Source organism: Triticum aestivum, chromosome 1A, assembly GCF_018294505.1.
Source record: "Triticum aestivum cultivar Chinese Spring chromosome 1A, IWGSC CS RefSeq v2.1, whole genome shotgun sequence".
In the NCBI taxonomy this organism is placed as follows: Eukaryota; Viridiplantae; Streptophyta; class Magnoliopsida; order Poales; family Poaceae; genus Triticum; species Triticum aestivum.
The window spans coordinates 166,106,787-166,250,965 of NC_057794.1; positions in this window are offsets into that span (position 1 = coordinate 166,106,787).

The following is a 144,179-nucleotide window of genomic DNA, read 5'->3' on the forward strand; positions in this document are numbered from 1 at the left end:
TCGATTTCTGGGGCGATGTCCGCAGGACTGACCGCGACATCGGAATCGATCTCTGGGGCGATGTCCACAGGATGGACAGCGGCATCGGAATCGATCTCCGGGGCGATGCCAACAGGACGGGCCACGACATCGGAATCATCAAGGACGTCCACCGGCACCTGCACAACCCTAACATATTAGCAAGCACATTGCAAATAATCAAAAACCACAACTATGGTAATAAGCCATTATTTTTTACCTTGTGCAGCTCACCGGGGGATCTCAACCCTCCGGGGGCCATCTCCTCGTCCTCGATGGGGGCCATCACCTTGCCAGGGGAATACTGCTTCTCAACGGCGACTATCTCCTCAAACTCGGTCTTGAGCCTCACATAGGTGGCAATCAGAGTTCCTGGGGTAGGCACGGTGGGGCCCTTGCTGTTCTTCCAACTTCCTTTGAGGAGTTCGTCCGCCAACGTCCTCAACTCTTTGGCCAATGCTTGTTTCTTGGAGTTCTTCGTCTCCATGGGTTGGCCCGCCAACATGGTCAACTCGTTGGTCGGTGCTCGCTTCCTGGAGATCGCTGTCTCCAGTGGGTTGTCCGCCGGCAACTCTTTGCCTAGTGCTCCAGGATCCATCAATGAACTGACAAACAAAAAGCAATCGAAAGGAAACCACAATCGCAATGAAAACGGGAAAAGAATAGGATGTGAGAATCGGTCGGTGCTTCGCAAAAAGAAGATTCTTGGAATGAAAATATAGCAGCATAACTGATTCGCCCACCTTTCCTTCGTCGGTACAGAAGAAAAATGGCAGAAGTGAGTAGCCTGGAGTGAGGTTTTCTTCAAGAAAGGGAAGAAAGGGCTTGAACGAGCGTTCCAGTGAAATGATGGTTGCTTCGTCCAGTCCAACTTGGAGGCCACCTTACCACTGCTGGTAAAGGTGTGGGTTTTGTGATATGACGGGTCATGACGGCCACACCGGCGTTACAGGTGAGTCTCGACTGTAGCACCTCGCTGTGATTTGGTGGATGGCACGCGGGCCCGGATGCTTTGAAATGTCCCGCATGTAGATAGAGCGGCTAGTCATATAGGAGTGCTCAATATTGTGCACCGCGACCAAGGCGGAGAGGAAAACAAGAGAACTACGTAATTAATGCATGAGTTTAATTAGGGTAGTTTTGTAAAGTACGAGATACATTCCTCCAATCGCAAAATGCCTTGGTTCATGAGATTTGAGATTTGAGCCCTATAAACTGGAAGGGAGGGAGTACTGCACACGGTGTAGTCTAGTCACTTGTTGAAATCTCTAGAAAGGCAAATACTCCTTTCCGGTTTACAGGGCTATACTACTCCCTCCGTCTAGGTGTGTAAGTCATCTTACGAAAACCAAATAGTCCCAAAACACTTAGGCGCGGTGCATTAACTTCTACCTTGTTTCTTGTTTCTTGACATATCAACCAATAAGAGATGAGAGGTGTGCATGCTTTTAATGACTTGCAATGGCTAGTTCATTGCATGCAATGCTATTAATTAGCAAATAAACATTGGTGACCCCAGGAGGAAACGGTGCTAAGCGCGTGGACCTATGCAGAATGAGTATCAACCAATGGATAATGGAGTTTAATTGTTAAACAATAGCAATTTTGTCTCATGCAAGAGCCTGGCTAGTACTCCGAGGAACCGCACCACGCGAGTGTTCGCAACTGCCATGTTCGGGTTGCGCTTGGCTCTTCGCCTCTTCGAGAAGACGAACAATAATGATGTTACTCCTACTTCTACAGTATCGAATCCACTGCTGCATGTCCGTCCACCTCGTGCGGGAGGGATAGCAAAAGCTTCAACTTACTGCTCCTGCCTTTGCGTCTATGACAGGTGGGCCCAACAGGTGGTTGGCCCTCCTATCATGCAGCCAAAGGCAGGTGCAGTTAAGGCACCGGAGCTCAGTCCGCGAGGGAGAGGGCGTTGTAGTAATCAAATTTCTCGGTCTTGTACGAGTTGACGAAGATAGGGGTTGCTTGCTTGCTAGGGTTGCTTGCTAGGGTTGCTCACTACGTATATATAGGCTGGAGCCTCCGCGCTTGCTTGCTAGGGTTGCTCTATTCACACACTCTCATCCTCTCCAGATTTAAACAAGATAGGGGTAGTAACACTGTCTTTCTCCCTTCAAAAAACACTGGCTTTCTATCCTCACCGCTGGTTACAGATCCGGACGTATCCCCCTCCGCCGGTGAAGGGGAGGAGGGGCAGCGTTTAGGCCGTTGTCGACAGCGAGGGAGGAGACCCACTGCCGGCCGCACCGTTATCTCTGGCCGAGCGCCGGCGCGGGAGGTCCTCCGATCCCTTCGTCGTTGCCTGTGGGCGGATCCAGCCTCCCGCCGCCCACCTATCCACATCCCGACGACCTTCAGGTATATCTTCGTTCGAAACCGCCTTAGCTCTACTTCCCCAGCTCGCTACGTCGCTGCATGTGCATCATTTTCTACCTCTCAGCCCCTCTCGATCGGATGGTCCAACGTCACATTTTTTTCTTCTATTGTTAGAGGTAAAGCTACTTCATGGAGTCGAATCTTGTACTCCCTCCGTCCGAAAATACTTGTCATTGAAATGGATGTATCTAGATGTATTTTAGTTCTAGACACATCCATTTTGATGACAAGTAATTCCGGACGGAGGGAGTACTTGGTTCAAACAAGAAATAAAGTGGGGGTGGGGGAATTTAGTATGTACATCGGACTTGGTACAAACAGGAAGGAAAGGGGGTGAAAGTAGTACAGACTGGTCATCCAACCGGTCTCTTGGTCGAAAAGGGAAATATAGGGGTAACGTTGTACACAGTGGTATGACCAGGACTAGATTTGCTATCCACACATAGGAGTAGGTGGCTAGAGTGAACAAAAATGGGACCAACCCAGATATGTTTCTTGGATGTTTGTTTCTCGGGGCAACAAACTATGAATCACCACTTTATGCCCCTGTTTACGTACATGGTGCTGGACTGCTGGTGCACCCACTGTCCCATGCCCTTATACCAAATATTTAGGCTCCGTTCGGAATAAAGGGGCAGAAAACATAGGTCTTGATGAAAATAGAGGAATTGGAAAGGAATGTAGGTATAAATCTATGGAACAGCGAACCGGAGGAAACTCTCAAGAGAATGTGTTCGGATGGACTACGAAATGTACATATTTGTTTTTTAGAGTAGCATGCTTGGCAGTATGAGATGCTATTTGTTTATTCAGCTGCACAGTGACTACTCTTGTCCTCACCTCACGTACCACACATAGGTTGATTTTTTATTCCGGCAACACAGCACAGCAACCTGTCTAACGCATGGCAGCGAGCGTTTGCCTCGGGCTTCTGCCCAAAAAATGAGCAGCGCGTGGATGTTTCTAATCCTATGGAATCAGTACTACCAGACCAGCTTTCCTATGAAACACTATTCACCTTTCCTGTGTTTCGAACGGTTGGAAGGGAAAGAATACCGTAGGAATTGTGTTCCTACGAAAATCCTGCACCAAACCTGTGAACCGAACGCAGCCTTAGCTGTTCTTAATCTAATGTCCCTGGTAAAAATGAAGCCATGCCACTGTTATAAGCCATGACAAGTTTAGCCAAATGTTTTTGCCTGTAATTGTTTGAGACTCTGACTGTTTCCTCTGTGCCTTTTTGTGCAAACAGGGATATCCAATTCACCTGGTTGCTGTTGTGACCTTTTGGTGCACTGCACAAAACTCTTCTTAAAAGAAGTGACTTTTGTGCTGTTTAACTGGAATGTCAGAATGGAACAGTTGGTTCATTTTGGTGGAACTGCACAAAGGGAGATCTGTGTTCCAATCCTCATCATCCATATTGGCGCCATAACCTTCCTTTAGGTAAGAATGATATTTAATGCATGTGTTCATCTCTATTTTCCGACTGCCATGAGAAAATAATGCTGTTTTTACTAGTACACTTGTACTCCCTCACTGACAAAACCAATTCTGAATTAGAAGGCCAATCATGTACTTGGTTTCACCAACTGGTGAGGAGAAAGAGAAACAGAGCATGAAGAGGAAGAAGAAGAAGAATAAACAGTGCCAAGGCGATCTTGCTGAAGCCAGAGGCCTCAGTCGAGGCCATTCAAGGGCTCCGGCAACGACTACCTTACATGTGAGACGATCCTCCAGGGAGCCCTTCCACTTCTGCTGTCTCACTTAATTAATTAGGAGTACTTAAGTACCACTAATTTATTACTGCCTAATTTTCCTGTTGGAGTTAAACAAATCTTTAGTAGGACCCTATGCTGAATCATGTACGTGTGTATGTTTGTCTATGGAGGTGAATCATGTGGTGGAGCAGGGAGGGAATATTATTAGTGTCATGACATAATAGTGCTATTGTTTTGCATGTCAATTTATTGCCATTGGTTCAATGAGGCAATGTTTTGCGTATTGTCCATCATGAATTTGATGCTACTGGTTGAGTAATATGCTAATGTCTTCCTATCCTTTCTCACTAAGCTAATGAAGGTTTCACCTTGTTCCTACTTGTGCAAACAGGGATCATGTTGTGCCAATCATACATTAAATGGAACTACGCCAAGGATGCTCCATTTCAGTTGAACTGCACAAAAAATTTGGGTGGTTCATTTTCTCAACCGCCTCCTTTCTCGTCTTCAATGTAGAATTTTGGCGAGATACAGGACCAAGATGACCCAGTAAACTGGTTGGATGAAAGTAGTGGCCAAGTTGCTCAAACCTCCCTCGGCACGAGGCCACTATTTGAGGATAAACCTACAAGCAAAGTTCAGATTGTCTGTGCTGCCTCTTATGTACTCGAAAGTTTACTCGTACAAGAACTAATTTTAGCAAGAAGTACCTCCGATTGAACACCATTTACCAGTCTGTACCCTAGGTAATTAAAGTTCGTCCATGGATCATATTGGCTGTGATCTCAATCATTTGGATGCATAAACATACTGAACATGTGTATATCTGAATCTTTTTGTAAATTATGTATGAATATTGTCGTGTGATCTGTCAATCATTTGGATGCATAGATATGCTGAGCTTGTGTATATATGAATCTTTTGAGTTGTTGATTGTGAATGTTGGCTATGGATATGAACGTGTCCTGTGAACCTGAGTTTGATATGAATGTTTACCTTTTCTGTTGTATTTGTGTGTGAACTTGTTAGTATGCCTACTGTGGGGTATAAAATGCAGGTCTCTTATAAAAGCAATGATGTGTCCAATTTATGTTTTCCCTTCTAACCACATTATATATATTTATATTATTACTATTATCGTATATTTTATAGAGACTTATATATACATTATAAAAACATCCCAACTTATAAAAGTAAATGTTTAACGGAAGTTGGCAAGGAAAATCCTGGTTGTTTTTGACTCACAGGCAAGGAAAATCCTGGTGATTGCGTACAAAAGCTTGCGAAGATTTTAAGGACCAATTTAATAATAACGCGCTCATTTTTATTTTGAGCAATAACTTGCTAGTTTCTTAATTATATATATATATATAATGTGCCTCTCCGGTTTATTCTTTGATATTAATTGCTCCTTCTAACATAACATTATACTCCCTCCGTCCGAAAATACTTGTCATCAAAATGGACAAAAAGGGATGTATCTAAAACTAAAATACATCTAGATACATCCCTTTTATCCATTTTGATGACAAGTATTTCCGGACGGAGGGAGTATATATAACGAGCCCACCTAATACGTGTATTTCAAGGAAGTGCAAATGGGCTGGGATTTCTTAGAAAATATAAATGGGCCTGATTGACGCGAAATTATTTGTTCACCCAGCCCAGCAAATGGACTGTACATTCTAGAAAACATGGGTTAAATATATGCCACATTTTTGCAGGCTGACATGTGGGCCAATAGGTCGAAGCCTACGCAGGGCGTTGTCAACTTGGTCAACAAATGATTGTGTCATCCACAGCCATTGGATTTATATCCAACGGCCGGCATGCACCTTCAATCTCTCGTCTTCTTCCTCCAGCGTCGCCGGGACCGCCTGGTCCGGCCTCCGGCGGCTAGCGGCTCTGCTTAGCACGCATCGCTGCGAAGCGCTACCCCACCGCCGGCCAGGCTATCCCTCCACCCCTCGACACCTCCTGTTATTCTCCACAGACTACAGCCCCACGCCGCAACAGAACCAGTTATAACCCTTCTCCTCCTCTCAATCTGCGACTCCACTGCCGCGTTTTCCCATCTCCGAGTCGTTCCCGTCCGGGGCCTCGCCGTCGTCCACCGCCTCGCTGCATTCGGTGCGGCGTGGTCAACAAACGAGAGTCATCGGAAGAGGACTTTACGTGGAGAGCCTGACGGCTGGGACCCACGAGGTCCATGGTCGCACGCAAGGAAAGTTCCTCCTTATTAAGCTGAAAAAAATGTTTCCTCCACCTGACAGCTGGGACCCACCGGCTGTATCTTCGCACGGAAGGAAGTGCCTCCTTGTTTTGCGAAAAAAATTATTCATCCCGTTGACAGCTGGGACCCGTCAGATTTGGTGACTGACTTGTGGGCCTACTAAGCGGACGTGTACGCACGGCTTTGTCAACTTAATCAACAAATGATTCTAGCAGCTGGACCGTTGGATGTTAATCCAACAGCCGTGCTCCTTCTTCAACCTCTGTTCTTGCTCCTGTCTCCCGTGGGCGGCACCGCGGCTGTGCTGCCGCGCACCCGAACCAGTGAAGTTTCCCACTCCTCTCCATCTGCGACTCCACTGCAGCTTAATAAATAGTAACGTCTTCGGTTTTAGCCCGGTTTTCCGTAGATTAACCGGGCAATTCTCTTCTTCTTAATTAATCGACGAGGCAATTCTTTTGCCTCCGTTTCAAAAAAAATAGTAACGTCTAACTGAGCCAGTTAGTTAGATGCGTACACTTGGTGTAGTAGGATCTTTATTTAGTTTGATGCATACACTTGTTCTTTTTTGGTAGCCCTTTTGTAATGATGGCTGATGTTTGGTTTGGAAGAGAGAGCTGCGTCTTCACTCTTCTGGCCTGCTTACTGCTTCTGTTGCACCCCCAGCCCTGGTTGCTGCTGCTGCTGTTTTCAATGTACAATCAGTAGTATATTTCGTCTGTTGGTTGAATAAATGTGTTGTTAGAACGACAAACACAATGTTTTGGAAGTCGTTGCACGGTTCGATCCTTTAGTGCCCCGTACCGTACGTAGCGCATACTATTTATCGTACGGAACACATTTTTTTTGAAACTCGGAACACATTTTCCACTTGTTGATAACATGCAGCCCACTGATGAAGGCCCAATAGAGAAGCCCATAATTAACTGGAAGGGAGGCTCTCACATGAATCCGGCCCAGGTACATGCTCATGGTCCCCTAAACATAAATAAGTAAATAAATAAATAAATAAAGCTAAATGCTCATGCACCAGTTCTTTGGGAAAATAGGTAGCCCAGTATTTCTTTTTGAAGAATACCCAAGCTAGGCCTATTTGTTTTCTCCGAATTACTGGGCTGCAAATCTTTCAAGACGAGGAGGGATGCATTCCGGCCTGGCTTAAGAGTATGGTCAATGTCTGTTAAAAGTAATATCAAAAGGGGTTGAAAATTCCAAAAAAATTATAGCAAATGGGATATAAGTTTCTTTTTTTGTTTTTGTTCTTCACTGATATCTTATACGTATTTCATTGGATTTAACATGACATAGTACTAATTTATTTTTAAATTTGTTTTAGTATGGCTATTAATTTTTGGATTAAGAATATTTCGTTCCCCAGCAAAAATTTGCGAATTTTCAAAATTTCCCACATATTTAGTTAATTTTTTGACCTTGGTACTGACCAGAAAATGGCCAGCAATTCTAAAAATGGAAAACGGGCTGCAATAAATTCCATATGAATTAGAAAATGAGTAAAAATTATAATAGCAAATGGGCTGTACACGCCACAGATTTCGAGGCTAACTTGTTTACGCAAGGCTTTGTCAGTGAACACACGATTCTAGCAGCAGTTAGTGTTGGATGTCCATCCAACGGCTGACGTGCTTCTACAATCTCTGATCTTCCTGCTCCAGCCGCCTAAACTAGTGCCAGCGGGACTGCCTGCTCCCTCCTCTTGTGGCCCGCTGTGATGCCGTGCAGGCTTCCCCGGCCCACCCTACTCCCTCCGCTGGCGTGGCCGCACGCAATCAACTGCCTCCTTATTACGCGAAAAAAATGATTCCTCCCACTGATATCTGGGGCGCACCGGTTGGGAGGCTGACCTGTGGGCCTACTATGTTGACGCGTACGCAGGGCTTGTCAAATTACTCAACAAACGATTCTAGCAGCAGTAACAGTTGGATTTGAATCGAACAGTCCTGCTGCTTCTTCAATCGCTACTCTTCTTGCACCAGCCGCCCAAACCAGCGCCGGGGAGACCGCCTGCTCCTGCCTCCAGTGGCCGGCTGTGCTGCCGATGAGGCCTCATCGCCCCCTACTACTCCCACCGCTAGCCAGGCCCTGCGGCGACGGCAGCCTCACACAGCAGCCGAACTAGTGAACCCTCGTACTCCTCTCCGCGTGGGCATCCACTGCCGCGTATTCCCTGGCTCCACATCGTCCCCTTCCTAGGCCTCGCCGTCGTCCACCGTCTTGGTGCTCTCGGCGCGGCGTGGTCAACGTGGTCAACGACATTCCATCGGAAGAGTACTGTACGTGGAGAGGCTGATAGCTGGGTCCACGGCCACAGCCCAGTTTTTTTGTGATTTGCCAAGTAAGTCGCTTTGTCAGGCCTGTTGGGCTGCAAATCTTTCAAGACGAGGAGAGCTTTCATTCGGCTGGCCGAGAAAATGGCCCATCAGTAATAAGAAATGGGCTGTACATTTTTAAAACACATCAAACTGGCAATTAGTTTCAAATGTCTTTTTTTCATTTCGAGAAAATGGCCCATCAGTAATAAGAAATGAGCTGTACATTTGAAATTACATTAGTTTTTAGGCATGGAGAATTTGTTGGATTTTATATTGATATACATTTATTTTTAAAATCAGTTTGAATGTGAGTCGAAATTTCGGGATTAAAAACAGTTCGGACCGCACCGAAATATGCAAAATTTCATATAATATTTTAACCGTGGCCACAATATGGCCTGTAATGCTAACAAAAAGAATATGGGCTCCAAAAAACATTAATAATTAGCAAATGGGCTGTAAATTATTAGAAATAATGGCAGATGGGTTGTATGTTGTTTTCCACAGATTTGAGGCTTTCCTAAAAAAAAGGTTGACGCACAAGCAGTGACTGTTGGATGGCCATCCAACGGCCGTCGTGCTTCTTCAATCTCTGCTCTTCCTGCTCCACCCGCTCAAACAGGCGCCGGCAGGACTGCTTGCTCCCTCCTCCGCGCGGCCGGCTCTGCTGCCGCGCAGGCCTCACCGCCCCATCGTACTCCCATCGCTGGCCTAGCCATCCCTCTACTCACCCACACCTGCTGTTATTCTCCGGCGACGGCAGACGAACCAGTAAACCCTCGTACAGTCGTACTCCCCTCCGCGTGGGAAACAACTGCCGAGTCTTCCCTGCCTCCGTGTCGTTCCCTTCCTAGGCCTCGCCGTCGTCCACCGCCCTGGTGCTCTCGGCGCGGCCTGGTCAACATGGTCAACGACCGACATGCATCTGAAGTGGACTTTACGTGGAGAGGCCGACAGCTGGGTCCATGGCCGCACGCAAGGAAATGCCTCCTTATTACGCGCAAAATAATGATTCCTCCACCTGACATCAGGGACCCACCGAAAGGGCCTCTGTATTTCGCGAAAAAAACGTTACCGCCGCTGACAGCTCGGACCCACCAGCTATATCTTCGCACGCAAGGAAGTGCCTCCTTATTACGCACAAAAAAATGAATACTCCCCCTGTTAGCTGGGACCCGGTATAGTGGCAGGCTGGCTTGTGGGCCTACTAAGTTGACGGGGACGGAGGGCTTTGTCAACTTAGTCAATATGCATGATTCTAGCTCCAATGACCATACGATGTCCATCCAACGGCCGTAGTGCTTCTTCAACCTCTGGTCTTCTTGCTCCAGCTGCCCAAACCAGCGCCGGTCGTGCCTCATTCTCCTACCTCCCATGGCCGGTTGCGATGCGGCGGAGGCCTCACCGCCCCCTACTACTCCCACCGCTGGCCAGGCCATCCCTCTACTCACCCACACCCCCTGTTATTCTACGGCGACGACAGCCTCACACCGCAGCGAACCAGTGAACCCTCGTACTCCTCTACGCGTGGGCATCCACTGCCGCATCTTCCCCGGCTCCGTGTCGTCCCCTTCCTAGGCCTCACCGTCGTCCACCGCCCTAGTGCTCTCGGCGCGGCATGGTCAACGTCGTCAAGGAACGGCTTCCATCGGACGTGGACTGTACATGGAGAGGCTGACAGTTGGGTCCATGGCCGCAGCAAGGAAGTGCCTCCTTATTACGTGCAAAATAATTACTCCTCCACCTGACAGTGGGGACCCACCAGACGGGCCACCGTATTTTGTGAAAAAATGTTTGCCCCTGACTGCTGGGACCCACCAGCTACATCTTCGCACGCAAGGAAGTTCCTGACAGTCGGGACCCACCTGGTCGAAGCGTACATAGCATTGTCATTCTGGTCGCAAACGTGTATGCACATATATACTGGTGGATGTAGAGGCGCGCACGTGTCATAGTAGAGGCGGCCAGGGTGCAAGAAAGAAAATACGACCACGTATGTGTATATATGGGCGGGGTCTCGAAAGCCTACTCGCGCATACGTACTACCAGGGCTCGTGTACATGGCTGGGTCGGAACAGAGAAACAACGTCGTCGTCGTGTTCATGGGGTGGCAACGGAATGCGTCGTGTTCATGGGGAGGCAACGGAATGCGTCGTGTTCATTGGGAGGCAACGGAATGCGTCGTGTTCATCGGGAGGGCTTGGATGGAACAGGCGATGGAAACGAGGCCTGGCGTACCGCAGAACAGAGGAAACGGCCTTGTGTTCGACCGGCCACGTTCGAAACGGGATCCTGTTCATCGGGAGGGGTCTGGCGTACCGCAAAACGGAGGAAACGGACCTCCTACGGTCGAAACGGGGGTCCTGTTGGTCAAGAGGGGTGTGGCATACCACAAAACGGACGAAACAGACTTGTGTTGGAGCGCTACGGTCGAAATGGGGGTCCTGTTCATAGGGAGGGGTGTGGCGTACCACAAAACGGGACTCCACGGGATACTGTTCATCTCCACCGTCGACCCCCTCCAGCCTCCACGAGCTACTGTTCATCCACTGTCGACCTCCTCCAGCCTCCACCTGCGACTGTTCATCCACGGGCTCCTGTTCATCCAACCTCCACCGGCTACTGTTCAACCAGCCCTCTCCACAAGCTCCTGTTCAACCACCACTCCACGGGCTACTGTTCATCCTGCCCTCCACCATCTACTGTTCATCCTGCCCTCCACGGGGTGGTCCTGTTCATCCAGCCCTCCACGGGGTCCTGTTCATCCAGCCCCAACCGGCTCGATCGATCGGGGTCCTGTTCATCCAAAGGCAACACCACGGGGTCCTGTTCATCCACCCCCACCGGGAACTATTCATCCACCCCCCCCCCCCGCCGCAACACTCACTGTTCATCCAGAGGCAGCATCGATCGACTTCAGTTAGCAGCAGTAGCGAAGGAATCGCTCGATCGGGTTCAGTTAACATCCATCGATCGATCGCTCGGGTTCAGTAACGCGTAGCCTGCAGTGCAATCACTCGGGTTCAGTTAGAGCCCAACGCCTCGCTCGGGTACAGTTAGAGCCAACGCCCCGCACACACGCGCGTATGTGTATGAGAGAAGCGTGCATCGCTCGGCCCTCGACCTCCCACCATAACCAGGAACTCCCCGAAATTTTTCTCCCCTCGCTTCTACCATGGTTTTTTCAGTCATGGACGGCGCAAAGAATGTCATGCAGCTGCGTCTCCGGCCCGCCCAGGACGAAAAGCCCATTTTCTGTCATAGAAGTAGGAGCCCACCACATCTATGATGATACCGGGTTTTGTCACAATTATTGTCACAGAAGTGTCTTATGTATGACAAAAAAAATTTCGTTCGGCCCAAAATGTCATGGATGTGTCTTTTTTTGTAGTGGATATTATCGACGTCTACTTCAGATGGCTTGGGAAGATCGGACATGGTGGATGATGATGATTGATCTTCAGTCCCCAGCGGAGTCGCCAAAAAGTGTGTTGACACACGAACACGTCACGTGTAGCCTCGACGCCGGGGGCGATGCACCGCAGCTCACGTCGAAGGAGACCCGACCAACTACGTGATACGCATGACAGTCGGCGGGTGCTTTTTAGACCCGAAACCCCGCACACCTGGGAGGGACCCCGTCAGGGAGTGCAGCGGCAATGGGCTGCCCTAGGTCGATTCGCTCGCCCTAGAGCCTTGGGATTCGCAGCTCGCAAACTCGAGGAACGGCAAAAAACGAGAGAGAAAAACGATGGAGAGATAAAACGTAGATGAAAAAGTAGTATATTGATTTGTTCGATTGTGTGTTGTTCCAATCGGCATTCACCTCTAACATATATAAGAGGAGGCTGGACTTCCCGTACAAGTAAATGATTCATCCATGCTTTCCTTACAAGAAAATTACATCAATTCACGTCCTACGGCTTTAGTTCTAGTCCAACTTGGATTCAGCTCGAATCTGGCCCAAACTTCTGTCTTGTTCCTTGTATAGGCCATGGAATTTGCATATAACCTCCGATTGAAAAAATCAAAATACAAAATGTGTGCGTCTCGACGAGACGAACAACTCTCTTGTTGATCATTTTTCCAAATAAGGTCATCTTCAATACTTTACAAGGTTATCTTTAACTTATAGTCGGATTTGGTCGTGCAGTTTTCTTGGCTGTCCGAGTCTTGAAGCAACTCTGCAGGCTGTATACTATCTCAGGTGATGATGACTCTAAAAGCAAAGTAGAACGTTTCGACGATACGCACAACTTCTATGTAGAACACTTTTCCATCTGAGGTCATATGAATAACCTTTCAAACCCATCTTCAACTTCTAGTCGGATTGACTCTGACAGCCTCCACCCCGGCAAGCTTTCCATCCTGGCAAGCTTTCCACACCGCCAAGGTTTCTACCTGGGAAGATTTACACCGGCAAGGTTTCACCCTGGTAAGGTTTCTATCCCGGCGAGCTCACACCGGCAAGCTTCCACATCGGCAAGGTTTCTACCCGGCAATCTTTCACACCGGCAAGATTTCTATCCCGGCAAGGTTGCCACCCCGTCAAGGTTTCTACCCCGGCAAGCTTCATTCAGCCGGCAAAGGCCGAATAACTCACGCGACTCATCAGACACCACCTAGATGGGTGTCTGGTCCCTTGCGTCACTTTTTCACTCAAGGCCGGTCCAGGAAGTGTTGCCTCTAACTTTTGCATACAAACTCAGATTGAGACAATTTTTATATCAAAATCAACCGTTCCGACGAGACAAAGACAAATCATGCAGATCAATTTTCCATATGAGGCTGTCTTGGGGGCGTAATCAGCCGAATAGTGCTCTAAATACAAAATCTCAATACTTTGAACACAACTTCGGCCTTAGAGATGAGATCGGATGGCTGTGGCCCAAATTGTCACATCCCTAGTTCTGGTAAGGCCTAGTGCTAGCATCTAGTGTTGCATCATGTTTACCTTTCATAGAAAGTTGAAATGGGGATGACAGAACCCCCAGCACCCCCCTGAAACTAACTAGGGTTTACTAAAATTATTTTTCAATGAACCTGAAATGCCCTTCTAAAATGTTCATCATCTTTGCCCTGGTATTAAACCTATGACAAAAATGGTGCACAATTTTCTAGGCCATCTTGAGGTCACTGGATTAAATCATATGTTATTTGCATTTGGGCATTTAAATGCTATTAAATATTTTAAATGTCCAAATAATCCTAAACTGAAATGTTCCATGTTGGGTATATTCCATGCAGTGAGCATGAGCAGTTTGGTGATTTTTGAAAGTACTTCGGTATTTTTAGAAAAGCCACAAAGTTGCAGAAAAATAGAAAACTAGAATTAAAAGAGCAAGAGAGAGAGAGAACTTACCTGGCACCCCAACCGGCCCACCACTGTAGCAGCCCAGCTGGGCAAAGTCAGCCCAGCCCACCACCGCGACCCCTCTGTCACCTTCCTCCTCGCGCCAGTAGGCAGGGGCGCGTGCCTGGTGCGCGCAGCCACACGCCGGCCACCTCCACCCCGCCTGGATGCTCCCTCGTCGCCTTGGATCTCCCTCACGATGCCACGCATCCCCACCGGTCCCCTCTCACTCTCTCTTGAGCTCAACCCCTTCTCTGCTCTCTCTCCCTCTCTGCCCGAGCGGAGCTTGTTGCCGCCGCTCGCCATAGCCGCAGCCTTCATGCTCCCCTCGCCTCCCCGTGTGTCCACAAGCATCGTCGCGCCTCCCTCATCCTCTCCATCCAGCCACACCCCGCTGGAGGCCCTGTACCGTCGCCATCTTCATCAACTTCGTTGCCGGCCGCCGGAGATCCCCCTCGTCACTCCGCTCGCTCCGGTGCTTCCCCGAGCACGCCGAGGCCACTCCTGCACTCCCCATGAGCTTCTCTTCCTTCTCCCCCTAGCCACGTCGCCCTAGCTGCCCCCAAACCCCGTTGGCCATCACAGCCGGGAGCTTGGCTCCGCCGGCCATGTCGCCGTCGTGGCCACCGTCACCTATAGCCGCAACTTAATGTGTAACCATGCTCAGTGCACCCCCAGGAGGCCGTAGCACTCCTCTGCACCCCCTGCCGTGCCTCCTATCGCCATTTCCGTGCATGCCCGAACTCCGGCCACCGCCTGGCTCGACGTCGGCTTCATCTCCGACCACCCCCGCACACAACGCTTGCTCCACTCGGCGCGTGAGTTCACTAGCAGCACGTAGATGCCCTCCACCGGCCATTTGGTCGCCGGAGGAGGTATCCCAACGCCCTCTGCCGCGTCTGGCCTCGCCGGCGGCTTAACGCCGGTGGGTTTGACCCACTTTGACCCTGACTGGACCCCACCCGAGTCCATGACATGTGGGGCCGGCCCTAACTGGATTAGTTAGTTGTTACTTAGTTCTAATCACCACTATTAGGAGTTAATCCCCTCGCTAAACTAACCCTGAGCCACTGACATGTGGGCCCAACCCTGCTAACATTTTTATTTGATTTAGTTTAACCCTAATTAACTCAGTTAACTAACTAAGTCATTGACCAGTGGGCCCCACTGGTCAGTTTTGACCTGGATGGCGCCTGTTGACCTGCTGACGTCAGCATGACCTAATGCTAACGCGGTAAAACTTTTTCTGGATTTATTAATAATCAGGAAATTCCAGAAAATATCCAAAACTGCAAAAATTCATAGAAATTAATCTATAGCTCCAAATGAAATAAATTATATATGAAAAATGATCAGAAAAATCCAATCTATCCATCTGTACTAGTTTCACATATGTTTAAACAACCTAACCTTGCTGTTAGATCAAAACATGATAATGCACTTTATAAACCCATAATTTGAGTTTGTATTTGAATCGTTGATTCAAATGATCTCAAACTACCCTGGTTGTAGATGCATTAGGTCAATCAACAGCATATCGCCATGTCACATTCATGCATCATCTTGTTGCATTGCATTGATTGTGTTCCCTCTTATTTGCCGATATCTGTTCCCCCCACAGTAGATGTGGTTTCGATGACGTGATCGATGACACCGATGAAGAGCTATATTATCTTTAGAAGTGACAGGCAAGCAAAAACCCCTTGTTCATGTCGATACAATCCCACTCTCTCGCTCCTGCTCTCTTTTACTGCATTAGGACAAGAATGATTCAAATGTTATATGCTGCGGTAGTTGAACCCCTTTCCTCTGCATGACCTGTCATTGCCACAGTAAATAGATGAAATGCACTAGCATGAGTAGGAGTTTTTTGAGCCCTGATGTGCCTACTCATTCATGCTTGTTGTCATGCCTGCTACTGCTTAGAGTTGAGTCAGGTCTGATTCATCGGGGATGAATTGGAAGTGTGTGAACATTTCCTGCTGTTGAGAGCTAAGTGTGTGAACATGATTTGGTAAAGGTATCGATGAGAGGCCATGTAGGAGTACATGGTGGATTGTTTCATTGAAGCCGTCCTTAGGAACTGAGTTCTGTGTTTGTGATCCATGAACAGCTACTACCACGCATTGGGCCTGAAACCAATGGACCCTCTCAACTTATTAACTGCCCTTGCCCTCTGTCCAGGAGTTGCAACTAGTTTCTGGTGTTTGTAGGCTATGTGTTGGAGGCCGTGCGTAGCGCTGACCCTAGGGGTGGGCTATGATGCGGTAGATGCACTGTGGCATAGTGTACCGGGCGCCCGTTTGGTGTCTCGGGAACCCTGCACACATCGTTTGTGGCTGTGAGCGAAACCCCGGTCGGATCTCCTCGTGGATGGAACCCGAATAGGCGATAAACCTGGACTAGAGACTTGTGTGGTTAGTCAGGTCGTGGTCTACACCCACATCGGCTTTCGCTTGAAGTCTGCCGAGCACATGTCGTGTGCAGATGCTAAGTGGTGGAAACATGTGTGAAGAAGTACACCCCTGCAGGGTTATAAATGATCTATTCGAATAGCCATGTCTGAGGTAAAGGACTTCTGGGTTGCCTGTACAGTTCATAGATAACTTGAAGTGGATACTCTAAAACTCGCAAGATAAGCATGAGTGCTATGGATGGCGTTCTCGTAGGGAGACGGGAGCGGATCCATGGTGGCATATTGATATGGTGAATATGTGGACTCGTGTGCGCCACCTCAAAGAGTTACTCGTAGTCATAGTTCAGGATAGCCACCGAGTCAAAGCTGGCTTGCTGCAGTTAAACTTCACCACCCCCTTGTTGATAATGATGCATATGTAGCTAGTTCTGATGTAAGTCTTGCTGGGTACATTTGTACCCACATTTGCTTAATTTATGTTTTGCAGAGAGACTTCAGTCTCGCTAGTAGTTCCGCGTGGACTTCGATGTTTAGCTTGTTACCTCAGCTACGATCTTGTGCCCTTGGCAGGGTCTTGTAGATAGTCAGGCTTCTCAGCCTTTTTCATTTGTAGTTGTCTGTACTCAGACAAGTTAAGCTTCCGCATGTGCTTTGACTTGTATGCTCTGAATGTTGGGTCATGAGACCATGTTTGTAATACTTGGCTCCTCGGAGCCTAATGAATAAATACTCTGAGTCGTAGAGTCTTGTTGTGATGCCATGTTGTATTTGCACATATCGAGCATATTGTGTGTATGACTGAAATGCTTGGTATGTGTGGGATTCAAAAATCTAGTTGTTTATCCTTGGTAGCCTCTCTTATGGGGAAATGTAGTCTGGTGCTTCCACTGAGCCTTGGTAGTCCGCTACAGCCCGGTTTACCGGAGTCCTGCTAGCCCATCACTACTGCTCCGGAACACTTAGACTAGTCGGCATGTGATTCACTTTGTTCCTGTGTCTGTCCCTTCGAGGAAATGTCACGCGGTGACCTCCGAAGTCCAGCTAGCCTGCTACAGCCTGGGTTCCCGGAGTCCTGTTAGCCCAGTTGCTTCAGCCCGGATTCACACGTTGCTGACCGACACACTCGATGTTGTCTCATGTATGCCTGTCCCCATAAGTTAGTGCCACTTTGGGTTCACAACTAGCCATGTCGGCTCGGGTTCTCTGACATATGGATGCTAGCGACACGATCATATACGTGAGCCAAAAGGCGCAAACGGTCTCGGGCCAGGTAAGGCGACACCCGTGGGAATACCGTGCGTGAGGCCGCAAAGTGATATGAGGTGTTACATGCTAGATCGGTGTGACTTAGAATCGGGGTCCTGACACAAATATCAAAGTTTCTCCTTTTCAAGATACAAAACTATCTCACTTTGAGCACCTTTTCATTTGAGACCATCTTAATTGTGTTCTTGACCATGCAAAAATCTGGTGTCAATGATGACCACAACAGGCGGGAGGCTGCCAAGCTTGGTACTACACCTCCTTCTAGTTCTTCAACTCCCCAGCAAACCCCTCGGGCCAGTGAGACTGTGCCTTCACCTCCTTCGCAAGAGCATGCTAGGGCAACCGACGAAGTTGTGCCTGAAGAAACTGCCAGGGCGACTGCATCAGTCGTGCCTAAAGAAACTGCTCCAGCAAGTTCCTCAGCTATAGCGCCACCTAAGTCTTCATCCTTGAAGCTTATCACCCTTCCTTCTGCATTAGAAGAAAAAAGGACAAAACCAGCTGAGAAAGAAGCTAAGAAAAGAAAAGCTTCAGCTCCACCGACCATTGAACCAGTGAAGAAACTGAAGATGACTCTATTGTCTTCAGTTGTGCCTATTGATGCTACTCCAATTTCAGCAGCACCCCCACTCGTACTATTGAAGATCTTCAAATTGTTCCATATGGGGTGGAGTATGTCATTCCTCCAGCTGATGAGAATGAAGAAGAGGATACCCACTCTGCTACTACCACATAGCAGGTGGATGAAGAAATTGAAGTTGAAGCAGATGCTTCACTTCATCAGTATCATCGCGGAAGCTACAACCAATCCCGATGACTGAAGAAACTGCCGCTTCATCTAGAAGTAGTGAAGAAACTGAAGAGGATGTCGAGATTTAATGGTGCCGCAACACTTGTCACTCGAGATGAATTCTGGGATGCCTTTCACCCAAATTCTCCCATCACTACACCTCTGATGCAAGTGCCCCTGTCACCTGCAAGAACTGAAGAAATTCAGAATGAGTCTGAAGAACATCAACCATCTCTTCAGTTGAAGAAATTCTAGCCGCATCAGCTGACGAAGTGGGACAACAAGATTTGATAGTTGATGTTGTCAATTCATCTCCTCAGCATGAAGAGTCGGTTCCTTCAGCAAATACTAACATAGTGCCCAATGCTACTGATGAAGAAGTGGCAAAATCAAAGGCCGTCACTGATCCCAATGACTCAACATCCTCTCCACTGCCGATTTTTGATGTGAGAAACAAAAAGATTAATCTTCAGCATATGCCCTCAAATGCCCAAGATTGGAAAAATCATCAGGAGGCCTCAGTTTTACAACGCCAAATTCTCCAAGGAGAAGAATTTCTTCATCGGCGAGTCCCCTTATGACTCTGCCAAAATCAGGCGTGTGCGCTTCTGGAACAAGATACAGCTGAATTACTATGCATCTCTGCTCTTCGACAAGAACAAGATCTCCCCGCATCGCCATATTCCTCATGTTGATATGGATTCAATCACATGCTTCAGGCTAGTTTTGGCCGTTCTTCATGATGTTGGGTTGCTCAGCTTCTGTTCTGATGTCTACGGCTGGAATAAAGAGCTAATTCTTCAATTCTATGCCACCATGCACTTCGCAGGAAACGTTGACGACATTCAAACTTGGGCTCTGGACTAGATGAGTGAAGAAAATCATTATAAAGCACCTAGTGATGAATTGCTTCATGCTCTTCCAGTAGATCCACCCGAAGATGCAAGGAAAGTCTATGAAGAACCAGTGCTACCAAACCGCATGATACAAATTCTGATGAAACCTTTGGTTGACGGAGAAGCTCCAAGAACCACCTTCCTGGTGAAGGATTTGCTATGTGTTCCCTGCACTGTATATCGCATCATGGCCAAGACCCTTAGTCCAATCAAAGGCTACAATTATGACACTGAAGAAGTTGTTGGTATCATGAAGAATCTGTTGTTCAACATCATTCATGGGATTCCCGTCAACATCCATGATTTCTTCATGAAGACTTTGGTCACGGTTGCACAGTTGCCCTTTGATTTGAAGCCTTATGCTCCATAGATTATGAGATTCATCAAATCCAGGTCTTTAATAGATTACAAGTCCGATTGTCAGAATCACATTAGTTTTCTGCCAGAAGTTGAAATTCTTCAAAGTACAATATCCTCAGTACCTGGCAAAGGAATGGCAGTCAGTGATGAAGGAATTCATCCCCTCGATGAAATAATTTGTCAGCCAGCATCTCAATCAGCAGGTGATGAAACTGTGAGTCAAGACACTGCAGCAAAGGCCTCAAGGCAAATTTCTCAGCTTGAAGGACCTCGGGTCATGACAGACGGAGGACTCCTCATCAGCTTGCATCAAAAGGTTAATAGAAACCACAAATGGGTTAAGCGTCAACTTGCTACGATGCATGTAAATATGACTGTGACACATAACTCAGTTCACAAAAATCATTACTATGCCCACGTGATATTTGACAGAACCTAGGCCATATTATCACATCTGACCACTGATGAGGAACTTATAGAGATGGAATTTCAACATAACTTTGATTGGTCGTATCCGCCCAAGAAGAAGTTCAAGAAACTGCAAGTTCCTCTGCTCGTCCCAAGCTCAGTGTCTCCTTCAGGGCTCTACTGATGAAAATGAAGAGGTTGAAGACACTGTAGTCGAACCTTCTACTTCACGTGACCCCAATACCAACGCTGGTGCTCCTCCAGATTCTTCGACATGATCTTCTTCAAGGGTGTTAGTTCTCAGTTTCGTCTCCTTTTGATCATTTGATGACAAAACGGGAGAATTTTGAGTTAGTCTTCAAGAAGGTCTTATATTGTGGCCTGTTTTTTTTTTGCTAAGTTGCAACTCTTGGTCTTCATTCGATTCGCTCTTTGATGAGTTGTAACTTAATAAATGTTGGTGGTCTAACTCTTTTGCTACTTTCCATCTGCATGCATCGATATGATCTAATCCTCAATGATATATGCTCATGGATGTTGTATCTTTTGAGACACCAATTTTCATCATGCATTCAAATTCTTCAATATCCTATGATCATGTATGATTGGATTCCAAGATATAGTGGGAGATCTCCACAATTCCAACCTACCATGTCCATTTGCAATCCAAAGCAAATTCTTCATATGCACATCTTTAGGGGAAGTTCCTCTATATCTTGTAACCAATTTCTTCATACTCTTTTCTTACACTTTCATTATTTACTCTCGTTGAAAACTTAACCAATTTATCATCGATCACCAAAAAGGGGAGGTTGTAAGTGCATCAAGTGCCCCCTTAGTGGTTCTGGAGTATTGAAGAAAAATAGGTTGAGGGACTAATGTGTTTGTGAGTGTACACATGTATCATAGTCCCTGAAGATTAGGTTTAACCTTTGGAAGATGACCCCTAAAATGCATTTCTTCAAGTGAAGAAATTGGTATGACCTTTGAAGAAATTGATGTGAAGGGGCATTAATGACATATCATGTCGGGTTACCCCTGGCTATAAATAGCTATCCCCCTACAACCACTAGTTTGTTGACTTCTCTAGGGAGAAGTTTACACTTGTCATTTGAGAGCAACCCTTCCTCTAACGACTTTGAGAGAAACCTAAGTGAGGAAAAACCCAACGAGAGCCAAAGTGATTGAGCATCACTGAAGAGATTGATCTCTTGATCCGACGCCTGCTACCTTTGAAGACTGTCATTCTTCCAGACAGTTAGGCATCATGTTCTGAGCACCCAAGAGTAAGTGTGGTGTGTCGGTGAACGAGTCTGTGAAGGTTTTGGAAGTCTACCTTGAAGACTTACCATGAGCGATTGGGCGAGGTCTATGTTACCTTGGCTCAAGATGAATATGTGAGGACAATGTGTCCTTTGAGTTTACCTCAGCTGCCTCAACCAGACGTACAATTGATAAGCAACTGGAACTGGTTTACCAAATTTTTGTGTCTTCATCGAGCCTACCTGGTTTCAAATTCCTCACCCTTTACCTTTCATATTTCCGCTCCTGAAGAATTTGTGATCTACTTTCTGAAGAATTTGAACTAAAGAAGCATCATACTATTTTTCATTTCTTGAGTTCATCTTCCCCATGCTTGAATGCTTGTATGATTACATGTTCTTCACATGTATGTATCTTGTATGCATGCTTTCTGTTTCTGTGATGGCTTAGTTTCCATTCCGTCTTTATTTCTTCACTGTGATTTTTGTCAAAGTCTTAAGAGTTTGACGAATTTCTAAAAATCTCCCATTCACCCCCCCCCCCCGGGGAGTTAACCTGCACTTTCAGATAGGCTAATTTGGTAAATGCAAGGAGAGGCTAATTGCATGAGAAATTATAATAAGAAGAAGAAGAAGAAGAAAAGAGAAAGGAAAGAGAGGCTAATTGCATGGGAAATTAAAAAAAGGAAATAGAAAGAAAGGAAAGAAAAACTAATTACATGAGAAATAAAGAAAGGAAATACCAGACCATTTTAAACTGAAGTTTGGTATGATGTAAAAGCCGAAAAACAAACACCATTGATAGTGCAATTATAACTAGAAAATGTTCTATTGAACACATGATTAGACAATGTTCTACTAATGTATATACACAAAGTATCACACACACGGAAAGCATATACACCTAGACAGCCTGTGAATATACGAGGAAGATTTACACACTGAAGCATAATACAAAACAAACAACCACTATTGATTTTTCCTATATATCTGATTGCATAATAAATCAACGATGCCTGTGACCCTCATGGTCCGGACAACGACAATCCTAAATGGGCTAATTTAACCTAAATAAATATTGTACTAAGACTAAATTCTTCATGAAAAAAAATCAATCTAAATAGTACCACCTTGTCTACTATTACCTGGTACCATCAACTCAATAAGCTGGCTCAGGAAGAAATAATTACTCGTAAAATGCCCGTGTGTTGCCACGGGGAATTATACATGTACAAATCATAGACTTGTCTGTCTAATTGGATTACAAAGTTTAGTTGAGGATTATCTAACTCGTTGTTGTGAGACGAAGTAGCATAACATCTGTACGGAATTGAATTTAAGAATAGCACACACATTTCTTTTCATTTAGCACAACTATCCACTTCACATCAAATATTTGAAGTAAGCTTGCAAAAAATAGCATTCATCAGATTTAAATTAAAAGAACAAAAACTGTAATAACATATTGATATAGAGTAAACAAATATGTTTCACAATGCTGTAATAAAAATAACACATATGATACTCCAACTAAAAACAGTTTATCCCAATTCTCTTCACCAAATCACGCATGACTTCTGGTATGTTTTCTACGTATTCACTATCCTTGTATGACAGCAAGTGTACCAACTCCTTTCAGTAGGTCATAATCATGCTACATGTGCATTATGCTATCATGCAAGGCTCACATCTAAAAGGACACATGAATGGTGAATCTAGAGTACTCACCAGGACAACTGGTAGTCCATGTTCATGATCATGCCACGTGCGCATAAACTTTAAAAGTAAAATCCCAGACATATTGTTGTATAGAAGTAATTTTTTTAGCAATATGATAGATGAAAAGATGGTCAGATAATTGGAATGTTAAGGTTAGAACTTGTTTGGAATTTTTTGGAAATCCAAGTGGTATGATGCGACGCCATCTAAAAACATCCTCATTCTAACCGGGTATTGCATCTTGTAAAGATATGTTTATATGGGACAAAATACATTGAATGTTAAATATGTCCTTCCGTGAAGGATTCTTTTTCCATGCATCCGGTAGCGGAAGAGGGTCAGAGTGCGGCATTTTGGCTCCCGAGGTCATCCGCACCTGCCTTGAAGAAAAAAACAAAAGAAATACTAAAATAATTCAAAAAATTCCAACTTTTTTGTGTGGTAGATAAGTTTATACGTTAGGTGCACTCCATGTTTCAACTCATTTGGACATCTGAGAATCTCTCAGCAAAAAAGACAAATTCAGGGTCTGCGAAAAAGTTTACTGTTCACACACTGTTCTAACTCTATTTGTTTTTTTGCTGAGAGCTGCTCAGATGTCCAAATAAGTTGAATTTTGGAGAGAACCTCACACATAAAATTATCTATCACACAAAAAAAATTGGATTTTTTTTTGAATTATTTTAATATTTGTTTTGATTTTTTTTGCCCGGGTGCAGATGAGCCTGGGCACCGAATTGGGTTTTCGGTCGAGTATAGTGATTGTTTTATCCAATAGGTCGAACAGGAGGAGGCTGAAGTGAGTGATTATAGAAAACGGCAACAAAACCTGTATGAGATAGGCTTTAGAAATAGGGGGGTGAAAAGCGCACACAGAGATGGGAACTATTAATACCAACTTCCATGCTGAGACGTCAAAGCACATATCAGGCCAACAACGAAATAGTTTTGCAATGATGTAGCGTTGGGCATCAAATGGTAAACGGAGTTTTGGATCTTGTGTCGATTCACTTAGTATCATCTGAGAGTGAAGTGAAGGATTATTAACATTCTACACGTTTATGGTTGCAATGATATGTGCTCGTCGCCTTATAAAATAAATGTTACAGAAAATGTGAGATCCATATAGTGATATGGAGTGTCTTTAGCCCATTGAATTTGTCTGTAGCATTTACTCGAACAGAAATGTTAAAAGTGTCGACATCAATAGCCTGTGTATTCTTTATTAAGCCTTGTAGTTGTCTAAGACTTATACTTAGTGGGTAGGGCTTGGAGCTCCGGATCCATTCTTTCCTATCAAGTAAACCATAGCATCAACGATATAGTGAAAAATAATATAAATAAATGAATCAGATATTGTTATTTCGAAATTTGACTTACTCTCAGGAATTGTAGCATGAACAACTCGTAAGATGATCTATTGGTTAAAATATTGGGCACATTAATAAGAAAACATAAGGAATTGTTGAATAATAATCAATAATTGTTACTGCTGCTCTCGTTTCACATTTTTCTCATGTGATGATTTGAAACATACCCATCAGATTGAATTTGATCTTGAATATACTCCTTTCTTGTCCATCTAGTTACGTCAATATCTGGCCAAGCACCTAGCTTAAACTCATTCATCTTAGAAGCAATCTTTAGATGTGCCTCAAGCCCCTGAAGATGTTAAATAGAAAGAAGAGTCTGATAATATAGGTGAAAACTGAAACTAAATGCATGAATGCCAACTATAGATATAGTAAAATCTTACCATAAGTTGTAGGTCAGCTCGGCTCACTCGAGAACGAAAATAATAGAGTACTTGTATATCACATTGTTTGATATTGACACCAGATAGATACCAATCCTTTTGGTTCATATTGATTGGAATGAACAACTGACACAAAATATATAAGTTGTTGCCCCAGCTAGGTAAGCAAATTGATAATAAATGATAGGACCATAGGTTGAAAATTAGTCTAACCATGTCATGTTGTAGATACTTAAGCACCATTTCAATGATGTGGTTATGACTCTCAAGGCTTATGTGAATTTCACCATCTCGCTTAAGTATTCTGGAGAATCATATGTATTTTCTAAGAATACACATGCACCCGCTTTACAAAATTTATCCTGGACCCTTAGACAGTGAATATACGCATTTATGACCTATAGTAAAAAGGTAACAAATAAATTAGACATGTGTGTAAGTATGACCATCGGAGTATATCTTAGCTGACCTTGCTCTCCACCCATATCTCATCTTCTAAAAGATATTCCAAACTTCGATGTGTCAAGGTTGTGTCATGGATATTCACAAACTTGGTTTTGCTAGGGAAGGAAATGATGTATTCCTTCATTTAAGTAAAATTAATAGCACATGAAGTTTCTTTTGTCTCATCGAGATCCATCTGAAACAACATAGACACATGTAAAGCTTAATTGAAAAAAAATTGTAGTGGTTGTTTGTATAGCGCATGTAGAAGCTGATCCGCCGGTTGCTAATACGTGAATGCAAGGAGCTCACCTTGGCAGGTGCGATGACCATGGAAAGCGGAGCACGGAGGCAATGACGGCTGAGGCACAACATCACCGAGAGGACAGCCTTGAGGTGCTTTACACCAGTGAGCCCGTCCCGGCCGCCTTCGTTTCAGCAGTGTCTAGAGCTTCTCTTCCACGACTGATGAACGTGCCCACAAAGGATCGGCTAGAGAGTGAAGAAAGAGATATATATGCAATGTCGTCAATGGAGTAGTGCGAGCAGCCTAGATATTTCTTTCCTTCTCTCCCCCTGAACTCAGGAATTTCTTCCTGCATGTGACATGCAGCCTTAACTGCCCAGCAATCTCCGCGATTATCTTCCCTACACACACGTGATTGCTTCCTTCTGATTTGTTTGCCGATTTGCTAGCACCATTATCGCATGCAAAAATACCACGAGCAAGAAAATCGCCAGAGAGATCGCTACGTTTTATTGTAGCGTACACTCTTACTCTAAGCTGAAACATCCCATCCAGCGACAAATTTGGTGTTTCAATGGCAGATAAGATGGAATCACAAAGAAATCCAATTTTTGAGTCTTTTGATATTCGTTTTGCTAGAAGTACATCGAATGTTGATACTCATGAGTCATGACTGTGCATGAGTGGCGCAGAAGCATGTTGGCGCCAGGTAAACCATGGTGATAGAAGAAAGGAACTGATTGAAAGAAGGAAGGAGATAGAAGGAGGTAATTGATTGAAACAAGGAAGAAATTGATCACAGTCATCAAGTGAAAGTGCGTTAAGTCGACTAGAGGGGGAGTGACTAGGCGATTTTTATGAATTCTTCATTGACAAATTTCAGGGTGAGGAAATTCCTAAGAGAAGAACTACTTGCAGCGGAATAAGTACTCAGCTGCAAACATAACAGAACATAAGAATGGTCATCATGATGAAATGAAAACAAGCATAGAGTACAGAAAGTGTAAACACGGGATAAACAGGATGAAGACAAACAGACTGAAGAAATTGAACTGAGGAAATTGAGAAAGTAAGTCAAAGTATTCGAACAGATATGAACAAGCACACACACTGTAATGAGGAAATGGAAGGGTTGAGGAAATAGAACCAGTTAGCTCGGTGAAGACAATGATTTGGTAGACCAGTTCCAACTCCTGTGATAGTTGTACGTCTGGTTAGGGGGCTAGGTATTCAAACCTGAACACGCAGGTCAGGACACTTAGTCCTCACCATATTCCCCTTGAGCTAAGGTCACACAGACCTCGCCCAATTACTCGTGGTAAGTCTTCAGGTGACTTCCAAACCTTCACAGACTTGGTCACTCGGCGATCCACAATTTCCACTTGGTTGCTCTAGACCATGACGCCTAACCATCTGGAAGATGCAGTCTTCAAAGGCAATAAGCATCGGATCAACGCAGGATCAATCTCTTTAATGATGCTCAATCACTTTGGGTTTGTAGGTGTTTGGGTTTGGGTTTTCCTCAATTGATGATTTTTGCTCAAAGTCCTCAGAGGATGGGATGCTCTCAAATGAGAAGTTTTAGTTTCTCTCGGAGCAGCCAACCAGCTAGTGGTTGTAGGGGGCGGCTATTTATAGCCTAGGGAGCAGCCCGACATGATAAGACATAAATGCCCTTAAATGACATGACCATTAGGTGGAAGGATATTTTGGTACAGCTGGCGCGTAGCACAGCAATGGTCGGAAATTTGACTATCAAGTTCCTTAGGGCTATCATATTCCTCACTTGTAGGCAATCCGCACTGGCGAATTCCTAACTCCTCAGTCAGAACAAATTCCTCAGAGACCAGAAGAACTTTGTCTCTGTCACTGAAGAAGTTGACTAAACTGCATGAGATCCAATGGCTTCACTCAAAGGGATTGGTAGGTGTAGAATTTTGAGTTGAGCATCACTTGGAAACTTTTCCTTAGTATTTCCTCGACCCCCTTTAACAGTATGGTGTTTCCTATAACTCAAAAAATACAAAATGAAACTACGAAAACAAAAGTCTTCATGCTTCATGTTCCTCGAATGAATACCAAGTCTTCATGGTCACACCAATTTATTCACTTTCAAAGTCTTTAGAAATCCAAGGTCTTCAGTCGAAGAACTTCATTTTTAGGGGTCAACTTTCTCTGTAAATATCAAACTCCTCATAGACTTATAGACCTATGTACACTCACAAACGCATCAGTCCCTTAACCTATAAGTCTTCAATACACCAAAATCACTGAGGGGCACTAGATGCACTTACAATCTCCTCTTTTTGGTGATTGATGACAATATAGGTTAGGTTTTCAACGAGGATAAACATATGAAGTGTAAATATAGATATTTGAGGAGTTTGATTGCAAGATATAGAAGAACTCCCCCTGAAGATGTGCATAGTGAGGAATTTGCTTTTGAAGCAATGCACACTTGAAGAGTAGAATCATGGAGATCTCCCCCTATATCTTGTAATTCATACACGCATTTAACATATAATATGAAGATTTGAAATGCATGACGAAATATGGTGACTGATGTAATTCAGCATGCGTGCATTAACATAAATGAGGAATAAGCATGCAGAAGAACACAACAAAGGTATCAGACCACCATCGGGTTTAAGTTTACAACTCAATCCAGCAAAGTCTTCAAAAGAACGAGAGTTGTAACATAGAAAAAAAAACTCCCATATAAGTAGACCCGCTTGAAGACTAACTCAAATTTGTCCCCCTTTGTCGTCGAATGACCAAAAGGGACGAAAAATGAGGACTAACGCCCCTGAAGAATATCATCGCTGAGTCGATGAAGGCGTGCCAGTATTGTTGGGGTTGGTTGTTGAAGTAGGGCCTGCCGCAGTGTCGTCGAAGTCTTCATGTTCATCAGTCGCGCATGATGAAGAATATGAGCTGGCTACCAAGGAAGGAACTTTGGTCTTCTTGAATTTCTTCGCCGGTGGCTGAGACCATTCAAAGTCCTGCTTGAAACCCATTTGCTTCAGATCATCTTCACCATACAGATGTGACAGAACAGCCCAGGTGCGACCGAAGACTTCATGGAGGTAGTAATGGTTTTTCTTCACTGCATTGTGTAGCAGTCATGTTGTGAAGAATAGAACCAAAGTGATGCTTAACCCATTTGTGGTTGCGATTGACCTTCTGGTGAAGACTAAGGAGAAGCTCACGATCAGTCATCACCCTTGGAGTTGTGCCTTGAGGATTTTTCTTAGAAGCATTTGTGATAGAGTCATGAGTGGCAGAGTCATCATTGGTGGAGTAGGATGCAGCTTTGCGGAACAGACCATCCAATGGACGAATGCCTTCATCAATAATAGAAGTAGCCTTGCCCTTTTCATCAGATGAGGAAAATGTCTGCTTGAGGACTTCTATTGGGGGCAGGTAACTGACATGATTCTGAAAATCAGCCTTGTAGTTGAGTGAATACCTTGTTCTAAGGAATCTCATAATCCAAGGAGCATAAGGCTTCAACTCAAATGGAGAGAGGGCAACATTTGCCGGTGTCCTCATGAAGAAGTCATGGTAGTTGATAGGAATGCCATGTATGATGTTGAATAGCAGATTCTTCATGATGCCACCAACTTCTTCATCATTTGAATCGTGGCCTTTAATTGGACTCAATGTCTTCGTCAGAATGTGATAGACAGTTCTAGGCACAAATAACAATTCCTTCACGAGGAATTTGGTCCTTGGGGCTTGACCAGGCTTCAGCGGCTTCATCAACACTTGCATGTAGTCAGCGGTAAGTTCAAGTTCACGATATATGCAATGAGCGCCTTCAAGGGGAGGACTGACAGGCACGTCATGAAGTAATTCAGAGGTCGGTGCTTTGTAGTGAGTATTCTCTGTCATCCAGTACAATACCCAAGAGTTCACATCTTCAGCTTCTCCTGTGATGTGCAGCATGGCATAGAAGAATTAGCTCTTCATTCCAATCAACAATGTGAGTGCAAAATTTGAGCATTCCAGCGTCGTGAAGAACACTAAGGACTGGTGCGAAGCAAGGCAGTGATTCCATGTCTACGTGAGGAATATGCTCATGGTCGAAGACTTTGTCTTTGTTGAAAAGCAGCAAAGAATAGAAGTTTGCTTGGCTGGCAGTCCAGAAGCGCTTCCTTCTAAGTCCAGCAGCAAAGAATAGAAGTTTGCTTGAGACTGGAACGACATCAATCAGATTTTCAAACGAGCTGGTCACTTTCTTCATCTTCTTCGGAGCTGAAGAGTCTGATGAAGTTGATGCTTTCCTTTTCTTCACAGCTGCACGCTCCGCAGCCTTGGTCTTCTTTGCTTCTAATGCAGAAGGAAGAATTGGACTTGGTGTAGGTGCAGGAGGAGCAGAGAAATTTGGTTTTGTTCTTCAGGCACAACTGATGGAGTTGCCCTGGTATAAGAAGTTTCTTCAAGCACAACAGTTGAAGCTTCAGCTGGGCTGGCAATTTCTTCAGGCGCAACACTAGTGGTTGCCCTGGCAGTTTCACCAATGGCTGGTATGCAGTCATCAACCCTGGTAATAGCATTTTCTTTGGCAGCCTGAGTATCATCAGTGGTGCTGGCATTTTCTTTAGTAGGGTGAGCAGATGCTTCAGCCTGAGAAAATTCGTGTTGTGTTGGGGCTGCAACATTGGTAGTGAATTTTTTAGTTATCTTTACAAATCTGACCTTGGCTCCAAGCCAATCAACATAGTAGCGATCAAATTCATCACTCGGATTCTTGATCTCTGATTGTAGAGCTACAAGTTCTTCAGGTGAAAGCTTCAAGAAATTTTGCTTCAAAAAGCACTCTTTCTTGTATTGCGCTTTCTTCACCTCACTCCCCTATTCATATTCCCATTTTTCTTCGTCAATGAAGTGAGTCAACACATGACTTTGACCAGGAGTGAGGTTCGTCTCAGGCAGAGGTGTGTTGGGGTCCTTCTGCCACAAGTCGATGAAGTCAAGGATCAACTTTGGATTCAGCATCAACGACACATTACTGCCTTTGGCTCTAGCGGTCATGTGCTGCCTATCTCTGATGATTTCAGCGAGTTCTTGATCATCAGCTTCGTCGTCATCGGACGGTACTTGGAAGGCGACCTGCTTCTTTTGAGGACTTGGTCTATTGCCTCGTCCTGCAGTGGCCTTGGTCTTCAGTAGAGTGGGGCCAGTTGAAGAGTGCAGAGGAGCTGATGAACTTGCAGAGGCTCCTGAGGTAATAGAGATGCTTGTTGTCCTTTGGCACGAGGCGAGATGCGCATGTGCTGAGTATTTGGATGGAGGAGCTGAGAATTTTGAAGGAGCTGGTGCAGCTTCAAGAATTGGCCGTGAGGGCTTAGCAGAAGTTGGCCGTGAGAGCATTGAATAAGAAGAGGCATTGGGCTTGTGTGCGGGCTTCTTAGGCATGGCCTTCTTCGGCTTGCTGGCAAAGGCCTCAGCAGTGGCAGTAGTAGCAGCAGAGTCTTCATTGAATTTCCTCACTGCTTCTTTTGCTACTCTGACCAACTTAGCTTGACGCTTGGCCCATTCATCAGGATAGTCCTCACCGTGCTTGAGGCTAGTGGGATCAGCTTCTTGGCCAGGTGTCGATGGAGGTCTGGGGAAAGGCGGGTGAAGAGCGAATTTCTTCATATATTTTGGAGTGACATAGCAATACTCCCTCCATTCCCGTGCCCATCTCATCTCTATCTTCCGTATGCGCACCTTGCGCTGATTTTTTGTCTCCTTGCCATGTTTGGCATCATCAGGAGTGCAATATTCATCATAGATATCATCGGCGATTTCAAACGCAGTGTTCATCTCCAGTCTCTTGCCTCCCTTCTGAGGTTTCTTGCCATCTGCCATTTTCTTCAACTAAGGGTTTTGAACTATTGAGTTCTCTGAAGAGGTATGCAACTTTTCTTCGAGGAATGCTGCAAATGAGTTAAGTTGATGAGAACCTAGAGATTCAGCAGCGAACATGTGTACCTGTAAATAGAGTATAGGTGCAAAGAATTTGGAGAGGTCATATGCGTTCTCAGATGTTTTTGCAAAAAGAACAAGTTTGAGGAATTTGACCGGATGAGTCTTGAGGAATTTCACTAAGCATTCTTTGATGAAGTTTTGGAGTTGTACAGATTTGAAAATCCACACAATTGAGGAATCTTGAAAAGTTCCTTAAAGAAACAGATCAAGAACCAATGATATGTGAGGTGTTCAGTGTGTGAAGAGTTGAGGAATAAACACCTTTTGAAGATTTGAAGAAAACATCATAATCAACAAGGGCACTAAAAGTATTACCCTTGATGAAGAACACGACAAACTGTGAAGTGTAGATTTAGAAGCTCATTAGTTTAGATCTTCCATGCCCTAACTTGGCAGAGGAAGACAGCTATGGCGGTGGTGGAGTGAAGAAATCCGCAGCCGGCACGAGTACGGCAGCGACGAGGTCGAGGTAGTGAAGCTCTTCCTCATCGGCGACGATGGAAGTAGCGGTGGCGGTAGGGTTTGAGAGCTCGAGCGAGGGAGTGAGGTCGAGCGGAGTAAAAATGAAGTGAGGAAGGAAGGGGGGTTTTATAGCCGAAGTGAAAAACTACTCGCCCGAGGAAATTGGACGAACATGCCGCTGACCCATCTCATTTGCGTGACATGTGTCACCCACGTACTGAGAGGTGACGATCGTGTGCGGTCGTGGGTGAATAGGAGAATATATCATGGAAGTGGAACGGTTTGAGCGGCAAAAGTCGAAAATTCAGATAAGATAAGTTTAAAGTTCCTTTCGCAATTTCTTCAGCTGACAAGGACACAGTGAAGATTTTGAACGAGTTTCAAATAGAACGCACATGAAGAATTTGTGAATAGACTGGGTTGAGTTTAGCATAGAGGGGGAAGGGTCCGATCACATTCACCAACGGAAAGAGTGAAGACACTTCAAAGTTGAAGAGAAAGAACAACTAAGGAATTTCAAAATTGAGGAAAAACTCAGATTGAATATTTTCAACTTTTGGTGGTGGCGTGACCCACCATATAAGAATGATTTCAGACACCGCGTACAATTGTCGTAGGGTTCTAAGAATCAAATTCTTCATTAATTTCTTCACACTTAGAGGGTTAGTCTTCATTGATTGAAGAAAAACGTTACTTTGTGTGTTGCACATCTAAGTCATCAATTTTGCATAAGTCTTAGGATGTGTGTCCTTTTCAAAGGACATTCAGAGATTCTAAGATATTTAGCTCACACCTCAACTTGCTAAATCTCTTCACATCCAAGGGCTTTGTGAAGATATCGGCTAGCTGTTCTTCAGTCTTTACATGCTCAATAGAGATGTCGCCCTTCAACACATGATCACGAAGAAAATGATGACAAATCTAAATGTGCTTTGTCTTCGAGTGCTGAACAGGGTTATGAGCAATCTTGATGGCACTCTCATTGTCACAGTAGAGAGGCACATTCTTCATGTTGACGCCGTAGTCCTTGAGGGTTTGCTTCATCCACATCAATTAACCACAGCAAGAACCAGCAGCAATGTACTCAGCTTCAGCAGTAGACAGTGATACATAGTTCTGTTTCGTTGAGGACCAACAGACCAAGGATCGTCCGAGGAAATGGCATGTGCCTGATGTTGACTTGTGGTCCACACGATCACCGGCATAGTTAGAGTCTGAATATCCAATGAGGTCAAAAGCCGAGCCCTTGGGATACCATAATCCAAGTGTTGGTGTGTGAGCTTTATATCAAAGAATATGCTTCACAACCTTATGGTGTGATTCCTTCGGTGTAGCTTGAAATTGGGCACACATGCAAACACTAAACATAATATCTGGCCTAGATGCACATGAATACAATAAAGAACCAATCATGGAGCGGTATACCTTTTGATCGAAGTCAATACCATTTTCATCAGTGCATAGATGGCCATTTGTGGGCATAGGGATTTTGACTCCTTTGCAATCTTGCATGCCGAATTTCCTTAGTACATACTTGAGGTATTTCTCCTGAGATATGAATATGACATTACGCTGCTGACGAATCTGAAGACCTAAGAAGAATTTCAATTCTCCCATCATAGACATTTGATATTCTTCACTCATGATATAGGCAAATTCATCACTGTAACGTTGGTCAGTACAGCCAAAAATGATATCATCAACATATATTTGGCACACAAACAATTCACCATCATAAGATTTAGTGAAAAGAGTTGGGTCAAGTGAACCGGGTTTGAAGCCTTTCTTCATGAGGAATTCCTTCAAAGTATCATACCACGCCCGAGGGGCCTGCTTGAGGCCATAGAGGGCCTTATTGAGTCTGAAGACTTTGTCAGGATGCTTTGGATCTATAAAACCTGGGGGTTGAGCAACATATACTTCTTGCTCAAGCTTACCATTGAGGAATGCACTTTTCACATCCATTTGATATAAGATGATATGATGATGGTTAGCATAAGCAAGCAATATGCGAATAGCCTCAAGTCTAGAAACAGGTGCAAATGTTTCATCGAAATCAATTCCTTCAACCTGTGTGTAGCCTTGAGCTACAAGTCATGTCTTATTCCTCACCACAAGGCCATTTTCATCTTGCTTGTTGCAATAGATCCACTTTCTGCCAATGATATTATGCTTGCGAGGATCTGGACATTTGACCAGTTCCCAGACGTTGTTGAGCTCAAATTGATGTAATTCCTCTTGCATAGCTTGAATCCACTCAGGCTCCAGAAATGCTTCATCTACCTTAGTGGGCTCTGTGATAGATACGAAAGCAAAGTTCCCACAAAAGTTAGATAAGTGTGAAGCTCTTGAGCATGTGAGAGGACCTGGAATGTTGATGTCGCTGATGATTTTCTCAATCTGCACTTCATTTGCAACGTGAGGATGAGCTGGTTGTCGTTGAGGAATTTGATCAGCAGTTTCTTCAGCACCATTTTCCTCGGGTGCATCAACATGCAATTCCTCACGTCTGGAACAACTTCTTCAGTAGATTCTTCGGTAGGAATGACATCCTCAGTAGCATTGAACTTGATGGATTCCTTAGGAGGTATTTCATCTGTCACAGGAGGTAGGTGCTCTCTTTGCGAGCCATTAGTTTCATAGAATCGCACATCTACAGTTTCGACAACCTTGTGGTGATAGGTGTTGAAGACTCTGTAGGTGTGCAAGTCCTTACCATAACCGAGCATAAAACCTTCATGTGCTTTCAGAGCAAATTTAGAAATGTGATGAGGATCTCTAATCCAGCATTTAGCACCGAAGACTTCGAAATAACTCACATTGGGTTTCTTGTCAGTGAGGACTTCATATGCAGTCTTCTTGAAGAATTTGTGAAGATATATCATGTTGATGATGTGGCAAGTAGTATCAATTGCCTCAGTCCAGAAGCGAGTAGGTGTCTTGTACTCATCAAGCATAGTGCGAGCCATCTCAACAACAGTCCTGTTCTTGCACTCCACGACGCCATTTTGCTGAGGAGTATATGGAGCGGATAACTCATGAGTAATACCAAGTTCATCAAGATAGTTATCAAGACCAGTGTTCTTGAACTCAGTTCCATTGTCACTTTTGATGTGCTTGATCTTCACACAAAAGTTGGTTGAAGCCCTCGAGGAAAATCGTTTGAAGACTTCCTGCACTTTAGTTTTGTAAGTGATGATATGCACCCAAGTATATTGAGAATAATCATCAACAATGACAAAGCCATATAAAGATGCAGCATTAGTAAATGTGGCATAGTGAGTAGGGCCAAAGAGATCCATGTGAAGCAATTCAAATGGACGAGTGGTAGTCATGATGGTCGTTGAGGGATGCTTGGCCTTGGTCATCGTTCCGGCTTCACAAGCTCCACACAAATGGTCCTTGAGGAATTTGACACCCTTGATGCCAATGACATGCTTCTTCTTCGCGAGCATGTGCAAGATCCTCATCCTAGCATGACCAATTCATTGATGCCATAGCCAGCCATCTGAAGCTTTTGCAAGTAGACATGTAGCAGGTTGTGGTCCTGTAGACAAATTAACAATATACAAATCTCCTCTCCTAAAGCCTTCGAAGACTTTGGAATTGTCAGCTTCCATGATCATAACACAATGATACTTGCCAAAGACAACAACCATATCAAGATCACAAAGCATTGAGACAGACATGAGGTTGAACCCAAAGGACTCAACAAGCATGACTTTGTCCATGTGTCGATCCTTTGAGATTGCAACCTTACCTAGACCCAATACCTTGCTTTTGCCTTTGTTAGCGTAGGTGATATGCTTCAGATGTGATGGAGATAATGCATAGTCCATCAATAAGCTCCTCTCACCAGTCATGTGATTTGTACATCCACTATCGAGGACCCACTTAGTGGCTTTGGGTTGATCATCCTGCAGATGAATTTGTGCAGCTTACGAACTCATATAGTTCATCAATGAAGAATATGATATCAATTTCATCAGATCAATATCATCAAGCAATAGAACAGATAAAGTAGTATGAGGATCTAAGAAATGAGAATTCATTTCTTCATGATTAGCCTGCGTCCTTTCAAGTATATTTAGGTCTCCAGCAAATTCTTCAGATGATTAAGTTCGTTTGGAGACTTGACCCTGCATAAGAGATTAGTTCTTTTTCTTCACCACCCACATCTGAAGGGGTGGCAAAGAGTTCATCATTCTGTGAGCTCCATAAGAGAAAGGTGGCATAGATGCCAATCCACTTTGTTTCACGTAAGAGGGATTAGGGTAAGCACAGAAATTCTTCGAGGATTTATGAACATAATGATTTGAAGAATAATGCACATATCCATAATCCTTAGATCTTCCCTCCAAAATAGACGAGTTAGCACGATGATGTTCATATGAGGACTTTGATCCTTTTGAGGAATTTGATCCACGTGAGGAGTTTTGTCCGTATGAGGACTTGGATCCATATGAAGAATTTGATCTGGGGTTTCTATTCTTCACAGGTGGTGTCATGATGACATTCACCTGAAGATTTTCAAGGAACCTTTTGGGAACCCAGATTTTCTTCATAGGAGAACCATTCCTGCAATTAGTGCCAACATATCTAGCAAATACTTCACCATTCTGATTTTTGAATAGTTTATAGTTGGAGTCAAATGACTCATCAGAAGAATATGAAGGTTCACATGTAAAGCCAGATAACATAGATGGATCCACTGAAGGTCCCTTTGCAGCAACCCATGAGGTTTTGGGATACTGCTCAGGTTTCCAGTAGGTCCCATCAGCATTGAGTTTCCTCTCAAAGGCAATACCCTCTTTCCTAGGGTTCCTGTTGAGGATCTTCTTTTTAAGCACATCAGAAAGAGCCTGATGCCCTTTGAGGCTTTTGTACGTTCCTGTCATATACAATTCCTTTAGCCTGCATCATCAGTGATACTAGAAATGTCCTTAGATGAGGAATTAGTGATAGCAGAGACAGTTGAAGAATTTGCAGCAATGGAAGCATTTGAGCATTCAGGTGAAGAATTAGCATATTCGCGTTCAATGCACTTCAAACATGGAGGAATAAATTCTTCCTGAGTAGCGCTGATTTGTTGAGCAAGTAATGAATCATGCTCCTTCTGAAGATCTTCATAACTCACTCTTAACTGCTCAAGATCTTGCTTTCTTTCAAGAAATTCATAAGAAAGCTTCTCATGATCAGATAGGAGAGTGTTATGATGACCTTGAAGACTGTCAAACTTGGACTGAAGTCCCTGAAGACTATCAGCCAAAGCTTTACAACGATCCATTTCTTCACCCAACATATCATCACTCTCATCTAGCATATTTTGAACTTTTTCCAAAGCTCTTTGTTGTTTAGTGGCAAGGGAAGCAAGTTTGACATAACTGGGTCCAAATTCATCACCAGATTCATCATCACTGGACTCAGATAAGTAGCATTCAGTTACGTTGGCACCTTTTGCCATAAGACATGGTGTAGAGCATGATGATTCTGGATTGAAAGTCATAGCCTTGCGCGATTCCATGAATTCCTCGAACCAGGGTTCATGGTGAGATTGATGAATTTCATAGACCTCAGAGAGTCGGTCCCAGATGAGCTTCGCATGGCTGAGATACATAACATTCCTGAACTGATATTGTGACAAGCTGGAGCAGATGATGTCCTTCGCCGTGAGGTTGAGTAGCGTGTACTTGCGAATATCATCAGCCTCCACCATCTTGCATAGGTTAGTAAGACCAATCTCGGTGACGGTCCAGAGTTCGTTGTTCATCGCCATGAGGCGCTTCTTCATCATGGCCTTCCACTTGGGATAATCATGACCGTCAAAGGTGGGGCATGTCATAGTATTCATTCATGTGGTCAACATAACTAAAACTCTAGGAGGTTAAACCAAAATCACACAAAACAGCAGACTAAGGCATAGCCTAGTGGTGCGAAGGGGCTGATGCCTTCCCACCCACCCAGGTTCAAGGCATGGTACTTGCAAGTTGGGTTTGTTGCACCAATTATACTGTAGGGGGTTCCTCTACAGTCTTTCTGTCAAAAAAATCACAAAAAACAATGGAGTACCTTGCTCTGATACCAATTGAAAGTACGTTAAGTCGACTAGAGGGGGGTGAATAGGCGATTTTTATGAATTCTTCACTGAGGAATTTCAGGGTGAGAAAATTCCTAAGAGAAGAACTACTTGTAGCAGAATAAGTACTCATATGCAAACATAACAGAACATAAGCATGGACATCATGATGAAATGAAAACAAGCACAGCGTGTAGAAAGCGTAAACACAGGATAAACAGGATGAAGACAAACAGAGTAAAGAAATTGAACTGAGGAAATTGGGAAAGTCTCCAGTCAAAGTCTTCAAACAGATATGAACAAGCACACACACAGTATTGAGGAAATGGAAGGGTTGAGGAAATAGAACCAGTTAGCTCGGTGAAGACAATGATTTGGTAGACCAGTTCCAACTGCTGTGACAGTTGTATGTCTGGTTAGGGCGGCTAGGTATTCAAACCTAAGGACACACAGTCCCGGACACCCAGTCCTGAACACGCAGCTCAAAACACTTAGTCCTCACCGTATCCCCCTTGAGCTAAGGTCAAACAGACCTCGGCCAATTATTCGTGGTAAGTCTTCAGGTGACTTCCAAACCTTCACAGACTTGGTCACTCAGCGATCCACAATTTCCTCTTGGATGCTCTAGACCATGACACTTAACCGTCTGGAAGATGCACAGTCTTCAAAGGTAGCAAGCGTCGGATCCACGCAGGATCAATCTCTTTAGTGATGCTTAATCACTTTGGGTTTGTAGGTGTTTGGGTTTGGGTTTTCCTCACTTGATGATTTTCGCTCAAAGTCCTCGGAGGATGGGATGCTCTCAAATGACAAGTGCCAGATTCTCTCGGAGCAGCCAACCAGCTAGTGGTTGTAGGGGGCGGCTATTTATAGCCTAGGGAGCAACCCGACATGATAAGACATAAATGCCCTTAAATGATATGACCGATAGGTGGAAGGATGTTTTGGGACAACTGGCGCGTAGCACAGCAACGGTCGGAAATTTGACTATCAAATTCCTCAGGGCTATCATGTTCCTCACTTGTAGGCAATCCGCACTGGCAAATTCCTAACTCCTCAGTCAGAACAAATTCCTTAGAGACCAGAAGAACTTCGTCTCTGTCACTGAAGAAGTTGACTGAAATGCATGAGATTTCCAATGGCTTCACTCAAAGGGATTGTTAGCTGTAGGATTTTGAGTTGAGCATCACTTGGAAACTTTTCCTTAGTATTTCCTCGACCCCTTTAACAATACGGTGTTTCCTATGACTCAAGAAATATAAAATGAAACTACGAAAACAAAAGTCTTCACGCTTCATGTTCCTCGAATGAATACCAAGTCTTCATGGTCACACCAATTTATTCACTTTCAAAGTCTTCAGAAAGTCTTCAGAAATCCAAAGTCTTCAGTCGAAGAACTTCACTTTTAGGGGTCGACTTTCTATGTAAATATCAAACACCTCATAGACTTATAGACATGTGTACACTCACGAATGCATCAATCTCATAACCAGTAAGTCTTCAATACACCAAAATCATGAAGGGGCACTTGATGCACTCACATCGAGTTATTGTGTTATCAAATCAGATTTTTATTACCATACATGAATTGATTGCGTTTGGTTATCATATGTGAATTATTTGTTTCTACCAAAATTAGAAGAAAGGAATGGAAAACCAAGGATAAAACCGACGTGGAGAAACCCGATGGACGGAGAAAATAAAATCTATGGAGGGGAGAGGGGGTCATATGAGAGGTTGGACGAGGGAGTGTAAGAGGGGAGAGGGAACGTTACGTTTTTTAGGTGGTAGAGATTTCTTAACATTTGTCCGATTTCAGGCTCCGCAGATCCTTGATAGGTTCGAACTCTGGGGTGCGTGCGAAGAACTCAACCTCCCCGGCCTGCCTACTTGCCAATCTCATGGCCTAGCTTGATGAACTAAAAGTAAATGGCACACATCAGTTTACCCAGGTTCGGGCCACCTTGCAGTGTAAAACGCTACTCCTGCTTTGTGGTCGATTGGCCTCGAGGTGGGCTAAGGATGAACTAGTATAGTGGAAGAACAACCTTAGGAGGTGTGTTCTTGAGTTGGTGGGGGAGAGGATGATCTGAATGATCCGTCCTCCTCTATGGTGGTGGTGGTGCCCTATTTATAGTGGCTTTGGTCCTCTTCCCAAATGAAGGCGGGAAGGGATCCCACAATGGCCAAATTCGAAGGGAGACACTAGTACATCTTATCCTGACAAAAGTAGTCTTCGCCTGCAAGGCCTCTGGTCGTGACACCGCGACAAGCTCAGCGATGATCTCTGTCCTGCCTTTCCTGATGGTCTTGGTCTTGTTGGATGGGAATGAAAACCTTTGGTTGATTCGTCGGGACTCCGTGCCTGCGCTTGCCTCCTTAGCACCAAAGAGGAAACTATTGCCCTGCGCCCGCTAGCGCCCGCTTGGCCTTGGTCGTCATGGCTCATGTCATCTGAACCTCATGAGGTGAGGCTTTCATAGAAATCTCCGCTCCTCATGAGCCAACCTGAGGGGGCCACTCCTTCTAGAGGTCTTGGTGTCGTTCGCCTTGCCAGGGTCTTGTTGTCAATGATGAAGGCAGTCTGTACCAGGCCATCGATGGAGCCATGCTGTGGGCCACAGGCAGGCAAGTCTAGGCACTCCCGTTCCCAGAACACCAACAGTAGCCCCCAGGACCAAGGCGCTCTCAAACTTGGCTTCGAGGCGAAGCCAAAGGGCAAGTGCGGAGTGCCGCGGGCCCTAATCGCCCGCGGCTTCGGTCGACACGTGGCGATTGATGGGACGTGGGCGTCTCCACTTCCCCATGCTGGCTTGGCAACCGTTCGACTTGACAAGAGCTTGCTGCATGCAGAGACAGATCATCATTGTGTGGGATCGTGGAGGCTGGCGGTTGGCCTCCCTCTGGCTATAAATGAGGGGAGGGACGGAGCCCCCTTGCTCATATCCATCTTCTCGCTGCCCACTCTTTCTCCTTCTTCTTTGTCTCACCGTCTTGTGGTAGCATCCATGGCGCCGATCAGGAGGTTCTCTACAGCAGAGAAGGGAAAAACCCCTCGAGAGGAGCCCGGGCCACTTCTGCCAAGAAGAGGCTTGGCCGCCCTCACGGCACTGGCGAGGGGCAAGAGGTAATGCGGCCTTGGTATGAGCGACCTCTGTCTGGCTTCCTGATTCCTCTGTATGCTCGCGTGTAGAGCTCCGTACAGGGTGGCAGTACCCAGCGTCGCGCAGTCCGGGTTCGTGGTGGACTGGCCGGGTCCAAGGTCACCTCGCATGAGTTTGTGGTGTGGGCGGCAATGCCGCCGCGCACATGGATCTGGCTCCCAAGGTTCTTCGCCGAGGAGATGCCACCGAGGGGGCCGCTCGAGCTGTGGCTGCAACACGCCGGGTGCTGCAGCCTAGACATGAGGGCAGAGGTCGAGGTCATCCCCCCGGGAGACATATTCATGACCCGAGGATGGGGCAAGGTCACCAGCGCCTAACGTCCAGAGGGGGCCTTCGCCATCCACTTTGAGTACGATGGCGCCTCCACACTATTCTTCAAGGTCTTCGACGAGGACGGTCGGCGCCTGGACTGTTGCTCCAGGAGAGGCAGCCCACACGGCGCGGCCAGGGCGTTGAACCTGCCCCTGGCCTCGCCGGCAGCTCCTCCAGCAGTAGCGGCGACTCCCTGGAATCCAGTGACTCTCCCGAGCCCAGCGACTCTCTGGAGTCCAGCAATGACACCTACGTGCCCCCGAGCTCTCGCCGCGCCTGGAACGCAGCAGCGGCGTCTTCTCGGCATCGTCAGTGATACCCAGCGGCCGGGGTCCTTAGAGGTTTTCTTCTGTTGTTTCCCTGCGCGGAGTTGTGACAGACCCCATGGGGGTATGTAAAAACTGTAGAAGTTTTGCTCCAATGTTATCCTTCCTATTATGATATTGAAATTGTGTATCTCGCTCCAGCACGGTTCCCCCTTTTTGTTCTCGCGGTAGGTTAGTGCTCTACGTCGAGAGGACCCAGTCCTCAGGCAGGCTTCAGCCGTCGCTGGTATGCCAGGTCGCGATGCCATGGTCAACGCCAGGAGGTGAGCGGCCCGAGGTCCGGTAAGAGCTCCCGAGGCGCGATGCTCAAGAGGTCCCCTTTGGCGTGCAAGTAGCTCCCTGAAGGCCCAAAAGGAAAGCAGCATTGCCCGAGCGAGACCGCAAGAGTCAATATATTTGGTCATGAGGTTCACGCTGATATGTATGGCTGACTTATCTTGGTGAGCCTTTGGTGATTCCCTTTCGCAGTGCCTGATCATGCCTTAGTGGTGATGCTTCTATGTAGGGCTCATGTTGCCCCCCCTTTTTCCTCGCACATCTAGATGCTCTACGTCCTTGGGTCCCGGCCCTTGAGCGAGGATCGGCCGCCGCTGGTATACCAGGTTGCAATGCCTTGGTCAAGGCTAGGGGGGCAAGGGCTCAAGAGCCAGTGGGAGCCCCTGAGGCACGATGCTCAGGAGCCCTCCCTTTAACATGCAAGCGAATTGCGTGAAAAAGGGATGGCCGGCGGGCCTGCCCGTAGTTAAGCTCCGGGGGTTCCTGCGAGTTAGTCCGAGGAGGAGAACATAACACATTACCACACTTGTTGTCCTGCCGCTGATCCTTCCGCAAGAAGATGAAGGCACTAAGGATCTGGTGAGGTGGCATGCACGGGGCTGGCCGCGAGCTAGAGCCTGATCTCTTAGATTTTTCAGCATTGCAGGGACAGACCCGAGCACAAGCGCCATGCCAGCATGTGTAGCCCCCATTGCGGGATGAGGAAGAGGCAGGGCAGCAGCACAGGGAGGCCGTGAGGGGCGATAAAACACCAGGCAGGCGGGTGATAAGCATAAAGCAACTCATGGATAGGGTAAAGCCAGCTCCAATAGATGCAAAGAACGATACATGCCGCAGGGACAAACCCACGCGGCTTGGGGATAATGCAGCCCGAGGGGCACCCCCAACTGAATGAACCAAAAAAGTGTCACCTGGCACCGTTGCTGAAGAGGTGTTGGAGTAGCTGAAGATGCGTGTTGCAGAAGTCGCTCCTCATGAGTTGCCCGCGTCCTGAGCCTCGGGAGGCTCTTGAGGCCCGGGGGGCTCACGAGGATCCGTCGCCACCTCCGATCGGATCGCCTAGTGCCTGGCCTCCTAAGACGCCAGGACGCCCCCATGTGGAGCTGGTGCCTGATGGCACTATTCAGCAAACTGAAAGGCATGCGAACGTAGCTGTGAGGGGGGCCCTCGCACCGGCCAACACGGGATGACTAGAAGAGCTCCTGAGACGCGGCCCTGTTGAGCCCAGAGATGCTGATGCAGATGCGCAGCTCGCTGTCCTTGCCGGGGCAGGGAGCAGCGCCGGGCGGTGGGCGACGGTCGCCTCGCATAGCTCTTGCCTCCTAAAGCTCCCCAATCTTGGTGATGAACTCCTGAGCGCTTGGCGCGTCACGCCCTGCGCTTTCCTCACAGAAGCGCACATTGAAGCACGCCTCTAGATGGTGCCTGAATGCCTCCCTTATGATGCTGGCCAGGTCAAAGGCCCTCCAGAGGAGAGCCCTCAAGCCCAGCCTAAGAGGGGCGCCCGACGCACCTCCCTATACGAGAGGGGAAGGCGCCCCATCAATGGGCGCAGGGCTTGAGGTAGCGCCACCGGACACCCCACCCTCCCTAGGTCCTTGGCAGAGCAGCTGCTTCTTCTTCTCGGGGATAGCCTCAGGAGGGTAGACAACTCCCTCATCATCTGGGTCCTCGACCGCCGCGGCCTGGTAGGCGCGGTCAAGAGAGCACACTGCATCCTTCTCCTCGCAGGCGACCATGATGATGTCGCAACTTCCTGGCATCTTGACGACGTTGTAACCATGAAGAGTCACTTCCATGAACTTGGCTAGGGCCAGATACCCAAGGATCGCATTGTACGGGAGGCAAATGTGGGCGATGTCAAAGTCAATGAGCTCAGTGCGGTAGTTTTCGCGCTTGCCCAAGGTGACAGGGAGGCGGATCTGCCCTATCAGGGTGGTGGAACCGTCGATCACTCCTGAGAAGGGCTTGGTAGGCTGAAGCTGATTGTAGCGCACCTAGAGTCGGCCGAACGTCTCGACGGAGAGAACATTGAGCCATGCACCGCCGTCGACGAGTGTCTTGGTGACGAGGACATTGCAAATGGTAGGCAAGCAGAGCATTGGGAGGGCACCGGCAGTGGCCGCACACTTGAGCTGGTCGGAAGAGTCAACGGTGATGGCGTACTTGGACCACCTGAGTGGACGTGTTGCCTCGAGCTTGGGGAGAGCCGCGTTCACCTCACGAGCGAACTGTTTGAAGATGCGATGCGAGGCAGGAGCCTGAGCGCCATTGTAACGCCCAAGATGTAGCTATATCTCCTACGTGTTGAGGCACGACTTAGAGGCATAACCACATTTTGGTATGATCGCAAGAAGGGTCATCTTCACACATTCCCATGTAAATGAACAAGGAAGTAAATAGTTAGCTTACAATCGCCACGTCACACAATGATCAAATTATTCATACATCAAATAGAGTACACACAAGGTCCGACTACGGACGGATCCAAATGAAAAGAAGACAACCTCCTTGCTAAGTCCCGATCGTCCCTACTGGGCGCCACTACTGATCATCTGGAAAGGAAACATAGTAACGGTCAAGGTCTTTGTCAAACTCCCACTTGAGTTTCGTGGCATCACCTGCATCGGTATCATCGGCACCTGCAACTGTGTTTGTAGTATCTGTGAGTCATGAGGACTCAACAATCTCAAAACCCGCGAGATCAAAACTATTTAAGCTTAAAGGTAGGATGTGGTTATAAGGTGGAGTTGCAGCAAGCACTAAGCAAATATGGCGGCTAACATATGAGTACAAGAGTAAGATGCGAAAGTATGCAATCGACACAGAGCTAGAAGTGGTCAAGAAGTGATCCTGAACTACTTACGTTCAAACATAACCCCACCGTGTTCTCTCCCCGAATGTCATCGAAAAGAGACCATCACGGTTACACACGCGGTTGGTGTATCTTAATTAAGTCAAGTGTCAAGTTCTCTACAACCGGATATTAACAAATTGCCATCTGCCACATAACCGCGGGCATGGCTCTCGAAAGTTTAAACCGTGCAGGGGTGTCCCAACTTAGCCCATGACAAGCTCACGATCCGCGGAGACAATCCTCCATCGTGGGACCCTCCGATCAAACTCGGAATCCCGGTGCACAAGACATTTCGACAATGATAAAACTAGTCCAGCAAGACCTCCTGGCGTGCCGATACCCTAATAATAGACGCACGTATCTCATCTCAGGCCACGTCCGGATGGGTCAGCCTGCAGGTATATACCAAATACCTCGGGTTTCCCCAAGGTGGCCCCGCAGTCTGCCAGGTTTGGACCAACACTCATGAGGAGCACTGCCCAGGGTTGTTGATTAAGTCCACGGGATCCGGAAAGTCCCTATGCAAGTTTTAGTTGTTATTAGGCAAATTGTACAACCAATGTTCGGCCTTGCTGGAAGAGTTTTATTCAAAGCGAACTGTCAAGAGGGCCCCATAAACCCTCACTGTGTTAGGGATGCAAAATCAAGGAACATAAAACCGGCATGACCGAAACTAAGGCGGCAAGAGTGGAACAAAACACCGAGCAAAAGGCCAAGCCTTACACCCTTTACCAAGTATATAGATGCATTAATTAAATATAAGAGATATTGTGATATCCCAACATATCCATGTTCCAACATGGAACAACTTGCACTGCACCTACAACTAGCAACGCTATAAGAGGGGCTGAGCAAAATCGGTAACATAGCCAAACAACGGTTTGCTAGGAAGGTGGGTTAGAGACTTGACATGGCAATATGGGAGGCTTGATAAACAAGTGGTAGGTAGCGCGACATAGCGATAGAACGAACAACTAGCAAGCAAAGATAGAAGTGATATCGGGGGTAATGATCATCTTGCCTGCAAAGTTCTTAGAGTTGTCGAAAGCTTGCTCCTCGTAAACTTACTCAACAGGATCCTTATTCACGAACTCGTCTCTCGGCTCTACCCAAAGCAAGAACAAAAGCAACGAAACAACAATCAATCACGGTGCAATGCGCAAGCAACATGATGCAAGACATGGCATGGGATGCAATATATGATGTGCAATGCATATGGGTACTCCGCAAGGAAAAAGATGAATGTGGCACCCACTTGGCAAACAAAGCATGCCACTGGATAGATTGGGAGGTTTCGGTCGAAATCGATATAAAGATCACTGGAAATGGATGCACGGTTTGCAAATGACGAGCAAAACAAGAACAATGCAAAAATGCGCTTAACAGCAACATAGCACTTAAGATGCATCATGAAAATATGCTACAACACCCAAACATGAGAACAAAATACATGGCCGTGTAGTACAGGTGAAGCTCTAAAAATCATTAACACTGAGCTACTACTATAACTCACTAGAACAAGTCTAAAACAGCATGGCAAAAATGCAAATGACAACAGTTTCACAGACTTGGCAGAAATTCACTGAGCATTACAGAATCAGCATCAGGTAGCAATGTTTAGAGCTAGTAAACTACATGCTACAGGAACCTATCATGGAAAACAATGGCATGGCATGCTAGTACTAAAGGGAATGAACGAGACTCCCTTACTAAACTTGAGCCAACGATCCACAGAAAAGATGGTAGCATCAATGCAAACATGGCAAGTGATATGAAACAGGTTTCAGACTTAGAGGAAAATCATACATGGCAGAAACAGATTCATGATGACAACTTTGCAAGCTTGTGCAACTCACCACAAAGCATTTCATGGCATAACAAAGCAACAAACAGTAAGAAGACATATTTATGAAGCTAAACATGGCAAGAGCATGGTCAAGGGTGCATGGATCACTAGCAAAACACATGGCAAAAAGGCACTTCCTGTTAACAGACTGACAACACTAATATTTAGCAAACTGAGTGCATAGTAATGACAAGCTATAGTACCCCATAATTACAAACAAAGGCATGGATGGGTAGAGCATAACAATATCTTCAAAACATCCTTACTGAACTTCATCAAAATATGCATGGATTTACTTGTAGCAACAAATTAACATGGCAACCTAAAGTAACAGGAAAAGACTTAGTAGAAAAAGTAAGTCACTGAAATCAGCAACATCAAGTGGCCTACTTGGCATGCTCGTGCTAGTAACCACCGGGCATATAAAAATACAAGGATTGCACCAATATAAAGATGGCATGAATATGCTCCTAAAACATGTTGACATGTTGCTCAAAAGATAAACACACAAAATGTTATGAAAAAGACAAATCAGCAAGTTATGATAGTCTCCAGCAGATAACATCATTTAGCACTTTGCAATGAAGCTTAGGGCCTCAATATTGATAGTAACATGCATGCAAATGACACCACCATGTAGAGCATCACGAGATGAACATTTCGGTATATCATATGCATGAAACAGAGTTACGAGCACAAAGTTATGGCATGATGAAGGGGCACACATAAGATGGATTCCTGGGGACTTGGGCGAAAATATACCTCCCTAGATATAGGGTTCCTTGTGGAACACGTACCGAGGCGAGCAGCAAGGTCAGCGACGAGGTTGAGGAAGTCCGGCGTCGAGGTCCGCCGAGGCAGGGCCGGCGGATCCGAGCGGCGGAGGCGGGGTCCGGCGACCAGAGCGGCGGTGGCAGGGGGTGCGGCGTGGGCGGCGGAGGCTGGGCGGCGCGGGCGCGGGAGGTCAGCGGTGATGTACGGGAGGTCAGTGGTTGTGACGCCCCCGATTCAATCATACAATAACCATACACGCAAACGTGTACGATCAAGATCAGGGACTCACGGGAAGATATCACAACACAACTCTACAAATAAAATAAGTCATACAAGCATCATATTACAAGCAAGGGGCCTCGAGGGCTCGAATACAAGAGGTCGATCATAGACGAGTCAGCGGAAGCAACAATATCTGAGTACAGACATAAGTTAAACAAGTTGACATAAGATGGCTAGCACAAACTGGGATACAGATCGAAAGAGGCGCAGGCCTCCTGCCTGGGATCCTCCTAAACTACTCATGGTCATCGTCAGCGGGCTGCACGTAGTAGTAGGCACCTCCCGAGTAGAAGTAGTAGTCGTCGACGGTGGCGTCTGGCTCCAGGGCTCCAATCTTTGGTCGCAGCAATCGGGTATAGAAAGGGGGAAAGGGGGAGCAAAGCAACCGTGAGTACTCATCCAAAGTACTCGCAAGCAAGGAGCTACACTACATATGTATGCATTGGTATCAAATGGAAAAGGCTATCATATGTGGACTGAACTGCAGAATGCCGGAATAAGAGGGGGATAGCTAGTCCTATCAAAGATCTACGCTTCTGGTAACCTCCATCTTACAGCAGTAGAAGAGAGTAGATGGCATAGCATAATCCTAACCGATGATCCTCCCCTCGTCGCCCTGTGAGAGAGCGATCACTGGTTGTATCTGGCACTCGGAAGGGTGTGTTTTATTAAGTATCATGATCTAGTTGTCATAAGGTCAATGTACAACTCCAAGTCGTCCTGTTACCGAAGATCACGGCTATTCGAATAGATTAACTTCCCTGCAAGGGTGCACCACATAACCCAACACGCTCGATCCCATTTGGCCGGACACACTTTTCTGGGTCATGCCCGGCCTCGGAAGATCAACACGTCGCAGCCCTACCTAGGCACAACAGAGAGGTCAGCACGCCGGTCTAAATCCTATGGCGTAGGGGTCTGGGCCCATCGCCCTTTGCACACCTGCACGTTGGGAACGCGGCCGGAAGCAGACCTAGCCTAGCAGGCGTTCCAGTCCAATCCGGCGCGCGCCGCTCTGTCACTGACGTCAGGAAGGCTTCGGCTGATACCACGATGTCGAGTGCCCATAACTGTCCCCACGTAGATGGTTAGTGCGTATAGGCCAGTGGCCAGACTCAGATCAACTACCAAGATCTCGTTAAACGTGTTATCCTGAAATAACCGCGAACGCCGACCAGGGCTAGGCCCACCTCTCTCCTAGGTCGTCTCAACCTGCCCTGTCGCTTCGCCACAAAGATCCACACAGAGGGCTGTCGAGAAAGTATGTCCTTCCAGCCCCTAATTCATGAATCAACCGCGGGTACTCCTCGAGCCAACCCGACTTTAGTCATCACATGTATCATGTATAAAGTATATAGTATATCCCGTGATCACCTCCCGAGTGATCACGGCCTGATAGTATAGCATGGCAGACGGACAAGAATGTATGGCCACTGATGATAAACTAGCATCCTATACTAAGCATTAGGATTGCAGGTAAAGGTAACAACAGTAGTAGCAAGGAGAGGCTATGCATCAGGATAGGATTAACGGAAAGTAGTAACATGCTACACTACTCTAATGCAAGTAGTCTAGAGGAGAGTAGGCGATATCTGGTGATCAAGGGTGGGCCTGCCTGGTTGCTCTGCAGACAAAACCGGACCCTCGAAGGTGAAGTAGGCAATCACTCGTTCAACCGCGGTCTCGAGGCCTACCATAAAGAAATAACGGAGGGGAAACACAATAAACAACAGAGCAATCAAAGCATCACAAAGCATAACAGGGAAATACGTTGTGCTAGGGATGACCTAACGCGGTACTAGGTGCTACCAGCGAAGGGGGGAAACATCCGGGAAAGTATTCTCGGTGTTTCGCGTTTTTGGACAGACGGACCGGAGGGGGACGGTTGCAGGTTTGCTATGCTAGGGATGCGTGGCGGACGAGTGGGCTGTGTATCCGTATTCGTCTCGTCGTTTTGAGCAACTTTCATGTACAAAGTTTTTCGATCCGAGCTACGGTTAATACTCAATGATTTTTCAATGTTTTAATATTATTCTGAAATTATTTTTAATTCGAAAATAAATGCTAAATTGCTAGACGCACCCAGGACAGTGTACACAAAAGTGTACCCAGTGGCTGACAAGTGGGCCAGAGGGACCCAGTTGACCAGTCAACATTTGACTGGTCAACAGGGGTGGGACCCCCCTGTCATTGACTGTTTTAGTCTACTCTAACAGTTTAGTTAGTTTAGTTAGTTATTTGGTTAATCTTAATTATGATTAATTAGTTTAATTAATTGTTTAGTTTAATTAATCAAAATTAATTAAGTTCATTAATTCTTTAATTAATTAATTATTTTATCATTATTTTTTAAATTCTTTTTTTATAAACGTTTTGGGGGCAAGGGCCCCACATGTAAGTGGGGGGGTAGTGGTTAATCCCTATGGGGTCCACTTGCTGGTGGCCCACAGGGCGTTTCGAACGGCCGGCGCGCCAGTGACCAAAACAACGGTGGCGACACGCCGGAGCGCGTCGGAAAACGAGTACCGGCCACAATTTTCGATGGGGCCGGATGCGTTCGAACGCACGCAGAAGAGCGCTTCAAACAGGGGCTCTACCTCGACCGAAGATGGTCGGGAACAGCGACAGCGATGAACTGAGGTGGTGACCGGAGCAGGAGCTCAGCAGAAGCAGGCTACACGAGGGAGTTGGCCGAACAAACGGCACATGCGACCTCTACGGAGCCCCATGAATGTGTTGGCGCAGCGAGTACGAGCAGAGGGGGGTTCAGGAGCGTGGTGCTCGTCGCCCATGGTGGCGGACGAAGCTCGGTGCTTGACGGGATGAGGGTTAGGCAGCGGAATCGAGCACGGGGAAAAGAGGGATTTCACGGCGGAGCTCACAGTGGAGCCGTAGGGCATGGCAGCAGGCTCGAGGGAGGCTCATGGTGGCCGGAGTCGGTGGCGGCGTGCGGCGGCCCGAGGAGGAAGCCGAGCACGGGGCGACATCGTTGGGGCGGCCCCCTCCCGATCCAGCGGAATCGGGCAGAGGAGGGCGAGGTAGAGGGGGGCGGAGGAGCGGGGCGTCGGGGACGGCGGCCGATGACGGGGCTCGAGGCGGAGGTGCTCCGGGCGGCAGGGGGTGACTTCGGGGCGAGGTGGCTCCGGTGCACAGTGACAGGGAGGCGACGGCAAGCGGCGCTGGGCAGCCCCGAGTGGTGGGGCGCGGCCGTCGAGGCGTCGACAGGGGAGCGGTCTCGGGCGCGACGGGGTTAGAGGCTGATCCCGATTGGATCGGGGGAGATGGAGAGTGGGGGGACGAGTGGGGGGAGTGGGGGGAGTGGGGAGGAGTGGATTGATCTAGGGTTTGCCATTGTGGGGGGGGGGGTTAAGTAGGGGGTGAGGGGTCGGTTGGGCCTTTGCCCAGTTTGGCCGGCGGCCTGCTGGGCTGGAGCCCAGTGAGGGGGGGGTTCTCTTTTTTTGTTTGTTTTCTCTTTTGTATTTTATTTCTTTTTTATTTCTTTACTTTTCTGTTTTAAATCATTTTAAATTACTTAGGCGTTTTATAAAAAATGTGTTTACTACACCATATTTATCTATGTAATATTTAGTACAAACCTAACATTTTTATTTTAATGCTTGAAAACTTTTATTATCTACCAAACTTTGAATTTGAATTTTAGACCGGTTTTTGAACTAACCCGAGATTACCATAATCATGGTGACGTGGCATCATTAGCAGAGGGTTACTGTAGCTTGATTATCCGGGCGTCACAAATCTCCTCCACTACAAGAAATCTCATCCCGAGATTTAAGAAGGGGAGTAAGGGGGAATGGATTGGTTACAAAATTCTAATGAGTCTTCTCGGTCTTGGTTGCTCTTCTCTAAGTGGTCGATCCATAACGTTGATGTCTTCATACCTCGGCTTCAGGTCATCATGATGAAGTCGCCATCCTTTCTTCGGAGTCTTCATTGTACGTATGAAGGACAAGGGGTAACTCGGAAAAATGGACCTCTGAAAGATCGACTATCTAGTTGATAACATCGGGGATGGTGGCGGAAAGTAACTCTCGAATGGAAACTTAAGACAATATCAAGAGCAAAGTAAGTAGGTACCATGAGATGTTTTGAGCGGGTAGGCAATCGTTCGATGCCTGAAACAAAGTGTGAAAGGGGTCCAAAGCAACGAGATTAAGTATCGCGTCTGATACCAGATTAGATCATCTCTAGGAAGGTGATCTGTGGATGCATACGGAGTCAAGCGCGAGGAATAACCTTGGAAACCGGGGTTACAGGAGAGTCAGGTTTCAATCCTGTGGAACTGTGGGTTACGGGCCCACCATGTGGTTCAAAAGTAGGAAGGGCGCCGACATATTGCACGGTCTTGGTAGCCAGGCATGGCAGAGGATAGCCTGTCAGTTATGTTGGCAACAACGTTGGTACCAAGGGCGAGGGGCGAAGAGAACCATTTTCCTGCTCGTTGAACAAGGCGGGCCAGTAGGCAAAGTTCTCGTCCATCGGTGGTTACCGAAATGTCATCAACAAAAGTAATAGGGTCTTTCTGACCGAGTGGTACAACGAGGTGTTTACATAAGCAGGAGAATATTACTGCTTAGATCATATAGATCACAAGAAAGGTTAAACCAAACAAGGGAAAGAAAAAAATGATTATCAGATTAAACAGAACAATGGAAAGGAAAATGTGTTTAAACACATATCCCAGGGGTATATCCTCCCCGAGGTCAAGCAGAGCATGATATCCATGACATGATATAATATAGACAACTCTTTAGGAAAAGGGAGAGAAATTTGATGACATTACCCATACAACGGTGCTTGGGGTAATTTATAAAGAAATTTTAGCATTGTGCTTCAAATGTTCATCCTGAAAATCGGAGTACCACATACATGCTTCGAGATAGCGTTGACATGGTCTTTAAGCAAAGGTCAGACTTTGGATACGCAAAGGATCCATCAGGAACAACCCATAGAATAAGTCTTACAATTTCCTCATGGAAGAATGGTTAACCCTGTTAAACAGGAAACTATAACCACAAGTCCTCCGGCCAGGTGTGATGGGCATGACATCACCTTACCGATATATAAGGACCAGTGTTATAACTCTTGGAAATATGTCCCAACCATCATATCTGACCGCGATTCAGAACTGATTGGGGTCAGGATACCTCAGACTTAGGATGCCTGAGAAGAAAGGTGCAACACAAATTATCGAGATGACATTGTAAGTTTCTCGGGAATTGAACTATGGAAGCGAGTCCCGAAACAAGAGTTCATCATTAAATCAAGAAGAGGTGAGGAGGTGGCTGATTGACTCGGCGACAATTCATTGAGATTTTCAAAAGATGGATTTCCACACTTATGTGAACAAGGAGATAACATTTGTCAGATTAAATGATATAATGAGGTATGCTCGAGGAGAACATACACAGTTAAACATTGGTTGAAAAGTGCACCCGAAATATGGGCTGGGTTGCACGACCAACATTAGAATGGCGATTTAGCAACCAACACACCAAATTGGAATTATTTTCCATTAATTGAAGCAATAGGGTTGCTAGAGATATCAAATTCTCACAATAGAGTTCACTCAACATGAGGGCCAAGAAGAAAAAAAGGATATGGCGAGAAGTATCACATGTATCAAGAATTCTTAAGAGGTGGTGAAATTACCACGACATTCTTGACATAAAAAGATGGTAATACTCCAAAGGTAAAGGAGAACAAATGCTGGATAGCAAGGATCTCAAGGTATGCACAAAATGTCAGGACCCCGATTCCATGTCACATCGATCTAGCCGGTAACACCTCATATCACATTTCGGCCTCACGCACGGTATCCCACGGGTGTCGCCTTACCATGGCCCGGGACCGTTTGCGCCTTTTGGCTCACGTATATGATAGTGTCGCTAGCATCCATATGACAGAGAACCCGGGCCGACATGGCTAGTCGTGAACCCAAAGCGGCACAGACCTATGGAGACAGGCATACGTGAATCACATCGAGCATGTCGGTCATCAGCGAGTGAATCCGGGCTGTAGCACTGGGCTAACAGGACTCCGGGGAACCCGGGCTGTAGCAGGCTAGGCAGGACTCCGGATGTCACCGCGTGACATTTCCCCGAAGGGACAGACATAGGAACAAAGTGAAACACATGCCGGCCAGTCAAGTGTCCTGAGCAGTAGTGCTGGGCTAGCAGGACTCCGGTGAACCGGGCTGTAGCGGACTACTGTGGCTCGAGGAACACTAGACTACATTTCCCCATAAGAAAGGCTGCCAAGGATAAACAACTAGATTGTCGGATCCCACTCATACCAAGCATTTGAATCATACATACAATATGCCCGATATGAGTACATACAACATGGCATCACAACAAAACTCTACAACTCAAGTACTTTATTTAAAGGCTCCAGAGAGCCATACATAACATGTTCATACAGGTAGGGGTCACATGACCCGACACTCAAGTCATACAAGCATACAAGCACAAGCGGAAGTAAATAGTCTGAGTACAGACACTAGAAAGCAAGAAGGCTTCCGAAGCCTGTCTATCTACATAGGGCCCTCCATGGCCAGGATCACCACCTGGGTGGCTAGTCACTCGTCGACATCAAGGTCTACATAAAACCCATCGGAGGGGGCGGTGTTGTCGTCTGAAAACAATAAATAAGCAAACATGAGTACAAGGTACTCAACAAGTCTTACATCAGAACCTAATATACATGCTCATTCTCAAGGTGGTGGCGTTATTGTAGCAAGCCAGCTTTGACTCTTGGCTAGGCTATCCTATGGAACTCCACTAATAAAATAGTTTTCGCACACGAGTCCACTACTCACCAACACAATACTCCACCAGGGATCCTCCCTCGTCATCCTACGATAGGGCCATCCTCGGTACTCACACTTATCTTGAGTCTTTTCGTAGTAACCATTAACTTGTCTATGAACTGTATAGGAAACCAAGTAGTCCTTTACCGTGGACGCGGCTATTCGAATAGATGATGTTAACCCTGCAGGGGTATACTTCTTCATACACGCTTTCACCACTTACCGCCGCTTACACGACATGTACTCGGCAACCTTCAAGCGGAAGCCCAACGAGGGTGTCGGCCACGGCCTACCTAAACACTTAAGTCCCTAGTCCAGGTTTATCGCCTATCCAGGTTCCATCCGCAGGGAGTCCGACCGAGGTTTCCACATACGGCCCCGAACGATGTGAACAGGGCCCCGAGACGCCAAACGGGCGCCCGGCATACCCAGCCACGGTGTATCTACCGCAACATAGCCCACCCCTAGGGTCAGCGCTACGCACAGCCGCCAACACATAACCTACAAGCACCAGAAACTATTTGCAACTCCTGGGCAGAGTACTAGGGTGATTAAGAAGCCAAGAGGGTCCATTGGTTTCGGGCCCAATGTATGGTAGTAACTGCATCTTAAGTCACACATACAGATCTCAGTTCTTATGGACGGCCTCAATGAAACAACCCACCATGTACTCCTACATGGCCTCTCATCGATACCTTTACCAAATCATGTTCATCACATCCCTCGCATTACCGATATAACCATTTCACTCTAGCCCATCACCCAGATGGACTAGACCTGACACAACTCTAAGCATAGCAGGCATAGCAAGGTAGGAAACACATACATGGCTCAATCAACTCCTGCACATGCTAGTGGGTTTCATCTAGTTACTGTGGCAATGACAGGTCATGCAGAGGAAAAGGGTTCAACTACCGTAGCACACAGCAGTTTGAATCGTGTTGTCTTAATGCAGTAAACAAGAGCAGAAGCGAGAACATGGGTTTGTATCGGAATGATCAATGGTTGCTTGCCTATTGTAGTGGTAGTAGGGTACAGCCCTTCAGACAGATACTCGAGGTTATCCTCGGAGGCAGAACCTACCACGAAAGATACACCGAACATAATCAACACATGACAATATGCAATAGTATGATGCATGCTATGACATGGCAAAATGAATGTGTCTTGGCCTAATGCAAGCTAAAACAGGATGGAATGAACTCATTTGAATCAAAGATTCAAATGTTAACTCATTTAACATAGCCTTATTAGTGCATTTTCTTATTCTGCTTAAACAGCAAGGTTAACTTGTTTTGTCATGCATGAAACCATTACAGATGAATAGATTGAATTTTTATGATCAGTTTTCATATATAACTTGTTTGATTTGGAGCTATGGTTGATTTTCTATGATTTTTAGAAGTTTTGGCTATTTTCTGGAATTTCCTATTAAAGAATAAATCCAGTAATTGAATTAATGCATCAGCATGACATAGGTGTGACGTCAACGGGTCAACTGGGTCGGCCAGGTCAAACCTGACTGGTGGGCCCTGTCTGTCAGTGTCACAACTAATTAACAAAATTAAATTAACACTAATTAGCTGTCAGTGGGGCCTGGGCCCACATGTTAGTGACTAAACTAATTAAATTTAGTTAAAACTAATCCTAAACTAATTAGCAGACCGGCCCCACCTGTCATAGACTCAGGGGGGTCAACCTGGGCCCACACAGAGGTCAAACAGAGTCAAACTCACCGGTGTCTAGCCGCCGGCGAGGCCAGACGCGACGGAGCAGTGCGGGATTTGCACTCCAGCGACCAAATGGGCGGCGGAGACTATCTACATGATGCGGGGAGGAAGCCGCGTCGAGTGGTGGCAGTGAGTGGAGCTGGGGTGGTCGGAAACGTCGCTGGCGACGAGTTTGGCGGCGGCCGGAGCTCGGGTGAGGTCGAACTAGTCGCTAGGGGGCAAGGCGAGGGGCGTGCGGGGGTGCTATGGGCTCCTGCAAGTGCGTGGAAGACGAAGGCGTGCTCGGTGGCGTCCCAACGTGGCTATGGCCATGACGGCAACATGCGGTGGCGGCGGCGAGCTTCGGCTTCGATGGCAGAGGTGGTTAGAGGACGCGGACGAGCGTGGGGAGAGGGGGAAACGGTGGCAGAGCTCACAGCGGTTGCAGGGGAGCGAATGGCGAGCTCGGGGAAGGGCTGGAGCGAGCGGGGCGGTGAAGAGGATCTCCGGTGGCCGGAGTTGAGAACGAGCTCGGTGCAGCGTCTCCGGGGCGAGCGAGCGCTCGGGGCTCGGCCTACTTGATGTAGTCGACGACGGCGGAGCTTCCTGGCATGTCGGGGCAATGAATGGACGGCGGTAGCTGCGGTGAAGCTTGTCGGCGGCGACGGCTGCGCTCGGCAGGAAGATGGGGAGAGAGCCAGAGAGGGGGAGAGGCCACGGGGAGAGTGGGAAGAAAGAGAGGGAGACGTGGGGTCGGCGTGGCACTTGTAGACGCCTCCAGGGCATCGGCAGAAGCAGGAGGTGGCCGGCGTGTGGCCGCGGGCGCCGGCCACGCGCTCCTCGTCCTCCTGGCAAGAGGAGGAGGAGGAGGACTGGCATAAGCCAGTGGACTGGGCCGAGCCGGGTGGGCTGGTGGGCTGCGCCAGGTAAGTCCCTGTTCTTTCTCTCCTTTTCTGTTTTTTTATTTATTTATTATTTCTGTAACTTCAGGGCTTTATTAAAAATGCCAGGGCATTACCATAAATCATAAAATTAATCATGGCCACTGCTTAGAATATATCCAGCAGCAAACATTTTAGTTTATGATTATTTGAGCTTTTAAAATATTTTATAGCATTTAAATGCCCAAATGCAAATACCATAAGGATTAATCCAATGACCTTAGATGTCCTAGAAAAAATGTGCACCATTTTTGTCAAAGGTTTTAACCCAAAGCAAAAAGGGTGGGCTTTTTAGAAGGGCATTTCAGGTTCATTGAAAAAGTTTTTAGTAAACCCTAGTTGTTCCAGGGGGGTGCTGGGGGTTCTGTCATCCCCATTTCAAATTTAAAAGGAATTTAAACATGGTGCACACTCTAATGCTTGAACTACCTAGGGTGTGACACAAAAGACGAACAAGTTTGTGTTGGGGGGAAGGCAAGAATGTTGTCGATGATAACACAAATCATCGAGGAGCAAGGATGGTATTTCTCATCACGGATTCGATTGATATCCTGTAAGAGCTCAGAATGTTGATGATGATCACGACACAATTGTCGAGAGATTTCATGAATATGTAATCGATCGGTGATGACATCAAGTCAAAGGAATGATGAAGCGAAAGGTTAATGGAACCAAGGGTACGACACAAACTCCAGAGCAAGCTTGCTGTCCAAAGTGAAATGATATGATGAGGAAAGATCGTCGTAAGCTTAGCTCATCGCCAAAAAATTGTGCTCTGGGAAGAAGGACCAGGTAGCATAGTTAAAATTGGCATGACAAGGATATAGCCAAACAGGCTAGGAATGACGTGATTGAGTTCAAACTCGTAAGTAATGAAAGTTACCAAGAGTTGCTTAATCGCGATGCGGACTCGAGTCAGTTATCGGTGTCTTTGAGTGTTTAATAACTCAAAGCCCATGAAAAATTGGAATCAATGAGAATGTAGCACTTGATGAAGAACTCAAAAGAAGTTATGCAGTTCCTTGATAATCTTAAGATACCAGGGGGTAATACTCGACGACAAATCAAAGTAGAGGTGGGACTGGGGTATTACTCTGTAGAAGACAAGTGCTTAAACTTGCACGAGAAATGGTATTTAAAGGAGAACATGGTCGGAAACCACGATCATAAATGATCGAACCATGGATACAAGATGAGCTTATAACAAGGGGGTAATTATTTTTACGAGCAGCTTCCATGATAAGTTATACATCGTGTCCATGGGCATGAACGCAAGGTTCAAGGTCGACTCCCACTTCTTCAATGCATAACCTTTCATTCACTGCTCGTATTTCGAAAATGACATTAGTTGTTGAAAGTTTTTTTACCTGGTGCAATACCAGATAAGTATGACCCGTGAAATCTTTCGGGTTCACACGGATTAGGGAAGCCGTAGGTTCAACCCATCAGGGCATCTTAGGAACATATACCACAAATTTCAGAGTAAATAATACAAGCTCGAAAGTAGAGCAACGTTCAAAAGCAGACAATACAATTTACCAAAGGCATTATATACCCATCGAAAGGCTCACAAGGTTATTCAATATGAAGGACACTGTCGGATAAAATCCAACAAAGGAACCGATGGTCCACAAGGGATCTGATGTGAGCATCGGTACTCAACCAGAGGAAGAAGAATGCACGGGCATCATATTATAGAACATCTGAATAATTCGATGCTTAGATAACAAAGGAATTATGATTTCCAAAGCAAAGGATCAGAAGCAGACGCTCTGATCAAGGATGGATAAGTTGGATAGACCAGAGGCACAATTGATGACAAATAGTTTGGTCGAGAACCAGCTTATGTTCAAAAATGACATCTGAGCTGGAAAGATAATTTAGAAGGGTTCATAGATGATTGTGTGCATTCGCACACATGTTGAATCAATAGGATCAAAATGACGGTGTCAAAAGATACTAGTGAATATTGCTAGTGATATGGGAGCATCCATAATGTAAGCATACAAGTATTTGCAGAGCAATAGTTTGAAGAGGATGCTCAAAAGTTCGGATAGTATTTCAGAGTAACTTATGAAGCATACAAACAACTAGGGATGAACAGATACTCAATAAGTGCGAGGAATTTTTAATAAGGGTATTCATGTGACAAAGAACTGCAAGGCGGTAAGCTTAAAGGATTTTCGGAACAACGGGGAGCAATTTAGGGCATCTTGTAATAACAAGAACAACTAAGGATGAAGGTATGAACGACAAAAGTATGTAGTTATCCATAAAGATTTATTGGTGGTAGGGATCGCAACGGCGAAGGGCATAAGGGTCTCGGGAAAGCATCAGAGAGTGTCTTCAGAAGCTTCTGGTGCAGCAGGCGATCATCTGGCCTGAAGGGGCTCTGGGAGAAAGTATTATCGAGAACCTAAAGTTAGATTTAGTAAAATCATTTTAACCCGAATAGAAGAGATGTCAGAGTCCTAGAGTATAGGTCGAGGAATAAAAGATCCTACTACCACCCAATGGCAACATGGGCCCGTAAGCCGCACAGCCATGTTAGTAAAAGTTTTGCAATGACTAGACCCAACTTCGGCCAAAGAGTGTGGAAGGGGGATTCCTACAGGCAGTCGGCTCTGATACCAACTTGTGACGCCCCCGATTCAATTGTACACTAACCATACACGCAAACGTGTACGATCAAAATCAGGGACTCACGGGAAGATATCACGACACAACTTTACAAATAAAATAAGTCATACAAGCATCATATTACAAGCCAGGGGCCTCGAGGGCTCGAGTACAAGAGCTTGATCATAGACGAGTCAGCGGAAGCAACAATATCTGAGTATAGACATAAGTTAAACAAGTTGTCATAAGATGGCTAGCACAAACTGGGATACAGATCGAAAGAGGCGCATGCCTCCTGCCTGGGATCCTCCTAAACTACTCATGGTCGTTGCCAGCGGGCTGCATGTAGTAGTAGGCACCTCCCGAGTAGTAGTAGTCGTCGACGACAATGGCGTCTGGCTCCTGGGCTCCAACGTCTGGTCGCAGCAATCGGTTATAGAAAGGGGGAAAAGGGGGAGCAAAGCAACCGTGAGTACTCATCCAAAGTACTCGCAAGCAAGGAGCTACACTACATATGTATGCATTGGTATCAAATGGAAAAGGCTATCATATGTGGACTGAACTGCAGAATGCCAGAATAAGAGGGGGATAGCTAGCCCTATCGAAGATCTACGCTTCTGGTAACCTCCATCTTGCAGCAGGAGAAGAGAGTAGATGGTAGGTTCACTAAGTAGCATCGCATAGCATAATCCTAACCGATGATCCTCCCCTCGTCGCCCTGTGAGAGAGCGATCACCGGTTGTATCTGGCACTCGGAAGGGTGTGTTTTATTAAGTATCATGTTCTAGTTGTCATAAGGTCAAGGTACAACTCCAAGTCGTCCTGTTACCGAAGATCACGGCTATTCGAATAGATTAACTTCCCTATAGGGGTGCACCACATAACCCAACACGCTCGATCCCATTTGGCCGGAAACACTTTTCGGGGTCATGCCCGGTCTCGGAAGATCAACACGTCGCAGCCCTACCTAGGCACAACAGAGAGGTCAGCACGCCGATCTAAATCCTATGGAGCAGGGGTCTGGGCCCATCGCCCTTTGCACACCTGCGCGTTGCGAACGCGGCCGGAAGCAGACATAGCCTAGCAGGCGTTCCAGTCCAATCCGGCGCGCACCGCTCAGTCGCTGACGTCAGGAAGGCTTGGCTGATACCACGATGTCGAGTGCCCATAACTATCCCCACGTAGATGGTTAGTGCGTATAGGCCAGTGGCGAGACTCAGATCAAATACCAAGATCTCATTAAATGTGTTATCTTGAAATAACCGCGAACGCCGACCAGGGCCAGGCCCACCTCTCTCCTAGGTGGTCTCAACCTGCCCTGTCGCTTCACCACAAAGATCCACACAGAGGGTTGTCGGGAAAGTATGTCCTTCCAGCCCCCAATCCGCGAATCAACCGCGGGTACTCCTTGAGCCAACCTGACTTTAGTCATCACATGTATCATGTATAAAGTATATAGTATATATCCGTGATCACCTCCCGAGTGATCACGGCCCGATAGTATAGCATGGCAAACGGACAAGAATGTATGGCCACTGATGATAAACTAGCATCCTATACTAAGCATTAGGATTGCAGGTAAAGGTAACAATAGTAGTAGTAAGGACAGGCTATGCATCAGGATAGGATTAACGAAAAGCAGTAGCATGCTACACTACTCTAATGCAAGCAGTATAGAGGAGAGTAGGCGATATCTGGTGATCAAGGGGGGGGGGGCTTGCCTGCTTGCTCTGCAGACAAAACCGGACCCTCGAAGGTGAAGTAGGCAATCACTGGTTCAACCGCGGTCTCGAGGCCTACCGTAAAGAAATAACGGAGGGGAAACACAATAAACAACAGAGCAATCAAAGCATCACAAAGAATAACGGGGCAATACGCGGTGTTAGGGATGATCTAACGCAGTACTAGGTGCTACCAGCGAAGGGGGGAAATATCCGGGAAAGTATTCCCGGTGTTTCGCGTTCTCGGACAAACGGACCGGAGGGGGACGGTTGCAGGTTTTCTATGCTAGGGATGCGTGGGGGACGAACCGGCTGCGTATCCGGATTCGCCTCATCGTTCTGAGCAACTTTCATGTACAAAGTTTTTCAATCCGAGCTACGGTTAATATTCTATGATTTTTCAAATTTCTAATGTTATTCTAAAAATATTTTTAATTCAAAAATAAATGCTAAATTGCTAGACACACCCAACACAGTGTACACAAAAGTGCACCCAGTGGCTGACAGGTGGGCCAGAGGGACCCAGTTGACCAGTCAACGTTTGACTGGTTAACAGGGGTGGGACCCCCCTGTCATTGACTGTTTTAGTCTACTCTAACAGTTTAGTTAGTTTAGTTAGTTATTTGGTTAATCCTAATTATGATTAATTAGTTTAATTAATTGTTTAGTTTAATTAATCAAAATTAATTAAGTTCTTTAATTCTTTAATTAATTAATTAATTGATTATTTTATTATTATTTTTTAATTCTTTTTTTATATACGTTGTAGGGGCAAGGGCCCCACATGTAAGTGGGGTGGGGGGTTAGTGGTTAATCCATGAGGGGTCCACTTGTCGGCGGCCCATAGGGCGTTTCGAACGGCCGGCGCGCCGGTGACCAAACCGACGGCGGCGACACGCCGGAGCGCGTGGGAAAACGCGTAGCGGGCACCATTTTGGATGCGGCCAGATGCGTTCGAACGCACGCAGCAGCGCGCGTCGAACAGGGGCTCTACCTCGACCGAAGATGGTCGGGAACGGCGACGGTGATGAACTGAGGCGGCGACCGGAGCAGGAGTTCAGCAGAAGCAGGCTTCGCGAGGGAGTTGGCCGAACAAACGGCACAGGCGGCCTCTACAGAGCCCCATGAATGTGTTGGCGCAGCGTGTACGAGCAGAGGGGGGTTCGGGAGCGTGGTGCTCGTCGCCCATGGCGGCGGCCGAAGCACGGTGCTCTACGGGATGAGCGTTAGGCAGCGGAATCGAGCACGGGGAAAAGAGGGATTTCACGGCGGAGCTCACAGTGGAGTCGTAGGGCATGGCAGGAGGATCGAGGGAGGCTTGTGGTGGCCGGAGTCGGTGGTGGCGTTCGGCGGACCGAGGAGGAAACCGAGCATGGGGCGGCATCGTTGGGGCGGCCCCCTCCCGATCCAGCGGAATCGGGTAGAGGAGGGCGAGGGAGAGGGGGGTGGAGGAGCGCGGCGTCGGGGACGGCGGCCGATGACGGGGCTCGAGGCTGAGGCGCTCCGGGCGGCGGCGGGGTGACTTCGGGGCGAGGTGGCTCCGGTGCACAACGGCGGGGAGGCGACGGCAACCGGCGCTGGGTAGCCCCGAGTGGCGGGGCGCGGCCGTCGAGGCGGCGACAGGGGAGCGGCTCGGGCGCGGCGGGGTTAGAGGCCGATCCCGATTGGATCGCGGGAGATGGAGAGGTGGGGAACGAGTGGGGGGAGTGGGGAGGAGTGGATCGATCTAGGGTTTGCCACGGTGTGTGGGGGGGTTAAGCAGGGGGTGAGGGGCCGGTTGGGCCTTTGCCCAGTTCGGCCGGTGGCCTGCTGGGCTGGAGCCCAGTGAGGGGGGGGGGTCTCTTTTTTTGTTTGTTTTCTCTTTTGTATTTTCTTTCTTTTTTGTTTCTTTACTTTTCTGTTTTAAATCATTTTAATTTACTTAGGCGTTTTATAAAAATGTGTTTACTACACCATATTTATCTATGTAATATTTAGTACAAACCTAACATTTTTATTTTAACGTTTGAAAACTTTTATTATCTACCAAACTTTGAATTTGAATTTTGGACTGGTTTTTAAACTAACCCGAGATTAGCATAATCATGGTGACATGGCTTCATTAGCAGAGGGTTACTATAGCTTGATTATCCGGGCGTCACAGTGGTGAGGTGCAGTAGGATGGCGGCGAGGCGGCGCTCGGCGGCGGTGGGCGTCGCTAGGGCGGCGGAGCACGCGCTGGTGGCGACGGGGCGATGCGGGCGCGGGGTGGCGGTGCATGGGCTCGGCGGGCCCGCTTCGGGCTCGCGGGCCGGCGGCGGTGGAGGCGGCGGAGGACACGTGGCGTGAGTGGATTCATCTGGGGCGGCGGCTGGACGCGTCCGGCCGTCGGCGGACGTGTCGGCGGCGCGGGGGAGGGGGGAAGACTAGGGTTTGCCCGTGAATTTTGGAGGGGGAGGCCTATTTATAGATTATGGGAGATAGAAGAGGGTTATTGAGGTGCAGTTTTTGCCCACACGATCGTGATCAAACGACGGAGAGCATGGAGCGGGTTTAGATGGGCTAGTGGACTGTTGTGGAGGGGTGTTGGGCTGCAAGGAGAGGGGTTTCGGCGGTTACACGGTTAGCCGTTGGGGCATCAAACGACCTCCAATTGGAAAGAAATTTGGCAGGCGGCCTACCGGTGGTGTACCAAGGCCACCCGACAAATCTCGGCCCATTCCGAGAATGTTTTTCTCCCGCTCATGAAACGATATCTCAAAGGTGCAACATGTGCATGTGTGAGTGTCGGATTCAGAAACAGACAGTGGGGAAAATGACTGGATGCATGAGACAAACATGAATGCAAATGAGATGCACATGATGACATGAGATGAAATGAATGAGATGAACAAAATGCAAAACGAGGACAAAACCCAACCACGGAGGATATAACATGTAACATAGCCGGAAATGGCAAGAGTTGGAGTTACAATTATGGAGTGCTACATCCGGGACGTTACAACTCTCGAATAGTATGAGAGGATCTCTACCCGAGATCTAGGACTGGAAGAACTCTGGATATTTGGAATGGAGGTGATCCTCGCGCTCCCATGTAGCTTCTCGGTCGGAATGGTGAGACCACTTAACTTTCAGGAATTTGATCGACTTGTTGCGAGTTTTGCGCTCGGTTTCTTCAAGAATGGCAATGGGATGCTCATGATAAGACAAGTCTTCTTGGAGGTCAATCTCTTCGAAGTTGATAGTGCGCTCGGGCGTCTTGAAGCACTTGCGAGGTTGTGACACGTGAAACACATCGTGCACATTTGAGAAGTTGGACGGAAGCTCAAGTTGATAGGAGAGGTCGCCTCTTTTGCCAATGATCTTGAAAGGACCCACATATCTTGGAGAAATCTTTCCTTTGATACCGAAGCGTTGACTGCCTTTCATGGGAGATACGCGGAGATAGACATGGTCTCCGATCTCAAAAGCCAAGTCACGGTGCTTGCTATCATAGTAACTCTTCTGGCGCGATCGCGCGACTTTGAGATTTTCACGGATGACTTTAAACATTTCTTCAACTTCTATGATTAAGTCATTGCCAAGAAGTTGGTGTTCACCAATCTCGGACCAGTTGAGAGGAGTACAACACTTTCTACCATATAGAATTTCGAAAGGGGCCTTGCCCGAACTTGCTTGGTAGCTGTTGTTGTAGGAGAACTCGGCATATGGGAGGCAATCTTCCCACTTCATACTGAACAAGCTCTGAGCATGTCTTCGAGGAATTGGTTGACTCTGTCAACTTGGCCACTTGTTTGAGGACGGAAAGTCGTGCTGAAGCAAATGTTGGTTCCCATGGCCTTCTAGAAGGAGTCCCAGAACTTGGAAGTGAAAATGCTTCCGCTGTCTGAAGAGATCAATTGCGGAATTCCATACAATGAGACAATTCTGGAGGTGTATAGCTGTGCCAACTGAGCTGTCGTGATAGATTCTTTGATTGGAAGGAATTAAGCCACTTTTGTAAGGTTGTCACTTACAACGAAGATAGCATCATTTCCATGCTTAGACTTTGGAAAGCCAGTGAAAAGTCAATTTCGATATGATCAAACTTCCATTCTGGAATAGCAAGAGGTTGGAGGAGACCAGCTGGTCGTTGATGTTCTGCTTTCACCCTTCGATAGACATCACATTCATTCACGAATTGAGAAATCTCTCGCTTCTTTTGAGTCCACCAATACGACTGCTTGAGGTCATGGTACATCTTTGAACTGCCTGGGTGGATGGAAAGAAGAGAATTGTGTGCTTTGTTCATTATGACCTTCCTTAGATCACCTTTAGGAACCATGATCCGGTCCTCGAAGAATAAGGTGTCCTTGCCATCAATGCGATAGCACTTGTATTTGGGTAAGCCCTTGGCGACACCATGTTTCACCTTCTTCAACATGGTATTAAGGAGTTGTGCCTCACGAATTTGGTCTTCCAAAGTTGGAGTGACTTGAAGGTTGGCAAGAAAACCTTGAGGAACAACTTGGAGGTTGAGCTTTTGAAATGCTTCGCAAAGACCCGGTTGGAATGGCTTGAGAATTGAGCTGTTGCAATAAGCCTTCCTGTTCAAAGCATCTGCAACTACATTCGCCATGCCTGGAGTGTATTCTATGCTTGGATTGTACTCTTGAATCATTTCAACCCAACGAGTTTGCCGGAGGTTGAGATTGGGTTGAGTGAAGATGTATTTGAGGCTCTTGCGATCGGTGAAAATGTCCGCTTGCCTTCCCAACAAGAGATGTCTCCATGTTATTAATGCATGGACAACTGCAGCCAACTCAAGATCGTGAGTGGGGTAGTTCCTTTCATTTGGCTTCTACTGGTGAGAAGTATAGGCCACAACTTTCTTCTCTTGCATTAACACCGCACCAAGACCTTGCAACGAGGCATCATAGAAAACTTCGTATGGCTTGGACTCATCGGGAGGAGTTAGGACAGGAGCTGAGATGAGTTTCTCTTTGAGAGTGTTGAAAGCAACGTCACACTCAGGAGTCCAGGAATACTTGACATGCTTCTGGAGGAGGTTGGATAGAGGCTTAGAAATCTTTGAGAAGTTTTCCACAAACCTTCTGCAATAGCTTGCAAGCCCAAGGAAACTGCGGAGCTGCTTGACGTTCTGAGGAGGTTCCCAGTTCACAATTGCAGAAACCTTCTCCGGATTAATAGAAATGCCTTTGGCGGAGATGATGTGTCCAAGGTAAAGAACTTCATCAAGCCAAAACTCACATTTGGCGAACTTTTCGTAGAATTGATACTCTCTGAGCTTGTCGAGCACCAATCGTAAATGTTTGGCATGATCCTTTTTATTCTTGGAGAACACCAAGATATCATCGAGATACACCGGGACGAATTCATTGGTGTAGGGATTGAAGATCAAGTTCATCATGCGAGAGAATGTTGGAGGGACATTAACAAGCACGAAAGACATGACAATATATTCATAAGAACCAAAGCTTGCTCTGAATGTTGTCTTAGGGATATCTTCTTCGCGAATGTGAATCTGTTGATAACCCATATGGAGGTCAAGCTTGGAAAACACCTTTGAACCTTTAAGTTGCTCGAATAACTCATTGATGTTAGGAAGTGGGTACTTATTGTTGATTGTATTCTTGTTCAATGGGTGGTAATCAACGCAAAGTCGATACGTGCCATCCTTCTTCTTGACAAAAAGAACACCACAACCCCATGGAGATGAACTTGGTCTAAACAGACCCAGACGCTCTTGTTCATCGAGCTGTTTCTTCAATTCTTTCAGCTCTTTCGGCCCAACCTTGTATGGGCGCTTGCAAACGGGTTTTGTACCAGGCTCAAGATCAATAATGAACTCGACTGGCCGGTGAGGAGGCATACCCGGAAGCTCTTCTGTAAAGACATCTTGATACTCACAAACCACTAGAACCTGAGAAATAGCGTCTAACTCGCCCTTCACATTGAGAGAGAACAACTGAATGGTTTCATCACGAGCAGCATAGATGATCACATCCTCGGAAGGGTGCGTCAATTTAATATCCCTGGCAGCACAATCAAGAAAGGCCTTGTGCTGAGAAAGCCAATCCATGCCAATAATGAGATCAATATCGAAATTGCCAAGAACAATTGGGGAAGACAGGAATTTATAATTGCCCATCTTGATGGTAACATCCGGAACCACCAGACGAGAAATCAAGTGCTTGCCTGGGGAAATAACCGCTAATGGTTTTTCTAGATGTGCCAAAATGAAATCATGCTTTGTGAAGAATGGTGTTGACATGAAACAATGTGATGCACCAGAATCAAACAAAACTTTGGCAGGAAAAGAGTTAACCGAGAGGTTACCCATGATCACATCTGAAGAATCCTCTGCTTGAGTTGCATTCAACACGTTCACCTTTGCAAACTTTGGATTGTGTTGAAAAATGCATTGCTTGAAGACCTCATAGGAGGAGGAGGCGGAAGGCACCTCTGGGTGCACTTTTTTGCATAGTGCCCTTTCTGACCACACTTGTTGCAAGTAACCTCTAAGAGCGGGCGTTGATAATGAGGAAGAGGAGGACCACCTGTCCTCGAAGCTTGAGTCTGAGACTTGTTCTGATGGCTTGGGTTGGGTGGGTGGGAAGATCCATGACCACCTGAGTTCTTCTACTGGTAGGGCTGACGAAACGAAGGAGGTGGAGGAAGCCAGAACTTCTGTTGCATAGCTCCCACTTGAGAGGAAGAAGATGAGTGGACTACATCCCTGATTCTCTTCTTTGAAGCCTCACACTTGAGCCGAGGAGCTTCTTCCCTGAGGGCCATGTTGTAGAACTGGTCGAACTAAGTAGGCTCAACAAGAACTAGAGCTAACTGCAGATCCTCTCTGAGGCCACCCCTGAAGTGATAGATCATGCTCTTTTCATCAGGAACGTCTTGCCTTGGGAAGCGAGCAAGCTTCTGAAACGGGATGTTGTCTTGATACATGGACATGCTTCCCTACTTGAGATTGCGGAATTCCTCATGCTTGGTCTCGACAACACTTGTTGGAATGTGATGAGTTCGAAAGTCCCGGCATAAGTTAGTCTAGGTAATCACTCGACCCCCTTTGGAATCTTTGTACTGCTAATACCAATCGGCTGCTTGGTCCTTGAGCTGAAAAGAAGCGAACTGGACGTAGTCCTCAGGCCTGACATTGCTGCATTCAAGATGCTTGTTGATGTCCACGAGCCAATCATCGGCGTCCATGGCCTTGGCACAAGCACTGAAAGACTTTGGCTGATTTGCAAGGAACTGGTTAAGGGTAGCAAACTGAGGCTGATTGTTGATTTGCCCTTGGCCTTGATTTCCTTGGTTGCCTTGGCCTTGGTTGCGCTCTTGCAAGAGCTACAAAAGCATCTGGGTATTGGCGTTGGTGGCCGCCATCACAGCTTGCCATGCCTCCGGAGGCGGAGGAGGTGGCGGAGGGTTCGACTGCTCTCCATCGGTACGTTGCAGATTCAAACGCGTTGGAGGAGCCATCCTGAAGAGGTGACATCCATTAGAACCAAGATAGACAAGCTGAATCAGCAGACAGATATGTGCAAAGAAGTCTTCACAATAAACATTCGAACAGAGATTGAATGAATGAATTCCAAAGTTAACATTACACGACCATTAGGGTGAGAAGCCACTTAGACAAAGGTTGATGAATGAAACAACAAGGTACGACTGGAACAAATAAGTGGTAAGGATCCCCCAATCCCATACCAATTATCTGTCGGAAGAATAACTAAGAGCTACTAGAATTCCCACCTATTAACTCCCGAAACTTTCTGGTTATGCAATCTGGTGTTGGGGATATAGGGAGGTACAATATATATCACACAACTAACAAGCCCTACGCTCCACTATATCCATCCGTCAACACATAACCAAGAAAACTCCGGAAATTGTGTACCTCGACCTTCGAAAAGCATCCGTTATACTAGCTATGGCAATACTCCCAAACTCCCTCCCCAGTACTGGGTGGCGTCGAGGTTATCTCACCACTAACTGCATAAAAGAGATTTTCGATGTCGGCGAGCTCAGGTATTCCAAAACTGCAACGATAAAATTGTGAAGACAACACCTCGGAGCTCAAATCCACGGGACACTACCAGAACCCCTAAATGTCAGGAGGCACCAAGAACAATGTTCTCGTCACAACAATATCGGACCGATCCCAAGATACCCGCGTGATCCTAAATATATTTTTAGTGAAAATGAGGAGAGGAAAGTCAAAACATCTACGTCAGGAGTCCTCACCAGAGCGAGGAAGGGGGTTGAGGAGTAAAAAGAATCCTACTCTCCGATATATATATATATATATATATATATATATATATATATATATTCCTAAGACTCAAAATAGTTTTGCTCTATACTGAACAACGTCAGCGGTTCAATCAAGTAGAGGGCTCCTAAGTCGGGATGGCTCTCATTACCAACTTGTAACACCCAAGATGCGGCTATATCTCCTTCGTGTCGAGGCACGACTTAGAGGCATAACCACATTTTGGTATGATCGCAAGAAGGGTCATCTTCATGCATTCCCATGTAAATGAACAAGGAAGTAAATAGTTAGCTTACAATCACCACCTCACACAGTGATCAAATTATTCATACATCAAATAGAGTACACACAAGGTCCGACTACGGATGGATCCAAATGAAAAGAAGACAACCCCCTTGCTAAGTCCCGATCATCCCTATTGGGTGCCACTACTGATCATCTGAAAAGGAAACTTAGTAACGGCCAAGATCTTCGTCGAACTCCCACTTGAGCTCGGTGGCATCACTTGCATCAGTATATTCGGCACCTGCAACTGTGTTTGTAGTATTTGTGAGTCACGAGGACTCAGTAATCTCAAAACCCGCGAGATCAAGACTATTTAAGCTTAAAGGTAGGATGTGGTTATAAAGTGGAGTTGCAGCAAGCACTAAGCAAATATGGTGTCTAACATACGAGTACAAGAGTAAGATGAGAAACTACGCAACGGACGCAGAGCTAGAGGTGATCCTGAACTACATGGTTACACACGCGGTTGGTCTATTTTAATTAAGTCAAGTGTCAAGTTCTCTACTACCGGATATTAACAAATTCCCATCTGCCACAAAACTGCGGGCACTGCTTTGGAAAGTATAAACCTTGCAGGGGTGTCCCAACTTAGGCCACGACAAGCTCACGATCCGCGAAGACAATCCTCCATCGTGGGACCCTCCGATTAGACTCGGAATCCCGGTGCACATGACATTTCGACAATGGTAAAACTATTCCAGCAAGACCTCCCAGTGTGCCGATACCCTAATAATAGTCGCGTGTATCTCGTCTCAGGCCATGTCCGGATGGGTCAGCCTGCAGGTATATACCAAATACCTCGGGTTTCCCCGAGGAGGCCCTGCAGTCTGCCCGGTTTGGACCAACACCCATGAGGAGCACTGCCCAGGGTTGTTGATTAAGTCCACGGGGTCCGGAAAGTCCCGATGAAAGTTTTAGTTGTTATTAGGCAAATTGTAAAACCAATGTTGGGCCTTGTTGGGAGAGTTTTATTCAAAGCGGACTTTCAAGAGGAGCCCATAAACCCTCACCGTGTTAGGGACGCAAAATCAAGGAACATAACACCGGTATGACGGAAACTAAGGCGGCAAGAGTGGAACAAAACACCGAGCAAAAGACCAGCCTTCCACCCTTTACCAAGTATATAGATGCATTAATTAAATATAAGAGATATTGTGATATCCCAACATATCCATGTTCCAACATGGAACAACTTGCACTGCACCTACAACTAGCAACGCTATAAGAGGGGCTGAGCAAAAGCAGTAACATAGCCAAACAACGGTTTACTAGGAAGGTGGGTTAGAGGCTTGACATGACAATATGGAAGGCTTGATAAACAAGTGGTATGTAGCGCGACATAGCGATAGAACGAACAACTAGCAAGCAAAGATAAAAGTGATATCGGGGGTAATGATCATCTTGCCTGCAAAGTTCTAAGAGTTGTCGAAAGCTTGCTCCTCGTAAACGTACTCGACAGGATCCTCGTTCACGAACTCGTCTCTCGGCTCTACCAAAAGCAAGACCAAAAGCAACGGAACAACAATCAATCACGGTTCAATGTGCAAGCAACATGATGCAAGACATGGCATGGGATGCACTATATGATGTGCAATGCATATGGGTACTCTGGAAGGGAAAAGATAAATGTGGCACCCACTTGGCAAACCAAGAATGCCACTTGATAGATTGGGAGATTCTGGTCGAAATCGATATAAAGATCAACGGAAATGGATGCATAGTTTGCAAATGACGAGAAAAACAAGAACAATGCAAAAATGCGCTTAATAGCAACATAGCACTACATCACCCAAACATCAGAGGGAAATACATGGCCGTGGAGTACAAGTGAAGCTCTACAAATCATGAACACTGATCTAATGCTATAACTCACTAGATCAAGTCTAAAACAGCATGGCAAAATGCAAATGACAACAGTTTCACAGATTTGGCAGAAATTCACTGAGCATTACAGAATCAGCATCAGGTAGCAATGTCTAGAGCTAGTAAACTACATGCTACAGGAACCTATCATGGCAAACAATGGCACGGAATGCTAGTACTAAAGGCAATGAATAAAACTCCCTGACTAAACTTGAGCCAAAGATCCACAGAAAAGATGGGAGCATCAATGCAAACATGGCAAGTGATATGAAACGGGTTTCAGACTTAGGAAAATCATACATGGTAGAAATAGATTCATGATGGCAACTTTACAAGCTTATGCAACTCACCACAAAGCATTTCATGGCATAACAAAGCAACTAATAGTAAGAAGACACATTTATGAAGATTAACATGGCAAGAGCATGGTCATAGGGTGAATGGATCACTAGCAAAACACGTGGCAAAAATGCACTTCCTGTTAACAGACTGACATCAATAATATTTAGCAAAATGAGAGCATGGTAATGACAAGATACAGTACCCCATAATTGCAAACAAAGGAATGGATGGGTAGAGCATAACAATATCTTCAAAACATCCTTACTGAACTTCATCAAAATATGCATGGATTTACTTGTAGCAACAAGTTAACATGGCAACCTAATGTAACAGGAAAAGACATCAGAAAAACTAAGTCACTGAAATTAGCAACATCAAGTGGCCTACTTGGCATGCTTGTGCTAGTCACCACAGGGCACATAAAAATACAAGGATTGCACCACTGTAAAGATGGCATGAAGATGCTCCTAAAACATGTTGACATGTTGCTCAAAAGATAAACACACAAAATGTTATGAAAAAGACAAATCAGCAAGTTATGATAGTCTCCAGCAGATAACATCATTTAGCACTTTTGCAATGAAGCTTAGGGCATCAATATGGACAGTAACATGCACGCAAATGACACCACCATGTAGAGCATCACGAGATGAACATTTCGGTATATCATATGCACGAAACGGAGCTACAAGCATGGAGTTATGGCATGATGAAGGGGCACACATAAGATGGATTCCTGGGGACTTAGGCAAAAATATACCTCCCCAGATCTAGGGTACCTCATGGCACGCGAACCGAGGCGAGCAGCGAGGTCAACGGCGAGGTCGTGGAAGTCCGGTGTCGAGGTCCGGCGAGGCGGGTCCAATGGACCGGGGCGGCGGAGGCAGGGTCCGGCGACAGGAGATGCAGCGGCGGGGGGGGGGGGGGCACGGGCAGCGGAGACCGGGCGGCGCGGGCGTGGGTGGTCGGCGGCGGGTTGCAGGAGGTCGGCGGTGAGGGGCAGCAAGACGACGGCGAGGCGGCGCTAGGGCGGCGGAGCACGCGCGGGTGGCCTCGGGGCGATGCGGGCGCAGGGTGTCGGCAGATGGGCCCGCTTCGGGCTCACGGGCCGGCGGCGGTGGGAGGTGGCGGACGACAGGTGGAGCGAGCAGATTCGTCTAGGGCGGCGGCTGGACGCATCTGGCCGTCAGCGGATGTGTCGGCGGCATGGAGAAGGGGGAAGGCTAGGGTTTGCCTGTGAATTTCGGAGGGGAAGGCCTATTTATAGATTCTGGGAGCTAGGAGAGGGCTATTGAGGTGCGGTTTTCGCCCACACAATCTTGATCCAATGACGGAGAGCATGGAGGGGGTTTAGATGGGCTAGTAGGCCATTGCGGAGGGGTGTTGGGCTGCAAGGAGAGAGGGGTTTGGGCGGTTACACGGTTAGTCGTTGGGGCATCAAACGACCTCGAAATGGAACGAAATTTGATAGGCGGCCTATCGGTGGTGTACCAAGGCCACTCGACAAATCTCGGCCCATTCCGAGAACGTTTTTCTCCTGCTCACGAAACAATATCTGAGAGGTGCAACGGGTGCATGTGTGAGTGTCGGGTTCTGAAACGGACAACGGGAAAAATGACCGGAGCATGAGATAAACACGAATGCAGATGAGATGCACATGATGACATGAGATGAAATGCATGACATGAACAAAATGCAAAACGAGGACAAAACCCAACCACGGAAAATATAACATGTAACATAGCCGGAAATGGCAAGAGTTGGAGTTACGATTATGGAGTGTTACATCCGGGACGTTACAGCCGCCCACTTCCTTTTACATTTCAGTTTGTCTTTGTGAAGTCATTGCTTATTTTCCTGGACCGATTGACTTCACTGTGTGAAGACTATTACCTATTTGGCTTCATATTGTCTTCCATTCTGATCCATACTACCTAGCTGCTGATAGTCTTCGTACTTTCACTACATTGCTTGTCTAGTGTAGTCTATCTTCCGTTGCATATCAATAGGTTCATTTCATCTGTTTGTCTTCAAAGACATCGTGTTTTGAAGACTTTCATAAAAATCACCTATTCACCCCCCTCTAGTCGATAACTAGCACTTTCAATTAGCATCACGGATATTGAAAGAATTCATACCAACAACATTGCAATCATGCTCATCATTCAAAGATTTTATGGCAAACATTTTATTAACTTCTTCTTCTAACACTTGAGCGGAATTTTCCTTTTAATCATTTTCAAGAAATACATTATAAAGATGAATAATATGATGCAACCTCAATTCCATTTTTTCATAGTTTTCTTTTTATAAACCAAACTAGTGATAAAACAAGAAACTAAAAGATTCAATTGCAAGATCTAAAGATATACCTTCAAGCACTCACCTCCCCGGCAACGGTGCCATAAAAGAGCTTCGTTGAAGGGTGTGAATGCCGCTTACCTAGCCTCCCCGGCAACGACGCCAGAAAAGAGCTTGATGTCTACTACACAACTTTATTCTTGTAGACTCGTGTTGGGCCACCAAGCGCAGAGTTTTGTAGGACAGTAGCAATTTTCCCTCAAGTGGATGACCTAAGGTTTATCAATCCGTGGGAGGCGTAGGATGAAGATGGTCTCTCTCGAACAACCCTGTAACCAAATACAAGAAATCTCTTGTGTCCCCAACACACCTAATACAATGGCAAATTGTATAGGTGCACTAGTTCGGCGAAGAGATGGTGATAAAAGTGTAATATGGATGGTAGAAATATATTTTTATAATCTGAATAAATAAAAACAGCAAGGTAGCAAATAGTAAACAGGCACAAAAACGATATTGCAATGCTTGAAAATGAGGCCTAGGGTCCGTACTTTCGCTAGTGCAATCTCTCAACAGTGCTAATATAATTGGATCATATAACCACCCCTCAAAGTGCGATGAAGAATCACTCCAAAGTTCCTTTCTAGCGGAGAACATAAGAAGTAATCATTTGTAGGGTACAAAACCACCTTGAAGCTATTCTTTCCGATCGATCTATCCAAGAGTTTGTACTAAAATAACACCAAATAATTTCAGATTCATAATACTCAATCCAACACAAGGAACCTCAAAGAGTGCCCCAAGATTTCTGCCAAAGAAACAAAGACAAGAACATGCATCAACCCCTATGCATAGATTACCCCAATGTCACCTCGGGAATCTGCGAGTTCAGTGCCAAAACACATATCAAGTGAATCAATATGATACCCCATTGTCACCAAGAGTATACATATTGAAGACATATATCAAGTGCTCTCAAATCCATAAAAGTATTCAATCCGATAACAACGAAATCTCAAAGGGAAAAACTCAATTCATCACAATATAAAGAGGGGTAAACACCATACGATCCAACTATATTAAGAAAGCCCGCGATATATCAAGATCGTGACATCTCAAGAACACAAGAGCGAGAGAGAGAGAGATTAAATACATAGCTACTAGTACAAACCCTCAGCCTCGAGGGTGGACTACACCCTCCTCATCGTGCTGGGCGCTGGGATGATGAAGATGGCCACCGGTGATGATTTCCCCCTCCGACAGGGTGCTGGAACGGGGTCTGGATTGGTTTTCGGTGGCTACGGAGCCTTGTGGCGGCGGAACTTCTAATCTAGGTTTATTTCTGATGGTTTCCCTATTTATAAGATTTTTTGGCGTCAGTTTCACACGAAGATGGGTATTGAGGTGAGCACAACCCACCAGGGAAGCCTGGCCCACCAGGCACGCCCTGGTGGGTTATGCCCTCCTCGTGGCTCTTCTGGCCCTCCCACGAAGCTTCGGGGGTCTCCTTTGTTCCAAAAAAATCATCAAAAAGTTTCAGCTCATTTGGAGAACTTTCATTTCTGCACAAAAAACAACACCATGGTAGTTCTGCTGAAAACAGCGTCAGTCCGGGTTAGTTCCATGCAAATCATACCAAGACCATATAAAATTGTTGTAAACATGGCATAAATACTTCATAAATTATAGATACGTTGGAGACGTATCAGCATCCCCAAGCTTAATTCCTACTCGTCCTCGAGTAGGTAAATGATAAAAGAAATAATTTATGAAGTATGAATGCTAGAAAAGTGCATAAGTTTGATCAATGATAATTTCAATCACTTTTCCTAGCATCATAACAGCAAGTCTTTCTTATAGAACTTCTCATGTTAAAGTAGCAACCAATTCACATGTTAAGGTTCAAATGATGAATTCTCTTGAAACTCAACAACCTATGTTCTCAGTCACTAAGCAATTGTAATTCAACTTATTCAATAGAGTTTAAGTAAGAGCCTCCACATACTCAACCATCATATAGTCTTCTATCATTGCTAACACTCACCACATACACATGAGCAAAAGGTTTCAACCGGACACATAGAAAGATAGGGGCTTATAATTTCGCCTCCCAACATATTCATCTCAAGGGTGATGTCAACAATAATAACTCATGCTACCCATATCCAACTGGATATATGTGCCTAGATCTTTCCTCACCACATGATGCTTGACAAAAGAGAAAAATAAAAAGAAATAGAGAGAAGGACTTTGACTCTTTGCATAAAAGTAAATACATAAAAGTAAAAGATAGGCCCTTCGTAGAGGGAAGCAGAGGTTGCCATGCACTTATTTGTTTGTATGCTCAACCCCTTAGTGCAAAAGAACGTCACGTTGTATTACCCCTTGTGATGGAAACCTTTATTATGCAGTCTATTGCTTTTATTCTTCACCATCACAAGTTCGTACAACGCTCAATTTTCTCTTACACTAAATGATCTCACACGTTTAGAAGCAATTTTTATTGCCTTATTGTACCGATGACAACTTACTTGAAGGATCTTGCTCAATCCTGAGGCAGGTATGGTGGACTCTTGAAGATAAGATTTGAGTTTAAGGGGTTTTGGATGCACAAATAGTATCTCTACTTGGTGCGGAATTTTTGGCTAGCAAGGATGGGGGGCAAGCACCACATGTTGAAGGATCTATGACAATATAACTTCTATGTGAATATGAACAAACATAACCCATTATGTTGTCCTCCTTGTCCAACATCAACAATTTTGGCATATAATATTTTGATGGGGGCTCACAATCAAAAAAGATTTCCAAGATAGTGTATTTGCATGTGAAAGTTCTCTTACTTATACTAATTATTCATGAATTGCTTGTATGACCAATATTGTGATTGTCAAGCTTCAAAAGATTTCACTTTCTAAACCCAATGTGAATCTACCACTAGGAATGATATAATTTCAACTTCATGATATTCAATTCATTCAACGATTTACTCATAGGATATAAGTGAAGCACAAGAGTAAATGATGAGCTACTCCAAAAAAAGATATTTGTGAAGATCAAGCGAGTAGTTAAGTAAACAGGTAGCTATTTGAGGACTCTCTCTTATTCAAAAACTTTCAGATCTAAGAATTTTATTAAAAAAGCAAGCAAAACAAAATAAAATTACATTCTAAGAATAGCACAACTCATGTGAAAAAGCAAAAACTTAGGCTCAACCGATATTAATCGATAATTGTTCATGAAGAAAGGTGAGATGCCTACTGGGGCATCCCCAAGCTTAGATGCTTGAGACTTATTGAAATATTATCTTGGGGTGCCTTGGGCATCCCCAATCTTGAGCTTTTGTGTCTCCTTAATTCCTCTTATATCACGGTTTTCCTAAATCTCAAAAGCTTCATCCACAAAAAACTCAACAAGAACTCGTGAGGTAAGTTAGTATAAACCAATGCAAAAACCTTATCATTCTTTACTGTAGCAAATCACTAAAATTATTATTCAACATTGCATACTAAATGCCTCTGCATATTTAATACTCCTACCCTCAAATAGGATCATTAAACAAGCAAACATATGCAAACATAACAGCAATCTGCCCAAACAGTACAGTCTGTAAAGAATGCAAGAGTACCAATACTTCTGAAAAATCAAAAGATTATGAATATTTACCACCCTGTAGAAAAGTTATCATATATTATTTTGCAAAAAAATTCAACATTTTATCACTTCCTGACTTTTCTAGGGATTTTTTGCAACAGTGGTAAACTTTCTATTTTCAAACAGCAACATGTATACTTGCAAAATAAGCATGGCAAAGGCTATTATTGCCACTTTTATTGAAATAAAAGAGGCAAAACATTATTATAAATAAAAGTAAGCAAATCCTAATAAAATAAATTGATGCTCCAAGCAAAACACATATCATGTGAGGAATGAAAACATAGCTCCAAGTGAGGTTACCGATAGTGTTGGAGACGAAAGAGGGGATGCCTTCCGGGGCATCCCCAAGCTTAACTGCTTGGATATTCCTTGAATATTACCTTGGGGTTCCTTGGGAATCCCCAATCTTAGGTTCTTGTCACTCCTTATTCTCCTCATATCGACATCTCACCCAAAACTTGAAAACTTCGATCACACACAACTTAATGGAACTTTGTGAGATAGGTTAGTATGGTAAAGAGAAAACCATTTCACTTTTGGTACTGTCAAAGACAAGATTAATAATTGTTCTCACACAGTGCCTACAGTAGCATATCATTTCCACAATTTATATTGAGAAATATAAGCCATAGAAACTAGAAAACAAGCAAACTATGCATTGAAAACATAATCTTTCAAAAACAGAACAGTCTGCAGTAATCTATACTCCAACCATATTTATGCTACTCCAAAAATTCTGAAAAATAGGAAACCTGGGTAATTTTCCTATTAATCTTCTGCCAAAAAATCAGCATTTTGTCACACTTCTGTTAAAAATGAGAATCGTTTTCCTGAGCGCAAAAGTTTATGTTTTTCAGCAAGATCAAATCAACTATCACCGTAAGCCATCCCAGAGGTCTTACTTGGCACTTAATTGAAACAAAAGCAATAAAACATGATTACTACAGTAGCCTAATCATGTGAAAACACACAAAAAGTAGGTAAAAGTTTTGGGTTGTCTCCCAACAAGCGTTTTTCTTTAATGCCTTTTAAGCTAGGCATGATGATTTCAATGATGCTCGCATAAAAGATAAGAATTGAAACATAAAGAGATCATCATGAAACATATGGATAGCGCATTTAAGTCTAACCCACTTCCTATGCATAGGGATTTTGTAAGAAAACAACTTATGGGAACAAGAATCAACTAGCATCAGAAGGCAAAACAAGCAGAACTTCAAGATTTTCAACACATAGAGAGGAAACTTGATATTATTGCAATTCCTACAAGCATAATTTCCTCCCTCATAATAATTTTCAGTAGCATCATGAATGAACTCAACAATATAAATATCACATAAAGCATTATTTTCATGATCCACATGCATAAAAAATTTATTACTCTCCACATAATCAAATTTCTTCTCATCAATAGTAGTGGGAGCAAACTCAACAAAATAGGTATCATGTGATTGAAAATTAAAATCATGATGACAAGTTTCGTGGTTATCATTATTCTTTATAGCATACATGTCATCACCATAATCATAATAGATAGCAACTTTGTTGTCATAGTCAATTGAAACTTCTTCCAAAATAGTGGATTCATCATTAAATAAAGTCATGTCCTCTCCAAATCCACTTTCATCAATATAATCATCATAAACAGGAGGCATGCAATCATTATAAAAAATTTGCACATCAAATCTTGGGGTACTAAAAATATCATCTCCATCAAACATATCATCCCCAAGCTTGTGGCTTTGCATATCATTATTGTAAGTGCATCTAGTGCCAACCCTAGTTGGTTTTGGAGTATTGACGACAAACTTGGTTGAGAGACTAATGTGTTTGTGGGAATTGCAGGTTAACACAGGTACTAGTCCCTTATTGATTCGGTTTACCTACCAGAGATGACCCTTAAAAATGTGTGAAGACATTGAAGACAATGGTGGTTCGTGAAGACATTCATGATGAAGATAATGACATGTGAAGACATTCACTTGAAGACTATGGAGTGCGACGACATAGTTGTTTTGTAGTTTCCTTTTCTTCTTTATTGAGTCATAGGAACCACCGTACTGTTAAGTGGGGTCCAAGTGAACAAAGTCAGATTGACTGATGTGATGCTCAACCAAAATCCTATGTATTCGAGCGAAGACAATGAGAGAAAATCTTATCCAGAGCTGGATGAGTCAGCTTTACTTGTATCCCATGTCAAACTGTCGCGTGTGTTCGAAATCCGACCGTTCAACACGTGTCGATTCCTTAGTGACCGAAGGTCATTTCAGACATATCATGTCGGGTTGCCTCCAGGCTATAAATAGCCTACCCCCTACACCATAAATTGGTGGCTGCTAAGAGTTAGTGCATGACTTTTGTCGTTTGTGAGCAACCCACCTCCGAAGCCTTTGAGAGAGAGAGAGATCCTTGCGAGGACAAAGCCCAAAACACCCAGAGCCAAAGAGTGTTAGGCATCACTGAAGCCTTTCTGTCCGCGTGACCTGAAGACTTGTTACACTTGAGGACTGTGAATCCTCCAGCCGGTTAGGCGTCGCGTTCTAAGCATCCAAGAGCCATTTCTGGATCGCCGGTGAACAAAGTCTGTGAAGGTTTGGAAGTCTACCTTGAAGACTTACCAGAGTGATTGGGCAAGGACTGGGTGTCCTTAGCTCAAGGGGAATAAGGTGAAGACGCGGTATCTGAGTTCAATCTCAGCCTCCCTAACAAGACATACAGTTGTCACAGCAACTGGAACTGGTCTACCAAATCCTTGTCTTCAGTGAGCTACTGGTTCTATCCCCCACTACCTTTTACATTTAAGTTTGTCTTTGTGAAGTCATTGCTTATTTGCCTGATCTGATTGACTTCACGTGTGAATACTATTACCTGTTTAGCTTCATACTGTCTTCCATTCTGATCCATACTACCTAGCTGCTGTAGTCTTCGTACTTTCACTACATTGCTTACTTGACTATGGCTTGTCTAGTGTAGTACATCTTCTGTTGCATATCAACAGGTTCATTTCATTTGTTTGTCTCCAAAGACCTTGTGTTTTGAAGACTATCATAAAAATCGCCTATTCACCCCCTCCAGTCGATAACTAGCACTTTTAATTAACGTCATGGATATTCAAAGAATTCATACCAACAACATTGCAATCATGCTCATCATTCAAATATTTTATGGCAAACATTTTATTAACTTCTTCTTCTTACACTTGAGCGGAATTTTCCTTTTAATCATTTTCAAGAAATACATTATAAAGATGAATAATATGATGCAACCTCAATTCCATTTTTTCATAGTTTTCTTTTTCTAAACCAAACTAGTGACAAAACAAGAAACTAAAAGATTCAATTGCAAGATCTAAAGATATACCTTCAAGCACTCACCTCCCCGGCAATGGTGCCAGAAAAGAGCTTCGTTGAAGGGGTGTGAATGCCGCTTACCTAGCCTCCCCGGCAACGATGCCAGAAAAGAGCTTGATGTCTACTACACAACTTTATTCTTGTAGACTCGTGTTGGGCCACCAAGCGCAGAGTTTTGTAGGACAGTAGCAATTTTCCCTAAAGTGTATGACCTGAGGTTTATCAATCAGTGGGAGGCATAGGATGAAGATGGTCTCTCTCAAACAACCCTGCAACCAAATACAAGAAATCTCTTGTGTCCCCAACACACCTAATACAATGGCAAATTTAGTGATACGTCCATTTTGCATCATGTTTTCTTACTATTATTTATAATTTTATCCATAATAATTCTTTTTTGAGTAATTCTAATGCCTTTTCTCTCATAATTTGCAATGTACACACCAAGAGGGAGAATTCTGGCAGCTAGGAATCTGGACCTAGAAAAAGCTACGTCAGGCCACCGATTCTACACAACTCCAAACAAGCTGAAACTTCATGGAGATTTTTTTATGGATTATTTAAGAACTATTGGAGCAAATAACTACCAGAGGGGGCCCACCAGGTGGGCACAACCCACCTGGGCACGGCAGGGAGCCCAGCCGCGCCCTGGTGGATTGTGCCCTCCTCGGCCCACCTCCGGTGCGCATTTGTTGGTATATAAGTCATTTTGACCTAGAAAAAATAGGGGGAGGACTTTCTGGGCAAAGCACCGCTGCCTCGAGGCGAAACTTGGGCAGGAGCACTTTTGCCCTCCGGCGGAGGGATTCCGCCGAGGGAACTTCCCTCTCGAAGGGGGAAATCATCGTCGTCATCATCACCAAAAACTCTCCCATCTTGGGGAGGGCAATCTCCATTAACATCTTCAACAACACCATCTCCTCTTAAACCCTAGTTCATCTCTTGTGTTCAATCTTGTTACCGGAACTATAATTGGTACTTGTGGGTGACTAGTACTATTGATTACATCTTGTAGTTGATTACTATATGGTTTATTTGGTGGAAGATTATAACTTCATATCCAATATGCTATTTAATACACCTCTGATCATGAGCATGTTTATCATTTGTGAGTAGTTTCCTTTGTTCTTGAGGTCACGGGAGAAATCATGTTGCAAGTAATCATGCGAATTTGATATGTGTTCGATATTTTGATAGTATGTATGTTGTGATTCCCTTAGTGGTGTCATGTGAATGTCGACTACATGACACTTCACCATATTTGGGCCTAAGGGAATGCATTGTGGAGTAGCAATTATATGATGGGTTGCAAGAGTTACAGAAGCTTAAACCCCAGTTTATGTGCTATTTCGTAAGGGACCGATTGGATCCAAAAGTTTGATGCTATGGTTAGAATTTATTCTTTATACTTTTCTCGTAGTTCCGGATGGTTGCGGGAGGGTTAATCATAAGTAGGAGGTTTGTTCAAGTACGAATAACACCTAAGCACCAGTCCACCCACATATCAAATTATCAAAGTGGCGAACACAAATTAAACCACCATGATGAAAGTGACTAGATGAAATTCCTGTGTACCCTCAAGAATGCTTTGCTTATCATAAGAGATCGTTTTGGCCTGTCATTTGCCTCAAAAGGATTGGGCTACCTTGCTGCACTTTTTTTACTATTATCGTTACTTGGTCGGTACAAATTATCTTGCTATCAAACTACTCTGCTACTTACAATTTCAGCACTTGCAGACATTACCTTACTGAAAACTACTTGTCATTTCCTTCTGCTCCACGTTGGGTTCGACACTCTTACTTATCAAAAGAGCTAAAATTGACCCCCTATACTTCTGGGTCATCATATAGGTGCACTAGTTCGGCGAAGAGATGGTGATAAAAGTGTAATATGGATGGTAGAAATATTTTTTTTATTATCTGAATAAATAAAAACATCAAGGTAGCAAATAGTAAACGGGCACAAAAACGGTATTGTAGTGCTTGAAAATGAGGCCTAGGGTCCGTACTTTTGCTAGTGCAATCTCTCAACAGTGCTAATATAATTGGATCATATAACCACCCCTCAAAGTGCGATGAAGAATTACTCCATAGTTCCTTTCTAGCGGAGAACATAAGAAGTAATCGTTTGTAGGGTACGAAACCACCTCGAAGCTATTCTTTCCGATCGATCTATCCAAGAGTTCGTACTTAAATAACACCAAATAATTTTAGATTCATAATACTCAATCCAGCACAAGGAACCTCAAAGAGTGCCCCAAGATTTCTACCGGAGAAACAAAGACAAGAACGTGCATCAACCCCTATGTGTAGATTACCCCAAGGTCACCTTGGGAATCTGCGAGTTCAGTGCCAAAACACATATCAAGTGAATCAATATGATACCCCATTGTCACCACGAGTATTCATATGCAAGACATATATCAAGTGCTCTCAAGTCCATAAAATTATTCAATCCGATAACAACAAAATCTCAAAGGGAAAAACCCAATTAATCACATCATAGAGAGGGGAAAACTGTTGGGGATCATAGTAATAATTCAAAATTTTCCTACATGTAACCAAGATCAATTTAGGAGATTCTAGCAACGAGAGAGAGAGAGAGATAGAGGGAGTGCATCTTCATACCCTTGAAGATCGCTAAGCGGTAGTGTTACAAGAACGCGGTTGATGGAGTCATACTTGCGGCGATTGAAAATGCGGAAGATCCGATCTAGTGTCGTACGGACGGCGACTCCGCGTTCAACACATGTACAGCCCGGGGACGTCTCCTCCTTCTTGATCTAGCAAGGGGAGAGGAGAAGTTGAGGGAGAACTCTAGCAGCGCGACGACCTGGTGATGGAGGAGCCCGTGGTTCTCCGGTAGGGCTTCGCCAAGCACTACGGAAGAGGAGGAGGAGTTGGAGAAGGGGAGGGCTGCGCCAGGGGAAGGGTATTGCTGCCCTCCCACCCCCTCACTATATATAGGGGGAAGGGGAGAGGGGGAGGCGCCTTAGGTTTTCCCCTAGGGGGTAGCGGCTAGGGCAGATTGGATCTCCCTAGGGAAACCCTCGGGAGACTTGCCCCCCAAGCCAAGCAGGTGGAGGCTTGCCTCCCAAGCCAGGTGGAGGCGCCCCACCTCCCCAAGTAACGTAAGAAAAGGCTGTGGGGGCGCACAGCCCCTTAGTGGGCTGGTTTGCCCCCTCCCCTTGGCCCATGAGGCCCTGCAACACTTGTCGGGGCTCCCAAAACACCTTTCGGTCATGCTGGCCATAGCCTGGTACCCCCGGAACACTTCAGGACTCCAATACCCTTCGTCCAGTATATCGATCTTCACCTCCGGACCATTCCGGAACTCCTCGTGACATCCGGCATCTCATCCGAGACTCCGAACTACCTTCGGTAACCACACACTATTCCCGTTACAACTCTAGCGTCATCGAAGCTTAAGTGTGTAGACCCTATGGGTTCGGGAACCATGCAGACATGACCGAGACACCTCTCCGGCCAATAAACAATAGCGGGATCTGGATACCCATATTGGCTCCCACATGTTCCATGATGATCTCATCGGATGAACCATGATGTCGGGGATTCAATCAATCCCGTACACAATTCCCTTTGTCTATTGGTATGTTACTTGCCCGAGATTTGATCGTGGTATCCCCATACCTTGTTCAATCTTGTTACCGGCAAGTCTCTTTACTCATTCCACAATGCATGATACTGTGACTAACTCTTTAGTCAAACTGAGCTCATTATGATGATGTATTACCGAGTGGGCCCAGAGATACCTCTCTGTCATACGGAGTGACAAATCCCAGTCTCGATTCGCACCAACCCAATAGACACTTTCGGAGATACCTGTAGTGCACCTTTATAGTCACCCAGTTACGTTGCGAAGTTTGATACACCCAAATCATTCCTACGGGATTCGGGAGTTGCACAATCTCATGGTCTAAGGAAACGATACTTGACATTAGAAAAGCTCTAGCGAACGAACTACACGATCTTGTGCTATGCTTAGGATTGGGTCTTGTCCATCACATCATTCTCCTAATGATGTGGTCCCGTTATCAAAAACATCCAATGTCCATGGTCAGGAAACCATAACCATCTATTGATCAATGAGCTAGTCAACTAGAGGCTCACTAGGGACATGTTGTCATCTATGTATTCACACATGTATTACGGTTTCCGGTTAATATAATTAAAGCATGTACAACAACAGATAATTATCATGAACAAGGAAATATAATAATAACCATTTTATTATTGCCTCTAGGGCATAATTCCAACAATCTCCCACTTGCACTAGAGTCAATAATCTAGTTACATTGTGATGAATCAAACACCCATAGAGTTCTGGTGTTGATCATGTTTTGCTCGTGGAAGAGGTTTAGTCAACGGATCTGCGATATTCAGATTTGTATGCACTATACAAATATCTATGTCTCCATCTTAAATATATTCACAAATGGAGTTGAAGCGACGCTTGATATGCGTAGTCTTCTTGTGAAACCTGGGACCCCTGGCAAGGGCAATGCCTCTAGTGTTGTCACAGAAGAGAGTCATCGGGCCCGACGCATTGGGGATAACTCCTCCTCGGTCGGTGATGAACTCCTTCATCCAGACTGCTTCCTATGCTACCTCCGAGGCTGCTATGTACTCCTCTTCACATGTAGATCCCGCCACGACGCTTTGCTTGCAACTGCACCAGCTGTGTGCCCCACCATTCAAAACGTACACGTATCTGGTTTGTGACTTGGATTCATCCAGATCCGTGTCGAAGCTAGAATTGACGTAACCCTTTACGATGAGCTCTTCGTCACCTCCATAAATGAGAAACATATCCTTAGTCCTTTTCAAGTACTTTAGGATATTCTTGACCGTTGTCCAGTGTTCCATGCTGGGATTACTTTGGTACCTCCCTACCAAACTTACGTCAAGGTTCACATCAGGTCTGGTACACATCATGGCATACATAATAGACCCTATGGCTGAGGCATAGGGGATGACACTCATCTTTTCTCTATCTTCTGCTGAGGTCGGGCATTGAGCCGTGCTCAATCTCACACCTTGCAATGCAGGCAAGAACCCCTTCTTGGACTGATCCATATTGAACTTCTTCAATATCTTGTCAAGGTATGTGCTTTGCGAAAGACCAATGACGCATCTCGATCTATCTCTATAGATCTTGATGCCTAATATGTAAGTAGCTTCTCCAAGATCCTTCATTGAAAAACACTTATTCAAGTAGGACTTTATGCTTTACAAAAGTTCTATATCATTTCCCATCAATAGTATATCATCCACATATAATATGAGAAATGCTACAAAGCTCCCACTCACTTTCTTGTAAACACAGGCTTCTCCATAAGTCTGCATAAACCCAAACGCTTTGATCATTTCATCGAAGAGAAGGTTCCAACTCCGAGATGCTTGCACCAGCCCATAGATGGAGCGCTGGAGCTTGCATACCTTGTCAGCATTCTCGGGATCGACAAAACCTTCCGGCTACATCATATACAATTCTTCCTTAAGGAAACCATTAATGAATGCCGTTTTGACATCCATTTGCCATATCTCATAATCGTAGAATGCGACAATTGCTATCATGATTCGGACGGACTTCAGCTTCGCAACGGGTGATAAGGTCTCATCGTAGTCAAACCCTTGAACTTGTTGATAACCCTTAGCGACAAGCCGAGCCTTATAGATGGTGACATTACGATCCGTGTCAGTCTTATTCTTAAAGATCCATTTATTTTCTATGGTTTGCCGATCATCGGGCAAGTCTGTCAAAGTCCATACTTCGTTTCATACATGGATCCTATCTCGAATTTCATGGCTTCAAGATATTTGTTCGAATTCGGGCTCGCCATCGCTTCTTCATAGTTCAAAGGTTCACTGTTGTCTAACAACATGATTTCCAGGATAGGGTTGTCGTACCACTCTGGTGCGGAACGTGTCCTTGTGGACCTATGAAGTTCAGTAGCACCTTGATCCGAAGTTTCATGATCATCATCATTAACTTCCTCTCTAGTCGGTGCAGGCATGACAGAAATATCTTCCTGAGATGCGCTACTTTCCGGTTCAAGAGGTAGTACCTCATCAAGTTCTACTTTCCTCCCACTTACTTCTTTCGAGACAAACTCTTTCTCTAGAAAGAATCCATTCTTGGCAACAAAGATCTTGCCTTCGGATCTGAGGTAGAAGGTATACCCAATAGTTTGCTTAGGGTATCCTATGAAGAAGCATTTTTCTGACTTGGGTTCGAGCTTTTCAGGTTGAAGTTTCTTGACATAAGCATCGCATCCCCAAACTTTCAGAAATGACAGCTTAGGTTTGTTTCCAAACCACAATTCATACGGTGTCATCTCAACGGATTTTGACAGAGCCCTATTTAAAGTGAATGCGGCAGTCTCTAAAGCATAACCCCAAAATGATAGCGGTAGATCGGTAAGAGACATCATAGATCGCACCATATCCAATAGAGTGCGATTACAATGTTCAGACACACCATTACGCTGAGGTGTTCCAGGTGGCGTGAGTTGTGAAACAATTCCACATTTCCTTAAGTGCGTTCCAAACTCGTGACTCAAATATTCCCCTCCACGATCTAATCATAAGAACTTTATTTTCCTGTCACGTTGATTCTCTACCTCCCTCTGAAATTCCTTGAAATTTTCAAAGGTTTCAGACTTGTGTTTCATTAAGTATACATACCCATATCTACTTAAGTCATCAGTGAGGGTGACAACATAACGATAGCCACCACGAGCCTCGACGCTCATTGGACCGCACACATCAGTATGTATGATTTCCAATAAATTGGTTGCTCGCTCCATTGTTCCGGAGAACGGAGTCTTGGTCATTTTGCCCATGAGGCATGGTTCACACGCGTCAATTGATTCATGATCAAGAGACTCCAAAAGACCATCTGCATGGAGTTTCTTCATGTGTTTGACACCAATGTGACCAAGGCGGCAGTGCCATAAGTATGTGGGACTATTATTACCAACCTTACATCTTTTGGCATTCTTACTATGAATATGTTTAACACCACGTTCGAGATTCAATAAAAATAAACCGTTGACCAGCGGGGCATGACCATAAAACATATCTCTCATATAAATAGAACAACCATTATTCTCGGATTTAAATGAGTAGACATCTTGCATTAAACAAGATCTTGACACAATGTTCATGCTCAAAGTTGGTACTAAATAAAAATTATTGAGGTTTAAAACTAATCCCGAAGATTGATGTAGAGGCAGTGTGCCGGCATCGATCACATCGACCTTGGAACCATTCCCGACGCGCATCGTCACCTTGTCCTTTGCCAGTCTCTGCTTATTCCGTAGCTCCTGTTTTGAGTTACAAATATGAGCAACTGCACCGGTATCAAGTACCCAGGAGCTACTACGAGTGCTGGTAGGGTACACATCAATAACATGTATATCATATATACCTTTGGTGTTGTCAGCCTTCTTACTCGCTAAGTACTTGGGGCAGTTCCGCTACCAGTGACCATTTCCCTTGCACTAAAAGCACTCAGTCTCAAGCTTGGGTCCATTCTTTGGATTCTTCCTGGCAACTGGCTTACTGGGTGCGGCAATTCCCTTGCCGTCCTTCTTGAAGTTCTTCTTACCCTTGCCTTTCTTGACACTAGTGGTCTTATTCACCATCAACACTTGATGTTCCTTTTTGATCTCCACCTCCACTATTTCAGCATTGAATATAACTCAGGAATGGACTTCTCCATCCCTTGCATATTGTAGTTCATCACAAAGCTCTTGTAGCTAGGTGTAAGCGACTGGAGGATCCTGTCAATGACCGAGTCATCTGGAAGATTAACTCCCAGCTGAGACAAGCGGTTGTGCTACCTAGATATTTTGAGTATATGCTCGCTGACAGAACTGTTTTCCTCCATCTCACAACTGTAGAACTTGTCAGAGACTTTATATCTCTCAACTCGGGCATGAGCTTGGAAAACCATTTTCAGCTCTTGGAACATCTCATATGCTCTGTGCTTCTCAAAACGCTTTTGGAGCCCCGATTCTAAGCTGTAAACCATGCCGCACTGAACCAGGGAGTAATCATCACTAGCGACTGCCAGGCGTTCATAACGTCTTGAGTTGCTGGGAAAATGGATGCTTCACCTAGCGGTGCTTCAAGGACATATGCTTTCTTGGCAGCTATGAGGATGATCCTCAAGTTACGGACCCAATTCGTATAGTTGCTACCATCGTCTTTCATCTTGGTTTTCTCTAGGAACGTGTTGAAGTTGAGGGCAACATTGGCGTGTGTCGTGGAATTGTCATGGCAGATGTCCTAGTGTGAGGACTTAGTCCTGGAGCCATCGCGATGAGGTTAGCTTAAAGGGGTTAATCAGGACAAAGGACACGAGGAGTTTATACTGGTTCGGCCCCTTACGATGAAGGTAAAATCCTAGTCCAGTTTGTATATGGTATTGCTAGGGTTTCAATGAGCAGGGAGCGAATACGCTTGACCCGGCTCTCGGTCTGTTGTTTCTTGTCCTAAGCCACCGCTAGGTCGTCCCCTTATATACACGGATTGACGCCCTATGGGCTACAGAGTCCCGGCCAGTTTATACAATGTATCCGGCTCAATGACCTTTCTTACACACCTTACAGTACAAGTTTTACATACAAGGTGGTTTATATCTATGGGCCTTAAGCCGCCTTCGGGTCTGGGCCCTCTACTAAGCCCATCTATGAACCGCCATATGATCTTGGGCTTCATTGTGATGAATCATCATAGGGATGACCCGGCCCCTCCTGGGCGGGTCATACCTAATAGTTATATCCCCAACATTAGGCCCCAGGTTGATTTGAACTTATTCATGTCAATCTTCAAAACTTAGAAAAATCCTTCCACATCTGTTGTGAAAACCTTATAACCCGCCATGACGTCATCTCCAAGAATTTCGGAAACCCGCCATGACGTCATCTTTAATGTGTTTTCGAAAAGCGAGGCGTCCAATTAGCTAGATAACCATCATTTGGCCTCCACGTCTTTCACGCCTGCCTGTTTTCCTGCTTCCTTATAAATAGGGTCATAGAGTCATCTTTCATTCTTCTGCTGCTCCTTTCTTTCTCCTCGCGACGCACCGACCCGCACAAGCCTCGCCCCCGTAGACCTCTGTCTCCAACCTCAACTCTGGCCACTGCCTCGTCCTGAATAGACCAAAAAACTACGGCGCCACTCCGCTGTTCCAACAACATCAGTAAGCCCTCTCTTCTTCGTCATAGATCTGTCATTAGGTTTTGTTGTTCGTCGGTGTTCGTCATTGTTTGTCGCCGCCCTTCTTTCTCCTTGTTTAGTTCCGTGGATTAGATCAAAAAACCATATGAATCTTGTGCAGTAGTAGTTTTAGCACTTGTTCTTGACACTGGAATATATCCCCACCGCGACAGATCTCCTCTTGGGCACCTATGTTTTTCCTGTCACCTCTGTAAATTTTGATTTTATTTCCTTTTTTTGAATAGCGGTAGATCCAAATTTGCAACCTCAATCTGCAGAACCTGTTTGTCCTAACACTTGCAAATTATAGCCTTGGTAGATTTTGAATGCCTTTAATCATGGAGGCTTATTCTGCCGGTTTATTGTTACTTCATATATCATTAGCCCTTGCTTTAAGCCGCCATTCTGAACACGCACTGTACTTGTTAACTTGTATCCCACCAATTAATCCGAGACGGCAAATTATTTCCTTCTAGGCTTCCTTTTCACCATGTCGCCAAAGACGATGAGGACTTGTAACTGGGTTCCTTCCATCGTCACCGAGAGCACCTTGAAGGATTTTGTCACTGTTGGATACTTACCATAAAAAAGTGTCATGCATTATCGTGCTCCTGACCCGGCTGAAAAGAAACCTCAGCCAAAAGATGTTGAGGTTATTGTCTTTACGGATCATATGAACTGGGGCTTCTCGCCCCCTAGCTCAAAATTCTTTAGGGATGTTCTGCACTTGTTCAAACTTCATCCGCAAGATATTGGACCCAATTCCATATCAAATATCTATAACTTCCAAGTTTTTTGTGAAGTATATCTGCAAGAAGAACCTAGCATCGAGCTCTTCAGGGAATACTTCTACCTGAACCGCCAGAATGAGTATACCAATGGTCCCAGCTTGGAAACTTGGCAGGATTTCAATTCAACACATATGAGATGCCATCTTCCCTCAAGTAATCCTGCCAAGCCATCCCAAGGACTGGAATCAAACATGCTTCTATTGCAAAGATACCTCGTCGTCTGATGAAAATCCGATGTCGGGTTATCGTGTTGAGTGTCTCGACGTAAAGTACCAACTCCCTGATAAACTTACCCCTGCCAAACGCAAAAAACTTGTCCCTACAATCAGAAGAGTTCAAGCCTTGCTAGGGAATGGTTTAACCGGACTCGACCTAATCCGCTGCTGGGTCACATGGCGGATCATACCTTTAAGCCGCCGATTGATACGTCTCTGTCGTATCTACTTTTCCAAACACTTTTGTCCTTGTTTTGGACTCTAACTTGCATGAGTAGAATGGAACTAACCCGGACTGGCGTTGTTTTCAGCAGAATTAACATGGTGTTATTTATGTGCAGAAACAAAAGTTCTCGGAATGACCTGAAACTTCACGACGATTATTTTTGTAAATAATAAAAAATACTGGCAAAAGATCAAGACCAGGGGGCCCACACCCTAGCCACGAGGGTGGCGGCGCACCTGCCCCCCCTGGGCGTGCCCCCCTACCTCGTGGGCCCCCTAGAGCTCCTCCGACCTCAACTACAACTCTATATATTCGTGTTCGGAGAGAAAAAACCAAGGAAAAAGATTCATTGCGTTTTACAATACGGAGCCGCCGCCAAGACCTAAACTCTCTTGGGAGGGCTGATCTGGAGTCCGTTCGGGACTCCGGAGAGGGGAATCCGTCGCCATCATCATCGTCAACCATCCTCCATCACCAATTTCATGATGCTCACTGCCGTGCGTGAGTAATTCCATCGTAAGCTTGCTGGACGGTGATGGGTTGGATGAGATTTATCATGTAATCGAGTTAGTTTTGTTAGGGTTTGATCCCTAGTATCCAGTATGTTCTGAGATTGATGTTGCTATGACTTTGCTATGCTTAATGCTTGTCACTAGGGCCCGAGTGCCATGATTTCAGATATGAACCTATTATGTTTTCATCAATATATGTGAGTTCTTGATCCTATCTTGCAAGTCTATAGTCACCTACTATGTGTTATGATCCGGCAACCCCAAAGTAACAATAATCGGGACCACTTCCGGTGATGACCGTAGTTTGAGGAGTTCACGTATTCACTATATGTTAATGCTTTGGTCCGGTACTCTTTTAAAAGGAGGCCTTAATATCCCTTAGTTTCCGCTAGGACCCAGCTGCCATGGGAGGGTACGACAAAAGATGTCATGCAAGTTCTTTTCCATCAGCACGTATGACTATATTCGGAATACATGCCTACATTACATTGATGAATTGGAGCTAGTTCTGTGTCAACCTAGGTCATGACAGTTACATGATGAACCACATCCGGCATAATTCTCTATCACCGATCCATTGCCTACGAGCTTTCCATATATTGTTCTTCGCTTATTTACTTTGTTGTTGCTATTTTTATCATCACTACAAAACACCAAAAATATTACTTTTGCTATCGTTACCTTTTGTTACCGTTACCACTACCATCATATTACTTTACTACTAAACACATTGCTGCAGATATTAAGTTTCTAGGTGTGGTTGAATTGACAACTCAGCTGCTAATACTTGAGAATATTCTTTGGCTCCCCTTGTGTCGAATCAATAAATTTGGGTTGAATACTCTACCCTCGAAAACTTTTGCGGTCCCCTATACTTGTGGGTTATCAAGACTATTGTCTGGCACCGTTGCCGGGGAGCATAACTCTATTCTTTGAGTCACTTGGGATTTAAATCTACTTATCATTATGAAGAACTTGAAAGAACCAAGAACCAATATTTATCCCTCAACTACGAGGGGAAGTAAGGAACTGCCATCTAGCTCTGCACTTGATTCACCTTCTGTTTTGAGTAAGCTTGCGACACCTAAACCTGCTTCTGCTATTAATTCAGATATGTCGCATATTATTGATGATGTCACTTCTGTTATGCATGATACTTATGATGAAACTACTTCTATGCTTGATACAACTGTGCCACTTGGTGAATTTCTTGATGAACAACTTGCTAGGGCTAGAGAGAATGAAATTATTGAAACTGATAATACCGATGAAAGTTATTATGAACGCTCTCCTAATAAATATGAATTACCTATTGTGCCTGAGGGCTATGTTATGGATGAAGAAACTAAAAGAGACTTTATTGCTTGTAATGATAGAAGTGATCTTAATAAATTATTAGCTAAGCTTAAACAAAAAACTCTGAATGCTAGAATGAAATATGATCCTGCTTATGCTACTTCACCTATCTTTGTTACGGATAAGGATTATGAATTCTCTATTGATCCTGATATAATTACTTTGGTTGAATCTGATCCTTTTTATGGCTATGAATCTGAAACTGTTGTGGCACATCTTACTAAATTAAATGATATAGCCACCCTGTTCACTAATGATGAGAGAACTTGCTACTTTTATATCCTTAAAATATTTCCGTTCTCATTAAAGGGTGATGCTAAGATATGGTTTAATTCTCTTAATCCTGGTTGTGTGCGTAGTCCCCAGGATATGATTTATTACTTCTCTGCTAAATATTCACTGCTCATAAGAAACAAGCTACCTTAGGGGATATATATATAATTTTGTGCAAATTGAAGAAGAGAGTCTCCCACAAGCTTGGGGGAGGTTTCTCCAATTACATAATGCTTTTCCTGATCATCCTCTTAAGAAAAATGAAATACTTGATATCTTTTATAATGGACTAACCGATGCTTCCAGAGATTACCTAGATAGTTGTGCTAGCTTTGTTTTCAGGGAAAGAACGCCAGATGTAGCTGAAATTCTATTGAATAATATGTTGACAAATGAAAATAATTGGACACTTCCTGAGCCAGCTCCTGAGCCTATTCCTAAACCAACTCCAAAGAAAAGGGGTGTTCTATTTCTCAGTCCTGAAGATATGCAAGAGGCAAAGAAATCCATGAAAGAAAAGGATATTAAAGCTGAAGATGTTAAGAATTTACCTCCTATTGAAGAAATACATGGTCTTAATTTACCGCGTGTTGAAGAAATATATGGTTTTAATCCATCACCTATTGAAGAAACACATGGTCTTGATAACCCGACACAGGTAGTAAAGGTAAATTCTCTCTATAGATATGATGAAGATGAAATCCCATTTACTAAGTTTGCTAGCCCATGCTTAGATGAGTTTGATAAATTTATGGTTAAGCAAGAAGACTTCAATGCTTATTTTGGTAGAGAATTAAAACGCAGTGTTGATATGCTTGAACACTTGGGTGATTATATGGCTAATGTCAAAGGTGAACTTAAACTTATTAGTAAACATTCTTCTATGGTTACCACTCAAGTAGAATAAGTACTTAAAGCTCAAAATGATTTGCTCAATGAATTGAATAGTAAGAATAAGGACTATGTTGTTAGAGTGGCTACTAGAACTGGTAAAATGACTCAGGAACCTTTGTATCCTGAAGGCCACCCTAAGAGAATTGAGGAAGATTCTCAGAGAAATAATATAGATGCACCTAGGCCTTCTAAAAGGAAGAAAAAGAAAAATGATAGGACTTTGCTTGCTTCTAGTGAACCTATTGCTGAAACACCTGAGAATCCAAATGATATTTCTATTTCTTATGCTGAAACACAATCTGGTAATGAACATGAAACTAGTGATAATGTAAATGATAATGTTCATGTTGATGCTCAACCTAGTAATGATAATGATATAGAAATTGAACCTGCTATTGATCTTGATAACCCACAATCAAAAAATCAACGTTATGATAAGAAAGACTATGTTGCTAGGACACACGATAAGGAAAGAGAGCCTTGGGTTTAAAAACCCATGCCTTTTCCTCCCAAACCATCCAAGAAAAAGGATGATGAGGATCTTGAGCGCTTTGCTGAAATGATTAGACCTATCTTTTTGCGTATGCGATTAACTGATATGCTCAAAATGAATCCTTATGCTAAGTATATGAAAGATATTGTTACTAATAAAATAAAGATACCGGAAGCTGAAATTTCCACCATGCTTGCTAATTATACTTTTAAAGGTGGAATACCAAAGAAACTTGGAGATCCAGGAGTACCCACTATACCATGCTCCATTAAAAGAAACTATGTTAAAACTGCTTTATGTGATCTTGGAGCCGGTGTTAGTGTTATGCCTCTCTCTTTATATCATAGACTTGATTTGAATAAGTTGACACCTACTGAAATATCTTTGCAAATGGCTGATAAATCAATTGCTATACATGTCGGTATTTGTGAGGATGTGCCTGTTGTGGTTGGTAATGTTACTATTTTAACGGACTTTGTTATTCTTGATATTCGCGAGGACGATAGTATGTCTATTATTCTTGGAAGACCCTTTTTGAATACTGCAGGGGCTGTTATTGATTGCACCAAAGGCAATGTCACTTTTCATGTTAATGGTAATGAGCATACGGTACACTTTCCGAGGAAACAACCTCAAGTCCACTGTATAAATTCTATTGGAAAAATTCCATCGATTATTTTTGGAGGTTTTGAATTTCATCTTCCTAATGTCAAGAAGAAATATGATATTCTTATTATTGGGGATGTGCATATCCCCTTTGAGGTAACCTAGTGTTATTCGAAAATTCTCCGGTACCATGTTATTCAGAATGAGTTTGTTAACAAGACTTGATCAACCTTGTTAATGGATTCCTTTTGATGATCATGAGATGGATGAATTTAGAAAACACAACTCTCTGTCACTGTTCAAGATATCTTCCGATATTCTGATAAATCGGTTGATTTATCGCTTATCATTGTCTGACCGATAAGATAAATCGGCCGACAAATCAGCCGATATGGTGATAAATCGGCCGATAAGCCGATAAACTGGCCGATTTACCCCTTATCATGGGTCGACCGATAAGTTCCCGATAAGCGATATCCCCAACATTGCTCTCTGTACCCTCTTTCTATTTTCTGTTATTTATATTAAATAAAGGAAAAATAGTAATTTCTGTCAGTTTTTTGATTATCTGTGCAATATAAAAATACCCCGAAAATAAAATTTCTCCAAAAGCCCTGAAATTTAAATATATTTTTTCTAGAATATTTGAGAATATTTGGCACTAAGAACACAGCAGGGGGGCATCCACCTGGCCACGAGGGTGGAGGGCGCGCCCCCCTGCCTCGTGAGCCCATGGTGACCCTCCTCCACTTATTCCTGCACCCACACACTCCTTCCTCCCACAAACATCATTATCCAGCTCAAGCACGAGTTCTAGCTCATTTTGCTGCGATTTTCGATCTCCTTGCTCAAAGCACCTCTCACAAAACTGCTTTGGGGGATTGTTCCTTGGTATGTGACTCCTCCAATGGTCCAATTAGTTTTTGTTTTAGTGCTTTATTCATTGCATATTTTTGCTGCTTAGGTGACCCTGTTCTTGAGCTTGCATGTCAAACTTATGTGGTTCCAAGTAGTTTTGATGCATGATATAGGCTCTAGGCACTTGTAGGAGTAGTTTCTACAAATTTTGTTGAGTTTGGTTCACTTTTATTTTGAAGTTACTAAAAATTTCAGAAATTTTTCAGAGGAAGAAATATGTTCAGGAAAATGTAACAAGGTGGTTCTTCAAGGAAACAAGGACCCATGCTTGCAATGCGTGATGCTGACGATGAGCCACCAAGGGACGCTCTAGTGCGGCCTTGTGAATGGCCTTCAGAGGACTTCATAGATCGAGTAGGAATTAAGGAAGAATTTAACGCATATTTGCGTAACGCTGATCTTGTGAGTTTCGAGGCGGAAAAGTGCCATCAGTACCACTATCTCACTAGTTCCTTTGTGAGGAGGTTTGAATTTTCATCTTCACGCAATTCTCAAACTGTCATGTTTGATCTTTATGAAAATTCTTACACTATGGACTTAGAGGACTTTACCACTGCTTGCAAACTTCCACAATGGGGTAGTGCTAGTGAACCTCGCAAATCTGAATTTAGAGATTTTCTTGCTAGTATAACTGTGGGGGAATCTAGAGATATAGCACAAGCTACCATAGGGAGCATTCATTTTCCTGCTATACATTATTTTGCTCTCTTCACAGGTAGGTGCATAAATGGTAAAGATGAAGCATGTCATATGTGTGTCGCTGACCTCAGTATTCTTAGGAGTGCTGTGTTAGGAGATAATCTTATAATTTGGAAGACATTGTTGCATGTAGGTTCCATCATAATAGATTTAATGGAGATTTCTTTGGTGGAATTTATGCAACCTGTATAGCTAATTTTCTTGGTATAACCATACGTGAGGATGATATTGAGTTGCCTCCTGCTTATTTGGATTATGAAGCTATGGTTCGTCATCATTTTGTTGAGAGGAACGATCAGTTCCTCCAGTACCGACTAATCTTTGACAGACGACGCACCTATCACGTCGCTCTCCCTGCTTCTACTTTCTTTGACTTTCAGGCAAAAGGGAGATATTTTATAACCAGAGAGGAGGCGGAAGAGTATAAGAGGAGGGCTGAGATAGCTCGCCTCTAAGCTGCAGCCCACGATGCAATCACTGCTGCATCTCAGTACGACCCCAACTACAACTTTGGATATCCGCCAGGCCATCCGTGGCATTAGACCAACTTATGCCAAAAGCCTAAGCTTGGGGGAGTACGTATTTCCCATCGACATTACATTTATGTTCACACACTCATTGCTAGATGTCGGTGCTCATACTTTTTCATTGTAATATCCATGCTAGCTTATTTCCTTTTTTATGCTTTCTTCTTGTGTGTTTGATAAACCTTAAGAAAAACCAAAAAAAATACTTGTAGCTTTTAGCTAGCTTTAATTTCTATGCTTGTAGTAGTAATTAAAAAGGAAACCCAAAAAGATTTCCTATTCTTCTTTTTGCTTGTTGGGAACTTTCCCATGTAAATAGTTCTATTTCTTTTCTTTTCTTTGGGGTCGATAGGAGAAGACCATGATTAAATTGTTGAAGTGGCTCTTATATGCATTATTGTTGATCTGACAAAAGAGCCCATATTGCCTTGTCTTCTCCTGTTTATTGAATGCTTGTAGATTCCAGCTTAGTCCAATGCATGTGCACTATTATTATTATCCACATCGTTCGGTTGTGCAAGTGAAAGGCAATTATAACAATATATGATGAACTAATTGAGATGGGAGAAGCTGGTATGAACTCGACCTCTCTTGTTTTTGTAAATATGATTAGTTCATCGTTCCTGATTCATCCTATTATGAATAAACATGTTTGCGATGACAATTAGAGATCATAGTTTCTTATGCCATGCTTAATTAGCTAGGAGCTTATAATGGTTTGCCTTGCGTGCCAACATGCTATTAAAATGGTTGTGATGTGGTATGATGGGGTGGTATCCTCTTTTGAACGATTCGAGTGGCTTGACTAGGAAAATGTTCACGCATGTAGCTGAAAAAAATCAACATAGCCTCTACGATATTTATGTTCATGGTGCATTATATCCTACTCATGCTTGCATTCGGTGTTAATTAATTTTAATGCATGTTCATGACTGTTGTCGCTCTCTAGCTGGTCACTTCCCAGTCTTTTTCTAGCCTTCACCTGTACTAAGCGGGAATACTGCTTGTGCATCCAATTCCATAAACCCCAAAGTTATTTCCATATGAGTCCACCATACCTACATATATACGGTATCTACCTGTCGTTCCAAGTAAATTTGTATGTGCCAAACTCTAAACCTTCAAATAAACATTCTGTTTTGTATACTCGAATAGCTCATGTATCAACTAGGGCTGTATGTATCTTCCATGTTAGGCGGGTTATTCTCAAGAGGAGTGGACTCCGCTCCTCACTCACGAGAAAGTGGCTGGTCACCGGGATGCCCAGTCCCATGCTTTATGCAAATCAAATCAAAATAATTGCAAACAAAACTCCCCATGGGACTCTTGTTAGTTGGAGGCACTCGTTGTTTCGAGCAAGCCATGGATTGATGCTTGTTCGTGGAGGGGGAGTATAAACTTTACCATTCTGTTTGGGAACTACCTATAATGTGTGTAGCATGGAAGATATCGCCATCTCTTGGTTGTTATGTTGACAATGAAAGTATACCGCTCAAAATATTATTCATCTCTATTTCAAAACCGAGCTCTGGCACCTCTACAAATCCCTGCTTCCCTCTACAAAGGGCCTATCTATTTACTTTCATGTTGAGTCATCATCCTCTTATTAAAAAGCACCAGTTGGAGAGCACCACTGTCATTTGCATTCATTACTATTAGTTTACATTGAGTGTGACTTGACCGGATCTCTTTTACCATGAATTACAATGTCTAGTCAGTCCTTGATCTTTAAAGGTGCTCTGCATTTATGTTTTGCGGTCTCAAAAAGGGCTAGCGAGATACCATCTTGCTATATCATATTATGATTGTTTTGAGAAAGTGTTGTCATCCGAGATTTATTATTATTGCTCGCTAGTTGATTATGCCATTGACATGAGTAAACATGAGACATAGGAGTTATTGAGAATATGGTTAGTTCATAATATTTGCTGAAAACTTGAATGTTGGCTTTACATATTTACAACAACAAGAGCAAACAGATTTTGTAAAAGTTTTTCTTTATCACTTTCAATTTGTCAACTGAATTGCTTGAGTACAAGCAAAGGTTTAAGCTTGGGGGAGTTGATATGTCTCCATTGTATTTACTTTTCCAAACATTTTTGACCTTGTTTTGGACTCTAACTTGCATGATTTGAATGGAACTAACCCGGACTGACGTTGTTTTCAGCAGAATTGCCATGGTGTTATTTATGTGCAGAAACAAAAGTTCTTGGAATGATCTGAAACTTCACCGAGATTATTTTTGTAAATAATAAAAAAATACTGGCAAAAAATCAAGACCAGGGGGCCCACACCCTAGCCACGAGGGTGGGGTGCGCGTCTGCCCCCTGGGTGCGCCCCCTACCTCATGGGCCCCCTGGAGCTCCTTCGACCTCAACTCCAACTCTATATATTCATGTTCGGAGAGAAAAAAACCAAGGAAAAAGATTCATCGCGTTTTACGATACGGAGCCGTCGCCAAGCCCTAAACTCTCTCGGGAGGGCTGATCTGGAGTCCGTTCGGGGCTCCGGAGAGGGGAATCTATCGCCATCATCATCATCGACCATCCTCCATCACCAATTTCATGATGCTCACCGCCGTGCGTGAGTAATTCCATCGTAGGCTTGCTAGACGGTCATGGGTTGGATGAGATTTATCATGTAATCGAGTTAGTTTTGTTAGGGTTTGATCCCTAGTATCCACTATGTTCTGAGATTGATGTTGCTATGACTTTGCTATGCTTAATGCTTGTCACTAGGGCCCGAGTGCCATGATTTCAGATCTGAACCTATTATGTTTTCATCAACATATGTGAGTTCTTGATCCTATCTTGCAAGTCTATAGTCACCTACTATGTGTTATGATCCGGCAACCCCGAAGTGACAATAATCGGGACCACTTCCGGTGATGACCGTAGTTTGAGGAGTTCATGTATTCACTATGTGTTAATGCTTTGGTCCGGTACTCTATTAAAAGGAGGCCTTAATATCCCTTAGTTTCCGCTAGGACCCTGCTGCCACGGGAGGGTAGGACAAAAGATGTCATGCAAGTTCTTTTCCATAAGCATGTATGACTATATTCGGAATACATGCCTACATTACATTCATGAATTGGAGCTAGTTCTGTGTCACCCTAGGTTATGATAGTTACATGATGAACCACATCCGACATAATTCTCTATCACTGATCCATTGCCTACGAGCTTTCCATATATTGTTCTTTGCTTATTTACTTTTCTGTTGCCATTGTTATCATCACTACAAAACACCAAAAATATTACTTTTGCTATCATTACCTTTTGCTACCGTTACCACTACTATCATATTACTTTGCTACTAATAACTTTGTTGCAGATATTAAGTTTCTAGGTGTGGTTGAATTGACAACTCAGCTGCTAATACTTGAGAATATTCTTTGGCTCCCTGATACGTCTCCAACGTATCTATAATTTTTGATTGCTCCATGCTGTATTATCTACTGTTTTGGACATTATTGGGCTTTATTATCCACTTTTATATTATTTTTGGGACTAACCTATTAACCGGAGGCCCAGCCCAAAATTGCTGTTTTTTTTGCCTATTTTAGGGTTTCAAAGAAAAGGAATATCAAACGGAGTCCAAACGGAATGAAACCTTCGGGAACGTGATTTTCTCACCGAACATGATCCAGGGGACTTGGACCCTACGTCACGAAACAAGGGAGGAGGCCACAAGGTAGGGGGGCGCGCCTACCCCCCAAGCGCGCCCTCCACCCTCGTGGGCCCCCTGTTGCTCCACCGACGTACTCCTTCCTCCTATATATACCTACGTACCCCCAATCGACCAGATACGGAGCCAAAACCCTAATTCCACCGCCGCAACTTTCTGTATCCACGAGATCCCATCTTGGGGCCTGTTTCGGAGCTTCGTCGGAGGGGGTATCCATCATGGAGGGCTTCTACATCATCACCATAGCCCCTCCGATGAAATGTGAGTAGTTCACCTCAGACCTACGGGTCCAAAGTTATTAGCTAGATGGCTTCTTCTCTCTTTTTGGATCTCAATACAATGTTCTCCCCCTCTCTTGTGGAAATCTATTCGATGTAATCTTCTTTTTGCGATGTGTTTGTTGAGAGCGATGAATTGTGGGTTTATGATCAAGTCTATCTATGAACAATATTTGCATCTTCTCTGAATTCTTTTATGTATGATTGGTTATCTTTGCAAGTCTCTTCGAATTATCAGTTTGGTTTGGCCTACTAGATTGATCTTTCTTGCAATGGTAGAAGTGCTTAGCTTTGGGATCAATCTTGCGGTGTCCTTTCCCAGTGACAGTAGGGGCAGCAAGGCACATATTGTATTGTTGCCATCGAGGATAACAAGATGGGGTTTTCTTCATATTGCATGAGTTTATCCCTTGTCGGTGTCAAAACCGGCAGATCTCAGGTAGGGGGTCCCGAACTGTGCGTCTAAGGTGGATGGTAACAGGAGGCAGGGGACACGATGTTTACCCAGATTCGGGCCCTCTTGATGGAGGTAATACCCTATGTCCTGCTTGATTGTTCTTGATGATATGAGTATTACAAGAGTTGATCTACCATGAGATCGTAGAGGCTAAACCCTAGAAGCTAGCCTACGGTATGATTGTATATTGTCATATGGACTAAACCCTTCGGTTTATATAGACACCGGAGGGGGCTAGGGTTACACAAGGTCGGTTACAAGGGAGGAGATTTACATATACGTATTGCCTAGCTTGCCTTCCACGCCAAGGAGAGTCTCATCCAGACACGGGACGAAGTCTTCAATCTTGTATCTTCAGAGTCCAACAGTCCGGCCAAAGGATATAGTCCGGCTGTCCGAAGACCCCCTAATCTAGGACTCCCTTAGTAGCCCCTGAACCAGGCTTCAATGATGACGAGTCCGGCGCGCAGTATTGTCTTTGGCATTGCAAGGCGGGTTCCTCCTCCGAATACTCCATAGAAAATTTTGAACTCAAGGATAGTGTCCGGCTCTGCAAAACAAGTTCCACACCCCACCGTAGAGAGAATAATATTTCCATAAATCTAATCTGCTGTCATGTTTTGACAGCATGACATCACGTCATGGCCCGGTCTTTATCTGAACCGTTTTTTCTCAACCAGCGCTGCGCATATTGCGAGGGGTTTTTTCTAACATGTCTCGTCAAAGCAGAGATCGTGTCCCCCTTATTACGGGATTCTCATCAATACAGACATGGGTAATCCAATCGTGCCTGTTGGTATGATTCCTAGATCTTAGGTAAGTCCCAAACGGCCACAAGGAGGACGCTTGATATTCACCTCCTTTATAAAGAGGGCGGGGCCTGTCCTTTCCCCCTTGTGCTCAATCGAATCCTTTCCCCGCCTCGAGTTCCAACACCCAAGGCTCAGGCCAGGCGCTTCGGACCTTCAACCATGTCCGGATCCAACCTTCAAGGTCGGTGGATGCCTTCCTCTGTCACAGAGGAGGACATCAAAAAGCTGAGAGAGGCCAGATATCTGACCGCCGAAATTTTGCATAGACTGCCCACCCGAGGGCAGGTCATCCCTACTCCCGAATCCACCGAGAGTGTCGTGTTCATCTCTCACTTCCTCCGAGGACTAGGCCTCGCTCTGGATCCCTTTGTTAGGGGTCTTATATTCTATTATGGGATGGTTTTCCATGATCTGGCCCCGGATTCCCTTCTTCACATCTCGTCATTTATTGTCGTATGTGAGGCCTTCCTCCGCATTACCCCTCACTTCGGCCTGTGGCTCAAGACCTTCGATGTGGAGCCGAAGATGATCAAGGGGCGGCACACAGAGTGTGGAGGTCCCTTAATAAGCAAAATCGCTGATGCTCCATGGCCAGAGGGTTCCTTCCCAGAGGTGTCCAGATTGTGGCAGCGGGAGTGGTTTTACATCACAGCTCCCCAAAGTGCCAAGTGGGTAGCCGCCCCCACCTTTCGCTCGGGCCCCCCGTCGCAAATGATGTCATGGATCAGCAGGGGGCTGAGCTGGGGTCCAGCAAAGGACGTGCCAATATTGCATAGCCGTATCCGAGATCTCTTTGAGAGAGATTTCAGTCTGGTTATGGTAATGCAAGTTATGCTAGTTCGTCGAGTCCAGCCTGGCAAACGTCGGCCCCTCCATATGTGGGAATTCAACCCAGAAGGACCGCGAGCTATTCAACATTTCCTTGGCATGACGCTCGAAGAGATGTACAAATCGTTCTTCGGACCCCAAATAGAGTGTCCGGACACCACCGAGGATGTGGGTTTGAGCTGCAACCGCCCTGCTACCCCAGTAAGTAGTCCCATGGCCGAACCTGCTATCCTTTTGTTTATCATGACATCATTCTAAAAATTCGCTCTTTGACCAGGACTGGATAACAAAGGCGAATATGATCAGGTGTCCGCCCCCCCCTTCCCGAAGGCTTGGACAATCCGGTACTAGAAAAAATGCTCGAGCCGGCGTCTTATCAAGTGCCCTCAAAGGAAGATGAAGGGGGGAATAAAGAGGCCGACAGCAAGCCTCACTCGCTACTCGTCCCAACCGAGGGGATGAGCGCCTCCGCGAGGGAGGATAAACAGGGGAAAGAATCTGACATTCCCACTCCCCGGGGAAGGAAGAGGACTACCTCTGAAGATCCGGAAACTAAGGTTTCCAAACGGGAGAAGAAATCTTCGCCAGAGGGTCTTGACTCGGAGGGTATTCTTGCCGTGCAATGTACGCGCGGGGATCAGCCCTCTACCGAGCTGTAAGTAATCAAAAAGTACTTAATAATGAAAATATCCTACCTTACTTCTGAAGACAATAACCGATGCTTATAAATTCTAGTCCGGATCGTAGCCCTTCTCGACAGAGTTCATCTTCGGGGGATCTTCTTCCGGAGATGATGGAGAGTGAAACGCCTCCTCCTGACACCCCGCCTCCGGAGGCGGGCGACCCTGAAGTGTCGTCGCTCAGGGTATCTCCTGATCCGCACAGGCCGGAGGATAACCCTTTGGCTACCCGGAATCCTCAGTATCCGGCTCCTAAGGACAGCGATGACAAGAGTCCAGAACCATATAGAGTGCGGTCGGACGCACTGAGGGATCTTCTGGGGCAAGCGGCTGTCTCAAAAGCGCATCGTACGCTGATGGGTACGGTAATTGAAAGGATTTCATCCGCTGAAAGAGGATTGCATGAAGCCTTTATGAGTCTGCTTAAAGGCTTTGAGGTACGTGAAATAGTGTATGTTTTTGATAGTACCGCACACGTTAGGTGTGCCCTATGCAGAGAGTAGCCCTTGAGACTCTGGTTGTCTTCGAGAACGGCGGCAAACCGAGGATCATATTCCCAGGTAATAACCCGACTGCCATTATGTGCAGGTGGCTGAGGCTCCGGTGGCTAGCCGGACTGGTACGTTTACCGAGCTAGAGCGGCAACTTGATGCTGCCGATGCCGATATCGTGCTTGTCAACCAACGGCTTGACGAGGAACAGGGTAAGTGATTTCTCTGGTGATTGTCACATAATAAGAGGAGCATGATGCCAGTATCTTTAATATGTTGTGACTGCAGATGGAGCTGCTACCGTGGAGATCCTTCGGGCGGAGATTGCCCGAGCCAATGAACAAGCAAGGAATAGCAATGCGGCCACTCTGAAGGCGGCTGAAGAGTTGAGGGCCGAACAGGCCACGCATTGCGAGAGCAAGGAAAGAATAGCCAAAATGGCTATAGGGTCGAAAGATGCCTCTGACCGCTATCAGCTTCTTGAAGAGGAAAGCCGAGCAAAGGCGACGGACCTGGAGAAGGCCCTGGTAGCTGCAAAGGAAGCCCGCTCCAAAATTAGAGCGACGAAGGAGGAGCTGCATCAAGCTGCAGATATCGTGTCTGGGAAGCCCTTCTTGCTGCGGACGAAGTTCGGAGATCTGAAGTATGCTCCTCTTGACTGATTATGGAGTTCTGCAGACGCCTATGTGGATTTGGCTGCAAGTGCTGCTGATGCGGCCGAGTACTTCAAGGATCAGAAAGATCGTGAAGTGGAAAAGTTGTTCTGGTCATAGTTTCATGCTCCAGTCCGTCCGCTGCTGTTGAATGAGCGAATGGCTGAGTGGGCCGAGCTCCATAGGTTGTCCGGACTTGCCATGAGGTCCGTTGTGGATCATCTGTGGCCGGGAGGGCCAAGGCCGAATAGCTATTTTAGTTTGGTGCAACAATTCCTTGGTGATGTGCCGTGCATCGATGCTATGAAGAGATCGGCGTGCATAGAGGGTGCGCGGATGGCCTTTGCCCGTGTCAAGACATACTGGGCGGAGATGGAGGCCACCACTGTTGCGACACAGGGTTCGGCCGTAGGCCGAGTGGCTGCCGAGCACTACTTTGAAGAAGTTCTTGAAGGCGCTCGTTCGATAGAGGCTCAGTGCTCGAAGAATATTATGTTCTAGTGACATGTACCTCCATTGTAAAAACAATGTTTTATTGAGTTATCAAGGTTGTATTTATACTTTTGCCCGAAAGTACTATGATGCCTCCTGTGCGGCCGTTTATGTATATATGTATATAACCTAAAAGTTTACAGTCGTCGGCTTCCGCCCCCACGCATCTAATGCGGGGGTGTTCACAGAAAACGCGAATCCACACTTGATCCAACGTATTGGTCCATTAAGGAGGTGGTAGCGCAGCGAACGAGGCAATCAGACTATATTGCTTTAACACTTTCACTTAGCCATAGGAGTTTGACGGTGGGGCTACTATATAGCCCCTGGTACTTCTGTGCTCGTCCGAATACGGGGCGCGTATGTACATGACCGGGAAACGGCCCTTCATTAATGCGGAGGAATCCCGAAGATTCCGCTGAGTCATCGAGTGGTTGACCAGTCTCTCGCTACACCATGACAGTTAGTTTTCGGCTTTCTCTACCGAGGTGCTCATCCGGATGAACCAGGGCACAATTGCAGTAGTTCTCCCAGTCCTACCTTAGCCGATATAACGGAACGTAAGGTACCAAAATGTGGGAGCCGGGCAAACCCAACATTCGACCAAAGACATGATTCAGACCTGATGCATATAGGGCCAAACTCGCGACGCCAAACACTCCCTAAGGTGTTCGGTCTTTATAACATATACCGGGCTAAACAATGCCCTTAATAATAGACCCCATGTGTCCAGGTACGTGCAATATCTTGACGTGGCCACATGCCAATAACATCAGCATCCTTCTCGGTTGTGAGTATCCGGAGGATGTGAGCAACAAGAGATAGTAAGAAAGGTTTACGCAGGGTCTTAATCTAAAAAGAAACCTTTGGGCGGGTCCCTGCTGCACGTCTGCACCTATGTCTCTGTTGTGCCGTGTCCTGGACGGGTGTAGCACGATTGTCATCTGTAAAAGGAAAGAACTTAGGTGAAAGTTGCCGTGCCAAAGAAAAGAATTAGTTATTATCAATGAACTATCAAAATTCAAGAGAAGTCAAGTTGAGCCGGGCTGGCCCTGATTACACGCGGGAAGCCCCTGGTATCGTCTATGAGGGTTTGATCATCAAACCAATCTCGTGTATATGTGGTGGAGCGCTGGGCCCGTCTAACCATGTCCGTGGTCTTGACGACCTGTCATTTTTCCTGGTTGGTGAGGCCTTTTAGTTCGTGGCTGTTAAAGCCGCCGCATCCTCTTCCGCACGTAAAAAACGTCCGCTACTTCCACTAACTGTGATGATGCCACGTGGACCGGGCATCTTAAGCTTGAGAAAAGCATAATGCAGTATTGCATTAAAACGAGCAAAAACTGTTCTTCCGAGTAGTGCTTGACAACCAGTTCGGAATAGAGCGACGTGGAAAGTTAACCTTTCGCTTTGGAAGTTATCGGGAGAACTGAATACAACCTCTAGAAGTAGAGAGCTTGTACAGCGGGCCTCTTGACCTGGTATTACTCCCTTGAAGGTAGTATTACCGTGGCTTATTTGTGTCGGGTCTATCCCCATTTTGCAGACTGTATCCTGATATATCAGATTTAGATCACTGTCGCCGTCCATGAGGACTCGTGTGAAATTGTACCCGTTTATTATTGGGTCTAATACCAAGGACGCCAGTCCTTCGTGCCGGATACTTGCGCGTGATCCCTACGATCAAAAGTGATCGGGCAGGCCAACCAGGGATTGAACCTAGGGGTGACGGGCTCTATGGCACGTGTATCTCGGAGTGCATGCTTGCTTCTCCTCTTCGTCACATGGATCACGTTTACCGTTTTAACCTCTGGTGGGAACTTTTTCTGTCCTCTGGTGCTTTGCTGGTGAGGTTCATCCTCGTCTTCGCTTGGTGTCTCTTCCCCTTTGTGTTCGGTGTTTAGCTTACCGGCTTGCTTGAAGACCCAACATTCTCTGTGGGTGTGGTTTGCAGGTTTGTCGGGGGTGCCGTGAATCTGACAGAGCTTGTCAAGAATCTTGTTTAGGCCGTGAATCTGAAAGGCTTTTTCTGCTGACCTGGTCGAGAGCCCCTGAACCCGGCGTTTACCGCCGTATTATCTGGGCTACCTTCTTTATTTCGACACTTGTTTTTGTTGCGTCGTGGTTTTCCATTGCCATCCCTGACTTCGTATGTGCTTGGGTCACTGGTGCTGCTACGGGTCAACCAGCTGTCTTCTCCCGTGCAAAAGTGGGTCATGAGGCTTGTTAGGACTGCCATTGTTCTCGATTTTTCTTGGCGAGGTGTCTGGCGAGCCATTCGTCTCGGACACTGCGTTTGAAAGCTGCTAAGGCTTCGGCATCCGGACAGTCGACGATTTGGTTCTTCTTGGTGAGGAACTTGTTCCAAAGCTTTCGGGCGGACTCTCCGGACTGTTGGATTATATGACTTAAATCATCTGCATCCGGAGGTCGAACATAAGTCCCTTGAAAATTAGCCCGAAAAGCGTCCTCAAGCTCCTCCCAACTTCCAATTGAGTTTTCGGGGAGGCTTTTCAGCCAGTGCCGAGCCGACCCTTTAAGCTTGAGGGGCAAGTATTTAATGGCATGGAGATCGTCTCCGCGAGCCATATGAATATGGAGGATAAAGTCCCCGATCCAGACTCCAGGGTCTGTGGTCCCGTCATACGCCTCTATGTTCACTGGTTTGAATCCTTCTGGGAATTCATGATCCAACACCTCATCGGTGAAACATAGGGGGTGTGCGGCACCCCTGTATTGGGATATGCCATGGTGTTCGGACATTTGTAATATTCGGTTTTGATTTTGTGCCGGAGCGCGCTTCCTAGATCCATAGATGGATCTGGTCGCGTCGCATTTTTGGCGCAAGTTCTCACGTAGATCGTGTGTTGATTTATGTGCGACTTTGTTAGCCGCTCTATCGCGGTCACAAGGTGGTGCATCCAACCAATTGGCCATATCATTTTTCGGCTGTGTGGGCTCTAAGGCCTTATTGTCGAATTCAGGTAATAGCTTGCGCTTTGGATAGCTATTTGTGTGGTAACTTCCACCATACTTTGTTTCATTGTCGAGCACTTTGTTCCACCTGTTGTTGAGTGTATCTTGTGCGGCCTTAAGCCTTTGCTTCTGCTTCTTCAGGCTCCTTGCTATGGCAATAAGCCTTCTGCGGGGGTTCCCTTGCTCCAAGTGCATTTTCGAGATGATGTGTGCATCTTTGTCCGGACTGTTTTCCTCCCCAGACGGGGTTTGATGAGGTTTATCCTTGGCGTCGCCATGTTCGGACGCCGGATCCGCATTATGTTCGCCGTTTGCATCTTGATCGTGCTCTGCCACCAGGGCGGTGCAATCGTTGTTTCTTCTAGAGTCGACTGGACTGTTGTTTCCTCTTGCGTTGTTATTGCTGTTTTTGCTATTGCGGGACTTAGAGCGGCGCCACTGACGTCAGCGCTTGGGTTGCTTGGAGGGGTCATCCTCCGCTGTTTCTTCGCCATTGCCCTCTTTGTGTGTATCCACCATGTATATATCATGTGATGAAGTGGATGTCCGGCGCCCAGTGGGCGCTGGTTCCTGTTCGTCTCCTGCATCTTCGTTCATGCCGTCAATGTCTTCAGAGTCGAAGTTAAGCATGTCGGTTAAGTCGTCGATAGTGGCTACCAAGTGGGTGGTGGGTGGGCAGCAAATTTCTTCATCGTCCGCATCCCATTCTAGCCGGACATAGTTCGGCCAAGGTTCTCCTGACAAGAAGAGAGACCTTAATGAATTTAGCACATCGCCGAAGGGAGGGTGCTGAAAGATATCCGCAGAGGTGAACTCCATGATCGGCGCCCAGTCGGATTCGACGGGCACGGATGTAAGCGGCTCGGAGTTCGTGGCCGGAGGTGAATCCAGTGGTTCGGCGACACGGCTCTCGTAAGGGGCGAAGTCAGTATCCGGCTCTATCTCCACTGAGAGGGCGGCCTCCATGGCGGGGTCTATCCCTCCGCTCTCGGATGGCGCGATTTTCTCCGGATTGACAGCCAGAGTAGTTGCAGATGCGATCTCCCGAACACTGTCCGACGGCAGAGTTACGTCGTGCTCGTCGTGACTGTGCGGCACACGTGACACGGGCTCGAATCCGTCAAAGATCAACTCTCCATGGATGTCGGTAGTGTAGTCAAAGTTTTCGAATCTGACCTGATGGCCAGGGGCGTAGCTCTCGATCTGCTCCAGATGGCCAAGCGAATTGGCCCGCAGTGCGAAGCCGCCGAATACGAAGATCTGTTCGGGGAGGAAAACCTCACCCTAGACCGCATCGCTATGGATGATCGAAGGAGCCATCAAGCCTTATGGTGACGACATAGTGGAACTCTCAATGAAAGCACCAATGTCGGTGTCAAAACCGGCGGATCTCGGGTAGGGGGTCCCGAACTGTGCGTCTAAGGCGGATGGTAACAGGAGGCAGGGGACACGATGTTTACCCAGGTTCAGGCCCTCTTGATGGAGGTACTACCCTACGTCCTGCTTGATTGTTCTTGATGATATGAGTATTACAAGAGTTGATCTACCACGAGATCATAGAGGCTAAACCCTAGAAGCTAGCCTATGGTATGATTGTATATTGTCCTATGGACTAAACCCTTCGGTTTATATAGACACCGGAGGGGGCTAGCGTTACACAAGGTCAGTTACAAGGGAGGAGATTTACATATCCGTATTGCCTAGCTTGCCTTCCACGCCAAGGAGAGTCCCATCCAGACACGGGACGAAGTCTTCAATCTTGTATCTTCATAGTACAAAAGTCTGGCTAAAGGATATAGTCCGGCTGTCCGGAGACCCCCTAATCCAGGACTCCCTCATCCCTCTACATCATTTCATCTTGCTTAAGGCGTTACTCTGTTTTCATTAACTTAATACTCTAGATGCATGCTGGATAGCGGTCGATGAGTGGAGTAATAGTAGTAGATGCAGGCAGAAGTCGGTCTATTTGTCTCGGACGTGATGCCTATATACATGATCATGCCTAGATATTCTCATAACTATGCTCAATTTTGTCAATTGGTCAATAGTAATTCGTTCACCCACCATAGAATAATTATGCTCTTGAGAGAAGCCACTAGTGAAACCTATGGCCCCCGGGTCTATCTTCATCATATTAATCTTCCAATACTTTGCTATTTACTTTGCATCTTTATCATAAAAATACCAAAAGTATTATCTTATCATATCTATCAGATCTCACTCTCATAAGTGGCCGTGTAGGGATTGACAACCCCTTACCGTGTTGGTTGCGAGGATTTATTTTTTTGTGCAGGTACGAGGGACTCACGCGTAGCCTCCTACTGGATTGATACCTTGGTTCTCAAAAACTGAGGGAAATACTTATGCTACTCTACTGCATCATCCCTTCCTCTTTGGGGAAAAACCAATGCAGTGCTCAAGAGGTAGCAATAAGGATTTCTAGCGCCGTTGCCGGGGAGTCTACGCAAAAGTCAATATACCAAGTACCCATCACAATCCCTATCTCCCGCATTACATTATTTGCCATTTGCCTCTCGTTTTCCTCTCCCCCACTTCACCCTTGCTGTTTTATTCGCCCTCTTTCTCTCTATCCTCCCTCTCTTCTTCCGTTCGCCTCTTTTCCATTTGCTTGTCGTTATGGCTAGTCCCTTATCTTCTCCGTTGTCTCCCGAGAATGAAATTTTAAATTTTAAGCAAAGGGAGGGAGAAAATCTAAAAGACGCTTGGTATAGAATTTGCAATGCTCACAATAGATCTACCAGGAAGCAATCTACTTCCGTTCTTCTTTGCAATTTTTATGTAGGCGCTACTCCTTGGCACAGATATGTCCTTGATACTATTACCGGAGGGAACTTCTTGGGTAGCCATAGTTTTTATTCTTATAATGCTATGATAGATTTGTTTGGCTCACCCCCTCTTTTGGTTAATGGAACTGTATTAACTTTGGAGCATGTAATGCAAAGGCTCGAAATTATTGAAAATAAGGTTGCTACCATAGAGTTAACTGAAAATTTGGATAAAAAGATCCACAGCCGAATCTCTCAATATGGATCTAAAGTAGGAGTCACTTTGAAAAATATTAAAGAGAAGGAACCCATAGTTAATGAGAAAATAAATCACGATTCCACTAGGATTGATAAACTTGAGGATATTATTACCAACTTGGGAACCGCCTTTTATTCCGTAAAGAATACTTCAAGTCCTCCCCACTTAAATTGCCAAGCTTATGTATATTCCTAAAAATAAGGGTGAATCCTCTAGTAAGGAAACTACGGATCTCAAATCTATAAGTATTCGTCCAAATCTTTTTGCTATCACTAAGCAACCACTTGTTACCAATAAATTTTTCGATCTTGTGCCTAAAAGTTTGATAATCAATAAAAAGAAAGAAATTCCTAAAAATGGTAGATGCCTCATTGAGGAATTGTCTACCAAAGATGGCGATACCTAGATCTATCCTTGCTTTTTATGCCTAGCTAGGGGCGTTAAACGATAGCTCTTGTTGGGAGGCAACCCAATTTTATTTTTATTCCTTGATTTTTGCTCCTGTTTAGTAATAAATAATTTATCTAGCCTCTTTTTAGGTTTCGTTTTTGTGTTTAATTAATGTTTGTGCCAAGTAGAACCGTTTGGAAGACTTGGGGAAAGTCTTGATATCTTGCTGTAAAAAACAGAAACTTTAGCGCTCACGAGAACTGCTGCCATTTTTATTTGGAAGGTGATATTTAGTTAATTATTTTTGAATATGATTAACAGATAAATTCCTCACGTCCAGAAATTTATTTGAGAATTTTTGGGGTTCCAGATCTTGCGCTAGCTACAGATTACTACAGGCTGTTCTGTTTTTGACAGATTCTGTTTTTCGTGTGTTGTTTGCTTATTTTGATGAATCTATGGCTAGTAAATTAGTTTATAAACCATAGAGAAGTTGGAATACAGTAGGTTTAACACCAATATAAATAAAGAATGAGTTCATTACAGTACCTTGAAGTGGTCTTTTGTTTTCTTTCGCTAACGGAGCTCACGAGATTTTCTACTTTAAGTTTTGCGTTGTGAAGTTTTCGAATTTTGGGTAAAGATTTGATGGATTATGGAACAAGGAGTGGCAAGAGCCTAAGCTTGGGGATGCCCATGGCAACCCCAAGATAATCTAAGGACACCTAAAAGCCAAAGCTTGGGGATGCCCCGGAAGGCATCCCCTCTTTTCGTCTACTTCTATCGGTAACTTTACTTGGAGCTATATTTTTATTCACCACATGATATGTGTTTTGCTTGGAGCGTCTTGTATGATTTGAGTCTTTGCTTTTTAGTTTACCACAATCATCCTTTCTGTACACACCTTTTGAGAGATCCATACATGATTTGGAATTTGTTAGAATACTCTATGTGCTTTGCTTATATCATTTGAGTTATATAGTTTTGCTCTAGTACTTCACTTATATCTTTTAGAGCACGGTGGTGGATTTGTTTTATAGAAACTATTGATCTCTCATGCTTCACTTAGATTATTTTGAGAGTCTTAAATAGCATGGTAATTTGCTTAAATAATCCTAATATGCTAGGTGTTCAAGATGAATAAATTTTTTCTTATGAGTGTTTTGAATAGTAAGAGAAGTTTGATGTTTGATGATTGTTTTGAGATATGGAGGTAATAATATCAAAGTCGTGCTAGTTGAGTAGTTCTGAATTTGAGAAATGCTTGTGTTGAAGTTTGCAAGTCCCATAGCATGCACGTATGGTAAAACGTTGTGTAACAAATTTGAAACATGAGGTGTTATTTGATTGTCTTCCTTATGAGTGGTGGTCGGGGACGAGCGATGGTCTTTTCCTACCAATCTATCCCCCTAGGAGCATGCATGTAGTGATTTGGTCTTTGATTACTTGTAGATTTTTGCAATAAGTAAGTGAGTTCTTTATGACTAATGTTGAGTCCATGGATTATACGCACTCTCACCCTTCCATCATTGCTAGCCTCTTCGGTACCATGCATTGCCCTTTCTCACATTGAGAGTTGGTGCCAAATTCCCCAGTGCATCCATACCCCGTGATATGATACACTCTTTCACACATAAACCTCCTTATATCTTCCTCAAAACAGCCACCATACCTACCTATTATGGCATTTCCATAGCCATTCCGAGATATATTGCCATGCAACTTTCCACCATTCCGTTTATCATGTCACATTCATCATTGTCATATTGCTTAGCATGATCATGTAGTTGACATAGTATTTGTGGCAAAGCCACCGTTCATAATTTTCATACATGTCACTCTTGGTTCATTGCATATCCCGGTACACCACCGGAGGCATTCATATAGAGTCATATGTTCTTCTAAGTATCGAGTTGCAATTCTTGAGTTGTAAATAAATAGAAGTGTGATGACCATCATTCATAGAGCATTGTCCCAAATAAAAAAAGAGAAATGCCAAAAAAGGGAAGGCCAAATAAAAAAGGGACAATGTTACTATCCTTTTTCCACACTTGTGCTTCAAAGTAGCACCATAATCTTCATGATAGAGAGTCTTTTGTTTTGTCACTTTCATATACTAGTGGGAATTTTTCATTATAGAACTTGGCTTGTATATTCCAACAATGGGCCTCCTCAAGTGCCCTAGGTCTTCGTGAGCAAGCAAGTTGGATGCACACCCACTTAGTTTCTTCTGTTGAGCTTTCATACATTTATAGCTCTAGTGCGTCCGTTGCATGGCAATCCCTACTCCTTGCATTAACATCAATCGATGGGCATCTCCATAGCCCATTGATTAGCCTCGTTAATGTGAGACTTTCTCCTTTTTTGTCTTCTCCACATAACCCCCATAATTATATTCTATTCCACCCATAGTGCTATATCCATGGCTCGCGCTCATGTATTGCATGAAAGTTTATAGGTTTGAGATTACTAAAGTATGAAACAATTGCTTGGCTTGTCATCATGGTTGTGCATGATGAGAGCATTCTTGTGTGACAAAAATGGAGCTTGACTAAACTATATGATTTTGTAGGGATGAAGTTTCTTTGGCCATGTTATTTTGAGAGGACATAATTGCTTAGTTAGTATGCTTGAAGTATTATTATTTTTATGCCAATAGGAGCTTTTATCTTGAATCTTTCGGATCTGAATATTCATACCACAATTAAGAAGAATTACATTAAAATTATGCCAAGTAGCACTCTGCATCAAAAATTCTGTTTTTATCATTTACCTACTCAAGGACGAGCATGAATTAAGCTTGGGGATGCTTGATACATCTCCAACGTATCTATAATTTTTGATTGCTCCATGCTATATTATCTACTGTTTTGGACATTATTGGGCTTTATTATCCACTTTTATGTTATTTTTGGGACTAACCTATTAACCGGAGGCCCAGCCCAGAATTGCTGTTTTTTGCCTATTTCAGGGTTTCGAAGAAAAGGAACATCAAATGGAATCCAAACGGAATGAAACCTTCGGGAACGTGATTTTCTCACCGAACATGATCCAGGGGACTTGGACCCTACATGAAGAAACAAGGGAGGAGGCCACGAGGTAGGGGGCGCGCCTACCCCCAAGGCGCGCCCTCCACCCTCGTGGGCCCCCTGTTGCTCCATCGACGTACTCCTTTCTCCTATATATACCTACATACCCCCCAATCGACCAGATACGGAGCCAAAACCCTAATTCCACCACCGCAACTTTCTGTATCCATGAGATCCCATCTTGGGGCCTGTTTCGGAGCTTCGTCGGAGGGGGTATCCATCACGGAGGGCTTCTACATCATCACCATAGCCCCTCCGATGAAGTGTGAGTAGTTCACCTCAGACCTACGGGTTCATAGTTATTAGCTAGATGGCTTCTTCTCTCTTTTTGGATCTCAATACAATGTTCTCCCCCTCTCTTGAGGAGATCTATTCGATGTAATCTTCTTTTTGCGGTGTGTTTGTTGAGACCGATAAATTGTGGGTTTATGATCAAGTCTATCTATGAACAATATTTACATCTTCTCTGAATTCTCTTATGTATGATTGGTTATCTTTGCAAGTCTCTTCGAATTATCAGTTTGGTCTTGCCTACTAGATTGATCTTTCTTGCAATGGGAGAAGTGCTTAGCTTTGGGTTTAATCTTGCGGTGTCCTTTCCCAGTGACAGTAGGGCCAGCAAGGCACGTATTGTATTGTTGCCATCGAGGATAACAAGATGGGTTTTTCTTCATATTGCATGAGTTTATCCCTCTACATCATGTCATCTTGCTTAAGGCGTTACTCTATTTTCATTAACTTAATACTCTAGATGCATGCTGGATAGCGGTCGATGAGTGGAGTAATAGTAGTAGATGTAGGCAGGAGTTGGTCTACTTGTCTCGGATGTGATGCCTATATACATGATCATGCCTAGATATTATCATAACTATGCTCAATTCTGCCAATTGCTCAACAGTAATTCGTTCACCCACCGTAGAATACTTATGCTCTTGAGAGAAGCCACTAGTGAAACCTATGGCCCCCGGGTCTATCTTCATCATATTAATCTTCCAATACTTTGCTATTTACTTTGCTTTTATTTTACTTTGCATCTTTATCATAAAAATACCAAAAATATTATATTATCATATCTATCAGATCTCACTCTCGTAAGTGGCCGTGTAGGGATTGACAACCCCTTATCGCGTTGGTTGCGAGGATTTATTTGTTTTGTGCAGGTATGAGGGACTCGCGCGTAGCCTCCAACTGGATTGATATCTTGGTTCTCAAAAACTGAGGGAAATACTTATGCTACTCTGCTGCATGATCCCTTCCTCTTCGGGGAAAAACCAACGCAGTGCTCAAGAGGTAGCACTCCCCTTGTGTCGAATCAATGAATTTGGGTTGAATACCCTACCATCGAAAACTATTGCGATCCGCTATACTTGTGGGTTATCACCGATATGGCTTGATGTGTACATATACCGGAGGAACGGATGATCCCTTCCGTCATAGCTCTCTACGCCTGACTGAAGAGGGCATCGTTGAGATGGCAACCACACATGTAAACAACAAATATGAAGACTGCAGCCAAGTGGGTTTGAACCCTTTCTGCAAGCTTAATCCGACGCCAGAGGTAAATCTTTTGACTTCTTTTTCCTTTGGCAGTTTAAACATTTCATTAACTTCAACATGTTATCCTTCTACAGGCTAAATCTGACTTCTGGAAGGCCAAATATGACCATGAGGCTGCCAAAAAGGCTAAAGCTGCTGCGAGAGCCGCCAAAAAGACCGTCAGGAAGTCTAAGAAGAAACCAAGTGCCTTTGAATTGCTTAAGCTGGATGATACCTTTGAGTCGGAGGTAGCCCTTGACTCTCTTGGCCTGTTTTTAACAACCTTATTGACATAACTATTGCGAGGACGACACGGGGGCCAGCCAGGCAGTTGAAGAAGAGGTAACTATTATTTCCTCCGACTCAGAACCTTTACCAAGGCAGAAACTTCGGCTGGTAACCCAGAAAGTAAGGTTTTCACACCCCTTGGCTTATTTAGATCCTCATTTTCTTTTTAAATCACAACAACATGAGAGCCGCCACCAGACCCTGACCGATGGAGATGACGATTTATCCTTCGACTTACCGAACACTCCTCGGAAACGCCAAAATGAGGTTCTTTTTAACCTTAACCCTTGTATTTACCAATGAGTTACTTTTGTTAATCACTCAATTCCATCCTTGTAGGAGATTTCCCGTTCCTCCTTTGGCGACTCATCACAAACTCAACTGCCAGCTTTCAAGACTGCCCCTGGGTAATAATAAATATCTTTCTTCTGTACCTTTATATCTTTATCATTGTACTAACTTATCCAAACTCTTTTTAGCGGTCAAGCAAAGCCCAAAAAAGCAAAGGTGACAAAACCGGCCGAGGATCCGAAAACTGTTGAACCAGATCAGTCAACCCTTATGCCAGAACACCCTGAATAGCCAGAGGACCCTACTCTCAATGTTCAAACGGATTTACCTGAGCCGTCTGCTGATGAAACTGCTATTGATCCGTCAAGTATTGAACCGTCAAGCTCAGCTAACCCGCTGGAGAGTTATGGCGATGACGTTTTTAATCACTCGTACCAGATTCGTTGAACCAGGGAATCCAACTGTACTAGCGAGACACTCTGCCAAAAAAGAAGTTATGGAAAGGTAGAAAGTGAGGTTTGACGTCTCCCACTATGCTCACCTGAGTATTAGTGATGTTTTATCTGGCTATGTTAGTCAAGTGCATTCCGACCGTGACTTGGAGATTGAAATGGTGAAGAAAATGCACCAAAAGTATGAGGTACGTCATCCGGCTTATATCTATATCCTGCCACCCCCCAAGTCTTCTGATTATGATAAACTTGAATGATTTGTAGACTTGAAATGTTTATAAGCTTCTGTTTTAGACTTCCTCCAAGTCCGGTTAAAAAACTTTAAAACCGGACTCTGATGATAGCACAATTTTACATATGTAGTCCCCAAGGGCCGGCTTAATTAGTATGAATGAGCTAGTCCTATTAGTCAGTATGTAAGAGACCAAAACTTAACTGGATATCCCTCATGAGTTGGCTGGGTCTGTCAATAGCACACCCGGCTCATGCTTAACAAGAAAACAAGCAATATGCATTAGCCCCCAAGTGCTAAGTATTATTGCTTGCAAAGCACTTGGGACTTTTTAGAAAGAGCCAATTCCTTTGAAAAATTTCGCTGACAAACATTAGCCCCCAAGTGCCATGTTTTGTTGCTTGCAAAGCACTTGGGACTTGTTTTTGGTAACCTGCCATGAAACTTAACGAACTTATGCTGTATGCAGGCTGCAACCACAGAACTGGAAGCTCAATTGTCCGAGGCCAAGACCCGGCTGACGTCTCAGGAGACTGAGACAAAAAAGGCCGAATCAAAATTCCAGTTGAGTGTGTCTGAAGCAGAAAAATTGAAGACCAGATTTACTGGGGAGAAAGAGGCTTGGGCAAATGAGAAGACTGCCTTGACGCAGCATGCTGAGAAAGCTGAGGCGGCTCTGGAAGAGGTTACCACTGAACTCCCCGGTTTAAAGAACCGGGTGTCTCAGATGGTTTCTGCAATCTTCGATAAGTCACCGTGTTATTTACCCAAAGCGAGTATTTGTCATCATAATATAGGCCGCCACTTAACCAATTGTGTAAACTTTTACAGGTCCCAGGAGTAGCAATTTGAGCCGAGATACACTGGTAAAGTTGAAGGCGGTTTACACGCTTGTTGAACAATTATACACTGGAGCTCGGTGGACTCTTTCCACTATCTCCCTAGCGAATCAAGAACCAAACCTGTTAAGTGATGTCTTGAAGAAGCTGTCCATCTGGCCCACTAGGTTCCAAGAAATCAAGCGATCTTGTGCTAGAGCCGGAGCCGTGACAGCTTTGAGCCTTGCCAAAGCCTGGGTACCGGAGTTAGACCCGGCGGACGTAGCCAGTGGGTATCCCGGCCTCAAGGAAGATGGAACTCCTTTTGATCAACAAGACTTTGATGCTTGTGTCAAGGAGATTCGCCCTCATGCCACAATCATTGCCAAAGAGACCAACCTCACCAAGTATCAGTCGAGTTATGACACAGATAATCAGAAGATGGCGACTCCTTCATATAAAGTGATGGACTTAATCCCGCCAATTTGTAAGCACACTTTCGCCCCTGATATTAATCCGTCTAATCTGATTGATGATGAGGTTGAATTCGTCGCCCTTTGTGGCTTTGACTGGTCCAGACCCAACTTCCAGACGGTGGAGGAGGACAAACCGGCAGGGGATGAGTCGCAACCTTCAAGTCAGCCTGTCGGTGTACAAAAGTAGGGGATCTCCTTTTGACCCCTTTACTTGTGCACGGGCAGTCAGAGCCACGTGCCGTGGCCACACTTAGCAGGGAAGAGGAGGGAAGCTAGAGGGAAGTCGAAGCACAAGACAACCAAGGCGACGCCAAGACCACAAGCACAGGAGGGCAAGAGGGAGAGCTGGACTCCCTCGGCAAGATCCTTGCCGAGGCAGGCTCCACAGCCCCAACAAGGGCTTTGCCAGGGCAACTTGCCCAACACCAGCAGAGTGAGCCACCCTTGAGCCCACAGGCTCCAACCCAATCAACTACATGGATCCAAGACTCGGGAGGTGCCTCTATGGTGACATGCAAATCTTTGTCAAGATCATAAACATAGGAGTTCAGATGAGGACCAGAAGACAGCGACCCTCGGCAGGATCCTCGCCAGGGAAATCCACAAGACCCCCGACAAGCGTCTTGCTGGGAACGACTATGACAGCATGGCAAGACCCTTTCCGGGCCCCTCGCAAGGCCCTTGCCGAACACGCCAGGAGGGCCACTACCAGGCCCGCACCAGCCAAGACTCCGCTGCGGTTCGCATGCAGCTGCCAGCCCAACCAGCTGGGAAGGCACCTACATGGCAACATGCAGCTTCCAGGCCAAATCATCAAGCACCCATGTGGTGGCATGCAGATCTTCATGAAGTCCCTACCACCGCGCCACCTCAGCTGATTGCCTGCCTACATGGTGTTGCATGCATTGCTAGCCTGGGCGTGTGTCGAGGCGAGGTGGAGCGGCGACAGACGGGACGAGCCTATTGGAAATATGCCCTAGAGGCAATAATAAAATGGTTATTATTATATTTCCTTGTTCATGATAATTGTCTATTGTTCATGCTATAATTTTGTTATCCGGAAATTGTAATACATGTGTGAATACATAGACCACAACATGTCCCTAGTGAGCCTCTAGTTGACTAGCTCGTTGATCAATAGATGGTTACGGTTTCCTGACCATGGACATTGGATGTCATTGATAACGGGATCACATCATTAGGATAATGATGTGATGGACAACACCCAATCCTAAGCATAGCACAAGATCGTGTAGTTCGTGTGCTAGAGCTTTTCTAATGTCAAGTATCTTTTCCTTAGACCATGAGATTGTGCAACTCCCGGATACTTTAGGAATACTTTGGGTGTGCCAAACGTCACAACGTAACTGGGTGACTATAAAGGTGCACTACGGGTATCTCTGGACGTGTCTGTTCGGTTGGCACGAATCAAGACTGGGATTTGTCACTCCGTATGACGGAGAGGTATCTTTGGGCCCACTCGGTAATACATCATCATAATGAGCTCAATGTGACTAAGGGTTGGTCACGGGATGATGTGTTACGCAACGAGTAAAGTGACTTGCCAGTAACGAGATTGAACGAGGTATTGGGATACCGACGATCGAATCTCGGGCAAGTAATGTACCGATTGACAAAGGGAATTGTATACGGGATTGCTTGAATCCTCGACATCGTGGTTCATCCGATGAGATCATCATGGAACATGTGGGAGCCAACATGGGTATCCGGATCCCGCTATTGGTTATTGGCTGGAGAGTTGTCTCGGTCATGTTTGCATGGTTCCCGAACCCATAGGGTCTACACACTTAAGGTTCAATGACGCTAGGGTTATTAGGAAGATTTGTATGTGATTACTGAATGTTGTTCGGAGTCCCGGATGAGATCCCGGACATCACGAGGAGTTCCGGAATAGTCCAGAGGTGAAGATTTATGTATGGGAAGTCATGATACGGTCACCGGAAATATTCGGGGGTATACCTGTATTGTACCGGGACCACCGGAGGGGTTCCGGGGGTCCACCGGGAGTGTCCACCTGCCTCGGAGGGCCTTATGGGCTGTAGGTGGAAGGGAACCAGCCCCTAGTGGGCTGGGCGCCATCCCCCCTAGGGCCCATGCGCCTAGGGTTTGGGGGAACCCTAAAGGGGCCCCTCTTGCTTGGGGGGCAAGCCCCCTCCCCCTTGGCCGCCACCCCCCTTCTAGATCACATCTAGAGGGGCCGGCTCCCTTCCCCCTTATCCCTAAAATAGAGGGGCGAGTAGAGGGCTGCAGCACCACATCCAAGGCACAGCCCCTCCCCTCCCCAACACCTCTCCTCCTCCGCGTGAGCTTTGGCGAAGCCCTGCCGGAGAACTGCCACTCCATCACCACCACACTATCGTGCTGTTATTGGAGCCTTCTTCCTCAACCTCTCCCTCCTCCTTGCTGGATCAAGGCGCGGGAGATGTCACCGGGATGCACATGTGTTGAACGCGGAGGCACCGTTGTTCGGTGCTCAGATCGGATTCGGCCACGATCTGAATCACTACGTGTACGACTCCTCCAACCGCATTCTTGCAACGCTTCCGACTCGCGATCTTCAAGGGTATGAAGATGCACTCCCCTCTCATTGCTAGTTACTCCATAGATTGATCTTGGTGATGCATAGAATTTTTTAATGCACGAGTAGAACACAAGTTGTTGTGGGCGTCGATTTTTTCAATTTACTTGCCGTTACTAGTCTTATCTTGATTCGGCGGCATCGTGGGATAAAGCGGCCCGGACCGACCTTACACGTACGCTTACGTGAGACTGGTTCCACCGACTGACATGCACTAGTTGCATAAGGTGGCTAGCGGGTGTCTATCTCTCCCACTTCAGTCGGATTGGATTCGATGAAAAGGGTCCTTATGAAGGGTAAATAGAAATTGGCATATCACGTTGTGGTTTTGGCGTAGGTAAGAAATGTTCTTGCTAGAAACCTATAGCAGCCACGTAAAAACTTGCAACAACAATTAGAGGACAACTTCATGAAGACACGATGATGGAGATCATGATGATGGAGGTCATGGTGTCATGCCGGTGATAATGATGATCATGGCGCCCCGAAGATGGAGATCAAAAGGAGCAAAATGATATTGGCCATATCATGTCACTATTTGATTGCATGTGATGTTTATCATGTTTTACATCTTATTTGCTTAGGACGACGGTAGCAAAAATAAGATGATCCCTCGTAATAATTTCAAGAAAGTGTTCCCCCTAACTGTGCACCGTTGCTAAGGTCCGTTGTTCCAAAGAACCACGTGATGATCGGGTGTGATAGGTTCTAACGTTCGCATACAATGGGTGTAAGCCATATTAACACATGCAATACACTTAGGTTGACTTGACGAGCCTAGCATGTACAGACATGGCCTCGGAACATGAAAGACCGAAAGGTCGAACATGAGTCGTATATAAGATACGATCAACTTGAAGATGTTCACTGATGATGACTAGTCCGTCTCACGTGATGATCGGACACAGCCTAGTTGAATTGGATCATGTATCACTTAGATGACTAGAGGGATGTCTATCTGAGTGGGAGTTCATTAAATAATTTGATTAGATGAACTTAATTATCATGAACATAGTCTAAAATTCTTTGCAATATGTCTTGTAGATAAGATGGCCCACGCTAATGTTGCCCTCAACTTCAACGCGTTCCTAGAGAAAACCAAGCTGAAAGACGATGGCAGCAACTACACGGACTGGGTCCGTAACCTGAGGATTATCCTCATAGCTGCCAGGAAAGCATATGTCTTTGATGCACCGCTAGGTGAAGCCCCTATTTTCCCAGCAGAACAAGACGTTATGAACGCTTGGCAGACGCGTAGTGATGATTACTCCCTGGTTCAGTGCGGCATGCTTTATAGCTTAGAACCGGGGCTCCAAAAGCGTTTTGAGCAACACGGAGCATATGAGATGTTCCAAGACCTGAAAATGGTTTTCCAAGCTCATGCCCGGGTCGAGAGATATGAAGTCTCCGACAAGTTCTACAGTTGTAAGATGGAGGAGAATAGTTCCGTCAGTGAGCACATACTCAAAATGTCTGGGTTGCACAACCGCTTGTCTCAGCTGGGAGTTAATCTCCCGGATGATGCGGTCGTTGACAGAATCCTTCAGTCGCTCCCACCTAGCTACAAGAGCTTTGTCATGAACTTCAATATGCAGGGGATGGAAAAGACCATTCCTGAGGTATATTCAATGCTGAAATCAGTGGAGGTGGAAATCAAAAAGGAACATCAAGTGTTGATGGTGAATAAAGCCACTAAGTTCAAGAAAGGCAAGGGTAAAAAGAACTTCAAGAAGGACGGCAAGGGAGTTGCCGCGCCCGGTAAGGAAGCTGCCGGGAAGAAGCCAAAGAATGGACCCAAGCCTGAGACTGAGTGCTTTTATTGCAAGGGAAACGGTCACTGGAAGCGGAACTGCCCCAAGTACTTAGCGGATAAGAAGGCCGGAAATGCCAAAGGTATATGTGATATACATGTTATTGATGTGTACCTAACCAGCGCTCATAGTAGCTCCTGGGTATTTGATATGGTGCAGTTGCTCATATTTGTAACTCAAAACAGGAACTGCGGAATAAACGGAGACTAGCGAAGGACGAGGTGACGATGCGCGTCGGGAATGGTTCCAAGGTCGATGTGATCGCCGTCGGCACGCTACCTCTACATTTACCTACGGGATTAGTTTTAAACCTCAATAATTGTTATTTAGTACCAGCTTTGAGCATGAACATTGTATCTGGATCTCGTTTAATGCGCGATGGCTACTCATTTGAATCTGAGAATAATGGTTGTTCTATTTATATGAGAGACATGTTTTATGGTCATGCCCCGCTGGTCAATGGTTTATTCTTATTTAATCTCGAACGTGATGTTTGACATATTCATAGTGTGAATGCCAAAAGATGTAAGGTTGATAATGACAGTCCCACATACTTGTGGCACTGCCGCCTTGGTCACATTGGTGTCAAACGCATGAAGAAACTCCACGCAGATGGACTTTTGGAGTCTCTTGATTATGAATCATTTGACACATGCGAACCATGCCTCATGGGCAAAATGACCAAGACTCCGTTCTCCGGAACAATGGAGCGAGCAACCAACTCATTGGAAATCATACATACTGATGTGTGCGGTCCAATGAGTGTCGAGGCTCGCGGTGGCTATCGTTATGTTCTCACCCTCACTGATGACTTGAGTAGATATGGGTATGTCTACTTAATGAAACACAAGTCTGAGACCTTTGAAAAGTTCAAGGAATTTCAGAGTGAGGTTGAGAGTCAACGTGACAGGAAAATCAAGTTCTTATGATTAGATCGTGGGGGAGAGTATTTGAGTCACAAATTTGGCACGCACTTAAGGAAATGTGGAATTGTTTCACAACTCACGCCGCCTGGAACACCTTAGCATAATGGTGTGTCCGAACATCGTAATCGCACTCTATTGGATATGGTACGATCTATGATGCTCTTACCAATCTACCGCTGTCATTTTGGGGTTATTCTATAGAGACTGCCGCATTCACTTTAAATAGGGCTCCGTCGAAATCCGTTGAGACGACACCGTATGAATTGTTGTTTTGTAAGAAACCTAAGCTGTCATTTCTGAAAGTTTGGGGATCCAATGCTTATGTCAAGAAACTTCAACCTGAAAAGCTCGAACCCAAATCAGAAAAATGCGTCTTCATAGGATACCCTAAAGAAACTATTGGGTATACCTTCTACCTCATATCCGAAGGCAAGATCTTTGTTGCCAAGAATGGATCCTTTCTAGAGAAAGAGTTTCTCTCGAAAGAAGTAAGTGGGAGGAAAGTAGAACTTGATGAAGTATTGCCTCTTGAACCAGAGAATGGCGCAGCTCAACAAAATGTTCCTGAGGTGCCTGCACTGACTAGAGAGAAAGTTAATGATGATGATCATGAAACTACAGATCAAGTTGCTACTGAACTTCGTAGGTCCACAAGGACACGTTCCGCACCAGAGTGGTATGGCAACCCTGTCCTGGAAATCATGTTATTAGAGAATGGTGAACCTTCGAACTATGAAGAAGCGATGGCGGGCCCAGATTCCGACCAATGGCTGGAAGCCATGAAATTCGAGATAGGATCCATGTATGAAAACGAAGTATGGACTTTGACTGACTTGCCCGATGATTGGCGAGCCATAGAAAATAAATGGATCTTTAAGAAGAAGACAGACATGGATGGTAATGTGACCATCTATAAGGCCCGACTTGTCGCTAAGGGTTATCGACAAGTTCAAGGGGTTGACTACGATGAGACTTCCTCACCCGTAGCGAAGCTGAAGTCCGCCCGAATCATGTTAGCAATTGCCGCATTCTATGATTATGAGATATGGCAAATGGACGTCAAAACAACATTCCTTAATGGTTTCCTTAAGGAAGAATTGTATATGATGCAGCCGGAAGGTTTTGTTGATCCTAAGAATGCTGACAAGGTGTGCAAGCTCCAACGCTCAATCTATGGGCTGGTGCAAGCCTCTCGGAGTTGGAACATTCGATTTGATGAGATGATCAAAGCATTTGGGTTTACACAGACTTATGGAGAAGCCTGTGTTTACAAGAAAGTGAGTGGGAGCTCTGTAGCATTTCTCATATTATATGTGGATGACATACTATTGATGGGAAATGATATAGAATGCTTGGAAAGCATAAAGGCCTACTTGAACAAGTGTTTTCAGTGAAGGACCTTGGAGAAGCTGCTTATATATTAGGCATCAAGATCTACAGAGATAGATCGAGACGCCTCATTGGTCTTTCACAAAGTACGTACCTTGACAAGATATTGTAGAAGTTCAATATGGATTAGTCCAAGAAGGGATTCTTGCCTGTAATGCAAGGTATGAGATTGAGCACGGCTCAATGCCTGACCACGGCAGAAGATAGAGAAAAGATGAGTGTCGTCCCCTATGCCTCGGCCATAGGGTCTATTATGTATGCCATGCTGTGTACCAGACCTGATGTAAACCTTGCCATGAGTTTGGTAGGAAGGTACCAAAGTAATCCTAGCATGGAACACCGGACAACGGTCAAGAATATCCTGAAGTACCTGAAAAGGACTAATGATATGTTTCTCGTTTATGGAGGTGACGAAGAGCTCGTCGTAAAGGGTTACGTCGATCCTAGCTTCGGCACAGATCTAGATGACTCTAATTCACAAACCGGATACGTGTATATTTTGAATGGTGGAGCAGTCAGCTGGTGTAGTTGCAAGCAAAGCATCATGGCAGGATCTACATGTGAAGCGGAGTACATGGCAGCCTCGGAGGCAGCACAAGAAGCAATCTGGCTCAAGGAATTCATTACCGACCTAGGAATTGTTCCCAAAGCGTCGGGCCCAATGACTCTCTTATGTAACAACACTGGAGCTATTGCCCTTGCCAAGGAGCCCATGTTTCATAGGAAGACCAGGCATATCAAGCGTCGCTTCAACTCCATTCGTGAAAATGTTCAAAATGGAGACATAGATATTTGTAAAGTGCATACGGACCTGAATGTCACAGATCCGTTGACTAAACCTCTTCCTCGAGCAAAACATGATCAACACCAGAACTCTATGGGTGTTTGATTCATCACAATGTAACTAGATTATTGACTCTAGTGCAAGTGGGAGACTGTTGGAAATATGCCCTAGAGGCAATAATAAAATGGTTATTATTATATCTCCTTGTACATGATAATTGTCTATTGTTCATGCTATAATTGTGTTATTCGGAAATCGTAATACATGTGTGAATACATAGACCACAACATGTCCCTAGTGAGCCTCTAGTTGACTAGCTCATTGATCAATAGATGGTTACAGTTTCCTGACCATGGACATTGGATGTCATTGATAACAGGATAACATCATTAGGAGAATGATGTGATGGACAACACCCAGTCCTAAGCATAGCACAAGATCGTGTAGTTTGTCTGCTAGAGCTTTTCTAATGTCAAGTATCTTTTCCTTAGACCATGAGATTGTGCAACTCCCGGATACTATAGGAATACTTTCGGTGTGCCAAACGTCACAACGTAACTGGGTGACTATAAAGGTGCACTACGGGTATCTCTGAAAGTGTCTGTTGGGTTGGCACGAATCGAGACTGGGATTTGTCACTCCGTATGACGGAGAGGTATCTCTGGGCCCACTCAGTAAGACATCATCGTAATGAGCTCAATGTGACTAAGGGTTGGTCACGGGATGATGTGTTACGCAACGAGTAAAGTGACTTGCTGGTAACGAGATTGAATGAGGTATTGGGATACCGACGATCGAATCTCGGGCAAGTAACGTAATGATTGACAAAGGGAATTGTATACAGGATTGCTTGAATCCTCGACATCGTGGTTCATCCGATGAGATCATCGTGGAAAATGTGGGAGCCAACATGGGTATCTAGATCCTGCTGTTGGTTATTAGCCGGAGAGTTGTCTCGGTCATGTCTGCATGGTTCCCGAACCCGTAGGGTCTACACACTTAAGGTTCAATGACGCTAGGGTTATTAGGAAGATTTTTATGTGATTACCGAATGTTGTTTGGAGTCCCGAATGAGATCTCGGATGTCATGAGGAGTTCCAGAATAGTCCGGAGGTGAAGATTTATATATGGGAAGTCATCATACGGTCATCGGAAATATTCGGGGGTATACCGGTATTGTACCGGGACCACCGGAGGGGTTCCGGGGGTCCACCGGGAGGGTCCACCTGCCCCGGAGGGCCTTATGGGCTGTAGGTGGAAGGGAACCAGCCCCTAGTGGGCTGGGCGCCATCCCCCCTAGGGCCCATGCGCCTAGGGTTTAGGGGAACCCTAAAGGGGCCCCCCCCTTGCTTGGGGGGAAAGCCCCCTCCCCCTTGGCCGCCCCCCTCTATATCTCACCTAGAGGGGCCGGCCCCCTTCCCCCTTCTCCCTATAAATAGAGGGGCGAGGGGAGGGTTGCAGCACCACATCCAAGGCGCAGCCCCTCCCCTCCCCAACACCTCTCCTCCTCCACGTGAGCTTGGCGAAGCCCTGCCAGAGAACTGCCACTCCATCACCACCACGCCATCGTGCCGCTGTTGGAGCCTTCTTCCTCAAAATCTCCCTCCTCCTTGCTGGATCAAGGCGCGGGAGACGTCACCGGGCTGCACGTGTGTTGAACGTGGAGGCACCGTTGTTCGGTGCTCAGATCGGATTCGGTCGCGATCTGAATCGCTATGTGTACGACTCCTCCAACCGCGTTCTTGCAACGCTTCCGACTCGCGATCTTCAAGGGTATGAAGATGCACTCCCCTCTCGTTGCTAGTTACTCCATAGATTGATCTTGGTGATGCGTAGAATTTTTTTAATTTCTGCAACGATCCCCAACAGGGCCTCCTTCCCGTCCCCGATAAAGCTAATGGACACCTACGTAGCGCATTTAATGCGATTTGTCCCATAATGCCGTGCGATAAGCTCATGCACTGTAGGCCTTTCCACCTCCTGTGTGCCACCGTGGCAACCCCTTTTTCCTATAAAAGGAGGCCTGAGGCGACCAGGAGAGGGATTCAGCATTTTTGGGACGGCACAACTACCGTAGCTAGTTCAAAAGAGCTCAAGAACACTCAATACATCCACCGAAGCAGGACTAGGGTTTTATGCATCCTCGCGGCCCGAACCTGGGTAAAGGATCCATGTGCTAGCTCCTAAACCCGCTCTTCTCACGACCCTGTGCCCGCCGACCGTAGAAGGGATCCCAGTGATCCCATAGGTGTTGTTCCCACCGACATCTTTGGCGGGCCAGGTAGGAGGCGCAGTTGTGAGAATCTGGTCTAACAGTTAGCCTAGCGGTTCTTCGTCACCATGGCTCCAAAGAAGAAGAAGGCCACAGCGGTCGGTTCGTTGGGGGCCAGACGGCCCGTACCGGTGAGTGCGAGTAGCGGGTCGATCGCGGACAGGACCCGAGGCTCGGCCCACGAGCACCAACATCGCTCTGGCAGTCAGAGCCTGGCGAGTGGCTTCATTCGTGCGCCAGACGGCGGGCCGCACGCCACAAAATCAAGAGATGGAGCTAGCGTCCCCGCAGGCGGCGCGGGGCCCTCCGGGGTCACCGCCGTGCCACCCACGGGCGGCGCGACGACCTCCAGGACGCCCTCCTTGGCGCCCATAGCACGCTCTTCCCATGGTGTGCGCGACAAGCACCGTCACCACGCCAGCGACCCTAGACACCACCGTGGGAAGAGCCCTGTGCATCATATACGGGACGAAGGAGGCCAGCCTGCCCGCCGAAGTGCTGGCGATAATGGCACGCAGCTGCTGGGCTGTGATAGAGCTCCTTCTAACATGGTTAGAAGTCGAAGCGCGCCATGGTCCATGCAACTTTCGCCACCACCCACGCCAGCAGAGGCTTTGGCACGCGCGCAGCTGCTCCTCGACTTCCCTCCTGCTGCGGAGAAGCTCGACGAGTGGAGATCCACTATCCGAAGCCTCGTCGGCGTCGCCAACAAAGATGAGCCACGGCCGGCGGGTCCCTCAGGCCAGCGCTCCATCGAGCCACTACATGTCGGCGGTGGAGGGGACGGAGGCACCGCAGCCACGGTGCACTCTCCTCCTCCACGCCAGCCACCGCGGATGTCGGTCCATCATGATGACGCTCGTGATGACATTTCCATAGCACCGTCCGACCCGCGGACCCACCGCGACCAATGCCAGGTTCTTCGGGAGCAAGCCCATGAGGACGCTCGAACCACCATCGAGCTCCGGTGCGATACGCGCCACCAGTCAGATAGGCGGGAGGGGCCCGCTATGGACCACCCAACACTGGGAGGCTTTGGCGGCCTACCTTACGAGGTGGGTTGCCCAGCCTTTACCCGTGGGCTGTGACAGTTCTAGTGGCCGTCCCACCGCACGTTCAAGCCCGACATCGGCGAGAAGTACAATGGCAAGACCCACCCGTCAGAGTTCCTCAGCATCTACACCATCGCGATGCAAGCCACTGGAGCTCGTGATGACAAGCTGCTTGCCAATTACTTCCTGTTGGCCCTGATACCCAATGTCATGTCTTGGTTGATGCACTTGCCGGCGGATTCAATTTCTTCTTGGTCAGATCTGTGCCACAAGTTCATAGGTGCCTTCACTGGAGGCCACCAAGCTCATGGCCAGGCGAGTGATTTTCATATCATTCCCAGAAGGAAGGTGAAAACCTGCGCAAGTACATACAGAGGTTCAGCCGAGTGCAATACAATATCCCAGATGTTCATCTGTATGCCGCGATCAGCGCATTCCATGAGAATGTGCGTAACCGCAAGATGCGTGAAGAGCTGGCAATGAACAAGGTCAAGGACGTGGCTGAACTTTACGTTCTGGACGATAGATGCGCTCGGGCTGAAGAGGGAAGGAAGTACCCCGGTGGAGATACCGGTGCGGAAACCGACTCTACCGACGAAGACACCGCAGCCTCGACGAAGAAGGGCCGGCGTCACAACAGGAAACGCAAGGACAAGACCGTGCTTGCCATCGAGGGATACGGCGACACTAGCGCCACCAAGAAGGACAAGGCAGACGACCCTGGCAAGGAGATTGCCGGGTGCGCCGCTTGCCGGGCCTTGGCGGCTCCCGACAAGCCAGGGGCTCCGACAAGCAATACTGCAAGATCCACCGCACCAAGGGCCACGACCTCCAGAACTGCCGATAGGTCGAGATGCTTGCCGAGAAGCAAAAGACCGAGTATGAGAGGTGGGACAAGGAGAAGGGTCAAGATGGTGCCGAAGGATCTGGCAAGAAGCGTGGCAGGCAAGGAGGCCGCCGCGGCAAGGATAACCAGCGAGAGAGGCCCGCTCGGGGCCGCGGCAAGAAGCAGGAAGACGATGATCATGATGAGGACGACGAGTCTGGTGAGAAAGAGTTTTAGAAGGCTACGGAGGCCATGTGCATTGATGGTGGCGCCTTTCTGCACACTTCTCACCGCCAGCTCAAGCAGTGGGCGCATGAGATTACAGCAGCAGAGCCATTGTTCGACACTCAGAAGCCACTGATGTGGTCCAGCACGCCCCTCATCTTTGACGCCGAGGACCACCCTGACCGCACAACTGCGGTCGGGTGTTTGCCGTTGTTGGTCTCACCAACGATACACAACCTCAAGGTGAACAAGATGCTGGTTGACGGCGGGGCTGGCCTGAACTTGGTCTCGCCCGTCCTGATCAAAAGGCTCCAAATTCCTGATGGAGACCTCGAGAAAGCGGGTACATTTCAAGGGGTCGGTCCGGGAAGGAGCCAGCCGAAGGGGAAGGTCACATTGCCTGTGACGTTTGGAGGTGAGTTGAACTACAGGACGGAGAAGATCGTTTTCGATGTGGCCAAGATCCCCTTGCCCTACAACGGGATCCTAGGCCGCCCGGTGCTAGCCAAGTTCATGGCGGCGTCGCACTACGCCTACAACAAGCTGAAGATGCCTGGGCCGATGGCCATCATCACTGTCCCCTCCGACAAGAAGGATGCACTGATTTGCGCTGACCAACTCTATCGAGAAACAGTTGCAGCAGCTACCGCCAAGGCACTCGCTCCTGCCGTTGAAGCCCCCGGGGGGGGGGGGGGAAGAAGAAGATCGACAAGACCTCTCGCACCCAATCCGGCAAGCGCACCTCTTCGGAGTGTTGTGCTACCATCGAGGACGTGCCCGAGAGCTCTAGCGAAAAGAGAAAGAAATCCAAAGCTGCACCACCAGAGACCAAGAGGGTGTCCATCAAGGAGGACGGCACGGGAGGGGCTTTCACCATAAGCTCTACCCTCGACAGCAAATAGGAAAGCACTCTCGTCACTTTCCTATGGGCAAATGTCGATGTGTTTGTGCGGCAAGCATCCGACGTCCCCGGCGTTCCCAGGGAAGTGATTGAGCACCGCCTTGATGTCTGTCCCCATGCGTGACCCGTCAAGCAGAAGGTCAAGAAGCAAGCTTTGGAACGATAGGAGTTCATCACAGAGGAGATCAGGAAATTGGAAGCGACAGTTTTGGTGAGAGGAGTGCTCCATCCAACGTGGTTGGCCAATCCGGTGGTGGTGCGCAAGGAAAATGGGAAGTGGAGGCTGCGTATTGACTACACAGATGTCAATAAGGCTTGTCCTAAGGACCCCTTCCCGTTGCTGCGCATCGACCAGATTGTTGACTCCACGGCCGGGTGTGATCTGTTGTTATTCCTCGATGCCTACTCGGGCTACCGCCAGATCTTCATGACAAGAGAAGACGAAGAGAAGACAACATTTATCACCCCATGTGGTACGTATTGCTTTTTACGGATGCCTTTCGGGTTGAAGAGTGCTGGCTCGACACTCGCAAGGGCGGTCCAGATTGGTTTTGAGCCCCAACTACATAGAAATATGGCAGCTTCTATGGATGACATAGTGGTCAAAACCAAGGACAAGACGACCCTTGTACAAGACCTAGAAGAGACGTTTGCCAACCTACGCAAGATCAACCTCAAGCTGAACCCTGAGAAGTGTGTCTTTGGCGTCCCATCAGGAAAACTTCTCGGGTTCTTTGTGTCGCAGGATGGGATCGAGGCAAACCCAGACAAGATCAAGACTATTGAGCAGATTGAGGCACCCAAGAGGATCAAGGATATGCGTCGGCTCACTGGCTGCGTTGCCGCCATGGGAAGATTCATCTCCAAGTCCGCTGAGCGTGCCCTTCCCTTTTTCAAAATCATGAAGAAGGCAGGCCCAATGGAGTGGACCACAGAGGCAGTGGCAACGGCAGGACCAGTGGATGGCAAGTCAGAGATTCCCCCGGAAGGGCCTGGTGCCGGCAAGGCAAGGCCCCCGGCAGAGTTCGACGCCATCGGGGCAGGGCCCGCACAGCCAAGTGAAGTGGTGCGGAAGAAGAAGATGATGTAGCACCCGGTTTACTTTGTCAGCTCCCTCTTGCAGGGGGCCAGGTCAAGGTACTCCGGTGTGCAAAAATTGCTCTTTGGCCTCCTTATGGCCTCGAGGAAGCTGCGTCATTACTTCCAAGCCCATGAGATCACTGTCGTCACCTGCCTCCCGTTGCAACGGATACTGCACAACCCAGATGCAACCGGAAGGATTGTGGAGTGGGCCTTGGAGTTGTCAAGCTTTGGGTTGAAGTTTCAAAGTACTTCGACAATCCAGAGCAGAGTCTTGGCGGAGTTCACTGCAGAATGTACCTCAACGCCCAATGAAGAAATCCAGGAGACTGCTCTCCCCGGCAAGGAAGCAAGTCGCGACTGGATCATGTACTTTGACGGGGCTTTCTCGCTGCAAGGTGCCGGTGCCGGTGTGCTGCTTGTCACACCCACTGGAAAGCACCTCAAGTATGTGATCTAGATGCACTTTCCCAGGGAGATGTCCACAAACAATACTTCTGAGTATGAGGGGCTGCTTGCCGGTCTCAGGATCGCGGCAGACCTCGAGGTGAAGAAGCTCATCATCAGGGGTGATTCGCAGCTTGTTGTCAGACAAGTCAACAAAGATTATCAGAGTCCGTTGATGGAGGCCTACGTAGATGAAGTGAGGAAGCTGTAGGAGCGCTTTGACAGTATACAAGTGGAGCACGTTCCCCGAGCAGAGAACGACATCGCTGACTACCTGTCAAAGCGCGCTGCATTCAAGCTACCTGTGGAACCAGGTACATTTTTTCTTCGGTTAACTCAACCATCCGTCGAACCATCAATGGAGTAGAACAAGCGGAGGAAATCAGGCTCCGGCAAGTACTTTCCCGCCGAGCCCCCTGGGGCCGCTGGCAAGGGTGTTTCCGCGGATTCCGAGCCCGCCAAGGGGCAGCTGGCTCCGGCACGGCGCCGAGCCCTGGCTGTAGAGACGACTGCCCGCATGGCGGAAGAGATGCCTTTGGTCCTTGCTGTTGAGCCCCAGGCTCCGGCATGGGCACAGCATACCGTCTGTTTCTCCAGACAGGAGAACTTCTTGAGGAGCAGGAAGAAGCGGAAAAAGTAGCCCGTCGATCTGCTTTGTACCAGTTCGTCGATGACGTCCTGTACAGAAAAAGACCAAACGGTGTGAAATTGAAGTGCATCCCCCCGGAGGAAGGACTGGAGCTGTTGGTAGAGATACATGGAGGCATATGTGGCTCCCACATAGATTCGAGGGCCCTTGCCGGCAAGGCAATCCAGCAAGGCTTCTTCTGGCCCACCGCCTTCCAGGATGCGACGGCACTAGTAACCAGGTGTGAAGCGTGCAAGTTCCATTTGAAGAAGCCTTATCAACCAGCTCAAGCCCTTCAAACAATCCCTCTCTCTTGGCCGTTTTTGGTCTGGGGGCTCGACATACTGGGCCCTTTCCCTCGCGTTGTCGGGGGCTTTGAGTACTTGTATGTTGCAATCGACAAGTTCACAAAGTGGGCGGAGGTGGAGGCAGTGAGGAAGGTGATAGCACAGTCAGCCGTCAAGTTCTTCAAGGGACTAGTCTGCCATTTTGGTGTGCCAAATAGAGTCATCACCGACAACGGCACGCAGTGCACAAGCCATACCTTCATGCAGTACACCCAAGACCTCGGCAGCAAGGTCTGTTTTGCTTTTGTGGCACACCCATGGAGCAACGGCCAGGCGGAGAGGGCAAATGCTGAAGTACTGCGAGGCCTGAGAACAAAGACCTTTGACAAGCTGCACAAAAGCTAAAGGCACTGGATTGATGAGTTGTCGGTGGTTCTTTGGTCGATCAGAACGATGCCAAATCGACCCACCGGCCAGACACCCTTTGCCCTGGTATACGGGGCAGAAGCAGTTCTCCCCATGGAACTCATATACGGGTCACCTCGAGTGCTCGCTTACAACGAGCTTGAGCAAGAGCGATTGCAGCAAGATGACGCAGCGCTCCTTGAGGAAGATCATCTTCGGGCGTTTGTTTGAGTAGCACGCTACCAGCAAGACTTGCGCCACTACCATAGCCGCAAGGTTCATGCCCCGAAGCTTTGAGGAAGGCGACATTGTTCTTCAGCGTGTTCAGTCGGCCAAGAATTCCAACAAGTTGGCGCCAAAGAGGGAAGGCCCTTATCAGGTAATACGAGTCACCAGGCCCGACGCAGTCTGCCTGGAGACCGAAGATGCTGTCCCAGTGAGCAATTCCTGGAACATTGAACATCTTCACAAGTTTTACCCGTAAGGCGCGGTTGCCGGGCCTCCCAGCAAACCACCTTCTGTACGAGCCTTGCCGGCAAGGCATGTAACCCTCTGTACAAAGCCATGCGCAGACCCTGAGCATAAATAAACGAAGCGCTGGCACCCTAAGTTATAGCATGCATGCTAGGTTAAGTCTCTCCCTCGGTTAGGGTTGATAGTTCTTAGCGGCGACTAACCCCAAGCCTAGAGGTCAAGTATGCGTTTTTATGTCTCCTTTGGTTGGCAGGGCACATGGATACTTCTGCTGAGCCGCTTGGGAGGAAGAAAACGAATCAGCGCTGCGGCCCCAGCAAGCCAAGACTGCCGGGGGCTGAAGGTACAAGGATCCAACCACGGCAAGCCAAGGTTGCCGGGGGCTGAGGATTCAGATAAGTCTTTTATCCCCCTGTTATGTGTTTCCATATAGAACTGGGACATGTGAAACCTCGTTTATGTTCTTAAAACCACTGTGCCCCCCCTTTCATGTACCCAAGATCTACCTTCTGGGTCGGGATTTGGTAGTAGTCGCTGTGGCGAGGAGATGAACGAGGGGCCTAACTCTACTTCACCCCTGCCTCCGCCAAAAGCGCGAGAATGGTCGACTGAAGTGGGGGACGGCAAGACCTGTTGCGGGCGACAATGTTTATCTTAAAAATAACAAGGATTCATCCCTGGCATGGGCCTCTCTCACGCACAAAGAACCTGGCAAGCACCCTTTTTCATTAAAAACATCCCATACAGGTACAGTTCATATGGAATTAAAAACATGAGCAAGGGGATAACAAGTCTTAAAATTAACAAGCCCGATGATGTCTACTACACAACCTTCTTCTTGTAGACGTTGTTGGGCCTCCAAGTGCAGAGGTTTGTAGGACAGTAGCAAATTTACCTCAAGTGGATGACCTAAGGTTTATCAATCCATAGGAGGCGTAGGATGAAGATGGTCTCTCTCAAGCAACCCTGCAACCAAATAACAAAGAGTCTCTTGTGTCCCCAACACACCCAATACAATGGTAAATTGTATAGGTGCACTAGTTCGGCGAAGAGATGGTGATACAAGTGGTATATGGATGGTAGATATAGGTTTTTGTAATCTGAAAATATAAAAACAGGAAGGTAACTAATGATAAAAGTGAGCATAAATGGTACTGCAATGCTAGCAAATAAGGCCTAGGGTTCATACTTTCACTAGTGCAAGTTCTCCCAACAATAATAACATAATTGGATCATATAACTATCCCTCAACATGCAACAAAGAGTCACTCCAAATTCACTAATAGTGGAGAACAAACGAAGAGATTATGGTAGGGTACGAAACCACCTCAAAGTTATTCAAGAGTCCGTAGTAAAATAACATGAATCTATTCTTTCCGTTCGATCTATCATAGAGTTCGTACTAGAATAACACCTTAAGACACAAATAAACCAAAACCCTAATGTCACCTAGATACTCCAATGCCACCTCAAGTATCCGTGGGTATGATTATACGATATGCATCAATCAATCTCAGATTCATCTATTCGAACCAACACAAAGTACTTCAAAGAGTGCCCCAAAGATTCTACCAGAGAGTCAAGACGAAAACGTGTGCCAACCCCTATGCATAGGTTCATGGGCGGAACCCGCAAGTTGATCACCAAAACATACATCAAGTGGATCAATAGAATACCCCATTGTCACCACGGGCGTCTCACGCAAGACATACATCAAGTGTTCTCAAATCCTTAAAGACTCAATCCGATAAGATAACTTCAAAGGGAAAACTCAGTCCATTACAAGAGAGTAGAGGGGGAGAAACATTATAAGATCCAACTATAATAGCAAAGCTCGCGATACATCAAGATCATACCACCTCAAGAACACGAGAGAGAGAGAGAGAGATCAAACACATAGCTACTGGTACATACCCTCAGCCTCGAGGGATAACTACTCCCTCCTCGTCATGGAGAGCGCCGGGATGATGAAGATGGCCAGCGGAGAGGGATTCCCCCCTCCGGCAGGGTACCGGCACGGGTCTAGATTGGTTTTCGATGGCTATAGAGGCTTATGGCGGCGGAACTCCCTTTCTATTGTGCTCCCCGAAGTTCTTAGGGTATATGGGTATATATGGGAGGAAGAAGTACGTCAGTGGACCTCCTGGATGTCCACGAGGCAGGGGGCATGCCCCCTACCCTCGTGGGCAGCCCGGGACTCTCCTGGTCCAACTCCGATACTCCGTGGGCTTCTTTTGGTCCAAAAATAAGTTCCGTGAAGTTTCAGGTCAATTGGACTCCGTTTGATTTTCCTTTTTTGCAATACTCTAAAACAAGGAAAAAACAGAAACTGGCACTGGGCTCTGGGTTAATAGGTTAGTCCCAAAAATAATATAAAAGAGCATATAAATGCATATAAAACATCCAAGGTTGATAATATAATAGCATGGAACGATAAAAAATTATAGATACGTTGGAGACGTATCAGCATCCCCAAGCTTAATTCCTTCTCCTCGTCGAGTAGGTAAATGATAAAAATAGAATTTTTGATGTGGAATGCTACCTAACATATTTATCCATGTAGTTCTCTTTATTGTGGCAAGAATATTCAGATCCATAAAATTCAATACAAAATTTTAATATTGACATAAAAATAATAATACTTCAAGCATACTAACCAAATAATCATGTCTTCTCAAAATAACATGGCCAAAGAAAGCTATCCCTACAAAATCATATAGTCTGGCTATGCTCTATCTTCACCACAAAAAATATTTAAATCATGCACAACCCCAATTAAAAGCCAATCAATTGTTTCATACTTTTGATGTTCTCAAACTTTTTCAATCTTCACGCAGTACATGAGCATGAGCCACGGACATAGCACTATAGGTGGAATAGAATGGTGGTTGTGGAGAAGACAAAAAGGATAAGATAGTCTCACATCAACTAGGCATATTAACGGGCTATGGAGATGCCCATCAATAGATATCAATGTGAGTGAGTAGGGATTTCCATGCGACGGATGCACTAGAGCTATAAATGTATGAAAACCCAACAAAAGAAACTAGTGGGTGTGCATCCAACTCGCTTGCTCACGAAGACCTAGGGCATTTTGAGGAACCCCATCCTTGGAATATACAAGCAAAGTTCTATAATGAAAAATTCCCACTAGTATATGAAAGTGATAACATAAGAGACTCTCTATTATGAAGATCATGGTGCTACTTTGAAACACAAGTGTGGTAAAAGGATAGTAGCATTGTCCCTTCTCTCTTTTTCTCTCATATTTTTATATTTGGGCCTTTTTTATGGCCTCTTTATTTGTCCGGAGTCTCATCCCGACTTGTGGGGGAATCATAGTCTCCATCATCCTTTCCTCACTGGGACAATGCTCTAAAATGATGATCATCACACTTTTATTTACTTACAACTCAACAATTACAACTCGATACTTAGAACAAAATATGACTCTATATGAATGCCTTGGCGGTGTACCGGGATATGCAATGAATCAAGAGTGACATATATGAAAGAATTATGAATGGTGGCTTTGCCACAAATACAATGTCAACTACATGATCATGCAAATCAATATGACAATGATGGAGCGTGTCATAGTAAACGGAATGGTGGAAAGTTGCATGGAAATATATGTAACACCCTGGATGTAACTTTCCCAATTTGTACTCCAACTCTTGCCGTTTCCGGCGTTAAGTTATATATATTTCCTCGGGTTCGGGTTTTGTCTCCGTGTGTTGTTGTCGTCGTCATGCATCTCATATCATGTCATCATGTGCATTGCATTTGCATACGTGTTCGTCTCATGCATTCGAGCTTTTTCCCCATTGTCTGCTTTGCATTCCAGCGCTTCGTTCTCCTCCGGTGGTCATTTCTAGCTTTCTTTTGTGTGTGGGGATTAAACATTTCCGGATTGGACCAAGACTTGCCAAGCGGTCTTGGTTTACTACCGGTAGACCGCCTGTCAAGTTTCGTATCATTTGGACTTTGTTTGATACTCCAACAGTTAACCGAGGGACCGAAAAGGCCTCGTGTGTGTTGCAGCCCAACACCCCTCCAATTTGGCCCCAAACCCACCTAACTCTGCTCCATAACCTAGAGCGTTCGATCACGATCGCGTGGCCGAAAACCGCTCCTCATTTGGACTCTCCTAGCTCCCTCTATGCCTATTTACACCCCCCCGATTTTCGGATCTCCTCCTACCTCCGAAACCCTAGAAATCGTCCCCGCGCCGCGCCGGACGAAAACCTGCCGACGGACATTGTCCGGCCCGCCTCTCCGCCGCAATGTGGCGCCCCGGGATTCGTCCGCCCGGGCGCGCGCACATCGCCCGCCGCCGCCACTCCCGCCGGCCCGCCAGGCCCGGAGCGGGCCCTCCTCCTCCGCCGCTCGGGCCAGAGTGCCGCACAGCCGCCCGCCTCATCTTCCCTCGCGCGCCGCTCGCCACCTCCGCGCCGCCACCGCGCCGCCGCCGCGTGCCATAGCTGCCCGGAGCTCCTCGTCGCCCCGGCTGCCGCGCCGCCTCGGCCGCCGCGCCCGCGCCGCCTCACCGCGACCGCCGCCTCTCCGCCGTTCCTCCTCCTCCTGCCTGCCTCGCCTCTCCTTCCTCCTCGCCGGAGCAAACCGACATCGCCGAAGCCACCTCGGGAGGCGTGCGATCCAGATCTGGATCGGGGTGAACAGTAAACCCTAGAGGTTGATTTTTTTGTCTAAGTCCCGAAATTCTCAGTCCAAGTACTCATATTCGCGGCTCCATAACTTTGCATCCGTAGCTCCGATTCATGCATATAGCATATCAAAATGTTCATCTCAAAGAGTACATCATTTCATTCCATTTCATCATTTTCATTTGAGTTCATCTTGATGCCCGAAATGCTGTTAGAAGAGGGCTACTTGAGTTAATTGTCAGATCTGCTACTCCGTTTAGCACTTTTGTCATTTTTGCCATGATTGTTGTGTGCATGATATGCCCGTGATTTCTACATGTGTTTTGTTAAGGGTTTTGTCATCTTTCCAGAGGTGCAACCCATGTATTTTTGTGATGTGTGTGGTGACTTGTGCAAGCTTGCAAAGTGGTGCACTTGCTAAGTCTGTTTTCAGGGACTTAGTAATTTCACTAAGTCCTAGAGCTGTTTATCTCATGATGCCATATGTTCATGTTGTTTCCTAGTGATCCGTGCCTCTTTTTAGGATGATCAGTGAGGATGTTTTGTTAATATTGTAGTGATATATCCATCCATGTCTTTGTTTGCAATTATGGAGCACCCTAGATTGAGTCAATCGACCTCTACTTTTGCTACTTTGTGAATCTGGGCAGATTGTCAACTTGTTTGCAATTTTGTCGGTGATGTTGTAGTTGATCCGTGCATGCTATGCTATTGTTCTTGCCATGTCTAGCTTGCATTTTGTGCCTTCTTGATGGGTGTATGCTTGTCTTGCCATGAATTGCACCGTAGTGACTGCATCGAGCTCGTAAACATGCCTACTTCAGTTATATTTCAGCATGTGTCAGTTTTCACTAAGTCTGTGAGCTGATTATGTTTTTGCTATGTTCACGTGCTTGCAATTGTATTTTCTGATCCCTTTTGGCTCAAGGTCACTAAGGGACTTTTGTTAATCTCTTTGAGTAGCTCCATGCCATGCTTTACTTTGACATGTTCAGGTCCTGTAACATGTAGTCTGTTGCTCCGTAGAGGGCTACCTGATCTGAAATTCCAGACAAGTGTTAATTTCACTAAGTCTGAGATCTGTTTGTCATATGCATTTTTGCCATGCTTGTTTGAACCTGTTAATGGCTGAATTGGCCGTAGCTCGGTGCTAGACTTTTGTTAAGCCTATTGTGTGCACCCCTGCCATGTATTTTGTTGTCATGTTTGGTTGCTGCAGCATGTTCATTTCATTGCATTTAGATGCCTACTTGCTGTAAAACGCAGACCGGTGTCATTTTTGAATCGCTTGCCATTTCCAAACTGTAACTCCGATTCCGGCGTTCTTTATATCGTTTTCAAGCGATTTCATCTCATCTTTCCAGTGGCACACTTGGAATTCCATGTTGAGGCCAGGTTCATGCATTTCCTGTCATATCTTGCATTTTACATCCCGCATCGCATCCCGCATAGCATATCATCTTTGCATTGTGTTGTTTGAGTTTGCACGTGGTTGATTGTATCCTTGTGGATTGTTTGTCTTGTTTGGGTAGAGCCGGGAGACGAGTTCGCTAACGAGGAGCCCGTTGAGTTTGCTTTTGAGGATCCAGTCAACTCTGACAACTGTGCAGGCAAGATGATCATACCCTCGAAATCACTACTATCTTTGCTATGCTAGTTTGCTCGCTCTTTAGCTATGACATTGCTATGATGCCTACCACTTGCTTGCAAGCCTCCCTAATTGCCATGTCAAACCTCTAACCCACCATGTCCTAGCAAACCATTGATTGGCTATGTTACCGCTTTGCTCAGCCCCTCTTATAGCGTTGCTAGTTGCAGGTGAAGATTGGAGGCCGTTCCTTGTTGGAACATTTATTTTACTTGTTGGGGATATCATTATATTATCTTGTTATCTTAATGCATCTATATACTTGGTAAAGGGTGGAAGGCTCGGCCTCTCGCCTAGTGTTTTGTTCCACTCTTGCCGCCCTAGTTTCCGTCATATCGGTGTTATGTTCCCGGATTTTGCATTCCTTACGCGGTTGGGTTATAATGGGAACCCCTTGATAGTTCGCCTTGATTAAAGCTTTTCCAGCAATGCCCAACCTTGGTTTTACCATTTGCCACCTACCCTTTTCTTTCCCTTGGGTTCTGCAGACTCAAGGGTCATCATTATTTTACCCCCCCGGGCCAGTGCTCCTCTGAGTGTTGGTCCACCTGTCAGCTACCGGTGGCCACCAGGGGCAACTCTGGGCTGGCCTACCCATACCTAAGACAATCTGAGTGTGCCCTGAGAAAGAGATATGTGCAGCTCCTATCGGGATTTGTCGGCACATTCGGGCGGTGTTGCTGGTCTTGTTTTAACCTGTCGAAGTGTCTTGAATTACCGAGATACCGAGTCTGATCGGAACATTATGGGAGGAGGTCTATTCCTTCATTGACCGTGAGAGCTTGTCATGGGCTAAGTTGGGACTCCCCTGCAGGGATTTGAACTTTCGAAAGCCGTGCCCGCGGTTATGGGCAGATGGGAATTTGTTAATGTCCGGTTGTAGATAACTTGAACCTTAACTTAATTAAAATGAATCAACTGAGTGTGTTACCGTGATGGCCTCTTCTCGGCGGAGTCCGAGAAGTGGACACGGTGTTGGAGTAATGTTTGCGCAGGTTGCTCTCTAGTTTCTCGCTCGCACCTTGCCTCCTCTTCTCGCTCTCCTTTGCGAATAAGTTAGCCACCATATTTGCTAGTCGCTTGCTGCAGCTCCACTTATATTTACCTTGCCATACCTATAAGCTTAAATAGTCTTGATCGCGAGGGTGCGAGATTGCTGAGTCCCTGTGGCTCACAGATTAC